The 144,179-nt window shown below is 33.4% G+C and overlaps 8 protein-coding genes, 2 long non-coding RNA genes and 4 other non-coding genes across 30 annotated transcripts; 9 read left to right on the forward strand and 5 right to left on the reverse strand.

The window, feature by feature from the left end:
• Positions 1-17,449: 17,449 nt before the first annotated feature.
• Positions 17,450-19,746, reverse strand: LOC112277195 (late embryogenesis abundant protein 31). The gene is made up of 4 exons (XM_024509260.3): positions 19,287-19,746; positions 18,825-18,934; positions 18,376-18,573; positions 17,450-18,110 (listed from the first exon to the last, which is right to left on the reverse strand). The coding sequence occupies exons 1-4, from the start codon at positions 19,594-19,596 to the stop codon at positions 17,805-17,807; spliced, it is 924 nt and encodes a 307-aa protein (XP_024365028.1). The 5' UTR covers positions 19,597-19,746; the 3' UTR covers positions 17,450-17,804.
• A 4,794-nt stretch (positions 19,747-24,540) lies between these two features.
• LOC112277595 (embryogenesis-associated protein EMB8) lies at positions 24,541-28,353 on the forward strand. 4 transcript variants are annotated; one of them, XM_024510120.3, is made up of 9 exons: positions 24,541-24,799; positions 25,152-25,775; positions 25,978-26,106; positions 26,305-26,436; positions 26,563-26,705; positions 26,800-26,897; positions 27,218-27,312; positions 27,597-27,650; positions 27,774-28,353. In XM_024510120.3, exons 2-9 carry the CDS (start codon positions 25,188-25,190, stop codon positions 28,014-28,016), a joined length of 1,482 nt encoding a protein of 493 aa, XP_024365888.1. In that variant the 5' UTR covers positions 24,541-24,799; positions 25,152-25,187; the 3' UTR covers positions 28,017-28,353. The 4 variants fall into 4 exon arrangements, 2 of the variants coding, with proteins under 2 accessions (XP_024365888.1, XP_024365886.1); XR_002968428.3 differs by lacking the exon at positions 24,541-24,799 and having other exon boundaries at positions 24,894-25,775; positions 27,218-27,375; XR_002968427.2 differs by lacking the exon at positions 24,541-24,799 and having other exon boundaries at positions 24,894-25,775; positions 27,417-27,650.
• A 5,743-nt stretch (positions 28,354-34,096) lies between these two features.
• LOC112277516 (putative phosphoglucomutase, cytoplasmic 1) lies at positions 34,097-40,323 on the reverse strand. Of its 5 annotated transcripts, none has more exons than XM_090247701.1 (19): positions 39,925-40,323; positions 39,071-39,161; positions 38,626-38,707; positions 38,274-38,329; positions 38,029-38,142; positions 37,841-37,903; positions 37,551-37,670; positions 37,337-37,437; positions 37,141-37,200; positions 36,896-36,995; positions 36,489-36,643; positions 36,159-36,254; positions 35,975-36,038; positions 35,748-35,829; positions 35,398-35,570; positions 35,215-35,291; positions 34,913-34,948; positions 34,575-34,691; positions 34,097-34,419 (listed from the first exon to the last, which is right to left on the reverse strand). In XM_090247701.1, the coding sequence occupies exons 2-19, from the start codon at positions 39,149-39,151 to the stop codon at positions 34,410-34,412; spliced, it is 1,587 nt and encodes a 528-aa protein (XP_090103827.1). In that variant the 5' UTR covers positions 39,152-39,161; positions 39,925-40,323; the 3' UTR covers positions 34,097-34,409. The 5 variants fall into 5 exon arrangements, with proteins under 5 accessions (XP_090103827.1, XP_024365726.1, XP_024365727.1 ...); XM_024509958.3 differs by having other exon boundaries at positions 34,913-35,045; XM_024509959.3 differs by lacking the exon at positions 39,925-40,323 and adding an exon at positions 39,625-39,790.
• A 17,825-nt stretch (positions 40,324-58,148) lies between these two features.
• On the forward strand, positions 58,149-68,579 carry LOC112277483 (uncharacterized). 6 transcript variants are annotated; one of them, XM_090247509.1, is made up of 10 exons: positions 58,149-58,856; positions 59,269-60,669; positions 60,903-61,162; positions 61,648-61,872; positions 62,098-62,380; positions 62,606-62,699; positions 62,898-62,991; positions 63,122-64,444; positions 64,558-67,408; positions 67,561-68,579. In XM_090247509.1, exons 5-10 carry the CDS (start codon positions 62,263-62,265, stop codon positions 68,061-68,063), a joined length of 4,983 nt encoding a protein of 1,660 aa, XP_090103635.1. In that variant the 5' UTR covers positions 58,149-58,856; positions 59,269-60,669; positions 60,903-61,162; positions 61,648-61,872; positions 62,098-62,262; the 3' UTR covers positions 68,064-68,579. The 6 variants fall into 6 exon arrangements, with proteins under 6 accessions (XP_090103635.1, XP_090103634.1, XP_073387522.1 ...); XM_090247508.1 differs by lacking the exon at positions 60,903-61,162; XM_073531421.2 differs by lacking the exon at positions 60,903-61,162 and having other exon boundaries at positions 64,558-67,183.
• Positions 68,580-78,795: 10,216 nt separating this feature from the next.
• LOC112277357 (uncharacterized) lies at positions 78,796-79,170 on the reverse strand. Its single transcript, XM_024509550.1, has one exon. It carries the CDS (start codon positions 79,168-79,170, stop codon positions 78,796-78,798), a length of 375 nt encoding a protein of 124 aa, XP_024365318.1.
• A 16,189-nt stretch (positions 79,171-95,359) lies between these two features.
• LOC149986316 (uncharacterized) lies at positions 95,360-96,585 on the forward strand. Its single transcript, XM_090247287.1, has 2 exons — positions 95,360-95,802; positions 96,233-96,585. The coding sequence occupies exons 1-2, from the start codon at positions 95,670-95,672 to the stop codon at positions 96,445-96,447; spliced, it is 348 nt and encodes a 115-aa protein (XP_090103413.1). The 5' UTR covers positions 95,360-95,669; the 3' UTR covers positions 96,448-96,585.
• LOC112277621 (small nucleolar RNA Z102/R77) lies at positions 95,687-95,770 on the forward strand. The gene has a single exon (XR_002968432.1). It is a non-coding gene; the product is annotated as a small nucleolar RNA Z102/R77 (small nucleolar RNA).
• LOC112277623 (small nucleolar RNA Z102/R77) lies at positions 95,833-95,915 on the forward strand. Its single transcript, XR_002968434.1, has one exon. It is a non-coding gene; the product is annotated as a small nucleolar RNA Z102/R77 (small nucleolar RNA).
• Positions 95,977-96,057, forward strand: LOC112277624 (small nucleolar RNA Z102/R77). Its single transcript, XR_002968435.1, has one exon. It is a non-coding gene; the product is annotated as a small nucleolar RNA Z102/R77 (small nucleolar RNA).
• LOC112277622 (small nucleolar RNA Z102/R77) lies at positions 96,375-96,453 on the forward strand. Its single transcript, XR_002968433.1, has one exon. It is a non-coding gene; the product is annotated as a small nucleolar RNA Z102/R77 (small nucleolar RNA).
• Positions 96,586-97,103: 518 nt separating the features above from the next.
• Positions 97,104-102,693, reverse strand: LOC112277374 (uncharacterized). 5 transcript variants are annotated; one of them, XM_090247286.1, is made up of 8 exons: positions 102,222-102,693; positions 100,679-101,197; positions 100,200-100,441; positions 99,916-100,051; positions 99,074-99,612; positions 98,853-98,928; positions 98,458-98,617; positions 97,104-98,240 (listed from the first exon to the last, which is right to left on the reverse strand). In XM_090247286.1, the coding sequence occupies exons 2-8, from the start codon at positions 101,151-101,153 to the stop codon at positions 97,385-97,387; spliced, it is 2,484 nt and encodes an 827-aa protein (XP_090103412.1). In that variant the 5' UTR covers positions 101,154-101,197; positions 102,222-102,693; the 3' UTR covers positions 97,104-97,384. The 5 variants fall into 5 exon arrangements, with proteins under 5 accessions (XP_090103412.1, XP_024365348.1, XP_024365347.1 ...); XM_024509580.3 differs by having other exon boundaries at positions 97,104-98,246; positions 102,222-102,670; XM_024509579.3 differs by having other exon boundaries at positions 100,200-100,468; positions 102,222-102,666.
• Positions 102,694-104,275: 1,582 nt separating this feature from the next.
• Positions 104,276-106,925, reverse strand: LOC149986317 (uncharacterized). The gene is made up of 2 exons (XR_016500949.1): positions 105,085-106,925; positions 104,276-104,743 (listed from the first exon to the last, which is right to left on the reverse strand). It is a non-coding gene; the product is annotated as an uncharacterized LOC149986317 (long non-coding RNA).
• A 4,352-nt stretch (positions 106,926-111,277) lies between these two features.
• Positions 111,278-113,683, forward strand: LOC112277125 (putative xyloglucan endotransglucosylase/hydrolase protein 5). Its single transcript, XM_024509126.3, has 4 exons — positions 111,278-111,879; positions 112,117-112,217; positions 112,436-112,629; positions 112,959-113,683. The coding sequence occupies exons 1-4, from the start codon at positions 111,696-111,698 to the stop codon at positions 113,368-113,370; spliced, it is 891 nt and encodes a 296-aa protein (XP_024364894.1). The 5' UTR covers positions 111,278-111,695; the 3' UTR covers positions 113,371-113,683.
• Positions 113,684-123,005: 9,322 nt separating this feature from the next.
• On the forward strand, positions 123,006-124,658 carry LOC149986318 (uncharacterized). Its single transcript, XR_016500983.1, has 2 exons — positions 123,006-123,179; positions 123,418-124,658. It is a non-coding gene; the product is annotated as an uncharacterized LOC149986318 (long non-coding RNA).
• The last annotated feature ends 19,521 nt before the right edge of the window (positions 124,659-144,179 follow it).

Here is a 144,179-nt window from a genome sequence, read left to right on the forward strand (position 1 = left end):
ATGAATAAGATATTTCAATCTATTTTGGCATCTTCTTAAATTTAAGACTTCTTCTACTTTGAACTCTTGATTATTATCCACTTCTATAGGAAGAAGTAGCATTTATTTTCTTCTTAAGATATTCATTGTTCTATATAGCTTAAAAAGAGATACATAAAATATGAAAAGGATCTTCATAGACTCTGATAGATATAATTGATAAGCAATAGGATTGACTTGTTTATTGATAAAAAAAGATCTAAGCTTATGGTAATCCAACTTGTCACAATGACGGATAGTCTTGATATTGTAATGAAATAATCATTCCTTATCACCTACATTAAATTATGATTATTCCTTACAATAGGCATTTGCATTAATCTTTTGTTGTTCTTGAGGTCTCTTTAATTGTGCTTTTATTTTTGCATATAACTCTGACAAATGATTTACTAAATCTTCTCCTGTAGCATTATCAACTTTTGAAAAGTCAAAAGTATCAAGTCATAGATGATAACCATAATTAGTAAAATTGAATAGTAGAATGTATCAAACTATTATACATAAAATTTACCAATGGTAAAATAATTGTTTAATCATCTTGATGATAGTTGTTGATACACCTCAAGTACTATCTTAAAACTTAATTTGTTCTTTCCGTTTGTCAATTAGTTTGAAGATGAAAAGCTGAAGATAGCTTTATATCCACCTTTAAAATCTTAAAAAAAGGTTCTCTAAAATCTTAATGTAAATTGAATCTCTTTATTTAATATAATATCTTTAGACACTCTATGATAATGATAGATGTTGTTAAAAAAAAGTTTAGCCATTTCTTCATCTGTAATAGATTTTGTACACAGTACAAAATATGTCATCTTGATAAAATGATCTACTACCATGAATATAGAATCAAATAAACTTGAGACTGGAAGATCCATGATAAAATCCATAGAAACCAATGACCATGGTTGTTTTAGAATAAGTAATAGCTGAAGAAGTCTATAAGGTTAATGGCAAGGAATTTTGAATCTTGAACAAATATCACATTATTGTAAAAAGTCTTTGATTGCCTTATATATTTGAGGCCACCAAAAATCTTTCAATATTAGCTCTAAAGTCTTGTTGTATCCAAAATATCTAGCTACTCGAAAGTCATGATAAGTTTGAAGAACACATAATCGGGTTCTACCTTCTGGAATGTATAATCATCCTTCAAAATAGAATAGGTTATTTTTGAACTCAAATTTGGAAGTATGATGAGACTTAGAAGAATTATTTTTAATATCATAAATAAGAAGATCACACGATATACTTGATTGAATTTGATTGATAAAGGTTGAATCAATAATCAATGTTGATTTTATTGCTAAAAGTGAAAATACTCTGACTTCAAGAAAATTATTTTTAGTTGATGAAAAGATTCATCTTTTTTTTTAGTACAAGATAAGAACATCTTAAAAAGACTTTTAATCAAAAAAATTATTTTTTAGGTCAAAAAATGATCTTAAAATCAAATCTTGATAAAGACATACTCCAACAAGTTTAGCAATGAATCACATGCTGACATGAAATACTTGAGGTTTTTGTAATCTATATATATGGTGATTAGACTCAAAGTGCTTTCTAAATAATAATACTACTTTTGAAATGAATCCATGATTGCAAGGAGCTCTTTATTATGGATCTCATAATTAATCTCAATTGCTGAAATTATTTTGGAATAAAAAGCTATTAGATGGAGTTTGTCATTTGCTCTCATTTATGATATTACATTTAAGGCAAAGTCTAATTGATCTGTTTTTATAAAAAATATCTTAAAAAAGTCATTATAATATAAAATTGGAATAAAAATAATTTTTTTTAAAGCATTAAATGATACTTTGGCTTCTTTATTCTACTCAAGTTTGTCTTTACAAGTTAAACATTTAAGTAGAGTTACAACTTGAAAAAAATTCTTGATGAAGATCTAATAATAATTCACCAAGCTCAAAAACTATTGCATATTTTTTACTATTCTTGAAATCTTCCAATTCATGATACTCTGGACCTTCTTTACATCCATCAGTAGTCTTTTGTTAGATATAATATATCTTAGGAAGTCAACTTAAGTAATGTGAAATACATACTTTTTTAACTTGGCATATAATCTTGCATCTCTAAATTTTTGTAACACACAACAAATATAAACTTTATTCTCTTTTATGTTTTTAGAATAGATTAAGATGTCCAAATAACTGATGATAAAATTATAAAGAAATTCACAAAAGACATCATTTATTAGATATTGAAAAGCAGTTGGTATATTTGTGAATCCAAAAGACATGACATTATATTCAAAATATCCATACTTCATTCAAATTTTAGTTTTTTATTTATTTCTTTTTTGAATGTGTACCAAATTATATACTTATTATAGATCTATTTTTGTATACATCTTTACTTAATTTAATTGATTAAAAAATCTTAAAATCAAAGATAGAAGATACATATTCTTGATGGTGATCTTGTTGAATCCTCGATAGTCCATATATATCCATAGAGATCCCTCTTTTTTTTCACAAGTAAGATAGAAGTCCTATCTAGAGATTTGGAATAATATATGAAATTCTTAGCTAAGTTTGCATCAATGTATTCTTTGAGTACAACCAACTCATTTTATGATAGGCTATAAATTGGTCCAAATGGTGGTTGAGCTCCTTTATAAAGATTGATGGAACAATCATAAAAATAATGCTCTAGAAGAGTATATGTATTCTTTTTTTAAAAAACATCCTAAAAATCTTAATACTGACTTGAAATACCACTTGACATCTTCTTGCTATCAGAAATCGGTGTGGCATACAAAGCAAAAGATAATCTTTCTTTTGTAGCATTCATAAAAGCTCTTGCATCTACTAATAAGAATTTGGATGCACTAGATTCATATGTTTCTACTTGACTAATGAGATTTTGGATTAAACTATCAAAAAAAATCTAGGTTACAAGAAATCTAATCTATTTGAAGATTATATTTTTTTTACTAAGATAATCTTAAAATAATCAAATTTGATGAAGATCTTATTACATTAAATATTACATGCTATTATGATCTTTAATTCCTACATCTAAAAGTATAGTCTCATATATAACATCTCTAAAATATAGCAAATGACTATCTATGACTTTTATATATAAAAGTTTAGTTTTTTTAATTAACAATATCTCTTGTTTTTCAATAAAATCTTTGCCTATAAAATAAGTTGAGGCTCCTAAATCTAACAAAGCTAAGACTTTGTGATTTTTTGGTCCTAAATAAACTTCTATTATAAAATAAGGTGAAGGATTTGAAAAAAGAATATGATCTTTAATAAGAGTTATACAAGATTTCAGCCACATGGTTCCTATTATAGTTAGAGAAACTTATTTTTTGACACATCATCTTCTTTAGCAACTATGCTTCTCATTCTGTAGTTGCATTATTTCTTTGGACAATGTTAAGCAATGTATTTAGCTTCTCTATGATATAACTATATGCCCTTTTAACGTTGTTGAGTCTTTTTTTGTTTTATAAGAAATTTAAAATATATTGTACTAATTTGCATTGGTTTTAGCCTTCATAATTGTATTTCTAAAAACTTGGGAGTTACTATCATTATTTGATTTATTCCTCTCTAGCCAAATCTTTATTCTTGACGTCTTTTAAATAATCAATTATCACATGTAATGGCTTGAGTAATAAATTATTCCAAAGATTATATTTTTGATATTGTCAATAACAAATCTTCGATATTATCCTTCAATCTATATCAAAATCGATTGATAAGGGATTTGCCATTCTACTCTACATGTCAAGGACAAGAACTCGATAAAAAAAACAATTCAGACAAGTGAGCCTTCACTCAAAGAGAGGTAAAAAAATATATATAAATAAGTATATATATTCAAAGAGAAACTGAAATGGCTATTGCCAAAAGACAAGAAAACTAGAGATCCTTGAAACTAGACTAGAAGCAAGAAAGGAGTTGACAAGAGTGAAGAAGCCTTCACTCTTGTCTCTATATATACTATCTAACTAAGGGCTACGTGGCGACATTCTATAGGACCTCCAATATGTGTTGACTTTATAGGACACATGCCTTGACTTACAAGGCAAGTTCTTCTATATGTGGGCCACATAGTTAGCTTGATCTTCAAGCTAACAACATGTGTGGCACATGGCCAACTTATTGACCACGTTTCTAATCCAAAAAGTCAATTAAAGACACCTATGAAGTCAAAGCAGCATCTATGAAGCTTCTAGGAAGCTTCCATATTAAATACTATAGAATTTACTTATTTTTATTTACTTTTACTTACTTTTACTTACTTCTACTTATTTGTATATGTATTTACTAGCTTACATGATTATGTCCGTGACATTATCTCCCCTTCTAGAAACGAGTTCCACGATGAGCGGTCATCATATGTTGAGGAAATCTATGATGCAACAAATTATATTCGCCACATACTCTGATCTCTGTTCTCTTCGAAGATGATTGATAGGGCCTCTCAACTATCGGTAGTGTCCCATACCAGGGCGGAAAGACCACCCAGTTATTTGATCATTGTTGAGGCCTTCGTAACTTCCTTCGAATAGAATATTTGGAACACCATCAGGAGTTCCTACCTCAAGCACAATCACCAAACATCGGGAGTCCCTTCCCAAATCGTGATACCAAATGCGTTGTATCTCGCCATCTATTCGAGGAAGAACATGTCGTTCTTGAAGATCTTCATCTCGATTGCGTCGTCTTGAAGGTTGTGACAATCGTAATGTCTCGTTTGATAGGTCAGTAAATAAAGGCTCTTGAATTGAATCTGCTGGTTGTTGGTTCTCCATCTCCTGAGCATCACTACTACAAAGAAGCTACGAACAAGAATTGAAAGTAGAATGTTATCTTGCCTAGATGTTGTTTCTTTTATAAAGAAGGTTTTCATCTTGATTTTGATGGATATCGTTGATGAAAAGCCTCCACTACCTTTGCTATATTTGCAAGATTCTTTATTGGCTCCCATATGCATTCAGTAATACCATATCCGCACCAATGGATAAGTTATTCCAATTTATTTCGCCGCCGCCTTGAATCTAAGACTTCTTCTACTTCAAACTCTTCATTATTGTCCACTTCTATAGGAGGAGGTGGAGCTTGTCATCTTCTTGGTATGTCCACTATCTTGTATGGTTCTAGAAGAGACACGTGAAATACTGGATGGATTTTCATTGACTCTGGTAGATGTAAACGATATGCAACTTGATTGATTTGTGCAGAAATAGAAAATGGTCCCAGCCTTCGATAGTCCAACTTGTCACAAGGATGAGTGGTCTTGATATTGCGACGAAGTAGCCATACCTTATCATCCAAGATGAATGATGGTTGTCCCTTTTGATAGACATCTGCATTGACCTTTTATTGTTCTTGAGCCTCTTTTAACTGCGCCTTCATCGTTGCATGTAGCTCTGATAAATGAATTGCCAAATCTTTTGCAGCAGAATTATCAACTTTTGAAAAGTCAAAAGTATCAAGTCATGGATGATAACCATAATTAGCAAAGAAAGGTGTTTATTTTGTAGAACAATGTATCGTGTTATTGTAAGCAAACTCTGCCAATGTCAAAAGAGTTGTCCAATCATCTTGTTGGTAATTAATGGTACATCTTAAATATTGCTCCAAAACTTGATTAACACGCTCCGTTTGTCCATCAGTTTGAGGATGGAATGCCAAAGATGGTTTTATATCCACTTTAAGAATCTTGAAAAGAGTCCGCCAAAATCTTGATACAAATTGAGTTCTCCTATCTGATATAATATCCTTGGGTAATCCATGATAGCGATAGATATTGTTAAGAAAGAGCTTAGGTATTTCTTCAACTGTGATAGATTTTGTACATAGTACAAAATGTGCCATCTTGGTAAAACGATCTACTATCACGAATATAGAGTCATAAGAACCTGAGATTGGAAGATCCGTGATGAAGTTCATAGAAACAGAAGACCATGGTTGTTCTGGAATGAGTAATGGCTGAAGAAGTCCAAAAGATCGATGACGAGGAGTTTTCGATCTTGAGCAAACATCACATGATTGTACAAAATCTTTAACCGCCTTTCACATTTGAGGCCACCAACAATCCCTAGATATCAGCTCCAAAGTCTTATTATATCCAAAATGTCTTGCTGCTTGGAAGTCGTGACAAGCTTGAAGAACACGTAAACATTGTCGTATGGCATGATTTGCTATCTGGGAATACACTGGGCATCTAACTGTAGAGAATGTACCTTAGACCTTTATATGATTTTTTTCTTGGCTTCCAAAACTCCTTTATTTTTGTATAAAACTCCAAATATAACAAAATCCCTTCAAAACATATTTTTCCCGCGAAGGGTTTTCTCGCCCCGAACTTTAGAAAATCATAACTATTGATCTAACTATTCAATTTGTTTCAAAGTTACAAGATAGGTAGAATTTACCCTTAACTTTTACCACAAAAAAAACCAACCGCAATTTCACTCCCGATCTTCTGGCATCTAAGAAACCCTAGCAGACACTCGAAACCCTAATTTACAAGCACCTGAAAACTATTTTCCTTATATCTCAAAAAGCCGAACTTCAAATGTCATAAAACTTATGCATAAAGTTTACTAATATGAAATTACACGTTCCTTGAAAATTTGAGCAAAAACCTCACAAAATTGCTCAAGATATAGCTGAAGAGACAAACACTAATAAATCGGTTTACTTACTACCCTTAGATTGCATGTGCTGACATCAAAATCCAATAACTCCTTCATTCCAACTTGGAATCTAGTAATTAGTATGTGAAAAGTATAGCCGCAAAAGTGCTCTTTTTAGTCGCAGTTGCCGATCCTCAATTGCCGTCTGTACGCGTGCGTTATGTCCAAAAGAGTGAAAGTAGGTCCAAAACTAACACCTTAACTTTGAGCGCTATAACTTCTTCATAAAAACCCCAAATGACACAAAACTCGCACCAAAACCTTAACTAAAAACCTAAACCTTCTGACTCTAGCCTTCAAATTTCGAATGGCCTCGAGAAACTAACCCTAATCCCTAATATGGCCTTGGGCAGCCTCCTCAAAGCCCATTGGTCATGATTTTTGACCAATAGAAATGGAGATTTTCATCATTCTTCTCCATTCATCTATATTGGTGCCCTAATTACTCCCTTTGCTACCAAAATCCTTCTTCCATCCTTTTTCTTATAAGATTTACATAATGTATGCTCTAAACACCAAATAAAAGAATCAAAATAGTTTTTTAAATGTCACCAATGTCTAACAAAGGTGACTCTAAATATTTAGAAGTTACTATCAACCAAAACCAATCTTAAAAGCCACTATCAAAAGAAATTAAAGTTATAGAAATTCTATAGTAATCTTTTTCAACAACCTCTTCTCAAAGTAATAATCAAATTATATCCTACAACCAATTAAAATCTATTAACATGGCTCTTACCATGTTACTTAATAAATTATATATTAAGTACATAATTACATTATTTTCATATAGTAGCCGAACCACAACACGACAACGTGCTTCTCCTTTTGGAACATATAGGCGTCCTTCGAAATAGAGTAGGTTGTTCTTGAATACAAATTTAGAGGGATCATGAGATTTAGAAGTATTATTCTTGATATCATGAACAAAAGGGTCTGAAGACATACTTAACTGGACTTGCTTAAGGAAAGTTAAATCAACAATCAATGTTGATTTTATTGCTCGAAGATGAAATTATGTCGGCTTCAAGAGAACCGTTCTTTGTTGCTCAAAAGCTGCATCTACTTCTTTTGGTGCAAGATAAGAACGTCTAGATAAGACATCGGACAAACCTTGTTGTTTTCCTGGCCGATAAGTGATGATGAACTCGAATCTTGATAAAGACATGCTCCAACGAGCTTGGCGACGATTTAATACACGTGCTGACATAAAATATTCGAGGTTCTTGTGATCCGTATACACAGTGACTGGATTAGAAGCACCTTCTAGATAATGATGCCATTCTTGAAAAGAATCCACAATTGCAAGAAGTTCTTTGTCATGGATCTCATAATTGATTTCTGCTGTTGAGAATTTTCTTGAATGAAAGGCTACTGGATGAAATTTGTCATCTGTTCCCATTTGTGATAAAACCGCACCCAGAGCAAAGTCCGATGCATCTGTTTCCATAAAGAATGCTTTGGAAAAATCAACATGATAATAGATTGGTGCAGAAACAAACGCTGTCTTCAAAGATTCAAAAGCAACTTCCGCTTCTTGATTCCATTGGAGTTTGTCTTTACAAGTCAAACGTGTAAGTGGAGCTACAACTCGAGAGAAGTCTTTGATAAAGATCCGATAGTAGTTGGCAAATCCCAAAAAACATTGGACATCTCTTACTGTTTTTCGGATCTTCCAGTTTATAATAGTTTGAATTTTCTTAGGATCCATCATAAGTCCATCATTTGAAATGATGTAACCTAAGAAATCGACTTGAGTAGTGTGGAATACACTTTTTTCTATCTTGGCATAGAGTCTTGCATCTTTTAATTTTTGTAATACACGACGAACATGAAGTTCATATTCTTCTGGATTCTTAGAATAGATCAAGATGTTGTTTAGATAACATACCACAAAATCATCCAAAAACTCTCGAAAAACATCATTCATTAGTTTTTGAAAAGTTGCTAGTGCATATGTAAGTCCAAAAGGCATGACGTTGTATTCAAAATGTCCATATCTAGTTCGAAACGTAGTCTTCCATTCATCTCCTTCTTTGATGCGTACTAGATTGTATGCTCCGCGAAGATCTATTTTTGTATAGATCTTAGCTTGATTCAGCTGATCAAGAAGTCTGGATATTAAAGGTAGTGGATATCTATTTTTGATGGTAATCTTGTTGAGTCCTCGATAATCAACACACATCCGCAATGATCCATCTTTTTTCTTTACAAATAGGATTGGAGCTCCTGCTAGAGATTTAGAATGGCGTATGAAATTCTTGGCTGGATTTTCTTCAATATACTCCTTGAATTCAGCCAGTTCACTTTGTAATAAACTGTAGATTGGTCCGAATGGCGGTTGTGCTCTTTCTTGAAGGTCAATTGAGCAATTACAGGGACGATGTTCCGGGAGTGTATCTGCATTCTTTTTTTTTAAATACATCTTGAAATTCTTGATATTGGCTTGGAATGCCACTTGAAATCTTTTCACCAGTAGAAACAGGTGTGACATAAATAATATATGTTGATTCTTTCATAGCAATATGCAAGAAAGCTTTTGCACCTATAAATACGGGTTTAATTGAACTGGACTTATGACTCTCTACTTGATTAACTACACTGTTAGTTAGACTTTTAGAAAAAATAAGAGTTTGGAAAATCCAATCTATTTGAGGGTTGTATTTTTTTAACCACGATAAACCTAAAATGACTGGATTAGAGGAAGATCTAATGATATTAAATACTACAAAACTATTCTGACCATTGATTATTACTTCTATAAGAAGGGTTTCGTGAGTAATATCTCCAAAAGACAATGGACGACCATCTATGACTTCTACATGAACAGGTTTAGTTTTCTTTACTAAGGATATGCTATGTCTTTTAGTAAATTCTTCATCTAAAAAATATGCTGAGGCTCCTGAATCTAACAAGGCAGAGACTTTGTAATGTTTAGGTCGTAAAATAACATTTAATGTAAAACAAGGAGAGGGCTTTGAAGAGAGAATAGGACCTTTACTAGATGTTGTGCAAGGTTCCAGCCGCATGGTCCCTATTGTAGCTGGACAAACTCATTTTCTGACATATTATCTTCTTTCACAGCCATACTCCTCATTTTGTGATTGCGTCATTTCTTTGGACAATGTTGAGAATTGTGCTTTGGTTCTCCACAATATAAATATAATCCTTCTTGACGACAATGAATCTTTTTTTGCTCAATAAGAGGTTTGAAACGTATTGCATCAATTTGCATATCCTCTACTTCCGAATGTATGTGTTGAAGAGGTGTTGGTGTTGCCATTGAATTATAGTAATGTTGAGGTCCACTTGTACGGTTCTCAGATCGGAATTCAAAAAGGTGATTGTCGCACTTCACAGCAAAGTCAATTCCTTGATTCAATGTTTGAGGATCAGGTAAGTTGAGCATTAATTTTTTTTACCTCATATTCTAATCCGTAGAGAAATTGGCTAATAAAGGCAGCATCATCCCACTTGATATAAGTTGCAAGTTGTCAAAATTGTGAAGCATATAACGTTACTAATCGATTGCCTTATCGTAAAATACGGATCTTATTGGTTGCAACACAAATTGCATCATGTTCTCCATACATGGATCGAAACTCCGCCAAAAAAGCCTCTAGATTATCCAATATTGGATCTCGTTGTTTAAGAAAAGATGAAAACCATGATAGTGCCAAATCTGATAGAAGCGTACCAATGAATCTAACTTGTGATCCTGGAGTTGGATAGCTTTGGGATTGAAGTTCAATCACAAGTTGCACTTGATTGATAAATCCTCGAAACTTGGATCTGGTACCATCAAACTTCTCAGGTAGAGTAATTCTTGGTTCTCTAACATTTGAAGGGCGTTCCACCATAGGAGAAAGGACATGGTTTGATACAGATGTTGAAGCAGCTCCAATCATTTCTATATCTTCACATCCTGCCAATCTTGTTGCTCCTTGTGGTGGTAAATTGAGTTGATGCATTGCAAGCATTAACTCCCTTAATTGCTCTTGCATTTGTGCCATTGCACTCTTCATTTCAAGAAGTTCTGCCATGATAACACTTAGAAGAGAGAAGATGTCTGATATCACTCAAGACAACTAAAAGAGAGGACTTGCGAACAAAGAAAATACTAATGATAATATCAGTTTAGAAGAGGGTAATCCGCAACTTCTAATACGCTTATATCTTATCAAGAAAAAGGGATAATCCACTCTTAATCAAGATTAGACAAAGCTCTGATATTGTAGGTGTACTCTTGTCAATCTGTCAAGGACAAGAACTTGATGAAAAAACAATTCAGACAAGTGAGCCTTCACTCAAAGAGAGGTAACAAAATATATATAAACAAGTATATATATTCAAAGAGAAACTGGAATGGCTATTGTCGAAAGACAAGAAAACTAGAGATCCTTGAAACTAGACTAGAAGCAAGAAAAGAGTTGACAAGAGTGAAGAAGCCTTCACTCTTGTCTCTATATATACTATCTAACTAAGGGCTACGTGGAGACGTTCTATAGGACCTCCAATATGTGTTGACTTTATAGGACACATGTCTTGACTTGCAAGGCAAGTTCTTCTACGTGTGGGCCACATAGTTAGCTTGATCTTCAAGCTAACAACATGTGTGGCACATGGCCAACTTGTTGACCACGTTTCTAATCCAAAAAGTCAATTAAAGACACCTATGAAGTCAAAGCAGTGTCTAAGAAGTTTCTAGGAAGCTTCCATATTAAATATTATAGAATTAACTTACTTTTACCTACTTTTACTTACTTCTACCTATTTCTATATGTAATTATTAACTTACATGATTATGGCCGTGACACTACGTCGCAAGCTAGGTTTTGGAATTCAGCAGCATATATAGCGATTGACCATGATCCTTGCTACAAAGATAGGAGCTTAGTCTTTGCAACTCTTTCTCTATCACTTTTTTTGAATGTGGCCATAAACACTTCTAAGAATGAATTCAAAACATAAAAGAATTACAAATCCTTTTTTATTAAAAGTAGAAATCAAAAGAGAGCACTTCTTGATAGAAGTACACCTATAAATCCGACTTGAATATATCCATTGAAATATTAGAAGGGATGCAACCTTAGATAGAGCTTAACTTGTTGTAGAAATCCTTAAAATTTTAATCTTGTTCTATTAAATTTTTTCGTCATACTAATTCTTGTCCCCATCATACTTGTAGAAGCAAAATTTTATGGATTTGGTTACAAGGTCAATCTACTTCCTTCTTTTAACTATACAACTTCTTGCCACATACTTTGAACTTCCTCTATAGGTGTAGAAATAGTACTTCCATGATTCATATTAGAAATATGTGAAATTTCCACTCTTAAAGTGTTGATAAGCTCATGTAGAATAAGTAGTTATTTGCTGAATTGTAGATACTTAGTTTATAGTGTAAACAGGGATAGATGACTGTTGAAAAGGTAGTTCAGTAGGTAAAATAGATGAATAGTTAGGAAAAGCAGTTTTCATTAGAGATGTAATAGTTGGTATCTCATGGTAGCATAAGGAGGATGGGAGAGAGGAAGTAAGGGCCAGACTGTGATAGTGTGAGCCGAGGTAAGCTTGGTGCTACCTCTTTTCTTTTGTTTGTTATTTTCTTTGAATAAGAAGATTAAGAGTTTTTGAATATTGTGAAAGTGAATTATAGAATGGAAGTATGATTGTTATTAAATGGGAAAAAGAAAGATTGAATGCTGAAATCTGATTGTAGTTCAGCAGAGAGAATGAGTCTGTATTTGTGTGAAACACTGTAATGTGAAGGCAGTTAATGGTGAAGAACTCCAGAGTTTGGATTATAGTATGATTATGTCTTGTTATTTAGGATAGTGCGGGATTACACATTGTTGTTATCAATGATGGTGGAGTATTATTAGGAAGTGGAAAGCATTGTAGTGTTTCCTGGGTGTTTTAAGTTGTGCGGAATACAGTTAATTGTGTGACCCTAACGTATAAGCTCATGCGGTATTCTTTCCTTGTGTTCAAATTTTCCTATACAGGTTTACTCTGATTAGATTAGTTAGAGTAAGTAAAACGACAATCCCAACTCATGAAGATCTGTAATAGTTGTAAATCTATTCTCACTTCTGCCAAGAGTAGCATCTATAATCCTTCCCTCTAAAGAAAACTCAAACAAATTCAAAAAATTAAATTAGAAGAGGATAATTTACAACCTTTAATATTAAATAGTTTTTTTTAAAGAAAGATAATCCACTCTCTTTAAAAAAAAAAATCAATATTAAAAAATAAGATTATTGCTTTAAAGATTAGTAGTCTGCAACCTTCAAAATATAATAATAAAAGTAGAATGATCCACTTATTTTTAAAATAAGACAAAAATAATAAGTTAGTATTCTTGTCAAACTGCCAAGGATATAAATCTTGAAGAAAAAAATCCTCAATATACTCTTGTGACACTGAAAAGAATTAAAAATTTATTTAAAGATGATATATTATTGAACTAGAATGACTATTGCCAAAAACAAGAAGACTTAAAAGTCTAAAAACAAGACTAAAGACTAGAAAGGCATTGACAAGACTGAAAAAGGCTTCATTCTTACTTCCATATATACTCTTAATTAAGAACTACGTAGCAATGTCTTATAGGACCTCCAAAACATGTTGACTTTATAAGACATTTATGATAACTTGCAAAGAAATTTTTTTATATATAAGCCACATAATTAGCTTATTTCATAAGCTAGCAATACATAGTTAATTTTTTGACTAAGTTTCTAACCTATCAATCAACTACAAATACATCTAAAGTCTAAGTAGCATCTATGAAGCTTCTAAAAAGCTTTTCTAGAAGGTATTATGAAATTAACTTACTTTTATCTATTTTTACTTATTTATACCTAATCATATATGTATTTATTAGAATACCTATGTATATTCGTGACAATATCATATGATTGTAAAAAGTCTTTAACTACCTTCCATATTTGATACCACCAAAAATCTCTTGATATTAGTTTCAAAGTCTTGTTGTATTCAAAATATCTAATTATTGAAAAGTCATGACAAGCTTGAAAAACATGTAATTATGCTTGGCCTTCTAAAATATATAATTGTCCTTCAAAATAGAGTAGATTATTGTTGAACTCAAACTTGAAAGTATCATGAGATTTAAAAGAATTATTCTTAATATCATAAACAAGAAGATCAAAGGACATATTTGACTAAATTTTCTTGACAAAGATTGAATCAACAATCAATATTGATTTTATTGCTCAAAGATGAAAATACTTTGTTTCAAAAGAATTATTTTTTTTTGATCAAAAGTTACATTTCCTTCTTTTAGTGTAAGATGAGAATGTCTAAAAAAGACATTTGAAAAACCTTGTTATTTTCTAAGTCAATAAGTAATTTTAATAAAAACATGCTCTAATAAGCTTGGTGACAATTTAAAACATGTGCTCACATGAAATACTTGGCATTCTTATGATCCATATGTATGGTGACTAGACTAGAATCTCCTTCTAGATAATGATGGCATTCTTGAAATAAATCTATAATTACAAAAAGCTCTTTGTTATGGATTTCATAGTTCATCTTGACTATTAAAAATTTCTTGGAATAAAAAGCTACCAAGTGGAGCTTGTAATTTTCTTCCATTTAAAATCAAAAACCATCCATAACAAAATTTGATGCATTTGTTTTTATGATAAATGTCTTTAAAAAGTTGACATAATATATGATTGGTGTAAAAATAAATGTTATCTTCAAAGCTTCAAAAGATGATTCAACTTCTTTGCTCCACTTAAGTTAGTCTTTACATGTTAAGTATTTAATAGAAGGTATAAGTTGAAAAAAATTCTTGATGAAAATCCAATAATAATTGGCAAATTCTAAAAAATATTGTACATCTTTGATTTTTTTTACATCTTCTAATCTATGATAGTTTGGACCTTCTTAAGCTCTATTATGAGACTGTTATTTGAAATAATGTATCCTAAAAAGTCAACTTAAGTAGTGTAGAATATATACTTTTTCATCTTAGTATATAATCTTGCATTTCTTAGTTTTTATAGCACATGACAAACATGAACATATTTTTTTTTTTTTTTCTTAGAGTAGATTAAAATATCCAAATAAGAGATGAAAAAATCATCAAGAAATTCACAAAAGACATCATTCATTAGATGTTGAAAAATAGCTAGTATATTTGTGAGTCCAAAAGATATAACATTATATTCAAAATACCCATATTTACTTTCAAATATAGTTTTTTATTTTTCTCTTGATTTAATGTATACCAAATTGTATGCTCTTCATAGATCTATTTTTGTATAGATATTTGCTTGATTCAATTAATCAAAAAGTCTTAAAATTAAGGATAGAAGAGACTTATTCTTGATAGTGATCTTGTTGAGTCTTTAATAGTTCACATGCATCTGCATAGATCCATCTTTTTTCTTCACAAATAAGATAACCCTAGTTGGAGATTTAAAATGGCATATGAAGTTTTTAGCCAAATTTTCATCAATATATTTCTTGAATGAAGTTAATTTTTTTTATAATAGAGTATAGATTGGTCCAAATGGTAGTTGAGCTTCTACTTGAAGATTGATGGAACAATCATAAGGATGATGTTTTGGAAGAATATCTACATTTTTCTTTTGAAAGACATCTTGATAATCTTAATATTGACTTCAAATGCCACTTGAAATCTTTTTTCCATCATTGATAGATGTAGTATATATAACAAAAGTTGATCCTTCTTTTGTAGCATCTATAAAAATTCTTACATCTACCAATAATGATTTGGATGTATCAATCTTATGGATTTGTATTTACCTATAAAAATCTTGAGCTAAACTATGAGAAAAATCAAGATTGCAAGAAATTTAGTCTATTTGAAGGTTATACCTTTTTAACCACAATAATCCTAAAATAATTAGGTTAACAAAAAATCTAATCAATCACATTAAATATTACTAAATTATTATTACTACTAATTGCTACTTCTACAAAAATAGTTTTATATATAACATCTTTAAAAGACAATGAATGACCATATATTACTTCTATATACATATATTTGATTTTTTTAATTAAAGATATATCTTATTTTTAAACAAAGTCTTTATTTATAAAATAAGTTGATGCTCTTGAATTCAATAAGACTGAGACTTTATAATTTTTTGGTCTTAATGAAATTTCTATTGTAAAACAAGATGAGGGATCTTAGGAGAGAATATGACCTTTACTAGAAATTGCATAAGATTTTAGCACCATCGTCCCTATTATAGCTAGAGAGACTTATTTTCTAATACATTGTCTTCTTTGGCAACCATGTTCTTCATTTTATGATTACATTGCTTCTTTGGATAATATTGAGCAATGTATTTAGGTTCTCTATAATATAGGCACAAACCTTTTTCACAATAATGAATCTTTTCTTGCTTAGTAAGAGGTTCAAAATATATCATATCAATTTGCATCAGTTTTGACTTTAATGAATAAGTTTTTGAAAACTTAAGAGCTACTATCATTACTTGATTTATTTATTTTTTAGCCAAATCTTTATTCTTAATGCCTTTCAAATAATTGATTGTTACATGCAATGGCTTGAATAATAAATTGCTTCAAAGATTCTATTTTTGATATTATTAATAATAAATCTTTGATGTTGTCATTTAATCCATATCATAATTGATTGATAAGGATTTTGTCATTTCAATCCATGCTACAAGTGAGGTTTTGAAATTCAGCAGCATATATGGTGGCTAACCATGATCTTTGTCATAAAGATAAGAACTCAATCTTTGCTACTCTTTTTTTATCACTTTCTTTAAATGTGGCCATAAACACTTTCAAGAATAAATTTAAATTATAAAAATATTGTGAATCACTTTCCATCAAAGATGCAACCTAAGAGAGAACACTTCTAGATAAAAGTGGGCCTATTAATCCTACTTGAATAAATCCATCAGGGTATTGAAATAGATGCAATCTTTGATAGAGCTTGATTTGTTGCAAAAATCTTCAAATTTTTAATCATGTCCGATCAAACTACTTAAGCATATTAATTCTTATCCTTGTTGTACTTGTAGAAGCAAAACTTCTTGGATTTGGTTGTGAGGTTGATCTACTTGCTTCTTTCAACTGTACAACTTCTTGATACGGACTTTGAACTTCTTTCATAGGCACAGGATTAGTGTTTTTTTGGTTGGCACTAGTGACACATAAAATTTCTACCTTAATAGTGTTGACATGTTCATGGAGATTTGCAATAATTATAAATCTATTCACTTTTGCTAAGTATAGCATCCATAATTTTACCTTTCATTTCAAACAACTTAACAAATATACATGTCAAATTAGAGGAAGGTAATCTACAACCTCTAATGTCAAATGAAAATTTCCACAAAAAAAAGCTACATAAAGAAGTTATATCTATATATTCTACAAACATATCCAAGAAACCATGTGAACAAAGTCTATTAAAAATTGGGCAGTAATCAATTCATCTTTCAAAAACAAATTGTTTCAATTTGAAAGAATTGAGCTAACTTTGATTATTCCCAAGTTATGGTAACTTGCAACAAATTTTAAGTGAAATAACACATACATGTCACTCACCAAATGATTTATAATCAATTGCAAGGTAATTGAGGATTTTGCAATTAAAGACTATGGCTTATGCACAGTTTGTATTTCAATGTCTACCATTCCATAGCAGGGTCCAACAATCAAGAAAATAAACAGCAATTGTGCTCAAAACTGTTCACGGAGGTGAAGCAATATACTCATATACGTTCAGGTTACAAGCATTTTCTGCAAGAGTATGCAACTGCACATAGTCCTCGTCTACACATTGAAACTCAGCACAAGCAAGCTAAACTTCGTTTAGGTTCGGAGTGTAACCGCTAGCCACTGTAAGAATTCATATACAAGCAATTTGGAGGTAGACTTTTACAAACTTTGAAAAACCAGGGAATTCAACATGACAGACGTAGATGCTGATCTTAGATCAGGCTGTCACAGACGACAGTAATTCGAGAGTGTTATTCCTTTTTGCCCCAATTCAGGGCACTCAGGTCTGGTGTTGTCACGGATACTTAATCTAGTCCACCTTTGCATGTACCTGCCCCTCCCCTGTTGCAGGCTTGGGAGTGTGTTCTGTTTCAGGTATGAGAGCATTTTGCTGCGGCATAGGAGTGTCTTCCAGTGGGAATGATCTCGCAGGGTTACCCACAGCTGGTTCAATGAGGCCAATTAGTTCATTCATATCAGCAGCAGCTTGTATAGCAGCTGCTACGCCTCCTGGTGTAACCTCACCTTCATGCGGGGCTCGCATCTCTGCAGCAAGCACCTTGGCAGCGTCTTCTTGGGTTGCTACTTTGTCGGCTTCCATGGTAATAGTTGCGTCCTGCCAATTGAAACGAGTTTCCATTTGGGGTGAGACGATGCAAATGGTTTTTACACCAGAGTTATTTAACAACCTTTGGAGCCACTAAGCAATTTTTTTGAGAACAAGCAGTTTTATGCTTAATTCTTTTTCGAGAGCGTTTAGACAACGTGCATGAGAGCCGAGTTTTTTGACAACCATGAAAGTGTAGGCTAAACCTAAATGATATTTTTTTTTAGCGGTCAACTGGAACACGATCACAATTAAGGTATACTAAGGAACATACCACGAGTAAATCAGCCAAAGTAGTTTTATCGGCACTCGGAACTCGCGGGTTCAGATCAGCAGCGGACATTGCAGCTGCAGCCACACCTCCTGCTCTCGGAGGTGCACCAGTGGCCCGCATCACAGCACTTTGAATGGCACGAGCATCATTCTCTCCCACAGGTCTGTCACTAGCTCCAACAGCTGCTGCCTCCAAAGCCTACAAAATAACATTTTGGCACATTCCAGAACTCGAATTCAATACTTCAATAATGCTTCCGAATATTTTTGCGGCAAATGAATGTCCCGCTCACCGCCACAGAGTTCCGATGCATTGATGTCAATGATCGTAGCTTAGCGACAGCGGATAATTCTTCAGTTCAATTGAAGAATCGATTACAAACCACAGAGCTAAAAGATGCACACCTAAACCACTAATGTGATGCAATTTCACGAGAGGAAAAAACTCACATCTCCAATTGTGACAGCGTCTGCGGTTGCGAAGAAGGAATCGGTGGGCGTAGGCTTCACAGCAACCATCACAGGTTGGCCTGCAATGTACTCCATACCAACCGCTGCGCCTGCAAGTATAATTTTCAATGACACAAATCATCAAACAAGATTAAAAACCTCAGGTACAGGTAATGACAAATTCAACTCTCAGGGCCCACATACTCTTCGTCAATTGAGTAAAATGGACATCACTTTGGCCCATGCAATAAATGTATTGAATGTTTTCAACATTGTTGCACTACATAAATCGGAAAACTGAGATCCTGAGCAACGTCTTCCAAATTCAATTGGGAAAGATGCTTTCCCGACTGCCCCAACCTGAAATCAATCTGCAGTTTGGCAATGTCATACGATAGCGAGTAATCAACATCTGATAGATCGAATCCAAGTTAGGGTTACGCACGTGTTTGGTTATTATACCTGGAAGGAGGATCTTTTGAGCAGCGACACCTTCCTCGGCAACCTGCGAATGATCGCTCTTCTGAACAAACCCTGCTTTCACGTTCTCTTCTGCAGCTGCTTGCATAACTGACGCAGCTCCATCCTTCTGCGTCTTCCCATACGTCCTTGTTTCAGCGCTTTGCATAAGCGCTGCATCCTCCGGCGTCACAGGGTCGGAACCGAGCTTCCCTTCCGCGCCAACAATGTCCCTGTACGTAATGGGGCTCTTGAGAAGGCTCACGTCCTCGTTGGCCTTGCTCATTTGCTCCCTCGCGACCTCCATCTCCATTGCAACACCACTCAGCAACTTGATTCAACACACGAACCTCTTTCAAATCCTACCCAGCCCAACTTGAAACACTAACCCAACAATCTCTTCAACTCAAAACTCTTAATTCCGACGATTAGTGCACCACAATACCTACAACTCAATTACAATATCAAAAGTCATAAACATCCGGGGTCCATGGATCTATTTATACGAGAGTGAGCAAGCAGGGAATAAGTGTCCACAGATGACAAAGTCGATCGAGATAGTTGCAGTCTTGGAGGCTGAAAGTAGACAGCAATGGATTGTTCGTATTTGGCAGGCACAGAGCGTGACATCTCAGGCCCTCAGTGCCGAAAAGTAGGAAGAAGTCAGCACGCCAATTGTCGCGACCTCGTGACGACATCTGGCAGCGAGTGAGTGGGCAACATGGACGCGCGTTCTGACGTGGTTGAGGACGTGGACAGAGCGAGGGCCATGAATGGAATGCGAGGGAAGGGAGTGGACTTGGACCGTGTCCCCTTCCCCTCAACACCACATAATCCCGGTTGGGCAGCCTAGATATTTTAACTGCCCGGGCTAGAATTTCATCCACATCCACATGTGCATTATCATCACAATGCTTTTCACAGCTCGAAGGAAAAACCATACAAAATTGTCTATGTGTATCTGAAAGATATTTGCTGAAGCAAAAAAATTATGGAACATAATACCATTTGATTTCTTTATAAACAATGTATTATATGTTCACTTTAAAAAATTTAAGGCCATGTCCATATATATATATATATAGATATGAATATATGAATTTAAGAAATAATGTAAAAAAATGAGGTGTTAATGAAAAAATTTAAACATAAAAATTTATGGATCTATTATATCCATACATACAAAGGCACCTTAATTAATTTATAGCCCTTAATCAATATTCCTTGCTTATTTAATAATATTTGTTGGAATGGAGATTGTTCTTAGGCAGTAAACTTATAATCTTATTTTTTACATAAATAAGTAAAAAATATGAAATTTCATAATTTAAGTATTGAATATGATCTAAAAATTATGTAACCTCAAAAGTGAATATGATCTAAAAATTTATTGTTTGTTACAATGACCAGACAACAGCAACTTAGGCCATGGAAACAACAAGCTTCTAATTCACTTTGCTAGAACAAGCTCAGACATCCAAATTTGAGATGGAATATTGAATCTTTAAAACAAAAATTGGTCAAACTTAACTTTTCATATACATGTCTATAAATTTTCTATTCAATGCACTAAACAAATATGCTTCTAAGTTGCTAAAGCAACTTACTACATACACAAGGTAGGATTAAAGCATCAACACAATTAATTAGCACATAATCATTTATTACATTGCAGTAAGTCATGTTATAAATTAATAAATAGATAAAGGCAAAATTGTAGAAGATAGGTCTTTATGCCTTTGTCAAAACCACCATGCAAATTATGAATTATCTACTTGAGAATTCCTTAAATTATGCACAAAGATTGATGAAGGCCAATATCACAAGGATATCATTCAATAACATATTGATGGTAATATAATGAAGAGGATTTCGACAATACTTGGAATGGCACAACTTCATGGTCACAACATACTCTCTTATCTATCTTAGGTATATCTATTGCTAGCCTACTTACTATCTTGAACCAGAGAATTAAATAAAAGACTAATATGACATTAGGGTCAATTAGAAGAAGGCATCATGTAAGTACAAAAGACAATCTTACTAGCAATCTTGAATATATTGCATTGGCTACAATGCACTTAAAAAAATCACAAGTGTTAGAATAGCCAAACTACACATTTTAAAATTCTCTTTGAAAAAAAAAAAAAAAAACCTAAAAACTATGAAATTATATAACTCTATATAAATCATAATACCTTGCATAATATATAAAATTTTAATCTAGTAAGGTCATAGATTAATTGATATATATGTATGTCAATTAATTTATAAAAATATTTATACATACATATAAATAAGTATAAAAAGTATTTTATATAAATATAATTTAGAAATATTTATAAACATAAATTGAAAAGTATGATATAAAATTTGTTGCAGAGGACTAAAAAATTTCATTCATTCATTTGTTCAATTATCCATGCTTTGGAATATATTCTAAATGTTTCACAAATACAATAAATTATGGCATAAGATGTTGGAAACCTTAAAGAATGCAAATTTCAAAACTTTATATAATGTTTGACCACTCAAACATTTTTAAGTTTATCAAGTTAATAAACCTATTCACTTTGTTAATGTCAAGTATATTTGGTTTAAATAAATTGTGTCCACCAAATATACAAAAAATACAAAAATATAAAAATTTCATAATACTTATAGGCTTCATATCAAAAAACAACTGTTAAAAAAGTAAACAAAACGTATACATTATTTTGATATTTGTTGATTGTTTTGGTTTAATTAGCTACTACCATGTGAAGGTAGCAATTATTGTAGCCATTTTAGGTTTAGTGCCAAGGATTTTTAATCTTTCAAACTATCTTTATACATATACTCACAATAAGACACACATCAAGTTGTGATGAAGTTGTGATGAAGTTGTGAGGAAGGCAAATAAAGTTAAAATAAAGAGCCCTCTACTAAAGTGACAAATACAATGAAGGAGAATGAAGATGTAATGAAGAACCCTGTGCAAAAGTGACAATTGCAATGAAGACAAATCAAGTTGCAACAAAGAGCTATTTCCAATTTTTTTGATATCAAGTATGCAATTTATAATCCAATATCAATAAAGTAATATATTTCAAAATATAATATATCTTAGCAAAAAATTAGTATCTATCAATGTAATAAAAAAAATTAAATAGATTGTATTACATCAAAGAATAATCTAAAATTATTTATGTGATTGATATGATGTCATTTTAGCAACAAGATTAATTTCAAATTAGTTTTCGACATAATACAATTTGTATAAATTTTTATTATATCTTGCCATTAAACAAGCTGCCAAGTAATAGAAAAGATCCATATTTGCTTATCTTAGTATATCGTTTGTTCCAAGCTACAAGTTTTGCTACGATAATATGATGTAGTTTATTTGTGCAAATATTAATTTATTGCTTTGACTTTTTGTGAAGAAAGACTTTTAGCAACTTCTCTTCTTGTTTTTGTTTTTGGCTTTTTGTGAAGTTCTTGTTCTAACTTTTTGTTGCTTTAAGATGCCATGTAACACAATAGCGACATCAGATTTTCAATGCAAATTGCATTGTCTTTACTACTCCAATAAAATCTATATCATTTTTTCATTCAAAAGCTATGCATAAGATCACAAATCATGGTGTTCAAAAGCATCAATTACAAAACTGCAAATGCAAATATCAAAGTAAATACAAACATTTGCAGTTCATGATTTGCAACATGAAAGCAAATTCAAAACCAAAACCAAATCTATGAATTTTTGTTCTTACTCATAACATCTATACTTCATTGGATATTGCTACTCTATTGCCAAATTGGTAGTGAAATAGAGCCAATTCTTATACTCAATTAATGGCATATTACAAATCATGTGCATTACACAATATATATCACCAACCACATTATATAAGAATCTTATTATACCTATACACAAAATAGTTACATAAAGACTTTATTGTAACTACACAAAAACACAATTTCAATGTCCCTTATTACTCCAACTAATGGAATTATTTGATGCTACATACAAATGCTTAGAGTCAATTTTTTTAATATAAGTGATATTAAAGTAGTGTTAATTTTTGTAGAAGGCCTTGTATTGCAACTTGATATGCCCCTTACTACAATTATTATATATATACATAATACATCACAAAAACCAATTAATATCATTTTTTGTGATAAAAAAAAAAAAAAAAACAAATATATAGTGGTGATATATAGTTAGACACTCATAGTTGATTTTTTTATGTGAGTGGTGTTTATTGACACTTTTGCAAAGAACTCTTCATCACAACTTGATTTTCATTCATTTCTATTATTAGTTCTACAAAAGATACTTGTTAAGGTATATTATATTATTTTTTAATTAATTAATTAAAATAAAGAATATTAATTGGCTATCGAGATATATTGTTTTTTATTTTTATTTTTATTTTTTTGATTAGCTGCCAAAATAGAAATTGCAATGAAGAGAGATCAAGTTATAATAAAGAGCCCTATGCAAAAGTGACAATTGCAATGAAGGCAAATCAAATTGCAATAAAGAGACTTTTGCAAAAGTGATAATTGCAATGAAGGCAGATCAAGTTGCAATGAAGAACCCTTTACAGAAGTGAAAATTGCAATAAAGAGAGATCAAATTGCAATGAAGAGTCCCTATTGCTCTAGTCAATGGGATTTTTTTTGATGCTATATATAAATGTAGATGCTCAATTTTTTAATATAACTAGATATAACTTTGATAAATTCCATATTGTCATAAAATTAAAGCGTTTTTTTATGCATCTCCTACACAAATAAAAGATTCATTTGTAAAAAATTTACTCTTCAAATATACAAATATACAATTTAGGCATTCTAAGATAGGATTGTCTTACTCTACCTATTAAAGTTTCTACAGAATTTAATTTCACAGCTTGAAAGAAAACTTTTCCATAATCTAAACAAGCTTATAAAAATCTATTGTAGAATTTCATCATATCCATAAATAATCCCACAAAACTCATGTATCCACAAACGCTATACACACCCGTATATACAATCAACATTCACACTCAATACACACGATGTACTGTGTGCTGGGCGCGGGCGGGCGGTCGCGGCGAGAGTGCCGTAGCTTGTTCCGATCGCGGCAAGCGGCATCATCCGCGGAAGCGAGAGTGGAGAAAGCCCATGCGTGAAGGGGAAGCGTGCAGGCAACCGAAGATCCTCGCTTCGCAGAATAGAAATTAGAATCTATGGAAATGGGTATTTCAGTATTCTAATACTTGACGGGTTTACCTTTGGTCAGAAATTTGTTCGGTGCTGATGCCCTGCGCTTCAACACACTCTATCACCGTCGAGAATATCGATCACTCGTGGCAACAAACATCTTGAAGCTGTTAAGCGAGGGATTCAGAAACATGCTGCACTAGAGAAACAGGAAACACGGAGAATTTCATGTGTCTGCGTTGGGATCTGAAGTTGGTAGCGATGAATCTTTGGAATACGTGAGAGCGCAAAATCCAATTATATTATGATAAAGTGTAAGCTACGTCCACTACATTCGTTGCATGATTGTTCACGGCATGTTGACCACAGAAAAAGTTGTATGCTTGCATGTTGATCCGAAGGCCTCGCAGCTTCTGCTGCGTTCACACATTATGCAGTATCAGCGGGATCAGTGTGTGAGTCGAACGCATTGGGTGTGGAGTTTTTAGTCGAGATTGCCCAGAATTGAGGTGAAGAATCAAGTAGGTGAGACGGAATTGCGGTGAGGAGCTGATGGCGTTGACGCCATCTCTCCTTCGATGCCATTCTTTCCTTGGTCGTTTTGCGTCTACATCCTCTCACATTCGCAAGTCGAGGCAGTTGGATAACCAAATTTCTCTTTGGCAGTTGGATTCTGCTGTGTTCGCTCTGACATCTTCTCTTATGGTTTCTGCACAAGCCTCGCCACTCTTGGGCGCATTTCAGCATACAAGGGTGCCTCTGGGGAGTTCTGCGCTTCCGTCTCGAGGTGGACGTCGGTTATCCTCTAGGCGTGCAATTGTAGAAGCTCAATCCAAATTGAAGAAGTCCTCAGGGAGGAAATTCCTATTTTTAGGGCATATGAAGGAATTTCGAAGCTCACCGGGTTTTATTCAGGTCAAGAGAAGGCCAGGAGTGGTGACAGCGCCATCCGCATCCAACTGGGACGCATTGCCTGCTGTCGCAGCAGCGGGCTTGAGTGTTCTTGCAATTCTTGTAGGGGCGCAACTAAGAGAAAAGGCACTCGAGGTCTTAGGTGGGGGTGCATTCAACGCTTTTATCCTTTCTAAGCTTACAGAGCTTGAGAAGCCCTACAAGCCATACCCATTGCTCACAAATCGGCATGTGGAGACTATCTTTGCTGCCTTCTTCCGATCATTGCCCAGCCTCACATACAGACGAGAATGCTTGCGAATGGCAGATGGCGGCACAGTCGCTCTGGACTGGCCACAACCTGAAATTCAAGATCCCAAGGCAGTTCTTATTCTTCTGGTCTGCACTGCACTTCTCCATCTTTGATTTGGAGGGTTTCAACATTTTTTCTCTTTCCATTTATTTGTAAATTTTAAAGTTGCTGCTGGTGAATCCATCAACACTGTATGTTTTTGGTAAGTCTTTTTTACGAGTTTAAATCTCTTTTGAAGAAAGAATGAGGGTTGAAGAAGAACTGAACACGATACGCCGCTGTGGGCAGCCAGGTCTGACAGGTGGGAGCGATGATACGTACGTGCAGCATCTCACGCGCCGTGCAAGCAAACAGGGTTGGCAGGTGGTTGTGTTTAACAGCCGGGGCTGTGCAGATTCTCCTGTTACCACTCCTCAGGTTCTTCTCTATGCAGTTTTAATGTCTTTTATACGGTTTTCTAAAATTGTAATGCCGAAATGTTTGTTGTGGAATTGGTTCTGGCTTTTATCTGCGCTGTTTACTTCCAATAGATGCTTCGAGGAACAGCTATTTTTTCTAATACACAGGTGGGATGAAGCATCTACAGTGATTGACATGTTAGGTGTACGTTTGCAGTTCTACTCTGCCTCGTTTACTGAAGATCTACGCCAAGTTGTGAAGCACACAGCTTTTCTGTTCCCGTCCAAGCGCGTATATGCTGCTGGCTGGTCGCTAGGCGCTAATATTTTAGTTCGGTATCTAGGACAGGTTAGTTTGTTTCTTCCATGTTTTCTGAATATGAGTTTGTTAAAGTTTTTCTGCTGAAGGTCCTGTCTCTTGGTAGTAGAATATGGAAGCTTCACAATCAGGATGGAGTTTTGGTTGTGTTCGCAGGAGGCGGAGAGATGTCCACTTTCTGGGGCCGTCTCCCTTTGTAATCCATTCGATTTAGTGGTAGCCGATGAGGACTTTCATATAGGATTCAACAATGTATACGACAAAAGCCTGGCTAATGGGCTCAGGAAAATCTTTGCAAAGTAAGTTCTATCTTTAAGGTTTAGTTGTTGGAATTGTCCCTAATTTTGCGACTGCAGACCTTTACATGTGACTGATTGGAGGAGGGTAATTCAGGCATGCCCATCTATTCGAAGATATTGGTGGCGATTACAACATCCATTTGGTTGCCAACGCCACCACAGTGCGTGATTTTGACGATGGTTTGACAAAAGGTGTGTAAATCTACCTGGTGATGCAAATTATTTCTATTTCTCATCCTCGAGCCGATGTTATCATGATCAAAGATTAGGCTGACAATGAGGAACAATTACTTGTGCACCAGAAGGTTCAGAGAAGTGAGTGTGGCACATTATTTTATAAGCTGGAGAGATTGGACTTGCTTCAATCTGCACAGATAGGAACATGTTGAGTATAAAAGGATGCTTTCGAGAAGTCAACCATTTAAGAATATATCCTAATTAGACATCCTACAACGCTCAAACCTCGAGTTGACTGGTGATTGTGGTTATGATGGATTATTTCGGTGATGCAGTGTCTTTTGGTTACAAAACAGTTGATGAGTATTACTTTGCCTCAAGCAGCTCACGTTCAATCAAAGATGTCAAAGTGCCTCTTTTATGCATACAGGTGCTCTGCATCGTCTTACCTGTTTGTCATGAACCTGCTATTTACAAAAACTCGCGTGTCTAGGTAGTCATTTCGGGACTAATTTTTTCCTTTTCTTGAATAAGGTGAAACATCTTGATGAACCAGAACAAGAGGAGAACTACGGACAAAAACGGATCACAAAATATTTTAAACATGTTCCGGATACACTCTCAGTATCCTCGTTACTTCTAGGCAGGCTTTGTTGCAATTAAGAGCTGTGAAGTAAATTTGCTGTCTACTGAATATTAAAATTGGATTTGCAGGCTTTGACTGATCCAATTGCTCCAGAGCGAGGTATTCCTCGGGCAGATATTGAGGTGCGGCTCCAGTACATTGCATTTAGAATACGTCATTTGTTTATTTGTTTATTAAGGCATGAAGTCTGCAAACGAGCTGTATCAGTGATGATTTTTAATACGGACTCTTCTCGTGTTGGATAGGCAAATCCGAATTGCCTTTTGGTAGTAACCCCGTATGGAGGCCACTTGGGATGGATCTCGGGAGATGAGGCTCCGTTTGGTTGCCCTTGGACGGATCCATTGATAATGCAATACCTTGATGCCCTAGAAGAGGTAGGGTTGGATCATCCTGATTTCAGGAAAGCTCAAGAGCAAGATGGAGACGTTGAATTAGCGGGTTTCAGCAGTCGGAGAGCTACTGAGAAACCTGGGTTGATGGAATGATTAAGGTACTCATTCAGCTTAGTTGCCTCCACTAGATCATCTTGTAGATTCAGATTATTTATGTAGAAACAGGTGGCGAAACCATGTTGAGAATACAGCATTTTAGTCGGACCCAATGTTTTGTAGTTAGGTTGAGATTCACTGCTTAAACCCCATTCGAAATATTGTTGAAGATTCAGTCAGTAGCGTTTACCAAAATGAAATTCATAGCATTTGAATTCCGCTTACACTTTCAAATTCATCACAGAATTACAAGATAAGCAAAATCATGTACTTATGGCATTTGTGATCTTTGGATCGGCATATCAAACTGTTTGAAGAAAAATATTTTTGTATTGATTGAAGCCTCTCTTAGGGGCTGTCTACATAGACCTTGCTGCTAACTATGTAAAGTATGATTTCATTGAGATAAAATCAGCATTACGTTGATGTTAAAGCCACTGCTGAATCCATCAAGAAGAAGAGTGGCTGACAAATCAATAAACAAAGATAATTTCAGATTTACATGGATAATACAATACAAATCATATTCAAATCGTTTTTTTTTTTATTTATTTAATACAATTTCCACAAAAAACTGAGAAGGTATATATTTTTTAAAAATCAATGACTAAAAATAGATGTAGTTTGCCAAGAGCAACAAACAAATCAACAAATTGATTTGATTTATAGGAATCATCTTTAAAATACCATGCAATGTTCGAACTTAACGAGTGACATGATTTTTCTGAAAAGATATAATTCCACTCCCTTGGACAACAGTTAACACATTAAAGATGTTTTCGGTCTAATGTAGATTATTTTTACATAATTGTGTTAATCTTTTTAAAATAATTATTTTGTTATTAGAAAGAGAGTAAGGATTCTATCACAATAGCTTATTCCGAACATTATATATTGAGTTGGGAAATTCAAGTAGAATAAATCTACCATTTTGAAGTAGATATCTGAATTTCTTTTCTAGTTTTTGAATGTAGATTTCTATTTATAATTCGTATTGAAAATTCAAATCAAATCTAACTATTAATTATTAGAACTTATAAATGTTGTATTTACAATTCTATATTTGATGTTTTGTTGTATATTTTTTTTGTCAAATGCCAGGTGCCAATTTTTAATAGGTACAAATTTGTATTAAGTTGTGTTATAGCACAACACCATATCACAACATGACAATGTATAAATGCTTTCTAATTATCATGAGGCTTGTAAACCAAGTATGTAAGTTTGTAGAACACTTCTATCATTGCTTTGTAGGAAAAAAAGAAAAAAAAGAAACCTCTAAGAGAAGTTTTTAAAAGCCAAATTCTAAATGTATAGGTCTAATTTTTTGTCATAGAAGTATCATCAATGTTTTTTTGTTGAAATTTTATCCACTTGATCTATTTCTATATGTATTTATTTATTTTACTTAACTTTATTTATTTTACTTATTTAAGTAGTATAGATAATTATGATAATATATTTTTTTTAGAACTTATTTTATATATAGCTATTAGATTCTAAATTTTTTATGCTAACTTATTTTTGATTAGATTCTAATTTTTCTAAAACACCTCAAATAAATCCTAAATAAATTATAATCAAACATGAAAAACTCCTTAAGAAATCCTGAAAATATACTAATAGAAAATATAAAACTTTCTATTGTTTTTTTATTGAAATAACTAGCTTTATTGTATACTATATTGTTTTACACTATTTTTTAAAATGATTTTAAAAAAAATCTATTAAAATTCAAGGCTTTGTCATAATACCAATAGTTTTTGACTTTTACAATACAAATTTTATATAGTTTATTTAATTCCATAAAAATGATATATATATATATATATATATATATATATATATATATATATATATATATATATATATAAATTTACATGAGAAATTTAATAATATAACTTATATAAAGACCAGTTAAGTTTTTAAAATTCAGATAGTGAAACAAGCATATCAAACAATAAAAGAATAAAACTTAGAAATATTTATTTTGATATATTTTTTTTAGAATTAGATATATTATTTTAAAATCTTAAAAAGAGATTTTTTTTTTAAATTATAAGATTTCAAATTAATTTTAAAATGCTAAAATTGAAATATATATATATATATATATATATATATATATATATATATGTGTGTGTGTGTGTGTGTATTTGTGTGTGTGTATGATTTTATACATATTTTATACATGTTTTTTTGATAGAATCAAAACTACATACATATTTTATACACGTTTTTTTGATAGAATCAAAACTACATAACTAAAATTAAATTTAAATTATTTGAAATATTAAGAAATTATATTAATCATGTTATTTTAGCATCATAAAATAAAAATAAAATGATATTTTTAAAAAAAAATTCTTAGAAAAATAAAATTACTTCCTTTGCAAACTAACAATGTTGTATTATATAAATATCAACATCAATAAATATCACAATAAATATATATTAAAAATATCATTGTATATTTATTTAATATTATTTTATTTATAATCTATAATTATACATAAATTAGTGGAAAAACAATTTTAAAAATGATGTCTTTTTTTGATGTATTTATCTATTCTTATAAAATCCATTGTGAAAGAATATCTTTTTAAAAAAATTACCATAAATTTGAAGGTTAATCATTTATGTATTAAATTTTTTATTTCTTATTACTTTTTCAGAAATATTTATATATAAATATATATATATATATATATATATATATATATATATATATTACTAAATTCTAAAAATATTGGTACACTTTTTTTTTAAATATTTAAAAATTAAAAAAAAATTAAAAAAATAATTTTTAATATATGATTCTAATGTTTAATTTTTCATTAAAATATTAATTTATTATTTTAATTATTTCTACAATAAATATTATTTTTACATATAATTTAATTATTTTTTAAAATATTTGATATCTTACATAGCCAAAAATTATAATAGAATTCTACTTGCGAGATTTATTATTTTTTTATATAAAGTTCTATTAAAATATAGATTTTTTACTTTTCGTTCTAATATATTAGTTAAAATGTTGTTGTTTACAATATTTTTAATTATTTTCTTAAAAGAAAATCATTTGAAAGAAATAAGCTCACTATCTTATGGTGCTTTTTATTGTTGTTTATATTTTATTATAGTTTGTGAAATTATTCTAAAAGCCTGTTTTAACAATAAATTTAATATTTTTTGTCTTTATTATTTATTGTCTAATATTGAAATTTATAAATAGTGTATGTATATTTATAATTTTTTTAAAAATCCATTTTCTATATTTTAAAATAATTTTTAATAATCTATATATAATTCTTTTTGAAAAACCCTTAATTAATTTTTTTTAATATTATTATGATTCTACATTAATATGCTTCTTTATTCAGATTTTACCAAATAAGAAAAATATTTTCTATTAGAAGGAACCTACAACTTGAGTACCAAAATAGATCAAGTGTAGTCAAAGATGTAAGGTTACATAATGTATTTAGCAATGAGGTTAAGCTTAAGCATTTATTTAGTTCATGTGTAGAAAAAGATATAAGGTTGTCCAATCCATTTGGCAATGATGTTTAGTTTAAGCACTTTCTTAGATCAATTGTAGTTTAACAGATAAGATTGGCCAATTCATTTGGCAATAATGTCAAGCTAGAGCATCCATATACATTAAATGTAGCCAAAGATGTAAGGCTGTTTGATCTATTTGGTAATGATGTCAAACTTGAGCACTAAGATAGATCAAGTATAGTTAAAGATATAAGGTTGTCTAATTCATTTGGCAATGATGGCAAGCTTCTACAATTTTCTAAATTAAGTATAACTAATGAAGTAAGTTTCTCCAATGATTTTGATAATTCTTTTAAATTATAACAATCTTGAATATTGAGATCTATAAATAATATTATGTATTTAATTTTTTAGATAAAGTAATTAAATTTACACATCTTTCTAAACATAATTCCAATAGTGTAGGATTATAAAAAATAGAATTTGAAATATTTTATATGAATTCACAATTTTTCAATTGCATTATATTTACACTTTTTTATTTTTTCTAAATATTCTTTCTATCAAAGATTTGTAATAATTTGTATGTTGATGGTTTTTCTAATTTAGAAATATTAGAAAAATATTAATTATTCTTTGGTAGTCGATCATTTTTACTTTTTATTAATCTATTTAATTTTTAAAATGCTTTAAAGATAGAATATCATACATGTCAAATAAATTAAAAAATTCTTTTGCATTTTGGTCATTAAGATGAGTTAAATCATAAAAATTTTGACATTTAACTTAGTCTTTGTTTAGCTCCATCTTTTATATTATCTATATATCAAAAGTCTAATCTTATTTATTTTGTCAAAGTGTAATCAACTACATTCAATACCAATTTGAATTATTTAGATATGTAGATTAATTGACTAGAAGAAGAGTGTTTTTATTGTATTTTTTAGTTATATTCTAGTCTTATGTAGTAAGCTTTCTATTTTCTTACTAAGTTTTCTCACTTATTATAATTATAGTACTTAATATTTGTAAAGATTACCAATCTATGTTACTATACAGAACTATTATTTTGTCTTCTTTTACAACTACATTTTGACAAATGTTGTGTTTCAATATTCTTTACTTTGATCTCTTACTTTTGCAACAAGAGCATATTATATCTTGAGTTTAAATTATTACTATAATTAAAAATTCAACAATGTTTGATTTTGTATTATCTATTAAGCATGTAACAAAGATGTTTAGGTTGGCTTTTCTACTTATATTTGAAGGTTAGTCATCTATTATATTTTGTGTGGACTTTCTATATCATTTTCTTGTTTGTGCAAGCAATTATAATGTTATTTTTACCAACATAAAGTTGTATTGGTCTATAGTAGCCAAAACAATATTTAAGTTTATCTTTATTTTCTAAAGAATTTCCTTCACTTTTTCCTTCAAGCTATTGTTTGAATACTTGAGTTAATTTGCAAATAATTGTCCTTATGAATGTTGTAATAAATTTTAATACCACATAAAAATAATAATAATGATTTAAAACCTTTTGTTTTATTATCTATTACCAAATGAAATCAACACCTAATAAATAATTTATTGTAATCAATCAAAATGAGTTTTTGTTTCCATGTGATTAAATTAGTAACAAAGAGCACCAATACCTAATCTTTTCTTAATGGTTATACAATACAGAATCTATGATCATCATTTTTGTTGTCGTCTAGATTAGTGTTTATGATCAGATTTTAGGCTTTAGGATTTTAAGGGTTTAGGATTGTAGGGTTTATGCTTTATAAGTCATTGTATTGAAATGGAATTTTAGGTGAAGTCATGTCTTGTATTGAAAATTCCATTTCAATACAAATCTTCCTGCTCTCCACTTCAATCACTCTTGAGTTCCTTTGCTCACAGTCAGCTGTTTGAACCTTGTCTAATCATGTAGAAATATTGTGCTCCTGGTGCAAGTATAGACGCTATTGGTCGTGGTCTGTGCCACGCTGCTCACAAGTGCATCCTAGTGTGGACTTACCTCAGATCACAAATATTTCTTCACATTGTTTCAATGGATCACTTTTCAAGACTACCATTATGATTATTTTTATATCATTAACTGTGGCTTTGATCATACTGTTTTTTGGACGTAATGTGCAGAATTTTTAAAATTAAATGTAATACAGACGCAACATAAACCCACTTTTGATTCTGTAAAATTATTTGTGCTGATTGGACATGAATTGTGGTAGTGAGGCAGTGATATTTCTTGATTACTCTAATTTATTGGTTGCAATGTGTGCAATCAGTTCACACATCTTTCCCATGATAGTTTATAAAAGTTCAGATTTCAACGAGCAAAATTACTCAATTGCTTCTCAAAACTTCTCAAATCAGTTTTCTATTGTGAGTAATTTCAAATTTTACGATTCTCACAGTTGAATTTAAATTTTAAGAAAAAAAAATTAAAACCTTGAACCAAAATGTAACAAAATATTACAGGAGTGAATAAGTGCTCTTAGGTAGCTCCAGATAACACATTTTATAAGCATCAACATGAAACAATCACACGATGCCATGCGTTTTTACATCAAGGTATTTTATTTCAAAAAATACAAAATTGAGAAATCGGTTCTGCACATTTGACTGTAACTTCACTGTTTCGGCAAAGTGCGTCTGTGGAAACAACTAGGTTCATATTTAACTCCTCCCAAAATACGAATGTAGATCCCAAGATCCTTCCACTACTACTGCAATTACACAACCAACCATGCTGCGTGTTGCATAAACCATGTTCTGCCTCGCTTTCCACTGTTTGCCATTAGTACACTGTCTAAGTGATAACGGTAGGCTCTGAGCGACCCGTAAATTCCTCCATCTTTGACAGCTTCAAAGCTACCTCCACCTGAAATTTTAAAAAAAAAAAAGATAATTGACTGAGATGATTGTCATGTTTTACAGATTGCTGACAAGAAACCCTAATATTCACGGGTTGAGCAAAGAGAAATGAATACATCATCTACATTTTTCTAGAGGAGAGATGGGGATGGGAGCGCTTACAAGAGGTGCCAGAGCCTCAGCTGAGGGCTTGAAGGTCTTGGTAGGATCAGCTTCGTACTGCTCAATGTAAAGACGAATTGTAGCGCCGACTGAACCTGTTCCTGAGAGACGGAATACCTACAGATACAAGTGTATTTTAGAAATGATGTAAGACACGGAACCCATAGAAGCTACTATTTCGTCAACTAGCCTTGCCAAAAAAAACACACGTTGGGTACCGTAAACATACCCATATGTGCATGTTTGTGAAAACGAATAAACCAGCCGATTATGCTTTTAGCATGAGAATTGCAATGATAACACGAATAAAGACATGGTAATGTGGAAAAGAAACGTACCAGCCGAGAACCATCCTTGAAAAGATAACGGATACCCTGATGACAAGACACGGACTGGTCAACTGGGTCCTTGTACTCAAACTCGTCTGCTTCTTGAACCTCAGCAACATCTGGTCTGATCTTCTTGATCATACTGAGCCAGCAGAATGTATAGAGTTGTGACCAATGCAGCAATTGGAAAAAGAAAGATAAGCACACACTAAGCAGTGATTACATGCATCGTTTTTTCTAGAAAATTATTGCTGGAATTAGTTGACCCGTATAAATCAGAGGCAGTGCTACAAAACGAATTCGAAACTTACCTGTTCACATCATCCAGATTTGATTGGAGCTCAACAAGATTCTCCATAAGTTTTTTTGCAGCATCGGAATCCACGTTCTGTGCATAATAGAGAGTAGTCGATTAGCATGGTCTTAAAGATGCGAGAATTTTATCATGAATAATCAATTCTGTAGGAGATGAATTGAGATGAGTGAAACCTAACCTCATAATCGTAACGCGTGTAATAATGTCGACCATAGGTGTTCCAGTGTTCAGTAACAATCTCTTCCACTGTCACAAGCTTATCACCACCAGCTTGCTTGTTCCTGTGAGCCAGAATGGAGAGCCATGCCAAAACAGCCCAGATTCCATCCTTCTCTCTTATGTGATCAGAACCTGCACGTCCGAGGGGTAGTTTTTAAGAACCTAACATTTCTGGTAAACAATTCTGAAGATCACAAATATCATCCATCCAAGCATACTACGTAAAAGGTGCACACCAGGTTACGACAAATATAAGACAACTTTGGTTGACTAAAAGTGATTAAAGTAATTGTTTTTAAGAGCTTAGACCTGTTCCAAAACTCTCTTCACCGCACACAGAGCACATGCCGGCATCCATGAGGTTACCAAAGAACTTCCACCCTGTTGGTACCTGTAGCGAATTTCAGCCAAATACACAAATTCACTTCATGAGCACCTCGCGAGAATACGATGAGGGAACAAACACAGCAGTGCGAGAACCACGCTGCAGTAATCCTGGATTTCCTAAATGCACCAATTCAAGACGCTGAACCAACCTCGAAAAACTTAAGGTTCAACTTCTTAGCCACCACATCAAGCGCAGCGGACGTTGGCATACTCCTGCGAGAACATGTCATCTTATCAACTTGAACAGGGTACAGTGAATTGCAAGACATTTACTGCAGACCATGACCTTGAGCAAACTGACTGGAATAAAAACAAAATGACTAAACCTCATACCTGGCAACTCCCTTCAGACCACCACTGAAATAAGGGATGGCTCCAACAGCATTGGCTGCAATAATAGCCACAGAGTCTGACGGGGTTACAAAAAACCTGCACTCAAGACGCAATCGTGTGATAAATGTTTGTTAGTGGGTAAGATCAGGTTTAAAAAATTCACGTGGTCCCACATAAACACTGTAGAGCTCTCCGAAAATCAAAGTCTGTTCCGGAGATCTAGGTTAACTGCAGTAAATTGCACAAAAGGAAGAATACAGAAAACATATGAACTACCACAAGAGAATATTGGGCGATGTGGTTTCAGTGAGACGCTCTGATCATATGTACCTCTTGCCAAGAATCATGTTCCGATCAGCATCACCGTCAGCCGCGGCACCGAATTCCGGAACCTCATCTGGTTGGGTCTTGCCCAATCCCATGACTTGCACAAGTTCCTTAGCATAAGTTAGGTTTGGGTCAGGATGACCTCCACCGAAGTCCTCCTGTATGCAGAAGATATGTCACGCTCAGAGACGAAGTGGTGAGAGACCCACAAATAACTCACATAAGCCCGAATAGGTTAAAACCTGCACTTTAAGGTCTAACGAAAGTGCACGTACCATTTGTTGCATAAAATAAATGTCTACAAATGCAGCTACCATAACTTTTTGAGTTGTCAACAAATCATCAATTCACAACATAATGCGTTCAGACATTGTGAAGTCAGTGCGTAAAATTCAATCTCATGAATTCACCTTCGGCTCGCAGTTTAACAATGAGCTTTCCTTTGCTCCCAATTCTTCCAAGAAGATCTTTTTGGCGTACACACCAGCAACACCATGAAGTGCATCATAACTGATCAAGCAAGACGACGATTGTTAATATTGGTGCTAGTAAAAACCGTGAACGATAAAACGGGTCTAGTCAAATGTGACATCAAATGGGTTTAAATACAACTAAATAGGTCACTTTACTATAAAAAGATAACTGTCTCACTTACCAGAAGGTAAACTTAGGGTTTGTGATCAAATCCTTGATTGCTGTGAAGTCAAAAATAGACCTGCACCAAAAATTAAAGTTTTCTTTAATGAGCAAAGCTGAATTAGAAAGCTAGAGAAGCAAAAATAAAACATTCGTTGACCTGATAAGACATCCAGGAACGGTTGAACGATGCATAGCCTCTGTAAGGAGCTTACTTCATCAATTTAACATAATCCTCAGTTGAATCGAACACTTCCACGTCAAAGGTGCCATTGGGTCCCTCAAAGCTGGTAACACCAATTTGGGTCACATCAACCTGGTACAATAGAAACCAATTGTCAAATACCAAACGTTTCCTGCTTTAAAATATTAACTTTTAAAAACTACAAAAAATCTGTTATAAAAATACAACGTGACAAGTATAAGTACATTTGGGATGCCATCCGCAGTTCGATAAGCTGTAATCTTCTTGGTATTTTCATAAATCTTGTTGGTCAAGCTTTCAGGAGCTGGACCTCCGTTTTCACAGTTGTACTTAATTCCAAAATCCTGTATGAACCAACACATTTAATTCAGCTCCCAAACATTCAGAAATGGCTTCAATGTCAACCCACTACACAAGGGCACCCAGAGGAATGTCTTGTACATAAATGCAGTAAATGCACGAGTCTGAAAGAAACTACTTGTTAGTTCCCGTGGAAGTGGAAAAGTTAGATCACCTCGTCGGGACCACCAGGGTTGTGGCTGGCAGTCAGAATGAAGGCCCCGTAAGCCTTTTCACCCTGAAACCCCTCACATTACAGAAGTAATAAGTATGCAATTGTCACCCACATAAAGCACAGACCAGAGCCAAACTGTCAAACTGTATAAGATAATCGGCGTATGTATTACCCCCTTCAACACCTACCTGACTGTTAACTCGGTTTCGGATGATTGAAGACACAGCGGGGGTGGATAAAAGTGTGTTCTGTCCGACCCACACTCTCTTTACGCCATTAGCAGCGGCGATCTTGATGACGATCTGCAAGAACAACCATCTGAATCAATAGCAGACCTCTGTACACTATCCTCAATTGACATATTAATACATCTCCCATACACTGCTGTGGTAATGAGGAAAGAACTACTTCAATTAGTGAAGGAATGACCAACCTGAATAGCTTCCGTCGACCAGTAACGGCCATCTCCAGATACAACAATGTTGGAGCCTGCACAGGAAACAAAAAGTAATATAAATGACCTGTTCAGAATACATTACGTGTAAAAAGCCAGATTCTCAGATATTATGGATGCGATTGGAAATTACAAGAATGTGATCTATGTAAGAAATCGTGTTCTTGTTAACTAGGAAGCCATCGTCCATTATGTAAATCTCGTTGTAGCAAGAGGACATAAAATGTGTACTCTAATAATGAAAAAAATCCTTTTATGAGAATCCAAAACAGTTTCAGATGTAAGATTACGAGTTCGAAATAATTTATGGAAGATTTGAACTGTGCAACACCTTTCACTTTCTCCGAAGGAAGAGCATCGAAGGTAGCCTGAACAAAGTTGGCAAGATAATGCTCTTGCTTGAATACTGTCACCTGCACAGATCAGATTCAAATAGTTTAAATACGCTCAAATATGAGCTACGTCAGACCATCACATTATTTCCGAGTACAATGGTCAGGAATTGCAATGCAATGTGCGGCACCATCAATTGCACGTCGCAATATACAATTACTTATCTATATTTTTCTTGACAATTCACAATTAATGAATGGCAATCGATGTTGGTGCAGTGACTAAGTGAAACACTACACACATTGAAGAAGCAAAGTTCAGAAAAAATAGTGGGCAGTAAAGAAGTTTATTTAAACGAGCTGCATTTATAATCTGAAGAAAGCATGACAAAATTCGAGGGTATGATGAATTAAAAGATAGAAACGAAAATTGTTAATAAGCACCTTCTTGCGCAGACCAGATGTGCCAGGCTTCTGGCCATCGATCGGCTTAGTTTCCTGCTCCACCACCTTAAAAAGACCCATCTTACAAGACCTGCACAGAGGAAAAAAATAAATAAATAACCGGAATTACTCCACCTTACATTACATCACTTCTAAGAATTTATCTCCCAGATAATGAAGTTCCTCTTCACAACAAGATCCCACAAAAAACACCCGATGCAACTCATACCCAAGATCGACAAACTCCTTCATTTCTCAACTCAAATTTCCTAAATATAGCATCAGAATGCGCAAGCACGCGACAGCGTGCCCACACAAACACACCCACGACACAAACGTACACATTTCTCCCAAAAAACAACAAAGAGATCCTCGGATTTGCCTGATAGTCTCACCTTCACTTCCCAACACCGATCGATCGATCGACCCTCTAACCAAACAACCAAATTCAGAAAACCCAGGAAAACCAGAAAATGAGATTCCTAGACACTTCCAAAGCCACAAGATCGAAGCACAATAATCACAATGTGTCAGCAAAATAGATATATTACAACCTTGCACGACGTCGCGGGTGCTGTGAAACGAAGATAGGCAAAACCAGAGTGCGCGCGAGCAGAGTACTTTACAATCCACCGGTGACAAGGAGTTACAAAAGGATAGTCTAAGTGTGGACCCGAACGGTCTGGGTCGAGAGCAGAGACTACTTAACCCCACAACTGCATTCCGATCGGTTCAGAGATCAATGTGTCAAAAGGCGAGAAGAAGAAAAGTTGGCAGCCGATTCAGCGACGAGTGTTGGTGGGGTCACGAGTTGACAGGTCCACAAATCTAGGGTTGGGTTGGTTTTCGCTCACCTCTCTCCCGTTAACCCCAGCAGCAGCACACATCCATGAGCTTCCTCTTCTGCTCCAATTCTGATCTCACTTTCTTCAGATCCCCAATAAGCTAAATAAAAATAAATAATGTATATATATATATATATATATATGCCAAAGGGCAGACAAGCTGCCCGTTTCAGTGGCAGTGCGGGGATGCGTTGCGGATATTCCTGGACTCCCTACCACTGAAATTGAGTTGCTGCTGCGTCGGATTGCGCAGCTGCAGTTGCTGCTCGCCTCTCATCCACACTGAAAATGTGCAGATGGGTGTTTCTTCTTCATGATTTGTCTGTCAACTGCAGTCCACGACAGGCATGATCACCCCCCCCCCCCCCACTCCTCTCTCTCACTCTCTCTCCCCCCATCTCTCTCCCTCTCACGGGACTTCTTCGTCATCGCTGACTGCATCACTCATCGCTCCTCCTCTTGGGATTTGCCTCGTTTGCAAGCATCCAACACCACGTAATATCCACTGCGTTGAATTCAGCGATGATTTGTGCATTGTTTCGCACACTTCTCGTTTGTAGAAGTGCAATTGCAGAGCATCGGAATGAGTGTCTCTCTCTATCCTGCAACAAATGCACCAATCAAACTGGGTATAGGTATTAGTATTATAAACATTACTAATGTTATAATATATTATATATTCAGAAAAAATAGCTGTAGCGTGAGAAGAAGGCAATTTTGCATAGGAATTGTGCAGTGATAGTGATCAATATTTTGCAACAGTTTGGGTTCTCTTGTCCCAGTCTTCCATAGCGGAGCAGATTCGATTGTGTTGTGGCACTGAGTCAAAAAGGTTGCCCATGTGGATGCACAGTTTTGCACCCAAACAAACAAGCAATAAAACTATTAAAATGGGAATAAGTATTACATTTAATTGGGATTGAGGAGGAGATATGTATAATTATATTTATATTTAAATACATGTATGTATTTATGTACAGTTATATTTATGTGTTTATGTATTGATATATATATATATATATATATATATATATATGAGAGTGCTGATGGTTGTTGTTGCAGTTGTTGTTGACAAGAGCAACTTCTCCACTTCACATCCAATGAAAGAAAAAGCCCCAGGAATGCAAAAAATAAATAAAAATAAAAATAAATGAAAAAACAGGAGGCTCTGGAATCATCAATATTTCTACGCTCCTCCATTTCATATGAATGTGCTGTTTCATGTGAGTGTAGTACCAAACCCATGCCCATGTCTTTTTGTCATGTGTTCTCAATATTGATTTTTCCACCGTAGCCTAAACTCTTGCATAGTAATTTTGACAAATTTTAGTCTTATTAAATTGTCTAGTTGAACTACAAGAACCTTACAATATTAACAAAAAAATATTGTAATTTTCTTATAACTTAGAAAAGATAGAGTAAAAGGAACTATAAGCTAAGTGTTCCAATCATTGACTTGATACTAGGAATAAACAAGCAACTTTAAGATTACTAAGAATTGATCAATTTTAATTTGATTTGCATTTCAGAAATTAAAAAAAAAATAAAAATAATAATTGGCAGAAAAAGTATGAATAAATTGTATATAAGGTTTTATATAGACATTGTTGTTAGTTGTACACATTTTTTAAAAAATTAAGTTTTATACATGCACACACATAGTAGGAATATAATTTTAATAGACAATGTTTGATAGGAAAATTATTATTTATTAAAAATCATAATATTCAGAATAATACATATTTTTAATTTGGTTTTGATTTATTTTTGAATTGGATTATATATATATATATATATATATATCTCTTCCATCTTTCAAAAAATATAATTTCCAATCTATTAAATATTTTTTACCAAAAGGGATTATTTTACACAAGCATTTAAACATGCATATGGTTTTTTAATAATAAAGTAACATGTAACAAAACTTTGAATTTATCACTTGATATTATAGTAATACATCAGACAAAAATGTCTTAACTAGTAGCTAAGTGAAACAAGCATTCAAACTTGGTAAATATATTTAAGAATTCATTTATGTGTTTGATATATATATATATATATATATATATATGTGTGTGTGTGTGTGTGTACATATTATTTTTTAAAGCCTTAGATTTGACCCCTTTAGTGGCAAACGGTTTATCAAATAGTAAGATTGTATTCTTTCTATTAAATCTCTGTAAATTAATTAATGAAATCAAATTACTATGCTAAAATGTTATATTGAAATTTACATGAAAATTTATGATTTTGATGTTTACACAAAGAAAAAAAAAAAAAAAAAAAAAAAAAAAAAAAAAACTGCAGTGTTGACAATAAAAATTATAACTTAAAATACGTATATATATATATATATATATATATATATCAATACCTTGAATACAATACCTTGAATACAATAATAATCTTTTAAAATTTTGACCATAAAATCAGCCCTAAAAATTATCTCATATAATTATTTAGATTTTTTTTCATTTGATACATATTATTAAAATTAGCATAAATTTGAAATAATTTAAAAGATATCATCTTATGCATTTTATGTCTATATTATAATATTTTTGGGATTTTTTTTAAAACAGAGACATTAATTACTTAAATCTAATTTAATTGAATATTGAATACACTCGTATAAGTGATTGGAAATGTTAATAAATTTTTTTTATAGAATTTTACATTAGATCATTGATTATATTGAAGATATTTTTTGCTCATAAAACTTAAATAGGTAAATCTGAAAGACATCTTAAGCCATTTAAAAATAATCACAAAAAATTAATTATTTGAAAGAAACATATATAAATATGTGTAAATATAAACATATATATATATATATATTCTTAGAAAAAAATTAATCAAAAGGACATGAAAAAAAATTACAAATATTTGCATGATATTATGAAATTTATGAATTCAACACTATTGATTTGTGCATATTTTTTGAAATTTATTATTTTATCAATATTAGAAAATATATATAAATTCTTAGAAAAAAATTAAACAAGTTAAAGCTTTTTCAAAAGTGCTTAAATTTAAAATGTAATTGCAAATTTATTAATATATTTGTAATTATATTGCAAATGCATTTATAAATTTATAATTTTTTTATATATCTATATCACTTTAGTTCAGACACATTTGATTTTTTAGATATAGAATCAAATAAAATGATTATTTAAAAATATAGATGTTATTTAATTCTATTAGAGTTTATTTTAAAATTAATAGTTTATTTACATACTTATATATAATGTATTTATTTAATTATTTCTAAATAATTACACATAATACTATTAAAGGTTTACAAGAAGATTATTTTAATATGCCACACACATTGGAATCGGTTTTTAAAAGATTAGAATTTTAAATCTTTCTTTTTGGATATAAATTAAACTTTATCTGAAATATTTAGGTTTATAAATCAGAGCTTAATTTTAGATTTACATATTCTTTTCTCTAAAAAACTGGATTATTTCGAATTAATGGTTTTATATTTGAGATTTGAGATTATTGTTTAGGATTCAAGTTAAAATTTAGGACTCAATTTTTATTTAGAAATTAGTTATAAATTTAATGTTTATGGTTTAATTTAAATTTTAAGATTCAATCTCAAAGTTTGGCTCACAAGTAAATTTTATGATTAAATTTTTAATTTAGTGAAGAAAAATTTATACAAGTAAAATTAATAATTTTCTTATTATGATTTAACTAATAATATTTTATTATTTAAAGTTTTATAATTTATATTTTATAATTTATTAATATAATTTACAATCACAAATAATGTTTATTATTTGTAAATTTATTTTACAAATAAATCTTGTACTACTATGTATTTTCAATTTTGACTTTATTTATTTCCTAGTATCAATATAATATTTTAAATTATATTAATGTTAAAAATACACAAAATCAAAGAATAAAAACAAACAAGCTTGTATATATGGTGCATATTCTAAGTTCTATTGGATTATAGTATATCCCCTATAAAATATAACTTGCATTTAATAATCTAAGGCAATCTTTTCATGGTTATAAAAGACAATGAAACACATTTTTTGTACACCTTTCAAGTATGTTTTCATCAAGTCCATAGTAATATGTTCTTTCCATAATTTTTAATTTTTTGTTGATATATATATATATATATATATATACACATATACATGTAATAGGTTATTAATAAAACCCAACAAGAGTTGTTATAATTTTTAATGATTTTTTTTTAATTTGAATGATTTTAATTATAATAAATTCAATTTGAAAAAAATAGTACACATAAGAAAAAAATTAATCTAAAGTTTTTAATTATAAGTTCTACCACTTAATTTTCTTTTAAATAAATGTCACAGTCTTAATTCAAAATATTGTATAAACCTTCTATTCTAAACCATTCCAAGATTTGATCTCAAATCAATCTGAATGGAAAACTTTAATTAAATCTCTAAATTTAATGATATGGTAGATACTAAATTTCATAAAATCTTCTAAATTCTAAAAATTTAGATCTTAAGTAATAGATTGTACACTATGTACAAACTTTGAGGATTAGTTCTATTTTTTTATGTAATTATGGAAGAAGTTCTGAGATCAAATCCTAATTCACTTGACAAATCTTAATTCTAAATGAAAACTTAAACTTTAATCAAATTGATATTTTCGAGTATAAGCTAAAAATCTTAAACCATGATTGAATCTTAATTCATAATTCAAACTATAATTTTGAGTAAAAAAGCTAATCCTTTTTTAATTAATATTTAAATTCTTTTTTTATAAAAAAACACTAATCTTTACCAATATTGATATTCTAAACTCTAATTTAATGCCAGAATTTGGATCTGCTATTTAATATTTCAGATGGAATCTAAAGGAAATCCCAGAAAATTCTAGATTCTTAAAACAAATTATAATTTCAAGTTGAAGCTCAAGTTTTATATCAAGTTATAAATTTCAATCATCAAATTCTAAACCTAAACCTCACTAACTTTTAAATCATAATTTAACTTCTAAATCTAAAATATAAATATAAATTTCAATTCAATAATTTTAAGCCTACAATTAATTAAGCCTACAAAGAGTGACAAATATACATCCTAACATGTATTTGTGTAATAAATTATTGCAATGTGATTCCAAGCATTTGACCTCTGATGTTTAGTAGATTTCTCTAGATTATTCTGTGTATACTTATAACTGAATCTTTCCTTGCCTTAGTACTATCAACTTTTGGAGTTTTAAAAACATCAAAGTGTTGATTCTGCTGCCCCAATTCGTTAGTTGTTATTGTCAAGAAGAGTCTCATTGAATACACATGAGAGTCCTTAATGCAACTTAAACACTTTCTAAAATCAAGTAAAAATTGTCAAATCTGAAACTTGTAAGCATTTGTAATATTAATATAATGTTTTCAAGAGGTAGTAATACAGCAAGAGTTGACAAAATAATACCACTCAAATCCAACACACCAAGCTTATCTTCATCTACACTTACCACACAGTCAATTTTTCTCAATTTGTATTAATTCTCATACAACTAGTTTGAACGCAAGTTTGCTTTGCCGAGTCTGATCAAATCTTCACTGCAGAGAACCCCTTTTTCTTTTCCATGTCTCCGCACTCACACTACTACCACTGTTCTTGAATTTGACTTCAACGCACACATTCTGGATCTTCCCGCACAAGATCAGGCCCACATTCACTTCTACAATTGTTCTTGTTGATCTGATACAATGAATTGATTTTCATTTTGCTTCAAAACTACCACCTTGCTGCATGTGCTCGCTAAATGAAACCCTCGCTTGGTCGCTTGTTCTACATATTTGTTCGAGACTCATCTTGGTATTCTAGTGTTGATCCACTCCGACTACCTCTACATTGGCCATTTCACGTGATCCCTTGATGTTGCTAGATCACCTCACTAGTTCGATTACTCGTTTTCTTCCTCTCATCCCAAATTTGCATTCTGGATTGAGCACAAAACTCTCTTCGTGTCGCAAGTCACTTCTGCACCTTGTTCTTCAGTATTAGTCGGCGTTTCAGTTTTACAATCGGTGTACTGCTTTTAAAGACCAATTCTGGCTTAGATCGGAGACCGCTCCTTGAGTTGAGGCACAGTTTGTCATGGAAATTGCTGTTTAACTCTTCGAATTCGCCGAAACTTTTAATTTTGTTGAGGATTGAATTTGTCGTCAGGTTGATTCCGCCTTTGCTTCGCTGCTTGATCTCTTCTAATTGTGGATGATTCTTTTTGCCTCCTCGCCCTGAATCTTCCCACAGCTTCGCTAGTCTTCACCATACTTTTTTGGAAACCAATATCTGCCCTACAAATGCTGCTGCAATGTTCACCTTTGTTGGATATCATCTCGACTCCCTCTGTCGTCTTCTCCGCCTCGGAACATTCAAATTATCCTTCTTCAGTTCAGTATCGTATCTCTCCACTTCCTTGGTTCATTCATAAATCCACGCTGCTCTGTTCAGATCATCCTCTTCGAGCTGTTGTTGCGGCTATTTCTTCTTCCACGACTTTCCGCACTATCTCTCACAGAACTCCTATTCGGATCGATGTTGATCGATACTCAACATTCACTTCGAGTTATGAATTTTGTGCTGCACTTACTGTCACCTTTCTTAAATACAAATACCTTCTTGGTTTTCCCTAGTTTCCGTACTGCATCCTGCTGCCCTTGACTAAGGCCTGGTTGTTTCTGTCTCACAGTTCCTCATTTTTCTTTGTTCCCTTTCAGGCTTCCTATCTGTGGTTGCAGCCACCATTCATCTCTTTCAGGTTTTCGCAATAGATTTCGACTTCATTTAGCTCTTCTTCTTCTATTGCCTCAATTACTCAATTACCCAGTTCCCAACTTACTCTTCCAACGTTGATTCCAGCTTCCTCCCGAGCTTACCGACACCTTGACTTGTCATCTGTGTCAACTTCTGATTCCAAATTCTCAGATGAGTCGCTGGTGCGCTTGATCCCCGGTAGAAGCGTATACCCGGTTGGTGATGCCCGGATTTCCTAGAAATGTAATGGTTCTCATTTGAAGCCTTATTGGAATATTAAAGAATATTCTAAATTACAAAGTTATTCCTATTCCCTGTTGATACTGTTTTGTTATCTTGTCAAAAAATAGTTTTGCACCACAAACCTCTAGTCTACTTTATTTTTATTCTTATTTTTATAATTTCTTTTTCATATTATTTCAATCTAGGTTAGATTTTTTACTATTTATTTTTTTCCATTTAAAAAAATCATTTAGAAATATTATTTTTAAAATCATATTACATTAAATTCCAAACCTTAACCAATATTTTTGATTCTTCAGATTTTTCTTATTTTCTAATTTATACTATTTAGTATCTTATATTATACATGAATATCTATGTATGTAGTTCTAATTTATACTATTTAGTATCTTATATTATACATCAATAGCATAGTTTGATGTATATATTCAAATCAAATAGATTTATTTTTAATCTCATTTCTAGAGACTTATTTAATATCAAGTTACTATTGATATTTATGTCACAAACATCCATTTTTATTTTAATAATTGTCTATATTACATGAAAAGATAAAAGTAGGTAAAAGTTGATGAATTTAATAATATTTTATAGATGAGTTTTTTAGAACCTTCAAATATACAACTTTGTCTTTATACATGTCTATAGGTAATTAATAGGTTAAAAACTTGGCCAACAAATTGGCCATGTGTGCACATGTTGGCCACTTATGATACATGTGGCACACATGTAAGATACTTGTCTTACAAATTAAACATGTTTGGAGTAACTTGGACATATGTTGGAGATCCTATTGAATGATATCATATAACTTCTAATTAGATAATATATGAAGAGGCATGAGTGAGTGTCACGGATATATATCTACTATAATTATTTTTTAGATAATATAAATTAATAGAATTAAGTAAACGTAGGTTAATTTCACAATACCTTCTAGAAGTGCTTCCTAGAAGCTTTTTAGATGCTATTTTAACTTTATGTATGTTTGTAGTTGATTGTTAGGTTAGAAACTTGGTCAATAAGCTATCCATGTACTACATGTGTTGGTAGCTTGCGGAACAAACTAACTATGTGGCGCCCATATACAAAATTTACCTTGTAAGTCAAGATACATGTCATGCAAAGTCAACACATTTTTAGAGGTTGTATACAATGTCACCACATAGATCCTAGGTAGATAATATATATAGAGGTAGGAATGAAGCTAAAAAAAGACTAAACTATCTCAAAAATCCTAGATCCTTCTAATCCACAACAACATAAAGCTTCACCACAAAATAAGACAAAATAGATGAGAACAAAAATAAATGGAACTAAACAAAATGAAAGAAAACATTAAACAAATGAAAACAGAACAACATTGAACAGAACTGAACAAAAAGATGCAAAACCAAATTTTACTAAGAAAAAGGGTCTAAAGCTATACCTGATCAGATGTCCAAAAGGCCTTGATCAATCATATTTATGTCTTGTCATATTACTTTGGACTTTCTAGAATGTCAATAAGTAGTGGATTCCACCTAGATAATTATCCTAAGCCTTTTTTAGAAGGTTCTATAGTGGACTCTACCTACATAACTGAGTTCACTAACCTAATCCCAATTCTAAAAACTTCCATGGTATTAATATCTATACAATTATCTTATCTATACCTTGTTATAGTTAATCTCTGTCTACTAATGTGGAACGTCTATATTTCACTCTTAATGGAATCTTCGAATTATCTCTTGGTAATGGATGAAGTTTTGTGTAAGTTCTCACGTTGCATTGTGAATAGGATAACCTTTCCAAAGAACTTTGTACTGAAGTTGTAGACTTCCACTACCATGACAAAGATAGCCATGCTCCAAAATGCTGTCTACTTCATATTCTTATTGGTTATCAACTACAACTAGTCATGGTGGTGGTTGGTGTCGATCTGGAAAGTGCTTTAGCTCAGTATGAAATTCTTTCAGTTGGAAAATATGGAAGACTGGATAGATCCAAATATGTAGTGGAAGCTAGAGGCGATATGCAAAATTAGATATCAATGCAGAAATGTAGAAAGGTCCAAGCTATGGAGGTGCTAGTTTACGAATTTGGATTGATGTAGCAAGTGGCAAATTGGCATTGGAGAGTAATACCTGATCACATTTTCGGAATATCTTATATTATCAATGGTTATCCACATAGTACTTCTATCGATTCTATGTAATAAGAAGGAAGTGCTGTGCCTCTCATAAGGCCATTATAAGCTATTGTATGAATTCCTCAATTGTTGGATTGTTGATATTGATGGAACAAAAGAGAGTTGTTGACGTAATTGGATGATGATCAATATTAAGAAAAAATTGTGAATAACTGATACTTACTTGAATATTATCATTATAAATAAACTCCAAAGGTATCAAGTATTCATCTCAATCATTATAATGAATCCCTACAAATATCCATAGCATATCTACCAAGGTCCAATTTGCATGCTCTGTTTGCCTAGCTGTTATGGGATGGAAGGCTATAGACATGGCAAGTCATATGCCTAATAGTTTAAATAAGGCTTGCCAAAAACTTTGCATGAGAGGTGGATCCTGATCTTAAATGATGACACAAGGTAATCCATGGTGATAAAAGATGATATCAAAGAAGACTTTTGTAAGCATTGATGCATCAATACTTGAGTGCATTGCAACTAAGTGAAGTTGCTTTGAGAGTCGATCCATAAAGACAACATTTGCAGTATGATTATAAGGTATCTGTAGCAAACACATAATGAGATCCATAGTCATCTGCTCTCAATGTGTCAGAAGTAGTAGAATTGGCTGCAATAATCTAGGAGATACTGCATTGCTTACTTTGTTATGTTGACATGACTCTTATGAGTGTTCAAAGGCTCAAACATCACAATTCAATCTTGTCCAAAATCATGTCCTTGAGATCCTTTCTAGAGTCTTCTCTCATTTCAGATGTCTAGATATTGAGATGTCATATCTTTCTTGAAGCATGTGTATTTGAAGTTTAGCATTGTCGGGTACATAAATTTGCTTCTAGAAATAAAGCAAGTGATTATTAAGAGTGTAATCTTCATATTATATATCACCATTTTCAACAGATCGCAAACCATCTTGAAATAAGCATTCCAATGCATAGCTTCCTCCTATTTTCTCTCTTTTATTAGATCTAAAATAACACTACTAATAGTAGCGGCTTCTGCCTTATCTTCCAATTTGTCCTTCAAGTTTGGTCTCTGCAATAAGCCATCTGACATAATATGTTGGCCCTTGCTTGTACTCAAGCTGAATATCAAAAAGGTAGAATTATTTTTTTCAATGATGATATTGTAATTTCATATTTTCTAGATACAAATTATCTAGCAACGGTTGATAGTCAGTCCAAATAACCACTGGCTTCTCTAATAGATAGTGTCGCCACATCTTTATAGTGTATACAATCGCTAATTGCTCTTGATCATGTGTAAAGTAATTGCCCTTTGTCCTTTTGAGCTTACATGATTTATATGCCATAGGTTGAAGGCCCCTATCAAAGTCTTATTGAACGACCTCTCCAATAGCAAAGTCAAAAGCATCAATTTCAAGTATACAAAGAAGATTAGGATCATATGATTGCAATATTAGAGCAGTAATGAGTGCCTCCTTCAACTTATCAAAGGCATTTTGCTACTCCAATTTTCATTCAAATGGAATACCCTTCTTCAATATATTTGTCAATGAGGTAGCAATGTGAGCATATCACCAAACAAAACGACGATAATATTGAACAAGGCCTAAAAATGAGCAAATCTTAAAAGCATCCTTAGAGGTTGGCCAATCCTTCATTGCTTTCACCTTATCTTGCTCCATATGCATGCCTTCGGAGGACACCGCATGCCTCAAAAAGGTCACTTCTGACTTCTAAAGTTCACATTTTAATTGCTTACAATTGAAGCAACTATCTTGTAGTCAGTCCAGCACTTTTCATAGGTGTTGCTCATGTTCTTCAGAGATTTTATTATATACAAGGTTATCATCAATAAAGACGAATATATACTTGTTCAAAAGATCTTGAAACAATCTATTTATTTGATCTATGAAAGAGGCTGGAATATTAATAAGACCAAAAGGTAAAATTAAACATTCAAAATGTTCATAGAATATACAAAATACCATCTTTTCTACATCCTCTCTTACAATAGGTGTTTTCCAATAGCCGCTCCAAAGATCCAATTTATTAAAGATGGTTGTACCTCAAAGTTGGTCAAGAAGATCATCCATGCATGAGAGTGGATATGCATTTTTAACAATATGCTTATTGAAGCCTCCATAGTCAATGCAAAGGCGAAGTCTTCTATCTTTTTTAGGTACAAAGAATACATGTGCTCCTAATGGTGATGTGCTTTCTTAAATGAGATCTTTTTCCAAGAGTTCATCCAATGTTTTTTACAATTCTTCAAGTTCTTTTGGTGCTAGGCAATAAATTGGTCAACTTGCTAGTTTGGCTCCATGCAATAGTTCTATTTGAAAGAAGACACCTTGATCAGTAGGTATGCCTTTAGATAGGTCAATTGGAAAAATAACTTAATATTCCCATATGAATTGTTCTATCCTTTCTATCCCTTCAATTATCCTTCCCACCAATGATGTAAGATTTGAAACCACCATATATATCAGTTGCTTATACTATATTTACTTCTTCATGATGGTCATTCCTATGATAAGTCTTTGGTTGTAGGCTGTCTTTTCTCTTTACTTCGTGCGAAGGTACAAAGAGTCACTTTGCGTCCTCTATCTCTAAAAGAAATTGTCTTTGTTATCCAATCAACTTGTTTATTTTCCATTTCTAGCCTTGGCATACAAATGATAACATCATACCTTAGCTTTGTGACTTAGAATCTTTCTCTTAAGACGTAGGTGTCTGTCAATCTCAAGGTTTTTTCTTCATAGGTCTCACTCAATTTATTCTCTTGGTCATCTATAAGGTATATATCTCTTTTCATGTTTGCCTTAATTTTAGTTCCAAGCCAATTGGCAATTTCAGTTGAAATGTAATTTTTTGTAGAGCCACAATTTACAAGCACTCAACATGGTTGTCTTCTTAGTAGTCTCATTAGATGTACCAGTTAATTCTATTTATAGTTATCCAAGGCCATGCCATTTGTTTCTAAAAAACAATAGCTATTCCTAATACTGGCCCTCGATGCTTTTATTTGGAAGCCCCATTTTCTTGCTTTGATTTATTATTGACTTGATGAATTTTGAGATTGTGAACTTGCCTTGTCTTTCTAGTGCTTAAATTTTGATGTTTTGAATAACTTTTGATCTGATGGCGTAGCTCTCCATAATAGAAACACAATCTCTTTTACACAAAAAAATTTCATCTTTATGGTGTCAATGATTCTCATAGGGCATCAATATCCATTGGCATTCGTTTTTGTGCCATAGTATTAGATAGCGGCATAGGACTTCATACTATAGGTTGTGCTCCTTAATTTTTGAAGTCTATAGCATTGACCCTCTTTGCAATCTAAATTGTCTCTTCAAATGTTTGTGGATCTTTTAGTTCCATCTTTGGCAGGACTCTAGGTTTCAAACCTCATAGGAATCAATCCATCATCTCTTTTTCTAAAACATTGTCAATTTGGAGACATAGGAACTTGAATCGGGAGACATAATCTTATCTCGACCTAACTTGTATAAGATTTGCCAACTTATTGTGTATTAGCTTTTCTACATTGATGAGCCGAAATTGATTCCTAAACTCAGTCTCAAACTCCTCTCAATCACAAAATCCACCTCGAGCTCCATAGCTTTGAATTGATGTCACTACCAAATGACTAGTGGATCTTTTGAATAGCTACTTGCATATATAATTCCTTTAGTGGTATTTTTCCCTGATAGTTTGAGATATTGTTGCAAGTTGAAGAGCCATTGACATATATCTTCTTGTCTTAAGGTTCTAAACTATGTACTAGGTTTGTTGAATTTCAATCTAAGAGATGTCAATTCTCTTATCTTCAAGGCTTCTATTTGCCCTTGCAAAGTAACTATTTGGCATGAGAGGTGTTATATTTGAGCTTCCATCTTGGATTGTTCCACCATATCTTTCATACTATAATTTTTTCTCTAAATTTTGTTATTGTAATATCTTTTTTACCTCCCGATTGATTTTTTAAGAATAGCTTGTGGTAGCTTCAACACAGTATCCAATATGTCCACAATAACTAACCTTAGACTAAATGATGACTATTGACACGCTACCAAAAGTAAACAGTCTAAAACTTGCTCTAATACGAATGAAACAGGACCAACCTATCTCGAAAATCCAAGACCCTTCTAATCCACAAGAATATAAAGCTTCATCACAAAATAGAATAAAATAGACTAGAATAAAATTGAACAGAACTAAACAAAATATGACATGAAAGATAAAACTAAGCAAATGAAAATAGAACTGAACTGAACTGAACTGAACTTAAAGATGCAAAACCAAATTTTACTAAGAGAAAGGACCTAAAGCCATACTTGAACAAATGCCCAAAAGGCCCAAGCAAGTCCTATTTATATCTTATCCTACTAGCTTGGACTTTCTAGAATGTTTCTAAATAGTAGGTTCTACCTATATATCTCTCCTAAGTTTTTTTAAAATGATTATATGGTGGATCCTATCTACATAACTGCCCTAAATTCTTTGTAGAATGTTCCACAATAGGCCCTATCTACGTTGCCAGGGTAGAGAGAATTAGCCTCAAAAAAATCCTAGACTTCTGGCTGTCACTAATCGTTCAATCAAGCTTCAAAATAAGGAAAGCCCTAAGTTTATATATAAATTTTACCTTTTGAGCAAATACACCAAATACACAAGCCTCAAGTAACCAACAACACCCAAAATATGATAAATCCTTTAAAACCTTGTATATCCTTATGTAGAAATTTTTCCAAACTTCAATAGCTCATATCTCCTAATCCAACCGTCCAAACAAATCCAAATTTTATATGAGATATTGATGTATTCTTATTAACTTCTATAACAAATTTCAACTGCAAATTCATTGCGGATCTTGAGATATCTTGAAAATCCTAATAATCGCTTCAAACCCTTGTCTTTATACACCCATGTGAAATTTTCTTTATATCTCACAAAATGCCACGAAATTTGTATGTATAGCTTTTCAATACAAAATGTTACATTATCCAAAAAGTTTGAGCCAAAAATTCGTCCAAAAACTCAAGTAATGGCTCCAACCATTACTATAAATAAAACTACTCACTTACTGCATTTGATTTGGAAGTGCCGCCTTTAACTCCTTCACATGAACTCCAAAAGCAATAATTATTTTGTAAAAGATGTAGGCCTTCAAATCGCCATTCCATTCGCACCTTCCGATCTTCAAAAGCTGCTGTACAACTCTTCGTATCCTCAAAAGAGTAATAGTATGTCTTAAATTAATACTTTAACTTCAAACGGCTATAACTTCTTCACCCTAACTCCAAATCATCTAATTTTTACACGCAAATTGTACCCCAAATCCTAAACTTTACAAATCCTAGATTCTAATCTCCGAATGCCTTCTTTGAAGTCGCCGAAACCCTTGTTAAGGTTGCGGGCAGCCTTCTCAAAGCCCATTGGGCATGGTATTCGACCAATAGGGATGAAGTTTCTGATTCCTTGCCTTCATCCTACCATGCCTTGCTTTCATCCCTTCCAATTAGCCTCCTATTAGTTTAGATTTTCATCCTTAGGCTTCCACCTTCTCCCAAAGCTTTATATTAAACATTTAGGTCTTATATATTTTTTTAATGTCAAAATCAAAACAAGTAAAGAAACAAAGTAAAATTTCTTATACCAACTCCTTTTAATTTAATCTACTAGCTACTCTAATATACATCTAGATTTATTAATATATAATATGTTTTAACTAATTTTTACATATTGTAAGCATTTACAGTACGACAACGTAATCCCTCTAAACTCTTTATAAAATGTTCCATGGTGGATCTTATCTGGTCCACTAACCTACTTCCAATCCTAGAAACTTTGATGATTCTAACTATCTATACAATTATCTTATTTATACCTTGTTATAGAAGCGTGCTTCACTCTTGTCAATTCCTTTCTTATTTTTAGTCTACTTTCATGAGACTTTAGTTTTTTATCTTTTAATAATAGCCATTCCAATTTCATTTTAATATACATACTTCTTTATTTTTATTTTTGTCACTTTTCATTTGACACAAATTTTTTAGGTGTGTGCATCTTTTTTTCAATTCATGTCCTCGGATATTAACCTTAAATTCACTAGTCAACAAAACTTAATTAGTTGTTTAAATTGAAATAAATTAAGTCTTCCAAAATTTACTTACATGAATATATCTTCTTATTAATAGTATTAGGATTATACCATTATTTTTTTAGAAATAATTGCTAATAAGTTTACTTATTTAAAAGTAAGTACCATATTTAATAAGCTAAAATAATAAAAAAAATCTTTGTTAAAACCACAATTGTTTATTTAGCTGGAATTTGTATGATATAATTAGAATCTTCTTTTACTATTCTTTCTACCACCAAAATAAATTTATTTTTTAATAATAAGAAGGGAAAGATTCATAAATCCATGAGAAATATATTAATTAATAAGATTAGATAATAAATATTATTAATCACTTCCTTAAGTATTCTAAAGATTAAATGAATATCTAAAGATAATATTATTGATATCAAAAACTCTATATAATATAAGTTCTAAGAAAAAAGTAAAAAAAAAAGTTTAAAATATATTTTTAAAATATATCTATATATATATATATATATATACGAATTTTTTATAAAAACGTCACAAAATAAATAATTCTTATACTAATTTAAAACTAATTTATGTTACAAAAATAAAATTTGTCCTTCAAGGAATGAAATTTTTGTTCTTTTGATAAGAAATAAAATACAAAGTTTAGATATTTAAAGATATGCTTATATTCTTATGATAGAAATCAATATCAAAAGAAAAAAAATGTTCAAAAGCTGAGAACATTATTTTTTATAATTTTCTACAGTTGATATGTATATATATATATATATATATATTTAAAAATCCAAAAATTTATATGAATAATATATAGAAAAAAACATAATCTAATGATCATATTATGTTTATATTATTACTATCTATGAAATATACCTTTAGTAATTATATTTTATTTCACATCAATAGATATGTATGAACACAAAAGATTCTTTTCATCTAAAAAAAATTACATTTCAGGATTGCAGAGTTTGATGAATCATTTCTACATAAATAAAAAAAATAAAATACACAGTTAGCATGTGTGTTAGCTTGGTTGTAATATTATTAAATGGCTTTGAAAAAGTCATAATATCAATTTTTGTTTAATGTCCTTCAATCAATTTTTGACTATATATATATATATATATATATTATTAATGTGTTTCATCTTGAAATTAAGCATGAAATTAAAACGCCTAGTTATACTATTTGATATTTATGATTTATTTATTTATTTATTTACTGTTATCTATATACTATCTTTTCACAGTGAAAATATGTCATAATTGAAGATCAAAAAGAAATTGATTTATTCAACAACTATCATTTTTAAAAAACTAACATAAATTATTGCTAATTTCGTGATCACTGAGCATATAATTGCATACTAATAGTTAAGCAGTTTGATAATACAAAGTGTCTCATAAGTATTTTTTTTAAATCTTGCCACAAGTGGTGTTCTTTTTGTGCATATATATATATATATATATATATATATGTGTGTGTGTGTGTGTGTATATATGCATACATACATATCGAATAGAAATAACATTTCTATTTGAGTTTTTGTTAATGCATTAACAAAGATTAAAGTTATTAATAATTCAAATTTCTATGTAAAATAGTATTACATATATATATATATATATATATCGTTTCTTATTTAATAAATATGAATATAAATTATAAAACTTTGAATTTTGAAATCTTTATGTTGTACTTTTAAACAACAAATATTAATTGATCAAGAAGAACTCGAATTCTTGATCAAATGAGAACTCGAATTCAATAAAATAAATGATATAAACTCCAACTTCTTAATTCTTTTATAAACTTTGATTGTCTTTTATATCATTTTTTTAATACACAGGAATATTTTGAAAGTTTTCTTCAAAACATGATTTGGTATTTTAGACAACTTATCCTACAGTGAAGGTTTTTTAACAGTTGTTTTACATTGAAATGGTAAGAAAACAGTGTATTTTTTAAAAAACTTGGAGTTCATGTAAAAATATTGGTAGAATATTTAACAACACTGTTCTTATCTTGCAAGCATTAAAAATAGAAAACAGTGCTGACAATATTATATTTATCACAAATGCATTATTTGTGGGATTTATACCATCTTTTACACAAGCACAATAACTTTGTTAATTGTTTCAATTTTTTGTTCACATGTGATTTTTGTATCCTTTTGTAATTCTTTTACTCAGAAGTATACATTTAAGTTTGGTATATAATGTAGTAACATAAACACAAGGTTCTGTAAAAAAATCTTTATTTCTTATATTCTAATACTCTTAACTTGATATTGTAACTAACTTAGTAAATACCTGTGTAGAAATATATTAACAGATATTTTATATATATATTTTCAAAGCACATACCATCGCTCTTTGGAGTACACATGACAAAATATGTCAATATAGTATTGATTCTGAAAGCATTTATCTAATACTCATCTTTCAAAAGTCATAAAAGATCAATATTTACCAAATTTATGTCACAAACATGGAACATTGAGAAACGAAACAAAAATCAACACAGTTAATTTCATAAAACAAGAATAGAAAATTGAGAATGTATGTTGAACCAGAATCTAAACAAACAGCTTTCATTAAATGTAGGCAATCAACGATGCACATAAAAATGAAAGCAGAAATAGAACATGTGATCTTATTCATGGTCAAATAAAGAAAACGGTTTTGCTGACTTTTGAAAGTTCAGTGGCTTCAAGTTAAGAAATCAACTTCAAGAGTGCATCAAAAACGGCCGTGAAAAACACGAAAAAACTTGAATTTGAAATGCTTCGCACCTTCCCTCATGATTCCATGGCATTGGAAGCAGAACCCAACAAAAACCGAGACAAACTGGCCACCGATTGTGCATGAAATTGCGGGGTAATAAACAAAGATGGTGGAAGAAGAAGAAGTAGCAGAAGAAAAGGTCGATCATTCATTCATTCATTCAGTCAGTCAGTCAGTCAGTCATCTCCTCAACTAGCCCACGAAATCCTCCAGAGCTTTCTTCGCTACAAAACCCTAGAGTTTTTTTAAAATTCAAAACGCCGAGCTGTCCCCAAGACGACCACGCCTCGGGATGCACGCTCCCAGTCGGAGAGAAATCAGGTCGGACGAAAGGGAGGACTCCAACCCCGGCGTGCTCGAGGCTCGAATCAATGCTCTCTCGCCCCTCCCCTTCCCTCTCTTCCCTCTCATCGCCTCAATGCGCACACACACACATACTGTGCAGGATTCCATGTTTAGTAGTGGGATTCTTCCACATCCATCACCGAACTCCGTTGCTTACGGCTGCTCTTCTCTGCGACAGAGCCTCACCTAGGTTGTGCTGGGATCGCAAGTGTCTGCCTCCCATTGATCGTCGCCAATGGTTTGTGGGTTCATTCACGCCGCCTTGCATGCGCAATGCTGCTCGGCAACCGAATGCATCGAGGGTGGATGAACTCGCGGAGGTCGCGGTCACTTTTGCCCTAAACCTGGGGCCTCGGGGTCAATTATCTATTAAATTGTGTTGTGGCAGGGTTGTAGACAGCCCCGTTGCTCATTTTGGGCTAAAGAGGGGGTGGGGGTGTTCGAATGGGAACTTACTCCGTAGCTGTCCAAATTCATTATCTACAGGGTTTGGATTTCAAATTCTGGGTGAGCGAACACTCCAGCCACTACCTTTTTTTTTTTTTTTTTTTTTTTTGGAGCTTTTCATAAAATTCTTTTACGAAATGGGTGTCATCACGATGGGAGTGGGGAAAAAAGTTACACGGAGCCAGTGTCTGTGATCAACCCCATGCTGGTTTTCACTTTCTTAGTAATAGATGGAATGTTGTCCATCAATTCTGAATTGAATATCACCACGTAGCCCAAGCTCTGTTGTCTGATTTTCTCTGGAAGCATTTATGCTCGCTGCATTATTTGAGAGCATAATTGTGTCTTTGCAACGGAAATTCAGAAGATGGATGGATGGGTGGATAGATGGATGGATATATACATAATTAAATAAACCTGTCACTTCTACAAACAATAGGTTTTTACCAGGCCTGTGTGATTGAATTTGTAGGGCCAGCACTGACACGCACAGGAAAAGACAATGCTTTTTATGGGATGTTTGGGAATTGAGTTCATGCTGTGGGAGAGAGCTGACTGTTGTCCACCACGGCTGCCATTTGTATGTTTCTTCAGCATGACTGCTAATGAGTTTGAAACAAACATTTTCAAACAATCAAGTTAGAAACAGTACACAGATGTGGATGAGTATTTACACGTAAATGAATCAGAACGCATTCATTGCCAAAGTAGTGTATGCGCCAAGTTTTTGTAAGAACTCACTCCGATCGCCAGTAAGACCACACTGGCAAAAATCTGGATGTCGACAACTGCAGAATTGTTTTCGCAAAAGAATTTTGGTAGATGTGAATGTTATCTATTTATTTATTTATTTTTGAAAGGTATGAGTGGCTGGATAGACATTCGTGGAGGGTAAGGCTTGCGCGTGACAGGCAACCAGCTGAGTACCGTGTCACAGACAAGTGTACACATACTTTTGTGGAAAGCTGGTTGCAAGTCTCTTAAAATGGTGTTCAATAACGAGATTTTTTTATACATATGCATGTTTATTTTTAATGAACTTCAGGGAATGGTTCGCTGGTCAATTACGTGCACTAAATTTGCTAACCTCCCAAATATGAAAGGCAAAACGATTAGCGCCAGCCAGCATACCAGGTCCATGGAGAAGTTCTCCAACCCAGCGTTTCGGGTGTTCAAAAGAGGAGATTTAGCTCCAGCCGTCGTGTACAGGGAGACTACGATGTACAAAAGAGCTCCGGACCCACGGCGGACATGATGCGAGAGTCGTTAATTCTTCTTCGTCTTCTTCCAGATGCAATCACGCTGTCCCTGATGCGATGTACTGTTGCAGTGTGATTTCGGATAATTTGGGAAGAGGCATGAGATTCGGGGCACTTGCGTCGTTGTCTCCGCTCGGCGCCTTGTCAGGCTCCGGATGCGAACAGAATGACTGATCTCATCCAGCATCGGGATGCTCAACTTAACTGCCCGGCGCAGTTGTCGGCTGAACAACGAATCTGGGATGGCCGCGGTTACATTCATCGGGGGGGTTACAGTCGATCTCTCCTGTTGCCTATTGTAGGCAAATCTCTTCCGGGCGACTCTGGTTCGCGCCCTTCGTGTCCAACTGTTTCGGCGTACCCACTGGAGCATTGCTACGACTGGGATTGCAACACCCCAACGCACCCACCTCGTCAATCAGGTTGCATTCGACATGCAGATCTTTCCTGCGGGGAATGTAGCTGTTAGGTTTCCTGGGGATTCATCTCAGTACCGCCAAAGTCTCAAGCAGCTTCTGAGTGGTGCTAGTGTTTCGGAGAGGAGGATGGGTTGAATAGGTGAGGCCTGCGGGAATGGGTGGCTGGCTGGCGTCGATAGCGTTGGGCAATGCCAGGTACTAGTCGTTGCCTGGGAGAACTCTGGTAGGGTTAGCAGGAGCGCGTGCTTGTGGTGCCGGAGTTGGTTGAACTCGTAGATGGAAGGTCGTCGACTGCTTGTGCGGATAGGGATCAGGTTGCATTGATTTGCGGCTGTACCTGATGGCGTGAGAGGCTGGATCTCGTGTTTGCGTTTTCGTAGGTTCTTGTGTGATGTAGGACTCAGGGAACAAAAGGTTTTTTTGCTCAGGATCGAAGTTGTCGAGAATGGATGATCGTCGTCTTGCGTGATATTGCTGCCTTCACGTGATTTGATGTAGATCATGCCTCGAAGAATGCTTCAGCGTTGAAGCACTAGACTAGTGAGCAAGTCATTTGGCAAGGACCTGAATGGGATCTTCGTTCATGATGTCCTCATTCTGGACAGCGTATTCTGCCACGTGATGCTTGTTCATGGTGACTTCTTTGTTGAACTTTTCAAGTATCTGGCATTGTCAAGCTCCAGATCTGGTAATCGTCGTTCCAGTCATGGAACGCAATCCATGGTGTTCTTTATGCGGGCTCTCGTTTCGTCCTTTCACGTCCTATATTTAGGCGCATTTCTTGTTACGGAGAGGATTCGGTCATGTGTCTGGATCACCTGCAAGTTTTAGTTACACCGTCTGACTCGAGTCAAGTCGTAGATATTTATCAACATATAACTTAATTCTTCATGCGTCGCAAAAGTTTGATATCTTTCTGATGTTTCTTAAATATTCTGTCATAATGGTCATCTCTGCTTTGTGAAAGGTCATCGTAATAACGAATATTTGCGGTTAACGACATATCCGTTGACGTGAAGTCGTTCTCGAAATATTAGATTTTTTTACTGTTCATCTGTTTTCCGGTGGGGTTTAAGAGTCGCACTCTCAGGACTTGGGAATTGTTGATCTCAGAATAATTAATTGACTTGATATTCTAGATTGATCACTACAGTTTTGAGGTTTCATTTGTAGAGTCGCGGTGTGGAGGAGAAGCTTTCTGCAAAGTGGATGCTCTTAGATATGGATTGTGGCAGAAGAAGAAATAGGGTTGATTTGATTCCTATTGTGAACGGCAGTGACTCTAAATGCTGAGATGGAAGATTTAAAGTCATAGAAATGCAGAGTGTTTGGAACAGCGGGGGCAATCATGTCTGCAGCGGCAAGTTGTTAGTTTGGAGTTGTCATGCGGAAGTCGAAGTAAGTTCCAAACTTTCATTCATCATGTCTTATTCGCTGATGATTTACAAATCATGCCAATGCGAATCGCATATGCGTTTGAAACTTGTGTCAGAATCATTGTATACCCTCATGGGGGACAATTGGTTCGCTGCCGGGTATTAGTCGGCACTTTTCATGCATTCGTAGAGTGTGTTGTATGAAAGCTGTCTCATGTTTTTACCTTGTTGGCTGTGTCTCGAGCAGATCCTGATTATGTGCTCAAAACAATATAAGGTCAATCCCAAGTGAAAATTCCACTTCACCTACAATGCAAAAAGAAAATTCTGACACCGATTGATTCTATGTATCCGAGAGCTTAACCAATCTTGTGAAGAAAGGCGCTGCGTGTAGCCCATAACGGTGGAAGCCATGGCAAAAGTTGAGCGGCGCTACACCCGCAAAGTAGGGGATAGCTTCAGGAGAGATAAGGAGCATTTGGCTCTGTTCGAGGAGCTGGGAATGCACGAGGATTTGGATTCTTCTCTTGGTAATATATATTCAGACATAAACATCTTTTCTTACTGCTTTCGTTCTTAATAACAATATGTCATCATGGAAATGATCGTATCTGGAAGTGATCAATCCTTGCTATTTCACTGGTACTCAAAGACCTGTAAACAGCTGTTTGTATATTAGTTTACTAGTCCGTTTACAAGTTCGAATAGTTTGTCTAGATGATATGCTGTTAACATGGTCACATGTCATTCTGTAGGAAATGTGGAATCAAATGTACCCTCTGGGTACGAGGAGTCAGCACAAGGAGACATTGAGAATGATGACCCTCATGCCAAGAGTGAAGATGAGTGGTATGTTTCACTCCATTGTTGAGATTGTTTGAACAATCAGTTTTTTCTGAATTAATTCTGTTCTAGGACAGCGGCCAAGCGATGAACTTGTTGGAAGCAAGGCATTGACATGTGCGTCGTGAGCGAAGATGCTAGGTTTCCACCCCTACTGCATTCAGTTGAAGTCAATATGCATAAGCTTACGTCGCTATCGTGCAGGCTTGTGGCCGTTACAGAAGTTTCTCCTTCCCCAGAACATGGGCAACAGAATCTTGTTAAAAACAGTACTCTCTCATCTATCAGGACCTCAAGGGTGAGTTAACAGATTACCCAGTACAGCATTTCTATGCTTATATCTCTGTTTCTCGTCATTTTTTGTTTCAATATTGAGAGTCTCAAGCTTTACTGAATCTATGCTGGTCTTATGTTCGGTGGATTGCCAGAGTATACCAGCCATTGAGGAACCGGTTGCGGCAGCTCCCAGGAGAAATCCAAGCCCCATGAGGAACAGCAAAAGCCCAGAAAGATCAAACAGTCTTAGCACTTCCAAAAGCCCTCGGCCTCAAAGTCCCAGTACTGTCAAGAGCCCCCGGCCTCAGAGCCCTGGCACCTCCAAAAGCCCCCGGCCAGCCTTCAGCACTTCCACAAAGAGTCCGAGACCGAACGCAGTCTCATCAAAAGGCTCTTCCTCGCCCACTTCGACAGCCTCTGCGGTGAAGTCCTCTTCTCCTCGTCGTATCACCAACCCAATACGCTCCAGCTCTCCGTCTACAACTAGGTCAAGTTCAGTTACCCGGGCAACCACTGCTTCAGCAGCCAAGTCTGCATCTGTGGTGAAATCTTCCCACCCTACATTTACAAGGGCTTCCACAGTGTTCTCTTCGCCGCAGCGACGACAGAGCACGGGAACTATTTCAAACCGACCACTGATTACATCTAATCCGTCCATTTCATCGACTACCGCAGGTCCCACAAAGCCACTTGTCCGAGGGGTGTCGCCCTCTAGAGGTCCCTCTGTCAGGGGCACGTCTCCAGCGCGTGGTGGTACCTTGAGGGCGCCGTCTCCTTCTGTTAGCAGCATCACAGGCAGGGGAACTTCCCCTGTTCGATCTGGATTCAATCGCGGTGCTTCCCCTTCCAGAAGTAACATCACAACCAGGGGGAGCACTCCTGCTAAAAACTTAAGCTCGAATCGGAAGCCTATTTCTTCCAGAGATAATCCCTTTCCTGCTTCGACAGAGCCAAGCTCCCTTACGTCTAGTAGGGCAGGCTCACTCGTAAGAAAGAATGAACATCCTGATCCTTCCGAAAAGCTGAACGATTTTCTTTCAGAGATTCCTGCCAATCTGCGCACCTCCAGCAAGCGAGGGTTTGGTTCTCCTGCCTTCACTGGTGCCCTCGTCAGCCGCTCTTACGATGATCCCAGCAACGAGCGGCGACAGAGCACCTCGCCAACCGACTTCGATAGTTATCTTTCGAAATCCCAAAACGATGTTCCAGGTTTTCTCAGTAGAAGTCAAGTTCAAAGTTCCAATGATCTAAGCAGGGTTGAAGTCGCAGGGATCAGCCATCGGGTGAAGACCCGCGATCCAAGCCCCAAAGCTTCTGTTCGTGGATTTGAGCTCCAGACGAACGAGTGTTATCCTGATCGTCGGGCTTCCACGGGCGACCACCGTAATGGTTCTCAGAAAACTGCGGGTTCTGAGTATGGGCTGGATGGCCGTCGCCTCTCTAAAGTCAGCAAAGAGGCGCCGCCAAGCTCGATGGTAACTACTACCCTTGTCAGGTTTATGGAATTGTAATATTTGAATGTAATGTTTTCATATCATCTCATGAACTCCTTTTTCTAACTTTTTCTTTTCTAATGCTTTCTGCGCAGGGTTATAGTACTCATCAAAATGTTCCTAGCTCTAGTGGCGGCTTCAAACCTTTCATGACAAATAGTTCCATCCCTTCTTTCAATACCTCCATAGTCAGTCGGCCCTCATGTATTGAAACACATGAAGATGTGACAGCAAGTCTCAGTAAGAAAATGGATTCCAATAACACGGGAGGCTTTGCAGAGGATTCTAGCTCTAATGGGGATCAGAAAACCGTAGTCAAACGGACACAAATGGGGTTTTCTCTCAAGAAAGAGAATACAACCTCGCACGCAGGCTCAAATACAGAGGCTCCGCCAAACAGGACGGATGTGAGCACCAAGAGTCCGAGGTTGACTGCGCTTGTTGTAAGCCAGGGGCCAGTGAAGATATACCAAGGACTAGCAGACATGGAAGACATTGGCAGCAGTTGGTGTTGCGGGATGGAGTACCAATACCGTAGCATGTGCAAGCAACATGAATGTGGAATCTACAAAAACTTTCACGATGCTTTAGTCGTGTCCAATTCTAAGCCTATCACTCCAGTATTCAAAAAGAGCACTGAAGGTGGTCAAGGCACTTTGGAAATCGAGAATGTTTCTGCAGATTCTTCAGTTTCTCCTTTTAGAAACAGAGTCGAGGACAAGATTACTGATGAGGTCGTAACCTCACAGGTTGTGAGTGACGCGAAGAAAATAGAAATGGAATCTGCGGATACAATCAAGTCCAAGATCCTAAAGGTGAAATGTCGACAAGCTAGTTCAGAGAATTCATGTCGTGAGGTTGCTGGTGAATTCGTGAGGTTGAAATCTGGCGGTGAGGGAGTTCAACATACGCTACGAGAGGGGAAGATCAAATCCCTGACTATAGACACGAATGGCAATGATTCCCCTGATGGTAAGCTAGAAGATTGCGAAGTTCTGAAAAGCAGTGGTGAAAGGAATCCTATTCAGGGATCGCCTGAGGCTGAAATTATCCTGATGTCACCAGTTTCTGTGAGTGAGAGTGCAACTTCAGAGGATGTGTTGCCACCTGATGATGCAGCAAGATCGCTGGCTTCTCCTCTACCTGTCGGAAAGGGTCAAACCAGGCAGCCAAATAGTGCCAAAGAGGCGAAGAATGACTTGAATTGGGAGCATGATATGATTCTAGAGTCCCCTGGGCCGCGGCCACTCAAGCCACCCGATTTTTTTGCTGTGGCTAAACGCAACGGAGAGGAAGCTACAATCTACAGGGTGCAGAGCTTTAATGCGTCAGATTTCAAGGAGGATTACAGCGATGAAGATGTAGCAATTGCTGCAGACGTATTAGACAACACGGAGGATGTTCCCAGTGAGAGTGAAATTGACGAGGCCGGTCATCAAGATTATAGTGACGGAGTCCCCAAATTGAAGTCCTCGAGTTCCGACTCTGGGCCGACTTCACTGCACGACACAAGGTCGGATGCGGAGATGGATAAGGGAATCGTGCCGCGGATGTGTAAACACTCGGGTCAAGGTTGCTTGACACGCGATGAAAATTTGGAGCGTGAGGATCCTGTACCTCCCTTTCGTGAATCTGGGGATGCTCAGTGCGCGGTTGATGATCCTCGTAGTCCATTGAGACATGCTGCGGATGCTAGCGTAAGCATCCCAGAAAGAGCCAAAAATCTGCCGCAGAAATCCGATCAATTGACCCCGTGTTCGAAGAGCCCCAGGGCGGGATTTTGTCGGGGTTACCATAAAAGAGATGACGCGCAGCTGGTATCGTCTAATAAGAGAAGGACTTCGACGCCATCTGCGACGAGCATTGACTTGACTCGCAGCATTGACACATCTTGCTCATCGCACAGTCAATATGACAATGCGCTGTGGGACGATCCGAACTACAGCGGCAGATTTGGAAGCCCAATGGCGGGTATACCGTTCAAGTCAATTCAGACTTTGCCCTTGCCTGTGGATTTGAGGCGAATGGAGACGCAAAGTGATATTGGAGATGATGGTGCTACAGGCGCAGACGATGACGTCAAGTCTCCGCGAACCAACGAAGGCTTGGCCAGGCTTGCGGCGTACATGCGAAGCGCCAGCCTCAATGCGCGGAATTGGAGAGCCTCGTTGCTGTCGAGTGAGGAGAATTCGAAGCTACCGTCACGTGATAGCTCATTCGACTACTTCGTAGACTTCCTGGATTCGCAGACAGATCTCGATCTTGAGGGGTGTGGGTTGACGGATGTTCTGGTTTCGGCTCACAAAGAATCTAAGAATGCAGATTGCTCTTCAGGAATCAACACCTTGCGCTTCATAAAGCGCTTGGACTCTAGGCTCAGCAACAATAGTTTGATTAGTGACAAATCCTACGAAAGCAGGGTGACGGACATTTCGACTGACTCTAGCTGGGAATCTGGAAAGAATCGAGCGGGACAAACGATGGAGGGCACATGTCAGGTGATGGAGCAAATCGTGGAGAACGCCAACGCGCTGTCTCATGGTCGGCACTTGTCGTCCTTCAAGTTCGGGCAGAAGAAAACCGCCGCAAGTTTAGCAAATATTGATCTGGGGTCTGAGTCGCCGGCGTCGGATCTGTTTCCCTCTCCGGTTCGGCGGAAGTATTCGAAGCAACTGAGCAACGCCACGTCGGAGTCGTCCCAGAAATCTGCAAAACATTACGGTAAATCTGCTCCGTCCTCTAGATGCGACCCGTTTTTGATGCGACCCGTTTGGATGCGGGTCATTTTCAAACGAAGATGTGCATACTGGCTTTTCAAGGATGCAAACCTTGCTATGAGTGAAAACTTCCTTTCGTTCTATAATCTGAATCCACGTCGGCAAAAACAACTGGTCCCGATTCCCTCTAGAATAAAGAACAAAGCAGGTGGGATAGCAGAGCGCTCAGGTATTCCCCCCCATCTGAGCGCTCCATTCTATGCACAGAGATCATGCAGGGTAATCCCTGAGTTTCACGTCGTCGCGTAATGGGTCTCTTCCTGCACACTTCTAGCACCCTCTTCTGACGTATGCTCCGGTTTGTTTAAATTTTGCGTGCAGACGACCGGCGCGCTGATCTGCTGCCTGCGTTGAAATCCACACCCGGAATTATAATCATGTCGGACAAGTCCGCGGATGACCGGGGTGTTCTGAGCCCCCCGCGCTCGTCTGCAAACGACATTGGAGAGTTCGACGGCAACTTATGGGAGGCGGTGCAGTTGCTGGAAGAGGAGAAAGATACAGAGATGGAACTCACCCCGCCCGCCCCCATCGAATTTGCCACCATAGATTTCACCCCCGCCCGGACCCCAGCTCGTACACCTGCCCGCACGCCCGCTCGCACGTTCAGCCACGCATCGAAGTCTTCTAATGAATCTCATCACTCCCATCACTCACACAACTCCCACAAGGACGGGTTCGGAAGGAGTCCGTCCGTGACGTCCAAGGCATCCAGCACGAAGCACGGCGATGGCGACGAGACCAGTGACGGAGCCGAGAAGACGGGTTTTACCTCCAGGCATGTCAGGCACGCTCACAAGTACTGCGGCTGCATAATTCTGTGATGGAGAGACGAGCATGACCCAGTTTGCCAATCCAACTAACTGCCACTGCCATTATGTACTACTAGTGTATCCAGACGCTTGTCTTCAACTCATTCGCCCTTGTACAGCCCCACCGCACCGCCCCGCCCCGCAATGCATCAAACTATTTATACTGACAATCTGCCACCTCGTTCGAGGATTAGTTCGTCGGATCTAGTGAGGCCTGTGCTGAGTTCTAGTCGTAGATTTCCAAGCTCCAGATCTCGAAGCCTTGCAACGGCTCTTTCCATACACTCTCGTTGACACATCTCTCATGGTGCCACCCACTCTGAGTCTGCTCAACAAGAATGATTCCATGTGGACAATCCAGCCGTGCCACCATTCATGAAATGCTATGTGCTTCTGTATTGCTACTTCGCTTACAGTTTTCTCCTGAGTAATGTAGAGTAAATACACTAACTGGTACTGAAATATTGTGCCTATGTTAAATCAATCCTGGAATGATGAATGCTGATTGTTTTGGTTGTGTGCCTTTGACTTGCATTGTCTACGAGTGCAGTATTACAATATGTAATTTAGTATAGTTGATGTAGACCCATGTGCCTCATTTGGATGTAGCAATCAATTGATTATTTGTAACTCAATCTTAGGAAGTGTAGAAAAGACATTGTTACTGAGAAGCCATGCAAAGATTCTGTATGTCAGATGGCTTTCACCTTAATAATGAAGTGTACATGTTCCAAATTGTAATAGATTCTCGATTAGTTTTTTCAAGACGATTTATGATTGATGAGACGTACTGTTTAGTAATAGACAACTGGCTCTTCTAATGGTGGATTTTGTAAAGTCTTTGAGGTTTTTTTTAATTAGAACATTCTCTTATGTGGATGAAATTGAGGTAGATTATGATTTGCTTTCTTGGAATACATGTGAGGATAAATGTGCTATAGATAAGAGTATTGTAGCTTTGAATAAACTAGGTGCAAATAAAGAGACACATTGATAAAATTCTAAATGTGTAGTTATATTTGATATAATAATTGTAATATAGCACTTAAAATAATAAAAATGTGGTTTTATAGATTTTGATTTTTTTTCTAAATATTACAAGCCATATTGCTACTACTCTTAGGTGGCACAACCTATATAATCTTAGAAAATTGTCTCAAAAGTTTTTTTTATAAAAACTTCATAATATTATAACTGCTTAAGGAGATTGTCTAATGTAATATTAGATCAACAAATTCTACAACAATTGGTATTTGTGCCATAGAAGATCCACTAATACTTAGTTATTTAGAATAGTCAAACTTTATGAATCTTTTTTATTAGCTATTACTATATTGTAAGGCCATCTATCTTGCAATATTTAGAAATTTTATAACTTTTTAGATTTATCTTCTTTAATAATAATATATACAATATGTTCTTGCAGCTTACAAAAAATAGAGCTTGGTTTTCAGCATTCCACTAAGCATCTTAACAAGATCTCCTAATAGATTGACTTGGCAATAAAAAAATGATATATAAATAATAAATCATCAAAGGATCTTCCAATGGCAACTATGCTAGTCACTATGGCTATAATTCTCTTGCACCTAAGGATCTCTTGATACAAAATATAGTCAAAGTTTATGGATCCTATTTATTAGCTATTGCTTGAATTTAAAGGCTACTTATCTAATCTTGTTTTAGGATTTTACAACTTTGAGGATTTTTCTTCTTATACCAAGATGCATATAATATGCCATTGTAACCTCTATAAGTAGAACTTGCTTTTTAAGAGCCCATTTTACATTCCAAAAATCCTTGCATTTTATAGCAAAGATTAGTATAGAATTTTTAGATTCCTAAAATTTTAAAAAATATATATTTAATATATGAAATGTCTCTTTACATACTAGATAAGGCTCTTTCAAGCCATAAATTAGAACCTAAGAACTTAAGATCCTAAGATCATTTTAAATTTGATGGTCAAAGAAGAAACTAAGATCCTTCTTTTATATTTGGCTATAATTTGAAAGTTTTTTGTAGCCTTCCATTATATGATCTACAATATGATTCAAGCTCTTGATTATTTAGATTATTGTGAATATCTTTCATATTTTCTAGTTGCACAATATTATTGATTTAGACTCTCTTCTAATCATACTTATTGTAATCTTTAGTAGAGTTTTTAAGTCGGAAGAATAAATTTGCAAGTAATAAAACTAATGTAATTAGAGGATCATTTTATAGCTCAAGAAGAAAATATTTTTTTGTAAAAATAAAACATACTCTATGGTATTTTTGGTATATATTTTAATATATTGTTGAAGTGAATTGCATATTACACAGTTTAAAAATAAACTACCAATTGGTTTAATAACTATATTTTTGAAAAAATCCTTCTTAATTCTATTCTTATTAATTTGGAAATTTGGTAGTAAATCGTAATGTAGATTTGTCTACCATTGATATATATATTTAGTATTATAATTAATAAATAAATAAAATAAATAAATCTTGTGATGACAATAATTTACATACTGTTGTAATAAAGATTAATTTTATGAAATATGAGTTAATATGCATAAATTAGATATTAAGTAATTTTTTAAAATAAAATATTGATATTAGAGTCAATACTTAAAATAAGGAGTGAAATCACAAAAATATTAAATAAAAAAAAATTAAAAAAATAAAATTAGTACTTCTAATGTATTAACTTATATATGTTTTTAATTATATTAAGAAATTAAGGTATTTATTCTACCTAGGATTAGGCACTCTATTTGTTGAAGTATAGAATTAGTATTTTCTTTAATCATAGCAGTGATAGTATCAACTTCTTAAACCATACCAAACCAAATTTGTTTAATATTTTTATTTCTATATATTGATGATTAAATACTATGTTTGTACATACTTAATTATGTTACTTTCTACCTTCATAACTTTGTGAGTTTGTATTTTCAAATTAAGTGAATGTCACTTTTAGTATTTGTACATCTTCATTATCTTTCTTATTAAGTCTTTGACATTATTACTATGTGAAATCTTTTCTTAAAGAAAACAAAATAGATAGTAAATTTAGACTTAGTTTCTTAAATCTAAGCAAATTAAGAATGTTGTCATCAAGTCAAAGCTCTAAATATGGCTCCTATATATAATAGGATTATTTATTTTAATAAATACTTATATATTATAATTGGATGTGGTACGTATTTGCACTACTATTTATATAAATGAATGCATTTAGATTGTAAGAGCCAAAAACTTAGAAAAGAATAGATTAGAACTTAATAGAGTCTAATAGCATTAAGTTATTTATTTAATTATGTTACAATTGATAGAAGTAAGGTAGTTAGAGTAAATAGAATGAATAAAGAAAAATACAAAATTAAAATCCTCCAAAATACTAAGAATTGCAAAAAGAAAATTGGGAGGTAAATACAATTTAAATCATTATTACACCTTGAATTAATTCGAAAGATTGGATCAATTCTAGTCTCGAGGTAGAGAAAGGCAAGAAGTACCTTGTGATTGGATGGCCATTAATTAAAAGAGGGCCTATAGAAGAGATTGACAATCATATTTAAGAAGTATAATTAGCCTATGGTAAACTCATTCAAAATTTGACTTGATGAAAATGGTAAAATAAAAGAGAACAATAAAAAATTGACATTCTATCTATTCTACTATATATTCCAAAGTGCACTAAGATAAAATGATAATGAGTTGAAAATAAAATAGAATAAGGAATTTCACACTCTATTAAGAAGAACCACCAAAGAACTTAATATGTGATGACCAAGAATAGTTAACATCAAATATAATCAATATCAAAAATTATTACTATTAAGTATAGTATTATTAGTAATAAATAGACAAATAAAACAAAAAGAGATAGAAATTAATGTGGAAGGAAGAAAAATCCATAATATTTGTAAGATTGAAAAGACTCAATTCAACAAATTCTCTTAACAATGTACAAAAGATTATATTATAAGAAGATTTGGCTGCCTTGGGATGCAGCTATCTTTACATAATGCTTTGGTGGTTCAAAGAAAAGAACATGTTTTCTAAGTTGATTTTAAACAAATGTCAAGGATATAAATTTTAAACAATAAAAACCTCAATACACTCTTGTATCACTAAAAAAGAGTAGATATTAACTCAAAGATAATATAATATAAGAACTTGAATGGCTATTACTAATGACAAAAAGATTAGAGATACTTGAAATAAGATTAAGAGTAAGAAAAATATTAACAAGATTGAGGAAGGCCTCACTCTTGTCTCCGTATATATTATCTAATAAAGAGCTATATAACAATGTTCTATTGGACAATTGTTATATGTCCAACTTATAGGACACATGTCTAACTTCTAAAATAAGTTTTTTTTTATATGTGTGGCATATAGCCAAATTGTACCACAAATCACCAACATGTACAAAATGTGTCCAACTTGTTGAATAAGTTTTCAACCTATCAATCACCTACAAATATATTGTCTATGAAACTTCTATAAAGTATTTTTATAAGATATTATCAAATTTACTTACTTCTAATTATTTCTATTTAAATCCTTTGATTCAAATAAATATATATATATATATATATATATATATATATTTGACAAAAAAGTACTAATAGATATAAAAGATACTATCTGAGAAAGATTTAATAGAATCTTTTTTTAATAATAGATGTCTATAAGCTAAAGAATAAAAAGAATAATTTGTGGATGTAGAATAAGATGGTAATATTCAAATGATAGTTGTCTTTTCTTTTAATTGTTACAAACCAAAAAAAAGATACCAAATTAGTGAGATAAATGATATATAATTTTATAAAGTATTTGAATTTTTAACCTTGTTTTTCTACCAAAATAACTCAAATTGGATTATCAAAGCTTTAGTTGCAATGTTGGCAAGAGAAATTATCAAAATTTAAGTCTTAATTAGGACAAAGTTTCTTCTCTATTCAATCCAAAGAATTTTTGCCAAATATCCTTTATTTCTTCTTATATGTACCACTTATACCAAGCCAAAGATTTATTCACTATAGTAAAATAATTATTAAGAAAAAAATAACCTTACAGCTTTAAAACATTGAGCATCCAAAGATAAACAATAAAGTCTTATAGTTCAAAGATGATATTAATATGAACATGATATAGATCTTCAAAACAATGAAGTCTCCAAATCAAGGAAGGGAAGAAGTTATTCTTCCTTTCAAATAAAAAAGAAGACTAGACAAAAAAAAAAAAAAAAAAAAAAAAAAAAAAATGATTTATGAAAAAATAATGTATTAATCCAAAAGACTTATACAAAATATTTCTTATAACAATATGTATTGATGCATATAAGGATCTTAAGAAATTACTAGCTAGCTATTTTTGGATCCACATTATATTAAGTTAAGTGATTTTATTGTTAGAGAGTTGTAAAGAATTGATCAAGGTCCTTGAGCTGGTCAAAGCCATGAAGAATAATGAATTGATAAAAAGACTAAATGCCATAATGAAAGAATAAAAGGAAAAAAGGAAAAAATTTAAAAGAGCTTAGAGAAGTCTAAGACAACCTTCTAAAGGCCAAAGAAGAAATTTGGCTAATTATGAAAGAGGTCTTGAAGGTTGACTAATAATCCATTGCAATTGGTATTTTTACATCTAATTAAATAGTTAGAGTCAAAGAAATAAAATCCTTTTGAATTGCCAATCCAAAATTATTCACAAAAAGGACAATTAAATAATTAGATAGTAGATCAATAATAACCTACATTAATAAATTGTATGATCAAGATATTTGACAACTTATAAGTTGTCTTAGACTTATAAGTCTTAGAGTTATATGTCTGTAGTATAATTTAAGTAATGTAAAATTAATAAGTCAAATTCTTTATTACAAAATCTTCTATATTATTTCAATCAAAGTAAAAAAAAGAGAAGAAGATCTTGCAAAGTATAAAATATAGGTAGATCCTAAAAATTAAGTTTAATATAATTTTAAAATTAATATAATTAAATTAGTAGTATAACTTAGAAATTAAAGTAGCTATAGTTAATAATTATATTAAAAAAAGTAAGGTCACTAGTCTATAATTGTTAATGGATTTAATTGCCAATATAGAAATTTGTGTGATTTATATAGAAGAATATGAATATAAAAGTTGGAACTTGTAACCTTAGCAATGTTGTGTATTGTGGATATATTGTGCAAAGACTTTGGTGACTAATGTGTGAGTTTTTTAAAAATATAGTATTATGGTCATAGTGCTCAATATGATGTATCTTTTTTCTTTTGCTTAATAACTTTTATCTTTGAATTGAGACTTAATGGTATTGAACTAATTGGTATTTGGCTAAGAAGTAAACAAGATGAGCTTAGACTCACCTTGTTGAGGCAATGAAGTAACATGTATTAAGTTGGAGCATAGAATAATTTGATAAATATTGAGTTTAGTAGTTGAACTATGATAAATGATAGAATTTCTAAAAGAAATTGAAATTATTTATGCTTTTTAAAATCTTACTATATTCAATACCTTGATTGTAGATAGAGGTCTTGGAATAGTGTAATAGTATCAATTATACGATGTTGGCTTGGCAAAAAATATGTGGCACAAATTGAGTACATTGCTGCCTAATCTAATAATAATTTATATTACTTCAAGGGAATAAACTATAAGGGAGGGATATGGGATGCTTTATCTTCTTGGTAAAGATCTTTTACATTGGATGAGAGAAGTACAGTTATAAATTGAGTAGTAGTGAATATAATCATAGGAATCACCTTCTAAGTTTATTTTTATTATATATATATATATATATATATATATATATATATACATATTTGAATTCTTTGAGGATAAAAGAGATAAAAGAATGAAAAGTCTTGTTGAATAAATAGGAGGCATATACAAAGATCAATCTAAGTATTGTAGTCTAGAACTTTACCATAAAATAACCATAGTGCCATTGTGATGAAGTACATGTTTTGTTATATGAATCTTCATCAAGACCTTTGAATTGGTCCTAGTAGCAATTTAGAAGTTAATACCCAAAATAGTACTATTATAGAAATAATATGATTTAATATCATAAAAATATTATATTATGTTCTTATTGTAGTATCAATGAGGGATGCAAGAGTCTTATAAGATATATTTCAAAGAATGGATATATACATCTTTTTCTTTGGCATTGCAAAGTTGCTACAATATCCACCTAAAAACTCATTGTCAAGTTCAAAATAGAGGTTTTGGAAAGGCAAGAGAAAGAAAAAGTAGAAGGCTAAGTTAAAGTAACAGTGAAAGAAAACAATAACAAAGAAGTTGATTACTTATTACTATGATCTAAAGCCAAAGTAAAGACAAAGAAAAATAATGCTTGTTTCTTTGTGAAAAAAAATAAAATAAATTAAATTAAATTAAACACAGTGATTGAGATCATTTAGTATGGTGAAGCATTGATGGCAATACTAAACTTTTAAAGAAATTATAATACAGGAGGTATAATATCCTAGGTGATAAACTCCTTGAGCAAAATAAAAATTGGCATACTTAAAGTATTATGGATAATGTAATAATGAAAAGAAAAAAAATAGTCTCAAAATAATAGAATATAATGATAAACACTTATTTTCCAACCAATCTATAATTAAAGAATTCTTCTCTTTGAGGTGGAGATAGGGTAGAAAAAGAGCTATAAAGCTTGGCGTTTGTTTTCCTTGACTTATTAAAATTGATCATTACAAGAAAAAACTTCTTTGCCTTTTGGATGTTTTGGCCTTAGAGTTGTGGCATTTGAAAGAATCTTATTTTTACAAATATTGATATGGCTCATCTTCAAAAAATTAGATACACATCATACATTTTCTGAGTCAATTATATCATGTTTTATTATTTATTTGTAATACGTTTTTTGTAAATTCTCATGTAAAGAGCTGCCTTAAATGAATATCTTGTATTGAAAGAGCTTTGTAGAAAGGCTTAATAAGCCATCTTTGTAAGAATATCTTTGTTCAAGGATCATTTATAGATTTTTAAAGAAGGAGCACTACTACATAAAAGGATCAAAATTCTTTTTTCTTGCTCTCAAAAATTAAAAGAGTCTTTTTTAAAAAATAATTAATTAATTCCAATAATATTATTCTAAAATCATTCCTCCAAAATTAAAGATTTTTTTTAGAAATAATTAAATTTGCCATTAATTTTTAAAATATTATATAAATATACATATATATACATATATATTATTCAAAGAAATAATATTCTATTATAAAAATAAATAATAATCAAGCAATAACTACTTATTTTATCTCATAAGTATATATTGATATAACTTTGGTAATAATTTAAATTAATATTTAAAATTAAAGCTTAAAAGAATTTTAAAAAGAAAATTATAAATTATTTAATTATATCTATTTATAAAATTTAGGGATTTTTTATGTTTTAATATTTTTATTTTATTGTATATTAATTTAATATAAAATTAAATATTTAAAAATAAAAAATACGCATTTTAAAATTTAGCTGACTATAATATTACTTTTTTTAATAAACTAAGTCAAATAGAAGAAATATATTTATTTATAGTTAAATAATAATAGATCAATAATTGGTTAAATTAAAAGAAGCGAAATAATGTGATTTCAAAAAATAATTAATTCGAAAAAATAAAATATTGATTACAATTTTAAACTATTATATTTTAAGAACATGAATTATTTTAATTAAAGTAAAATTTTACTTTATATATGGATTTTTACTTATAATTTTATAAATTTTTTATCATATTACTATAACTTAGTAGTTTGTGATTAATTTTTTTTGCAATAATAGAAAATCATGAAAAAAATTGAAAAAAAATAAATTTGATGTCTTTTAATATAATTATGTATATAAAGTTTTTTTTATTAAATCATATGGTCTTATATTTGGCTAAAAATTAGATTTTTTTTAATTCAAAAATCTTATAAGAAATCAAATTAATTAAAAAATTATATCATATTTTAAATAAAAAATAAAATATAAACACCAACAATTTTTTTAATTAAATAAATATAATTATAGAATTCTATAATTTTTTATGTATGCATTTTGTTATAACAACCTTTTAAATAAGAAATAAATTTTTACTTCTAAAAGACTATTATTTCAACAAACTTATATATATATATATATATATATATATATATATATAATTAAATTATATTATTACTAAAAAATTAAATAGTTATTTTTAAAAATATATATATTTAAAAAAAATTATATTTTTTTATAGTAAAATAAATTTAGTCATTATATTTTATTTTATAATACAAAAAATTATAATATTTAAAATTTAAAATTTTACTTGTTAAGTACATGAATTTTGATAAAATTTTGATAAAATAATGTTCTCTTATTTTACTAAAAAAAGAAAAGATAAGCAAAGAAAAATTAGATATAAGATTTTAAAATAAAAAAATTGAATGGCTATTGCTTTATATATAGAAATTAAATACTCTCAAATCAAAATCAAAATAATAGAAATGCATCGACAAAATTGAAGATGGTTGTGGTCTTGCTTTACTTACATTAGACTCAAAGAAAATCTTGTGGAAGCTTTCCAAGGCCAACAAGACTTGTGGCCTAAACATTAAATTATAAATTGCTTTCATTGTAGCTTCTTACAAATACAAAATAGTTTTGATAGCCACGTGGCATATCCATGTGGAATATAATAGTTTGATTTGGATTTACAAAAAAAAATTGAAGTTTTTAAAAAATGATGTTATCTACTTAATATGCATTTATCTACTTTAGCTTATTTCTATTTACTTAAGCAACATATGAATCTATTACATTGCTTAGTTCTAAATAGAAATCAATTTTTTAAACAAAATTGTACAAAGTAGAACAAATAATAAACATCTTTTTTTATTATGTTTCAAGTTGAATAATTTTATGCATTGAATATTGAATGATGAAATATAATATTCTTGGAAAGTAATTTATAGAAGAAATTGTGTTCTTTATGTTAAGTCAACATAAGTGGATTAAATTCTTAATGGACAATTCAAACCTTGATCTTATGGTCTTCTAAATTTTACCATTTGTTACTTAAGGTTGGATTTATTACATGCTTTGCATGAAGATAGAGTACAGATGATGAGACAATCTTAGTGTCAAGAATCTTTGCAACTATCGCATTCAACACAGGACTGTGATGCCTGTAGTATTGCGTGTTTAATTTTTTTGACAATTATAATCCTCTTTGTAATTAATATTGTAGAGATTGAATTCAACTACGAGCACTCACTCATTCTGCTAGGTGCTTACCAAACTGCGGATCTTATCATGTCATGAGCAAAAGTAGCCGAAGTGGTTCAGACTGTAGTCGAGGTTTCACCAAATAACTAGAGGTGAAGACCTGCTGTACTCTTCAACTTAAATTTGCACAAATTCTTTAAACAAGGACATTTTAAGTAACGAGCTATTCTAGACATAGCCAACAGAACACTCCCGTTCAAGCATTGCTTCCTCAGAACGTTTTATCAAGAACGGTCTTCGTGTAATGAAGAGAAGCACAATATTATGGATACCCAGTTTTATTATCGACTAATAATTACAGTAACAACACAAGACATGGGATTAATCTTTACGGCTCACAACTCACATTATGCGGAGTGCATGATCAAGCAGATCACAAGCCTTTTTGATTTAAATCCGCTAGGTCGAGACTTCAGCAGATTTACTACATAAGTGCAACATGTAGATCAGCAGGAGTTGGTGTAGTCTATCTTGAACTGGCAACCATCACCATACGTTTTGACGCCGCACTTACGACAGTTTCGGTTCCTCAATTCATCATATGCCACAACCATCTCTCGCCCAGACAGGTCGCAGTTGAGAGTGTTCAGCCCAGTGACATAGATGTAGCAGTGCCCTGAGCAGACCCCAGCTGCAGACATCCCGTTGTTGACGTAGTAACGCTTGGTCAGTGCTATCTTATTAAAGGCGGCGTTACAGTCGCTAGTTGGAAAATCCCCGCATTGCGCAGAGCGTTCACAGGATTGAGTATCGCAACTGGCAAGGGCAATGGCACTCAAAACTGCCAGGGCGAAGATGATGCTGGTGGCGGTAGCTTTCATTTTGGAGATTGGAGATGAAGCTTAGCAAGACTGGGGTGAGAGAGAGATGGACACAAGCTGGTGGAATTGCCGATGCAGCCTCAAAAGAATGAAAATGTCTATTGCGCACCTAAACCAGCACTTGTACCATGTGTGCTTCAGTTTCACGATAGAGAGGACGAATACCCGCTGAACTCCGAACTACAGAATCAATACAGAGGACTGGATGCTTGGTGTTCCATAACAGTGAGGAATATTTATACCATGAAGAGCGCGTGAAGAGCGAGCGTATTTGAGTTTTTAGTACCGAGATCACAGCAGAGCGACGGGGTGCTGTTGATCCTTTGCATGGATGCTATGTATTAAATGTAGCACCGATTATTGTGTTTAAATGATATAAGATTGTTGGCGTAAGTCTACACATCGGTTCTACGAGCTACCTAGAACTACACATCAGCCACCTGCACCTCGGCATAACATCGCCAACTAGACCAACTTGAGTAGTAAGTAGTTTCAGTTATTCCACTTGACTCAAATTCATCGGTAGCAGGTGCGCCAAGTTGAATAGTAACTCGGCACACGTAATATACCAGCTTCAAACCAAATAATCACAATGCAAAGCTTCCAACTTTCATTCCACATTCAGAACACAAGTATGTGTCGTTTGTCGCAACAAAGATAACTACAGTTGTCATCTTTAAGGGTTGTTTGGCTGGATGGCTGGTATAAAATTCCACTCCTTGTTCAAGAAGACATCAAGCACTTCTTCCGCACTTTCATCGATGATGCAAGGAAGCAGTATACTAAACTCTAAGGGGTCCTTTTTTTTTCTGGCTGTGGTTTGGATGTCAATGGTTATTGTTAGATTGGCAGAATTCTTGTTGCTGACCATTTCCGCAGCAATGCTCTCATGGCGTCCTTCTCAATTTTTTTTTTTTTCTTGAACGACAATGCTGAACATGACAACTATGCTTTCTAGTTTCAATGCATGCTGCTTTATTCTCTTCATGATATACCATGTCATATAGGCATGAAATACAATTCTGTTGAGGAAAATATACTGCTGACCACCATAATCTTTCTTCAGGAATGTGAATTTGGCTAATCATCAAACCCACCTTTATGAAGCTGGGCTTACTGAGCTCCCAGACTCTAAGCAAATGTAGAGAGCGCAGTGGTAGTTTGACTTACAAGAAAAAGATGCCATTTTTGCAAAGCAAAATCAGCTTAGAAAACACTCAAAAACTGCATTCAATTGTGACCAACAAATCTATCTACGGCATCAGAAAAAGTGCGGAAGCCTTAGTTACAATGCACGGCCAGTGAGATGGTGGCCAGGAGGTAAATATGATAGACATACTTTGAACCAGAAATAGGCGAACAAAACTTTTTCAATCTTGTATTCTGGTTATATTTCCATAAATACAAAAAAAACATATCATCTGTTGAGTATAAAACTTCTAAAAATTAGTTTACTTGATAAAACTTTATGCTGCTTCTTCAGACTTGGAAACATACATGGATATTCAGACTGCTGACTTGGATACGTGGTCAGCAGTATATTATTTCAATATATAGAAATTCAGACTTTTCATGTTATTCTACTGCTGACCTCGTATCAGAGTCTTTGAAAGTCCATGTCGGTTATGATGTTGTTGCTGTTGAGACTATCATTTCAATTTCTATATAAAATGGTGTGTTGAACTCCGGCCAGAAGCTCTTGTCCAAAAACACACAGTTGCTCCTAAAATCGACCTTATCACCTACAGCAACGGGAAGAGTTATGGAGCCCAATAAATACAACATTGTGCGTGGTGCAGTATCCAGTGAGAGGTGTCGATGATCAATCACCCCTATAATGCACGCCTCCCATTAATGCTTTGCTTGCTTTCGGTTGCGAATGATATGTTCAACAGTATTTTGGCGTATCATAGTGAGTAAAACGTTACAATCCATGTAAAAAGACATTAAAATTTTTACATTTACCAACTTTTCTTTTCATGCTTTTAAGTTGCTCAGGTCATGTTTTTATATTTTGTTCAAACAGAAAGACAAAAACACTGCAGATGATAATCGCTTAGGATGGATAAATAGGTCACCAAATACACAAGGATTCTATAAGGCATTGAACTTCCACCTGTGATTCTTTCCAGATCAAACCAGATAAGTGTCTCAACTTTGCTTTGTAAGCTTAGCAATCAGCATGGTTGAGAGTGGTTTGTACCTAAAAGGAGTGTTTAAATTTTAATTAGAAATAAAGAATATTAACAAAGAATTATCTTTTCTTAACCATGATTATAGTAAGAAAACAACAAAGTTGTTAATAAAAAATAAAATTTTAAATAAATAATAGAATAATAGAATAATAATGGTATTGAATTTATTTAAATCAAATATTAATTTTTTTGCAATTTTAAGCATGAATGAAATCTTATACTTTATTTTATAAATTTTAGTGTATAAAAAAAATAATTAAAATCTTACAATGAATTGAAATCAAGAAAATCATATGTTTAATTAATTATTAACTATAAGATAAACTTATTTCAACATACATGCAAATTTTTAAGTCTCATTTAAATAGCTTATACATATTTATCAACTACATTACCATTGGTAGGATCAATGATTATAACTTACATAATATTATATCATAGTGTATAAATATAGAAAGAAAAAAAAATAATAAAAAAAATTAAATTTAAACTTTGTCCTATTATTGCTTATCTACATTGTAGGCACTTGTGATTAATTTGCAAATGTCCAACATCACGACATGCACCATAAGACATTATCAACACCTTACATTGGAAAAGCTCAAATCCAAATAGATTTCTTTTTGTATCATTTCTCTGTAGCAAATGCCTTATTATTTGTGCCATCTGTAGTTTTTCAATAGATTGTAATTATTACTATGATATAATTTAGAATTCTATAAGTCCATACATTTTTTGATATAGTAGAAAGCTATTGGTGGTTGTTGAAACCTATTCCAATGTATTGGATAAAAAATTGAGTATATTATGACAAAAATGAGGATTATAACTAGTTTTGACAAGTGCCAATGGCAATCAAATTTGTTGAGATTAAAGAGTCGCTCTTTACATGACATAGTTTGAATTAGATGTGAGCATGGTAAACTAAGAATTGCAATAATAATTCCTTTGCATGGCTTAATATTACCTATGAAATATAAATGTATAAGTTGAGCTTGCTTATAGATTTTCTTCAATACTTAGAGAGATTAATTAATTGACAACTTGAAAGATCTCATGGCAAGAAGTTGGATTGATAAATACTAAGATATCCATCTTTTCATGAAAAAGTTATGCCACATATTCCTTGTGCATGTTCTTGATGCAAAATTTCAATTCCTTGCATATGCCAAGAAAATCAAATTTGCTTGATCCAAGATATTGCTTGAATGTATAATACATGTTTTTTTGCTGTGGAGGTCGCATAATTACCAAAGTAAAAAATCTTGTTTATCAAAGCAATAATAAACATCTTTTTATGCACATCAATCTGTGTATTCTTAAAATATATATATATATATATATGTATATTCTTTGAAAAAATTGACATTCTAGGTTTCTACAAAGATGCTCCATTGTTCTTCAAACTCATCCTTGAAATACATAAATACCACTAAGTGCTAGTCTTTCAAAAATTCTTATCATTGCTCATATGTAAAGTCAAGCTTGTAATTTTTTTATAATATTCTTATTAATATACTAAAGGCATAGAAAAATAATTGAAAGTATAAATATTTCTTTGATTGTATTTATTATAATTTTTTAATCAACTTAATCAAGTAAAGATATATACAAAAATAGATTTACAAAGGCAATATAACTTGATACACATCAAAGAAGGAAATAAATAGAAGACTTTGGTTTGAACTAGATATGTATATTTTGAATATAATATCATAACTTTTGGACTCACAAATACACCAATTCTCATGGATATACATAGATATTCTAGTAAATACCTATATGATTAAGTAGAAATAGGCAAAAGTACATTAAAGTAGATTAATTTCATAAGATCTTTTGGAGAAGCTTCTTAGAGGCTTCATAGATGCTGCTTGACTTTACATGTGTTTGTAGTTGATTGGTAGGTTAGAAACTTAGTCAACAAGTTAACCACATATTGATATCTTGCGAAACAAGCTAACTATGTGGCGTACATATAGAAAACTTGTCTTGCAAGTTAAGATACATGTCTTTCAAAGTCAACACGTTTTGGAGGTCTTATAGGACATCACCATGTAGCTCCTAGTTAAGAATATATATGGAGGCAAGAGTGAAGCCTTCTTCATTCTTGTCAATGCTTTTCTAGTCTTTAGTCTTGTTTCAAGACTTTCTAGTCTTCTTCTTTTTAACAATAGCCATTCTAGTTTAATATTACATCACCTTTTGAGTTGCTTTCTAGTTCTCTTGAGTGATACAAGAGTGTATTGAAGATTTTCTTTCTTCAAGATTCATGTCCTTGACAGTTTGACAAGAGTACTAACATACTATTTTTGTCTTATTTTAGAAGTGAGTGGATTATCTCAATTCTATTGTTGTATTTTGAAGATTACAGACTATCCACCTTTAAAGAAAAAATCTTATTTTCTAACACTAATCTTTTCTTTAAAAAGAGTAGATTATCTCTCTTTGTGGAAATTTTTATTAGAGATTGTGGATTACCTTCCTCTAATTTAACTTTTGAATTTCTTTGAGTTGTTTATAGAAGAAAAGATTATGGATACTACTTTTAGCGGAAGTAAAAATAGATTTCTAACTATTACAAATCTTCATGAGCTTGTCAATATTCTAAGAATAGAAATCTCACATATTTTTAAAATGAATCATCGAGGTACTATGCCTACCCCTATGGAAGAAGTTCAGAGTCTGTGGCAAGAAGTTGTGTAATTGAAGGAAGTAAGTAGATCGACCTCACAACCAATTCCAACAAGTTTTGCTTCTACAAGTATGACGAGGATAAGGATTAATATGCTTGAGAAGTTTGATGGAAGAAGTTCAAAATTTTGAAGATTTTTGTAATAAGTCAAGCTCTATGTAAGGTTGCATCATTTTCAATATCTTGATGGATTTACTCAAGTTGGATTCATAGGTGCACTTCTATCAAGAAGTGTTCTCTATTGGTTTGCACCTTTAACATAGAAGTTTAAAACTTTACATCATATATCTTACATAATACTAACCATATATAGATCTTATATTTAAATATTTATCTAAACATTGATAGAAAATATATTATTATTTTTATAATTAATTTTATTTGATTTCATTCTAAGATATTTTATATGGAAATTATATTTTTTTAAGATTCTAAATTTAAGTACATATGTCACGGACACAAAATACAGACTTGAAATCTAACAAGAAGTTCAAGAAGAAGTGGCAGAACTAGATTAAACAGATGAGTACAAGAACAACACCAGAAAGGTGAGCTAGAACTCCAAGAGATGTGTTGTCGAGACTGAAGAACTCTTCAGCCTCGATCCCTATATATACTCCTACTTAGGAAGCTTCTCGAGCTACTTCTATTAACTAAAAAGCTTCTAGAAGGTTCCAGAGGATTCCTTTCTAGAAGGTTCTAGAAACTTCTCGAGCTACTTCTATTAACTAGGAAGCTTCTAAAAAGTTCCAAGAGATTCCTTTCTAGAAGCTTCTAGAAACTTCTCTCTAAAAGGTTCAAGAGGCTTCTCTTCTAGAAGGTTCCAGAGGCTTATTTTCTAGAAGGTTCTAGAAACTTCTCTCTAGAAAGTTCTAAGGAATATGTCCCTAACATCACCCCCTCCTTTAGCTTCGAGGTCTCTGAGAAGCAATGTTGTTGATCAGTACCAACGCAAGAAAATGAAGATCTGTCGCATAACTTCTACTATGGACTCCAACTGTTGTTCACGAGGCAAGTGGTTCATTGACCCTTGAAGCCAACGGTAGTGGCCCACGCCTTCGACTTCTGACCAAGCATGAACTTCTGTGTCCTCATTGTGAAATTGTCCTGCAAACACGCCTTCTGGTTGACCATCGTAAGCAGGCTCGATCTCAAATACGATCACCAGTGATCGGTTATTCGGTATCCTCCGTCGTCGTCGTGGTACATGTAGTTCTTCATCTCGGGGTCGCCTTCGTGAGCTACTCGGTTGCGATACTCTGACTGGCATAGTATCTATCTCTTGGCTATCCATATCAAAAGACCAAACTACGATCTATCTTGGAGAAAATAACTACATCAACTATGAATTTTGCTGGTACTCTCCCCTTTTCTTATATTGTTGGGAGAACAAGCTTCAGAAAGAAGCTATCATCGAATTGATTTAAGTTTATCGGGATGTCGTTGATGAAATTCATGTACCTTTTGTGGCGCATTCGCAAGATTTTCAACTGGCTCCCACGTTCGCTCATTAATGTCATAGCCGCACCAATGAACAAGATATTCTAACTTTCTCCACCTTCGTCGTGAATCCAATACATTTTCAACCTTGTATTTTTCATGGTTCTCGATTTCAATACTAGGTGGCGGACATTGCACTCTTTCAGGAAAAGATGACTCTCGATAAGGTTCCAACAGAAAAACATGAAAGACTTGATGTACCTTCATAGAAGCCGATAACTCCAGCCGGTATGCCACTGGATTAATTTGCTTCTGGATGATAAATGGTCCCAATCTTCGATAGTCCAACTTATCACATGGTCGCTTGGTCTTGATATTTTGTCGAAGAAGCCAGGCTTTGTCTCCAACTTTGAAAGTAGGTGCTGGATTCCGAAATCTATCTGCAGACGTCTTATAGGATTCTTGAGCGGATTGTAATTGAAGCTTCAACATAGTTTGAAGCTCTGATAGTTGCTTCGCAAATCCTTCAGCTGTTGGATTGTTATTTGTTGACGGACTCAATAAATTAAGCTTCGAATGATACCCATAGTTGGAAAAGAATGGTGTTTGTTGAGTCGACGCATGGAAGGTGTTGTTATATGCAAACTCGACTAGCGGTAGATACGCAGTCCAATCGTCTTGCTGATAGTTGATGCTGCATCGTAAGTACTGCTCCAAGACTTGGTTCACCCGTTCCGTTTGGCCATCAGTTTGAGGATGAAAAGCTGAAGAAAGCTTGATATCCACCTTCAATATCCCAAAGAGAGATCTCCAAAACTTTGACACAAACTGGGTACCTCGATCTGATATGATATCATCTGGTAGTCCATGATATCGATACACATTATCGAGAAAGAATCTTGCTGTGACTTCACTGGACGATGTCTTCTTACAAGGAACAAAGTATGCGATCTTCGTAAGCCGATCTACCACGACAAAGATGCTGTCAAATGAGTTTGATGATGGCAAGTCCATAGAAATTGAAGACCATGGTCGACGTGGAATTGGCAATGGCTGTAGAAGTCCATAAGGGCGATGCCGAGGATTCTTAGATCTTGAACAGATGTCACAAGAAAAGACAAAATCTTTCACATCCTTCTACATTTGGGGCCACCAAAAATCTCGGGAAATAAGCTCCAAGGTCTTGTTGAATCCAAAATGTCCCGCAGCTGGAAAATCATGGCGAGATTGAAGAACTCGGAGTCGTGCTAGTCCTTTTGGAATGTACAATCGCTCTTCAAAGTATAAAAGATCTCCCTCCACCTTGAACTTGTCGTCATTGGTACGTTGCTTGATATCAATGGCTACTGAATCTTTAATGGTCATAGCACGTACCTGGTTTAGGAAGTCAGCATCAAATGATACAATAGTAGCACAAAGTTGAAATCTCTCTGGCTTCAATAACGTTGTACATTGTTGATCAAACGCTGCTTCTCCAGCCTTTGATGCAAGATACGATCTCCTTGATAAAGCATCGGATAGTCCTTGCTGCCTTCCAGGTCTGTAAGTGATAACAAAATCGAATCTAGATAGCGACATATTCCACCGAGCTTGACGCCGATTTAAAACTCGAGCCGTCATGAAATACTCCAAATTCTTGTGATCCGTATATACGGTTACTGGATGTGCAGCTCCTTTAAGAAAGTGATGCCATTCTTCGAATGAATCCACTATAGCAAGAAGTTTCTTATCGTGGATCTCATAATTGATTTCAGCAGCAGAGAACTTCCGAGAATAGAATGCAACTAGATGGAGCTTCTTATCTTCACTCATTTGTGAAAGCACAGCTCCCAAAGTAAAATCTAAAGCATCAATTTCTAAATAGAAGGCCTTTGTAAAGTCTGGATGTACCAAAATTGGAGCTGTAGTAAATGCTCTCTTCAAATCTTGAAACGCCTTCTCCGCCAAAGGTCCCCATTCCAACTTATCCTTGCATGTTAATCGAGTGAGAGGAGCAGCAACTTGAGAATAATTCTTGATGAAGATCCAATAGAAGTTAGCAAAACCAAGAAAGCATTGTACGTCTCTAACCGTCTTCGGAACCTCCTAAGACATGATTGCTTCTACTTTCTTGGGGTCCATCTTCAAACCTTCTGTAGTCACAATGAACCCCAAAAATTCCATCTCCGTCTGGTAAAATAAATACTTTTCTAATTTGGCATATAGTCCTTGCTTGCGTAGTTTCTCCAACACCAAATGAACATGCTCCTCATGCTCTTCCTCGTTTTTAGAGAATATTAGAATATCGTCCAAGTAGATGACAACAAAATCGTCGAGGTGTTCTCGAAAGATGTCATTCATCATATGTTGGAAAACCGCTGGAGCATTGGTAAGACCAAAAGGCATGACATTATATTCGAAATGACCATACCTTGTACGGAATGCTGTCTTCCACTCATCTCCTTCCTTGATTCGTACGAGATTATAAGCTCCCCTTAGATCAATTTTTGTAAAGATCTTCGCACGTCCAAGTTGTTCTAAGAGACTAGAAATCAAAGGTAATGGATAACGATTTTTCTTTGTTACCTTATTGAGGCCTCAATAGTCTACACACATCCGTAATGATCCATCTTTCTTCTTCACAAATAAGATGGGTGCTCCAGCTGATGATTTTGAATGACGAATGAAGTTCTTGGCTAGATTCTCGTCGATGTACTTTCGTAACTCTGCCAACTCCGTTTGCGATAGATTGTAGATTAGGCCAAAAGGTGGTTGTGCTCCTTCTTGCAAGTCTATGGCACAATCATATGGTTGGTGTTCCGGTAGTATGTCGGCGTTCTTCTTTTGAAACACATCTTTAAAATCTTTATATTGCTCCGGTATACTTGCTGTTGAGATCTTCTCCTCGGTAGTTGGAGCCGCATAAATGACAAATGGAGTGCCTTCCTTAGATGATCTTATAAACACTCTTGCTCCAATGAATAAGGATTTCTTTTTTCGAGGTTTTTTACTAGGTTTTTTCTTGGGTGGTTTTGTGGAAAAAGTCATCTTCCGCAACCTCCAATCTATCAATGGATTATGTTTTTCCAACCAAGAAAGACCAAGAATAATAGGATTTGATGGGGTTCTAATAATATTAAAAATAATATGACTACTATGGTCTTTAAACGTTACTTCTATAGGTTTTGATTCATGGGTGATGCTACCAGACAATAAAGGTCGTCCATCTATGACCTCAACATGAACAGGTTTTGATTTTTGTACTAAAGGGATCTTATGACGCTTTGCAAATTCTTCGTCTAAAAAATAAGCTGATGCTCCTGAGTCTAGTAGTGCTAAGGTTCTCAGTTTTTGAGGGCCGATAAACAAAGGGATTATAAAACAAAGTGCAGGTTGGGCAGAAAGAAAGGAACCTGATTGTTGTTGGGATATTTCATTGTCCGGCCGCACGGTTCCTACTATGGCTGGGCATCCTCGTTTTCCTGAACAAATACTCCCCTAGTCTTGACTATGCCTCGATTTTGCTTTTTGGGGCAGTTTTCGACTTTGTGGCCTTCTCCACCACAATACAAGCATAAATTTTCTTCCATACGTTGCTTTTTTTCTTCTATAGTAAGAGATTTGATACGTACCGCATCAATTTGCATGTCTTCCACCTCTGAATGCAAATTCACACCGCTTGCCGACATAGTTGGAGCATGGCGAATTGTATGTTGTCTTGAGCGTTGGTCTTGGCGACGTTGGAATAGGTAATTATCGCACTTCACAACTTGGCTAATGGCTTCATTGAGCATTCGTGGATCAGGAAGAGTTAACAGCAAATCCTTCACATCATCTCTTAAACCCCAATAGAATTGACTCATCAACGCTTCTTCATCCCAATTGATGTCACATACTAATTGCCTGAAATCCGAAGCATAGACTGATGTAGAACGCATCCCTTATCGTAGCGACCGGATCTTTGTTGTAGCCCATCAAACCTTATCGTGTTCACCAAATGCTTCCGCAAATGCTTCCAAAAAGGTTTCGAAGTTGTTTAATATGGATGATCGTTTCTCAAACAAAGGAGCAAACCATGATAGAGCTTGTCCCGTAAGTAAGGTTCCAACAAGCCCAATACGTGACTCCTCCGTTGGATATCGTTCGGGCTGTAAAACTGTTATCAACCTGATTTGATTGACGAATCCTCGAAACTTGGAACGTGTTCCATCAAACTTATCTGGAAGGCTAACTCGAGGCTCCTTATGTTGTAGAACTAGCGGTTCTTGTCGAACCTGAGGTAAAGTTATTTCTCCAAGTGCCGAAATTTGAGGCTGGTGTAGTTTAGATTGTGCTATCCCAGATACTCCATCATTATAAAGCCTTGCCACCACTCCTTCAATCTCTGCAGTTCTTTGTGATAACGTAGCGAGGGCATTCATAATAGCATCTAACTTAGACTCCGAACTTTCTGTCATACTAATGTCTTGACCTCCGGCCATTCTAAAAGAAGGACAAAAATGACCCTATAAGAGGCAATATTGGTTTATAGGAGGGTAATCCACAACCTATAAAACGCCTTAAGAATTTCAAGAAGAGGGGTAATCCACTCTCTCCAAGAAGAATAAGACTCCAATATTATAACAGAAGAAGTATCAGTTTAGAGGAGGGTAATCCGCAACCTCTAAAAAATGCTAGTATACCTTCAAGTAGAGGGATAATCCACACTCTACTAAGAAAGAACTAGCTCCGATATCTCAAGTTAGTGTAGTCTCGACAAACTGTCACGGACACAAAATACAGACTTGAAATCTAACAAGAAGTTCAAGAAGAAGTGGCAGAACTAGATTAAACAGATGAGTACAAGAACAACACCAGAAAGGTGAGCTAGAACTCCAAGAGATGTGTTGTCGAGACTGAAGAACTCTTCAGCCTCGATCCCTATATATACTCCTACTTAGGAAGCTTCTCGAGCTACTTCTATTAACTAGGAAGCTTCTAGAAGGTTCCAGAGGCTTTCTTTCTAGAAGATTCTAGAAACTTCTCGAGCTACTTCTATTAACTAGGAAGCTTCTAAAAAGTTCCAAGAGATTCCTTTCTAGAAGCTTCTAGAAACTTCTCTTCTAGAAGGTTCCAGAGACTTCCTATCTAGAAGCTTCTAGAAGCTTCTAGAAACTTCTCTCTAAAAGGTTCCAGAGGCTTCTCTTCTAGAAGGTTCCAAAGGCTTGTTTTTTAGAAGGTTCTAGAAACTTCTCTCTAGAAAGTTCTAAGGAATATGTCCCTAACAACATAAGTAATTTTGATACTTAAATATTTTTATTTTATTTTATTTTATGTTTTATTTTTTAATTTTTAAAAAATATTATTAAAAAAAAATACTTTCTATGTTAATCAATTAGAAATGTTATCTATTTGATAAATGTCATTTATTTAATATATATTATATATTAGATATATAATATATTTAAAGATTCAAGTAGAAGTTTAAAATCATAAAAGATAAATCAAAATTTTATTTAATCTTCTATTTGCATGTGTGTAACAAGAATATATTAAATATTTATTGATAAATAGATAATAATATTTGAATATATTAATATTTCTTTAAAATTTATACCAAAAATTTAAAAAAGATGTTTTATATTATATAAATTAAGTGATATAAGAAAGTAGTTTTGAAAAAAGAGTTATGTTTATTTTGCCAATAAATTTTAAAAAAATTAAATAGTGGTAAATTAAAGAAAAAACGATAATTTGATGGTAATAGACAACAATTTTTAATATAAAAAGTAAAATAAAAATTTATATACAAAGAAAATTTTAAAGAACAAAAAAATTATTTATTCTTTAAAAAAAGTAATAATATGACATCTTTACATTGAAATAATAATAATAATAATAATAGTAATAATAACTATTTTTTATGAAGTACTTCAAAAAGTGATAAAGTCTGAGATAAATCCAAGTCTTTTGTGTTTTTTGTACTTGTAGTATTAAGTATGTATTTATTCCTATTAATTATTAAATACTAGAAGAAAAAAAATGTAAGAAGTTTGTTTGCTTATTAAAATATAATAATTATAATTATAATTAAAAATAAAAGTAAAAAATAAAATTATTACTTTAAATAATTTAAGCGTTTAAAAAATGAACACTTCAAATTTTTTATAAATTATAGAATTTAGTTAAATACAAGAATAACACATAGAATGTCTATAGAAATAAAAGTATGTTAAATGAAAATAAATAGGTAGAAAATTTTGAAGAAAAAATTGTGGAGGTTTAGCCAAACAAACTCTACATTAGGTCAATTTACTAACAAATGAAATTACAAAAAATAACAATCATCTAAGTAGATAGTTTATAGAAATTGCATTTCAACAACTTATTCAACTTAGATTGTTTTGATGTGTAGTTGTCTTTTCCTAATATATTCTTGTATATAAATAATGTATGGCTTTTTCAACTTGTCTTGATTTACCTTACTTAATACCTTGCATATTCCTTGCAAATTTCTTAGTCAAAGCAATGTGGTTCAAATCAATATTTTATTTCTACAGTTAAATTATTATGCTTCTATGATTTTGTAAAATAATGATAAGAAAATTATTAAAAAATAATGATAATACAAAATAAATTAGATAAATTTAATTTATAATTAGTAGTTAGAATTTACAACTACGAATTGATTTTTTAGAAGTTCAATTTGAACTTATTCATTGTTGTTATTATTATTATTATTATTATTATTATTATTAAATTTTTTGTATTAAAATATATAAAAATAAACTAATTTTATAGCATTACTTTAAAATATAAATATATAGAGTAAAAATATTTTATTCTAAAATAAGATATAAAGATATGTATATGCTATAAAAAAATCATAGTAATAATATTAAATTAAATATTATATTTTTAATTTAAATTTTTTTATACCTCTTATATTTTCATAGATAAAAAAATTATGGGTTTTTAATTTTTTTATGTTTTAGCATTACATCTATAAAAAAATATTTATTTATAATATTTTATAAAAATAATTTATATTTTTATTGTAAAATCTTGTAATTGTAATTTAAAATATTAATTTATTTTAAATTTTTGATATATATATATATATATTATATAAATATTTAATACATACTAAAAAATTAGTTTTATTTATATTTTGTAGCATAATTATGATTATAATTATTATCTTTTAGTATTTAAATTTTATATTTATATGTTTTTAATTGATACTTATTTTAATAATTCCAAGCTTAGTTAAGATTAGAATTAGGATTGGGCTTAAGCTAGCAATTGGTCCGAAGTCTTAGAAAACCTTGCTTAAGCAAGTTGAGAAAATGTATTTGATCCTTAACTAGGTAGTTGGCTAGGTCTAATTGGCTCCTATCAAGGCAAGGACCAAAATATACCTTAAGATCAAAAAAAGCTTCTTCCATCCATTTCTCAAGTGATATGTTTTTTTGTTTTTTTTTGTTTTTTTGTACCTAATATAATTGTGGTGGTAGATTTTCAGTTGCCTAATTAATAGACTTCAATTAGATGTTGGCTTTTGTCTTTATAATATAAGCCCACATATATAAAAGTAAGTAGAAAGAAAAAAAAAATTAAGATGTTACCTTCTTTTGGGAAAATAACAAATCAAAATTAGTGTTTTAGAAAAGAATTTCTAAAATATAAACATGTATATAAAAAATAATAAACACAAATATTATCAAAGTTAAAATAAATAATCAAAATATAAATATAAATATATTTATTATTATAATAATTTTCTATTTTATTCTTAATTTTAATTATATTTTTTACTTTAAAATTAGATCTTAATTTTTTCTTTTAAATTATTTTATTTTATTTAAACTGATAATCTCATTTTTTTTCTTTTTTCAATAGCTTTTTCTTCTTTAATTAGAAATCTGATTTTTATTTATATTTTTATCCAAAATACATATATTTTTTATAGAAGAATTACTTAATCTTCTTTTGCTATATCATTTAAAAATATATTTTTTTCTACTATAATATTATAATTTTTTTCTTTAAATTATATAAATATTTATTTAAAAGACATGTTGAATAACTTCTCTATTATTTTTTATTTTTTAAAAAAAATATTTTTACTAAAAATATTCTTTATTATTATAAATTTGATGTATCTTGCATTTTCAAAATCTCACAAGTTTAAAGTTATCACACGTTTAAAACAATGTTTATTGAAATTCACTTATCAAGTAGAAAACTTGACAATAATTTACAATGAAATCTCCATCTTATGAGAAACCTTTTATAATAAAATTTCTATAATAAGTACAAAATATAAATTAATAAAAATTATAAAAATAAATATAATCAAAAAATAATATTTTAAAATAAAAACATTGTTTAAGAATATAAATAAAAAGAGATTTGATTTTAAACTAATAATATGTCTTTTATTAAAGAAGTTGTAATATGTATATATATATATATATATATATATATATATAAGTCGAGACAATTAATAGTTATTAATTTTTAATAAATATTATATTAATATTATTATTGGATTAATAACTATTAATATTTATTAATTAGTAGTTAGAAAATTAATAGTTATTAATAACTATTATGCTAATAGTTCTTTTAGAATTTTTACTTCATGTTTTTTTGGTAATAATATTACACTAAATTTTCTAAGTATAAAGCCAATGAAATAAAACTTACTAAATTGAATCTATCTTTAAAATTTATTACTTCTTATACAATAACTTAAATATAAAGATCTCCTCAATATGGTAGTTTATGAATTAATTTTAAAACATATACTGATTTTTTATATTTTTATTCTTAATATATATTTTAAGTAATTTTAATGTATTTTTTTAATATTTTATAAAAACGACATCTTAATTTGGATAATTAACAATATCAAAAAACTTTTAAAATATTAGTTGTTTAATAGTTTATATTTTGAGGTATACAAATATATATAGGGAGTTGACAAAGCCACACCCCAACGTTGTTAAAACCATGTCCTCAAACCATGTGATGATTAATTTTGGAGGATATGGAAGAAGAGATGAACATAGGGTGCTTGGAATGGAGACTAGGAATGGGGAGACAAGGGACATGGAAGAAGGGATGAAGACAACAAATGGATAGAATTGATCATAAAATGGTAATGTGAAGTGTGGCTTTAACAACCATATATATATATATATATATATATTAAATGACCTATCTATTTACTAAATCAACCTATCCTATCACAACCATCATTAGAAAAAATGATCATCTCCAAAAACTATCATTACAATCATGGTACCTATATCTACAACCCTTGTTCTCCATAATAGGGTGGATCGATTTAATAAATGGGTTGGTCATTTTAACATTTATATATAGATATATATATATATATATATATTTAAAACTATTTCTTATAAAACTTATTAAATTTCCATAAAAACCACATCTTACAAATTGTTTAATATTTTTTTAGAAAATAACATTATTCATGCCATGTAAGAAATAAATGCATTTTATCTTACATTTTCTCTTTCAAGAATAAAGATGTCCGATTTCGCACCAGACAACACCCATCGTTAGATGACTCTATTTTACATTTTCAACAACTTTCAATTTCATTATCTTGTATCATTGTTTGGCCATTATCAACAGAATCGGATTTTTAACCAATCACGTTCTTGAAGAATTGAACGAAGATTTAAAAATCAATTCCAAGTATGCCATAGAACAAGCACACTATTGTTGAGGACCCAATAGGTGGTGCAGGAGCTAGACCCGTGCTTCGATCTCGGGTAGGGCACGGGTGAACCGTTCCGTAAACCCTAAAATTCGATCTCCTATCTACTTAATGGTGCGAGAAGACAACATAACCATTCTCCGGGATGCGGCTCTGAGTCCCTTTCTCTTGCAGTTGTGGAGTTGTGGGTGTCTAAGGCACTTGAGCCATAGACATTTTCTGATGACCACCGCATAGTTGAGCTCCCGGACGAGTACTCTTAGTCGCCGATCTGTTTCGTGAAGACTGTATTAACTTGGAGGTGGCTGTGTATTCTCAAGCAGCTTGCACACAAACCCTTAGTGGAATCAGTCTCTACAGGGATCGAGTTCAAGGACTCCGTGATTCTTAATCTCATGCTCGTAGGGTTCCATGTCTTTCCGTGTGTTATGTTTACCTTGGTTGGACATTACCTTCAATGGGTAGTGCTGTTAAGTGTGAAATGAGGAATAATTGTTTCCCTATTGGTTTGACTGCCGCTATGATGGCGTATTATTGCTTCAAACTTTCTGATCACTCTGATGGTCTCCTGTTTCGTAGCTTGTGCCGAGGTACAGATCCTTGCCTGGGTGTGTTGTAAGGCGTGAGATGAGGAATAATTGTTTCCCTATTGGTTTGACTGCCGCAATGATGGCCTTTATTGCTTCAAACTTTCTGATCGCGCTGTTTTTACCAGTTTCAAATAAGGTGTCGAGATAGGTTATGTCGTCAGTCGGGTGTTCGAAGTGTGAGATGAGGAGTCATATTCCTTTTGGTTTGACTGCCGCAATGATGGCATCTTATTGCTTCAAACTTTCTGATCATTTCTTCAGGTTGATGACACTTTGTAGGCTTACTTATTGGTTTTATTTTATGGTCTGGTTAAGGATCTGTGGCCTAGGAACCTGGTGGTACAATTCCTCTTCCAATTATCCGTATTCTATGACAGACGAATTGAACTTACTTGGAAACTTTTTTGACTGCACCTGAAATGCCGTGTAGATGCTCTAAGCCATACATTTAACTTCTCAGCCTCTCATCCACAGCGCTGTTGGAAGCGTTTTGCACAGTACCTAGTACCCGAGTTGGCAACGAATCTCGATAAGCTTGAACCACACTGGTACTCGTTTCAACGGCGAAGGCAAAGTGAAAAGATGATTTACAGTTTCCCTATTGGTTTGATTGCCGCAATGATGGCTTTTTATTTAACTGCCTGATCACTTTGCCGCTGTGTGTGGACATGGGTGAGTTACTCAGTGCTCTCGTACGAAACCATCTGATTCTGATTAGTCTCTTGAACAGTCGTGAGATGTCGTATTCCTTGAGTGCGTTCTTTATAAAAGTGGCAAACTTGATGAAATTTAACTGGGTATAATGCTGCAAAATTTAAGTAAACACCCAAGTAAAATAAATTATATTATGAACACTAAATAAATTTTGAAATGTGTATAAAGGTTTTCTGAAATTCTGTTGCGACAAGCTTGAGAGTTCTTTTAGTTGTTCCCTTCACTGTGTGACAATGAACATAAGTAACTTGTTACAGAACATGTAACTTTGAATGATTGCCACAAGGTACGAAATGTATGTTTCGTTGAAAATATCCATCAGCTCCTTACCGATTTTCAACCAGTTTTAAATGAGCTTGGATATGAAACATCGACTTTCTGTTTGAGAGTGGCCTGAAAGGAGGACTGGGTCAATAGCTGATAATACTCGACTTTTCATTGCCTAGAACGACCTAACACAAAACCATGTTTTCTATTTGAAATAATTAGCAATACTACCAAGGACCAGAAATCCTTTCTGTAAATAATCTTTACCATGAAATCTAGTAAGATCGCGTATGAAACAGGCATTCAAGCTCTGACAAATATAATGGGAAAAAAAACAAGAAAAAAAGAAATCTAGCAGATTTTGGATGTATTTACAGAGTAATTGTGAGCCGTCTTCTTCTAGCTATAACTCAAATCTGAAATCCTCAATCCTCCATTGCTCGCACAAGTTGCGACCCGCATGCTTTTCCCGGTCACTAATTCGCCATAATTTCAACAGATGAGAATCGACACTGCAAGATTGTCTTCCGCAGGAGGAAAAGTCAGTCTGCTTCTTTTCAGCAACGTCAGACTCAGTACGATGAGTTTTTACCACTACTTCTCAAGAATGTTCTCCCGAACTCTTTTCAATATCAAACGCAAAGAACTGGTTCATCGACAGCGGGCTGTTTTCGTATTGGCAAGTTCTCCTCTTCTTGGTTAGCCTCGTGTGCTTTCCAGAGCTGGTCTCGCCCTCTTCATTGGTCTCCTCCAGGGGCTTTGGGATGTTCACCTTGAGCCAAGAACCGCAGGTTTTTTCAGCAAGCCATTTTGCAACTCTTTCGATTTTTCCGTTATAACTGCGATACTTGTAATCATCCCCACCTGACACGTAATAGTACCTACTTACAACATCCAGAGCTCTCTCATCGAAACAAGCCTTCAACCAATCCTGAACGTGGGAAAGTTCCAACACCATCGGAGGGGCTACAGCTATCCACGCATTGTAAAGGGCTTGGCAGATGGGCTTCTCGCAAGTTCTTGGAACAATTGAAGTCAGCTCTTCTGGTTGTGTTTGGTGGTTGCATATGCAACAAGTCTCTTTCATGAACACTAACTGTGCAACCACGTACGTCATCAAGCCTGTTAAGACCTCACCATCTGAAAATTCGTATCCTCTAATGAATCGCTCCTGTACGTCTTGCTTCAGATAATGCCGCACTAGATGAGGTATGTAACACGACAGACCAACTACAGGAGTTTCAACGGCGACTTTACCCTTCCAGGTCACTCCGGAACAAAAAGGCGCACCCTGATCGACAGTGATTCGCACATCGCCTTTAAGGAGATTTTCACGAAAGTTGTTTGCGCCAAGGAAGATCTTCACATAGAGTGGTGATGCGCGAGAGATACCAATTGATAAGGTAGCAATATCCTCTTCCATGAAAGAGCCCACTAGAAATTTCAACTCAATTACGCTGCAGCTAGAAACAATACACAGAAAGAATCCATAAGTCTTCATCCGAACAAGACAAATATTTGATGAGGAGGCAGGTCACTTGCTATGCATCTCGAACAATCTATTCTTATTAGCCGAGAATGTTGCTTTTACTTATGATCTCAATCTATGTTTTTGTTCTTACATTTTTAATGCTGAAGACAAACTTGAGTGTTAACATAGCATATGATTAGTACCTTGATTCACTGAATTTACATGAGCACCACTGGAGAACATTCCCCTCCAAAACTGATTGACGGAGAAAATTGCGAGACAGGCGAGAAATTTCCCGGTCGATTGGATGCTCCTCGGTAACAGTTTGAAGTTTCGCTGTTCGCATCTTGTTCATAGATGAAGCTGCGTTATCATCCGATCCACAAAATGTAAGTCTAGTCCAAACTGAACTTGTACGAAACAGCATCTTTGAAGGGATAGGAATCTGAACCTTAGTCTCTGTGATAAGAGACTTCTAAACTCGTCTTAATGCTGTTTGAGAATTGTTTTTCCTGTATAAAAGATAACACTTATTGAGAGCTGTAGTAAAGTTTACTTGAGCAGTAAAGTTGTGCTCCAATTTAGAAAAATATTTTACCTGATGGGTTAATCTCGTAATCAGTCCAATTTGACGAATTTGAAGATGAGATGCTTGCTAAGCGCTCAAAGACATGCTGTTCCAGTGGTAAATGAAAGTTGTGTTACGAAGTGGATTTGACCTTAAACTGCAACTTTAGTAAATGCCTATCAGGAAAAGAAAATTAACCAAAATGAAAATCGAGGCGAAGACGCTCTATGATGTATCGCACAGTATATTACCTGGTCTGATGAGGAGGAAGATTCTGGAGAGTTTACGTTCAAATTCAGAAAATCATTGATGAATTCGTGTTTTCCAAATGGATCCAGATTTTCCAGCTTTTTTCCCAAACACTCTGCGTCTGAAATTTCAGCACCAAGATCATAGGCGTCATCTTCCACATTTGATTCATTCTTTTGTGATCGCACAATTTCCCAGCTGCTCTCAGAACATGAATCGCCTCCTAAATCACTTTGCCCACAACTACCCACTACTCGTGATAACTTGCACCAGGAATTGGTGTAGTTATCCGAGTCATCGGTGACATTTCCGTCACATTCTGGTAAGATGCCGTCTAACCTGATAGCAAAATCAGATCCAGGACATTCTAAATTGACAGAATGTCCAGCTTCCGAGGACTCTGGCACATCATCCCAATTGAGTGGATGATACTTCAAATTCTCTGGTTTGAAATTTGAATTCACCTCATAACCCTCATCCATGTTCGAGATGCTAGTGTTAACTTCTGCTTTTTCTTCAGCTTCGCTGTTGAGTTTATCCCCTGCATTGGAATACAGAGTCAGGCATTGATACTCTGGAAAGATGTTGAAAGATTACCGACATTCAGAACGTTCCTAACAGTTAGGGCAATGAGATTTGCTTTTACTGTTTAGCATTTTGATTAAACACCTGTTGAAGTCATTGCCTGTTCTGAACCCAAGGTTTCGTCGACAACCTTAAATCGATCTAAAACTCGATGCCATGATCGTTATAAAACTCTTAAAAGTTGCGGTTAGTAATTCAACTCCGTCGTCCTGTCAATCTAAAAGCATAGCGTGTACTGCGGAGTGAACCTAATGCATACCCGACAGCATTCTTGCGCCGGCTTTAGCAACCTCTGATATTGACTCAGCAGCTGCCTGGCATTTACTTCCCGCACAATTTACTTGTCGCCGCAACCATTTCTTGTCGTTTCTCTTTGACTGACCACAATCAAAAACCTGCATTGAAAGAGAAGAGAGGAATTAGATGAGGAAGGAATCGACAAGTCAGTCTCAAACAGTTCGTTCTACGTCTATAACTGGGCGAATACAGCTAACAAGACGTAGACTGAGATTCCGCTACTAGGGGAGAAAGGCAGGGAAGAACCTGTCGGTTTTGGAAGTATCCGTCTTCACAATCAGATTCTTCCCCAACTCGTCGAAGAATTTGTTCTTGGGAGACGTATGCGGCACTAAACGCGAGAATCGCGTCCAACACATCTGAAATGCTGTTTGCATCCTCTAACCCCTTGACACAACTAAGAAACGGTGCACCAAATGCCTTTCCTATCAACTCGGCATGCTTCTTCGATGAGATTGTTCGCCAAGGAGCAGACGAAGTTGATGTTCCTGCCTCCAGAGTAACAGCACACATCACTGAGCAAGTTTTAGCCAAAGAAAAGTTAAGCCAGTGTTCAAAATCGCATGACTTGAACATTGCTGGTTGAGTCAGCATCCAGGTCCTTGGAGATCACAAGTGCAAGAAAGTTACAACTGAGACGCTGATGCATACATTAAAATCTATTCAGCTGTTCACCACATACAAAGTGCAAAGTAGGCGAATGTCCTCCAAACGGGAATGCATACCTTGTGGGTCAAAAAATTCTACGAGAAAATTGTTGAGGTCATCGTCAATATCAAGATTGATTGACCCTTCCCGGCCAAGGGATTTTTTCTCACTCAGACCCAGATTCTCCAACGACGAAGGCAAAAGGGCCTTAGTCCTAAGTAGCTGCACTTGCTCACTGCAGGGCCAAACCTGAAGACGACGGGTCCGATTTGAAAGGAGAAGTGCGACTTGAAATCCAGAATAAGGCACAAGCTCCCAGTCATCCTTCTTTTCGCAACACGCAATGTATCCTGAGGGAGGAGACAATTCCCAAAAAAGCTTTCCAATCTTTATGGTGACATGGCCTTTGGATACTGGCGGAATAGAAATCGCATGGATTAAGTCTTGGTATTCTTCTGATTGTGGGGTGCTTGAAAGTTTTGATATCCAGATTGCAGAGTCTGTGCAAACTGCCTCCTCAACAGTTGCCCAGGATTGCCTGAGAGGGGACATCGTGCCGGAGCCAGATGGGACGTCAATGATTCTTGCCGGACCACCTGGACATATTCCAACGGTACCGGAAACAGTTTTAGAAGACTTTGATTAAGTTCTGGTCCTAAACATATTAATCAGTTGAACCCTGAGCTACAACGATGTCGAGCTTCCATTCTACAGTATCGCTCTTAAAAAGCACAAGAAACACTTAAATTATGCTGAACCACGCTCCGTTTCATTATAAATAAACAATCAGGTTCCACAAATCTTATCAGTTAAGAGAGTTCATGGAATACGCGGATTAATGTTCTCCAAGATAGATTAAATTTGACAACATAATATCCTCCGGATAAACAATATAAACAGATTTGCAACAGGGTCACATAGCAAAGTCGCGCGGCAATATGAAGATATTATCCAGGCCACAAAGTCATGAACATTAGACACATTCTTCAGCTCACAACCAGGTTGTATACTATCTGGTAACATGCAAAGGATATGTTGTTGCAGGCAGAGTTAAAACCCTGATCATCCAAATGTAGAACGGAACAATGGAAAAATCCATCTCTGCAACCACCAATTCGCACATAGGACTCGCTCTCAGATAGTCAAATCCCGAGTCTATTCCCATTATGCATATCTACTAAACACCTTTACATTAATTCCTCGACAATTACATGCCTTTTTCTGTCTAGAACATCTCCATAGTTACACTTCGGTAACGAAAATAAACAGACACACACTCCGCAAATTAGCAAACTTGAGAATCTTGAATCACATCCATGCTAACCAACAATTCTACAGCTTCGAACATCACAAGTGGACAACGTGGACTGGTAGAGGCACCCTATAATTACGACGAACCATGTAACGCGTACCCCTTTATCACTCTGCGATCCATCTTTTCCCTTTCGACTCCATCCTAAAACTCAAGCTACAGCATTCGACGTAGCATAAACGAATAGGAAGAGTCGACAATGCTCGAAATTGACAAACCGACATGATACCGACAAAAAAAATTAAAAACCAAGCATGTATCTCCGACTTGATATCCACCGATCTCCACTTGCTCATCCTGCACATTACCAGTGAAAAACGAAAACCGCGGCGCTGAATTCCAAAAGCTAGATACCCCTGCTACACCGCGTCTTGAAAACTCCGGCAATTCAAGAAGCTCCCGTCGCCTCTACCAAACCAATTAGAAAACATTCACACTACTCCGTCCTGATGAAGTTCCCGAAATCTTCATTAACTACAGCGACCGCGTCATGAGAAGGGCTCAGGTAACGAGACGCAACACTCGATCTCACAAGGGGTCGTCCATTTGGCACAGAATTGTTCGCCTGTCGCACTCTTCAGCAACTATGGCAAACGTGCTCTCACTCCTCTCGCTCTCTCGCTATTCGCTCTCTCTCACACACACACACCTAAGAAGGTTGCAATGTTTATGAAAGCTCTCCAGCATGAATCTACACTATGAGAATCGACGTGGAATTGAGGAATAACTCGAATTCATTCATAGTGCGGAGATATGTCTTTCGTGCAGACAAGTACCAACGAAGGCAAGCAGCTTTAGGGGCGCCTCAGCACACTGCGGCCGAAGGGGAGCGTGCGCAGTCATAGGGATAAGCAACATGGATGAATAAGTTCATCCAAGATAGTTTGCTTCTGGAGACAAATCATACTTATCTCGTTCGATTAAATTAATTGTCATCCAACTATCGATGAATCTGGACCTCTGGTAAAGCATCAAGGAATCCTGTGTGGGAACGGAGAACATTATCAAGGGAACTAAAATTGGCGGTATAGACCGCGGCTTTGGGCCCCTCTTTACCTTAACGATGCCGACAAATGGCGGGTTCGACATAAATTACAGACATGTTTAGGAGGGAGGGGGGGGTCAAAATAGCCCAATCAGAACATGACACTTTTCTAAATAGTTCCGTAGGGTGGAAGCAATGGCGTATTCCTTCTTTACACTTTTTTATGATAATTGTACTGCATGATCGTTGTATTGTATGATCATTTAGTGGATTATGTATTGTATGATCATTTAGTGGATTATGTATTGTATGATCATAATCCACTAAATGGGTTATTTTACAACAAAAACTCAGTGAACAGGTTTTTGTTCCTTTTGTGTCTATTTCTTTTCGTTCTTTCCATTTTCTCTGTTTCTTTATCTCCTCCTACTTTGATACATATGAAAACATGGATACATACATACATACATTCATACATTAAAGTCTATTTTGATCATTGTGGTTGATATTTAGCCACTTGGGCAGTAATCCAATCTTTCCAACAGTGAAAAAGTGTGTTGAAAATTGTAAAAAGTTGAAGCCATAAGATTGAACTACTGTTCACTTTGAAGAAATTTCACATTCAGTAAACATGTCAATGGTAACATATAGCTCAATAAATACAATTTTGACATCAAAGTGGTTAGCCAAAAGTTAATAAAAACTTGTGATTAGAAAGTAATTAGCACAATACCCTTATGCCATATCAAATGTACAAACAATTGTACATTCCACATTTGATACCATATTTTGTATGTGCATTTGAAGATGTTCTTTTGGAGTGTTTTTTTCCAAGTCTTTTGTAGGACAGACAAGATTGATAAGTGTGTCATATACCCTATTAATGACTTGTTTGCAACCAACATGATTGGTATGAGTGCAATGTGTTCGATCTTTGCTTTGTTTTTTTTTAAGAAAGTGGAAGAGATGAAGTTGACTGCCTTGGAATTGACCAAGTCTCAGCAATTTGGGAATGCGAGGAGCATGAGACCCAAAGAAACCCTCCCTCCAAATAATTTAATCATTAATCAATGGGAAAAATTTGGCTGTCATGGGTTCCCCACCTTTTGAAAAGCTGGGCACATGTGCTTGACTTTTTGGATCTCCACACAGTTTTAAAGTATGCACAATTGCATTATTGCACTATGACATCAATCAACATATTTATAGTAGAGATAGATAAGCAAAGATTAGTTTGACAAGGAAGTTGGAGATGGCTGGAAAAATGGTTAATTTTTTTCACATGGTTCAGCTACACTTGAGTATTTCTGTTCATTTAAATTTGGAAGTGCTTATGAAATTGAGACTCAAAAATTAGGAATGTATGTATGTGTAGTATGTATTCATGCAACAAAGTATTTGATTTAGAACTGTAGAGTGTTGTAAAACACAAAACAGAATGTAATGTACTATGCAGAGTGAAGGAGGTGATGGGATTCCAAGGATTCCTCTCATGACTAGTAGAAAAAGTGGTCCTAGAAACTTTGTTTTTTTGGTGGGAGACAAAAGACTACACTGTTTGAATGAGAGGAAGGTTCAAAAAGACCTCTCCCTGTAGCAGGTTATTATCTCCACACGTTCAGCAGGATTAGAAAAAAAATCCTCCCTCGTGGCAGATTATTTTCTATACGGATTTTCCCAGAGTCAAGTGCTCCTTCTCGCATTCTCCCAACTAGATTCTTCGTTCAGTTCTTATTCTCAGCAGCTTCCACAATCAAGAACTGATGATTTCGAAGAATAAAGAATTCTCTGAAATTCGAACCACCGAATTGAAGTAGGTGCTACTCAAAGCAAATGATGCTTGACCTGCATGGATAGTATGCTTTGAATCCAACGTGTAATTAGTATAATAGAAAGCTTGTGACCGAAGGAAGATGCACTATTCCCCGAGTCTTATATACAATAAAAACAAAAAAAAAATGCATGAAATTTCGTTTACAACTTAAGAAAAATTCATTCTTATTCTATAATTCGACCCTGGTAGTTAGTTGGATAGCAACGCCAGGCGTATCGTGCACTCCAGCGACTCAGCGACAGCATTGCAAGGCTCCCCTCAACAAGTGCGAGTATCTTATATCCCTGGATGAAGATGGACGCAGATGAGTGACAGATTGTTTTGTACAATGAGGAAGAGAGATGATCAGCACCTTTGTAATGAAGACTTGCAACAGTGCCTGATTCGGGATACTCAAAGATTTTGATGTTCTAGTTTGAGCATTGTGCTTGGTCGATGATCCGAGTCAAGGGTTGAGTTCCGCACAGGTGGAAGACGACTGTGATAGTTGTGTACCATTGAGTGGCCTCGCGCCAGTAAAATCCTCATGAAATGGGTTAACACAGTGGCCATCTTAAAATGATGATAGCCCAGGTCTTTACAGCGCTGCCGAAATTGAAGTCCTGAAGGTTTGCTTAGAACATGTAACTCAGTTTCTCCGGAGTTATGCGATCGCGGTTGCATGGACATGGTGGTAACTGAACTTGTGCTTCGCTTCTGCGCCTCCAGATCCGGTGTAGAAGAACTTCTGAAGCCATGTTGTTGTCACTTCGAACGACAGCCAAAAAACATTGGGAGTAACATTCGTAACTTGGGTCGAGTTTTCGCCTCTTTACGTTCACTAGCAAGTCTTGTAAGGCAGAAGAGGGCAGTGGAATGGTCGATGCAACTTGCAAGTTCAGCCTCAACCCATGTGAGCTGATATTTCTACAATTTTTGATGTCCAATATAAACAGTGAAAACGCACTCTGTCCATCGGAAGAATCGAGATGTCGATGCCATTGGAGGTTACTCGTTACCATGTTATTGATCACCTATTCCGAGCTCCAGCAGAGCTCCAGCTTCTCACACGTTTGGCTGTGTTAGTTGTCATTCCCATGTGCCATGCGTGACTGCATATGCACCACCGATTTCTCTGTGCAAGGAGCTTTGTCCACGAGCATTAAGTAGCCTATCGCTTGAGCCATCCAGGACTAGAGGGAGGGTTTGATGGAGCCCTGGTGCATCATGGGCAATGAAAGTCTGGCACCGCCACCTGGTTTTCTGGGCCTTCTGAGCTGTGGCAGGTCTCATTGAAGTCAAGAAAAAGATAAATATCGTAATCGTTGTTTTCTCCACAGTTCCTGCCGAGTAGATAGACTTATGTGAACGTACTGTCACGCCGAGATGGTATAAAGAACCTGACAATCCTGACGCAGTCCGTACAACTTAACGCCCCTCTGCAGTAAATCCTTCACTACTTCCCAGGGAAGTACTTTTCGACCGCTTCTGGTTCTTATGTGTCGGTCTATTTCGCTTCTGCAGAGTTGATGAATACCTATCTTACAATCTTTAGAACCTTACAGTGGTCCAGTCAAGTTCAGTATAATATTAGGTGTACTGAATTTGTTTAAGTTTCACGTTCTTCTTCTCTATATCTTTGCGGTTACATATTCAGTCCTGCTCCAAGGATGAGGCAGTAAAAGTTGCAGTCTCCGCAACAAGGGGTACACACGGCATGCCATCTTAGGGCAAAGTTGCGGAACAGGCAGCACTTATTTTGCGAAACGCTAATACCCCACATCTCCCGGTTAGCGAGTTCTCTTTCGCGACTCCAGTAGTCTCTGACCCGCATAAAAAATTAAAATAACACTGCAATAGAGTCATCCAGCACAGATATCGTATTGTTTTGGAGATGTGCACCTCAGAGCGCGGCTTCACACGCCATGTTATTCTTCCCTTCATTGCTCTCACAGCAAATCGCAGCAAAATCCCGACTTCTGTTCTGGGCAGGGTGGTGCAGCATCGACATGTGAAATCAAGCTTTGCGGACGGAGACGCGTTTCCCTCTATCAAGCCCCTATAATCTAATTTTCACTTGACCACACCAAAGTCTCATAGATACGATTTGTATCTCATCAAATCTCTACGCGCTGCACTGGATGTGCTGTCCAACATCCGCGAATTTTCCCCGAATCGTGGCTCCACTCATCCCTGCTGTCGGCGCCAACGCTTAACTGTTGATCTGCTCAATGCTTACGATAGCGTCGCGAAAACCGACAGTGATTGTGTCCTCGAACTCCATCGAACGGCACTTTGGCAAAAGGATAAACCAACTGATGCTGCCACGATTCCTGTGGACAGTTTGAGAGAATAATCAAGGAACCAAAATAAAAGGAACTTACTTATTCGATGCGACTGTAAACTCGCAGACTTAAATGCAGTAGATTAGGACCTGAGTATTCCGCACTAAGTCCGGATCTCAGTTCATCCATAATATTGATCATCTAGTGTAGATGATAAGTAGGGATGGATGTTCCAACTCAGTCTGCACAGAAGCAACGGCAGAAGGTCTCAAGTTTTGGAACAAGAGTGGATTGCGATGCACCTTCGAAGCAGACTCGCCCCACCTTGGTTGCAGCTTCGTCGCAGCTTCCCCGTAGCTTCGTTGTAGCTTCGCCATCCTTCCCAACTTGAAGAGTAATCACGACGTGTTTTCTCGCTATGAAGTGTTCAAGCGGAAAGTGGCATCCTCATACTGCCCAGTTGCTAATATTATTAAATGATATCTTTCAAACCAGATACTCTTATTTTCTTTCAGAAAAAATAATATTTGTGGAGGTTTGTTACATCAATGAAATAAAAATAAAAAATAAAAACAACAGTTTTATTGGAGAACAGAAGAAAATTTGGATAATATATTTGAAAGATATTAAGAGGGCACATAGTTGTTTTCATTCCAACGTTTTAAACAAATCAAGTTTCACATTGAGTATATTCCATGATATTGTAAACTAATCAAAAACTTTAAAGTGTTATTTTTTGCACAAAGGAATTTCAAATATATATACACACACACACATATATATATATATATATAGCATAGTGAATAATTGTTGTTATTCCCCGGGCTCTCAATTTTAATATTTGATTCAAATCTCACTGAATTCAGAACATGTTACTATCATGAACATATGTATTTATTCCAATAATTATTTATATGATTAGGAAAAAGTAGGTAAATGTAGATTAATTTCATAATATCTTCTAAAAAAGCTTCCTAGAAGCTTCATAGATGTAGTTTTGATTTTACACGTGTTTGTGATTGCTTGATAGGTTAGAAACTTGATCAATAAATTAATCATATATTGGTAGCTTGTGGAATTAGTTAATTATATAGATCACATATAGAAAACTTGCTTTATAAGTTAAAATATGTATCTTACAGAGTCAACACATATTGGAGGTTCTCTAAAACATTGCTATGTTATCATATTGCATAAAGTTTTGCTTAAGAATGCATCAGACACCTATTAAATTGAAGAAAATCTCTAAAAACTCCTCGGATGTTGGTTGGCCTCCTACTTCAATCTGAATGTTGAACTTCTAATACAAATATCTCTCATTTGAACTATTGATTTTTTTTCTCAAATTTCACTTAAACTATTGAAAATCAAGTCTAGTCTCAAAAAAAAAAAAAAAAAAAAAAAAAAAAAAACTTTAATCCAATTTATAGATTGCTAAAGATCTTAAAAATACTCATTAACCCTTAGATTCTTATTTTTGAGACCTCAAACTACAAAACCTTTTATATACTTTGATCTAATTTTTTGATTGACTTTAAATTTACAACACACATCAAGTACAATTATACCCATCAATCTACGAAATTATACTCATAGATTTGTTACAAACTCCCAAATTTGGTTAAATAGTCGATCTTATTTTATTTTATAAGAATCCAAGTTATCCAAAACAACCTTGATTTTATAAAGTTCTTACAAAGTCATTACAAATCCAAATCACACAAAGTTAATTCTCATAGAAATTCTATTAAGTTTGCTCTCAAATCCCACCCTCCAATCTAGAAAAGAATCCCAAAGTCACCATAGATGTATGGTTTTATGCTTTAAGATCTGATTTTGACCTTGATTGACAACTGGTCCTCTCCAAGTATCAATTCTTGGCTTCTTGAGGTAAAATTTACTAAAATCTATTCTTAACTCCTTTCTATACATATCTATATTGTTTAATTCTTAAATCTACTTTATTTTGGATTATTTATGATCCTACAAAGTAAGTAGAAGCATATTTTGTAAAAAAGCAACAATAACACCATTTTATTTATTATCTTTTTAACTATTACCTATTTTTTAAGATAATTTGCTATAATATTTTAAAATAAGATCTTCTATAATATAATGTTTTCTTCTTTCTTTCATTCATTAGCCATATTACATCACAACAACATAGCTCTTAGTTAGGTAATATATATGGAGGTAGTAGTGAAGCCTTCTTCACTCTTATTAATGCCTTTCTAATCCTTAGTCTTATTTCAAGACTTTCTATTCTTCTTGTCTTTGGCAATAGCCATTCTAGTTCAATATATTACTATCTTTGAGTGATTTTTTAATCTTTTTGAGTGACACAAAAACATATTAAAGATTGTATACTTTAAAATTCATATTTTTGATAATTATTACACTTCACATTCCAACAAAATTGCTCAACTCAACCCACAATCTATGTTAGAGGATAGTGGTCTTTTTGTATAGCTTGATATACAAAATCCAAAACGTAGGCATGCTTACTAAGACTATTCGAATAACAAAGGATCTGGATTAGTATGAACTCAACAATAATATGGAGTACATTAAAGAGGAAGAATAAAAAAGAACATTATACATTGATTGGCACATGATACAATCTCCTAAACTCTAATAAAATTAGCTATTAAATTTACACAAGAATATTATGTCTTTCATGTAATGACAGGCCACAAGAAAGAACAAGTGAGAAAAGATGAGACTTATGATGCATTTGATTCATTAAAAAATTTTACACCTGTATGTCAATCTGGACATTGAATAATTGGAGTCTAAATTGGGCCACTGGAATTGTGTCCAAGGCTTAAGGTCATAAGTCACCAAGTTTTTGTAAAGGATTTAGTGCTCTAATTTAGTTTTTAAAAAAGTATTTATATATTGTTAACAATACTTGATACATCATTGATGGAACAAATCTCTTTTTTTATGATTTTATACAAGTATTCTTTTTATCATTAGTGGCTCTCCTCCTCCTCGCCTTTCGTTCTTTTTCTTTCTCTTTCTTATTCCTCAAGTTCCACCACTAGATTATTCTTGATGGCACTTGCATTCCATAAACTGCATTGATCCTTGTTATCTTGGGCCACCTCTTTTATGGTAGTTGATAATTGATTCTATTATATATGATATGAGATGTATTTATTCAAATAGTCCTTTTCATACAGGATTGGATTTGAGTGTGAATGTCATGACATTTTACAGAGAGCTTTCAAAATATTTGTCAAGAGATTAAGCACTTCTGGGAACGTAAGCATATTTTTGGTAGGCAAAAACATGGAAAAAATATCTTTTGGATTGTTGAAATTTTTCAATAATGTGAACTTGGATATCAAGCAGGTGCATCAAATCCATTGTCAACCTTGAGAAATTCAATTTTATAACAACAAAGATGTAACAAAACTTATAAAGTGCAAAAATCCAGCTGCTCATTTTTACTCAACATCTCTCACAATTGAGACATTGCAAGAATCTTGTATAATGGGCAATGTAGCAGTAGCACTCAGATTTTGCTAAGAGTTTTGTTCAATTGAAATGCTTTCAATACATGGTCCTTGCTTCAAATAAACCACCATCATTGTGCTCTCATTTCTATATAGGATTAAGTTATAGAATAGAGTGATATTATTGAGGTGCAAAGTATGGTAATATTCACAACTAGATTTGAATCAAATATCAAAACTGGAAGTTGGGGGGAGAATGACAATTACTCACTACACAAGATTGAGAACAAGGAGGGATTGAGACATCATTTGAAAATTTGGGTAATGCAAGGAACAAAGATGGGAGACGAAGGGGGTCCAATGATGGTTAAGATAGAGTGGGTCACTTTAATAAAAATTTGAATTGCTTTATCATACCCATATATGAACATATATATATATATATATATATATATACTGACCAATTAATGGGAGGAGTACATTCACAGCCGTTTCACAAAGACTGTTTTATCAGTATTAATGTTATTGGACGAGAAGTTACAACTTCACGAATTCATTCGTCCAAACGGATACGCCTATTCATATATGTTCATTCATCTCTTGTGAAATCGACGCCGCAGTGGCTGCTCAGCGGGACTGATCACTGCAAAGGCGAAGTCCGCGGCGCCATTGCGGCCAGGAGATTGTCAGGCTGCTCTTGTTGCATTCGCTGGTGCTCTGTCGTCTCTCTGCACTTCAATCATCTCATCGGTGGGTCGCCGAGTCAGAGCTTGTCCTCATAACACTCCTCTTCCCGCTCCAACACACGCATTTCAGAAATCATCGTCAAGGCCATGCTCACCAGCTCACAACTGATCGTTCTGAACTGTCGAGCAGCTGTGGACTGTTTCTGCGCCACCTGAGCCCTTGCGCAACTTGTGCATCACCTGGAAGCCTCATATGAACATTGTTTTAAGCTTTTTAGGGGTCTCTTCTTCGCGTACATCCGTCCCTGGTTTGAATGCTGGTGTTGTCGACGCAGTATTTCCTGCACTTAGACTTCTGCATTGAGTTAGTTTGAGGTCGTGGTTTCATCACCTCTGGGGTTTCTTTTAGTTGGAGACTGAAGGCTGCAGTGTATTGGAAGTGTACTCCGACCTGTCTATTGGGCTGCAGGGAGAGCTTTTCGTTGCATTGCACAGTATTGTGAAATTAAGTACAAGTAGCAGTGGACAAGCGACCTTGGAGGGAGGTTGCAAATGGGAGCCCTGGAGTTGCGAGCTGGGGTGCTGATTATCTTCGCCGCTCTATGTTGGGCCACAGCGGGCGTTGTCGACGGTGTCACGTTCACGGAGCAGTTTACTACTTTCTCAACTGATGGTTATCATGTTCAAGTGGCGCCTGATGGCCTGGAGGCTAAGATTGTGCTGGACCAATATGCAGGTGTGGATATTCATAACTTGAACATCCCTTCTCGCTCCAGTGACTAATACGTAAACGCAGCAATGTTTCATTTAGTCACTTTTCAACAGCCGTCAATGTCCATGCCAGGGTTTGTGTCTTTTTAATTTTTTTCTTATCACGAAGTGCACTGAGACAATAGCCTGTTAAGTTGTTCCAAGTCGTTGAGTCTATTCATTTGTTCCACACATTGATTGAACATTCGGGTGATGTGGCCAGCTTCTGGATTTGGATCCAAAAACCAGTATTTGTTTGGAAACATCACAATGAAAATCAAGCTCGTGCCGGGCGACTCTGCTGGCACTGTAACCGCTTACTATGTAAGTCTCTTCTTACATTAACAAGCCCCTGGTTTGAGATGTAAGCTGCAATTTCTTTCGATGTCGTCGATTTCCGAGGAGTGTTTACTATTTTCGAACAACCCTTGGCCCTTCAAGCTTCACTGTGCATGCGTGTTCTCAGTATAAGAATTCAATCATATTCTGTTATGTACGTGGACTTGTTGTTCAGTATCTAATGCATCTGGTTCAATGTGCAGTTGTCGTCTGCCCAACCCAACCACGATGAGCTTGATTTTGAGTTTTTGGGGAACGTCTCTGGGGAGCCCTATGTTTTACAGACCAATATCTTTGCTAATGGCCTTGGTGGTAGGGAGCAACGGATCAATCTGTGGTTTGATCCCACCACGGAGTACCACAGTTACGGTGTTCTATGGAACAGAAAGCAAATCATGTAAGTACTGTAGTTAGTAAGGAAAATCCTTCAATAATTAGCGCTCCGTTTTTAATTTCTTGTCAGGTGAATGTCACTGATTTGTCCAACTGAAAGTATATAATGTCTTGGAAGAAATAATTTGATATGTAGAAATGAAACGACCTTGGTCTCCAAAATGCCACAAAGAGAATGTTAAATTGATGGCTAACGTGTTTCAGTTGTATGAAACTTTTGTTGTCAGGGTTTTTCTTTCCTCATCTGGGAAAATACTTATGCAAGGTGTGGTCGTGGCTTTTTTGAGACGTGGAAAAAGGTTTGCTTACACCTTCGTTGTTCATTTGATGCAGTTTCACAGTTGACAACAAACCAATTCGCCTGTTTAAGAACAATGAAGATATTGGTATTGCATATCCCAAGAGCAAGCCCATGGGTTTATACGCCAGCCTTTGGAATGGCGACAGTTGGGCCACGCAAAATGGTTGGATCAAGACTAACTGGACCCATGCACCATTCATTGTTTCATTCAAAGATTTCAGCACCTTGGATGGTTGCGTGGTGATAAACAATAACACCAGCCCATGCACCACGGTTACTACCTCCCACTGGTGGGAGGATTCAGCCTATCAAATCATCGACCGCAATCAAGCAGAGCAACTCCTGTGGGTAAAAAATAATTATATGGTCTATGACTATTGCACAGATACTAAGAGGTTTCCAACTCCTCCTGTCGAATGTAGCCGTAACGTACCCTTGTTATGATTTTCTGATTGCCTTGCTGTGGGGAAGCATCGTTCTGTCAGTTTGCTAAGCATTTGCAGTGGAAAAATAAGTTCTACACAGTATATGCAAGCGTGCTTGTTTATGAGTATTTTTTACTAGCAAGTCTCGAAGTCATTCCACTACGCAAGATATTGAACTAGACATTCCAGTTCTTCGAGGTTATGAAGGCAGTGGCCGAGAATTTAGACAGGAGTAATTGCATTGAGTTGTTCAGTAATGTGTTGTTCATTAAATTCATTTTTTATACTGAAGTTTTTATTAATTTATATTTTTGACATTAATTATTTATTCATTTACCCTTTCGAGTATGACGAGATATCAGAGGCATTCGGACTACAGTTTTTATTAGTTCGTATTGACTTTAGCTATTGTGTGATTCCGCAAAGTTGGTATTTCATGGTAACCTATGTGGGCTCATCAAATTATGACAAGGATTTGGCTTATTGGTAATGAAGTGAGCCGACACAAGGCAAATCCAACGGCACACATGCCCTCTCAAGCATGGAAACAGTAACCCTAAGATCCAGCAGTTAAGACGAGCTTGGAATCTGAATCATGTACATTTCAGTGTGCTTTATTCTAGGTATTCAACTCTTGGTTACTTCGAGACCCCGCCCTCGCCTCCACATAAGCCATTGTAAAGTCAGTAATGAGCTTTTGTGAGAAACTTTCAAAAGCTCCACATAAAATATACAATGTCAGGGTGAGAAACGGATGCTTCTGAAACTAGATCTACATCTTGCTAACATATCACGAGATGTGCAGAAATATAGGCATCGAATTTGAACAACAATCTTTCAATTCTAGTGTAATCTGGCTTTTCCCTTCAAAATAGCTTTAGCTTAGTGGACCCAAGCTACACAGCTTTGAAACCTTACGCAACTGTCAATCTCTAATTTTTGAGATCGTTAGAAATTCAGGTTTCTGTGAAGTACAAACTTACAATCCGTGGAACTGGAGTTTCTGACACCATGGGTACACCCCATGCTGTGTTAAGATCTAATTCCAACTGCTACCCTTCTCATGACCCCAAATCACATGATCTACCAAATGCTCCCAATAGCAATTTAAGTGTGCAAGCCTCTCCCTCAATAGTTTCCGATCCTCTGCCAATCGCTCCTTGCCCCTGCAAGCTTTCTCACCCTATCCATTGTAAGTCATCGTCGTCCCTTTGTCGACATTGTTTTCGTATCCCCAAACATGGCAAGAAGCGAGGTCACCCTCGGCCACCAGCTACGAAAATATCGGTTTTGGACCCGTAGCCCCAGACGGCAGCAGGAAGGTCCACTGAGATAAATATATATATATATATATATATATATTTATATTTAAACATAAATATATACAAAGAGATCTTAACAATAAATCAAAAAACAATGCAAAATATCAATGTAGTTATATAAATTAAAATACTAAGTTTAAAAATTATAAATAAAATTTATGTATTTTTATCTATATTAAAAAATATAATTTTTATTATTATTTTATTATTTTATTTTATTCATGAATCAACTTAGTTTATATGGTTTTGAAAGTATTTAAATTAATGAATATATTATGATTATTAAATTCTTTTATATTAAATTTTTATTTGATTTAATTAAATTAAAGTAAATCATATTTAGAATTATTAAATAATTAATATATCTTTAAGCCAAAAATTAAATTTTATATTTAAATTCAAAAATTAGTTTAATAAAATGATATCATTCCATAAAATTAAAAAAAAATAATAATGAGTAACTTATTATCTTCTATAAAGATAAATAAATACTAGTCAAAATGAATCCAACTTAAAATTTTAAGATGGTTTATCTTTATAGTGTCTAATACCAATATAAGAAGACCACCTTATTATTTGATTATTGTTCAAGCCTTTATAACTTCATTTAAATAAAATATTTAGATCACCATTGGAGGTGGTTCCTATCTCCAATAATATTATCAAATATTAAGTCTCTTCTAAGATTGTAATACTAAATATATAGTTGATTAAGAAGTCCAAATTTCAAACTTTCAGCTCTTGATAATCCACATACATTTGTAGTGATCTATCTTTTTTCTTTACAAACAAGATAAAAGTTCTTCCTAAAAATTTTAAATAGCATATGAAATTCTTGACAAAGTTCTCATCAATATACTCCTTAAGTTGAGTCGACTTATTTTGTAATAAACTAGAGTTTGGTCCAAATGGTGATTGAGCTCCCTCTTAAAGGTCAATTGAACAATCATAAGGATGATGCTTTGGGAGATTATTTGCATTTTTCTTTTCAAATATACTTTGATCATCTTAATATTGGCTTAAAATTCTATTTGAAGTCTTTCCAACATAAAAAATAGATCTAGCATAAATGACAAAAGATGATCTTTTCTTTTGTAGCATGTATGAAGGCTCTTACATCTACAAAGAAGAATTTGGTTGCACTAGATTTATGACTTTCTACTTGCTTAATAAAATCTTTATGTATGCTCTAAAACTTTTTAGGCCACAAGAAATTCAATCTATCCAAGGATTATATTTTTTTAATCATAATAAATCTAAAATAATTAGATTAAAGAGACATTTAATTATATTAAATATTTCAAAGCTATCATAATAATTTATTGCTATTTATATAGAAATTTTTTTATAGATAATATTTCCAAAAGACAATGGATAAGTATATATGATTTTTACATGCTTTGATTTAATTTTATTTATATAAAATATTTTAGATATTTTAATAAATTTTTCATCTTAAAAACAAATTGAGACTCTTAAATCTAGCAAATCAAAGGCTTTGTGATTTTTAGGTCCTAAAAAAATATCTATTTTATAATAAAGAAAGGATTTTGATGAAAAAATAAGACCTTCTCTAGATGTTGTATAAGATTGTAACTACATAATGCCTATTGTACTTGTACAAACTTTTTTTTTGACACATTGTCTTTTTTGACAACCATATTTCTTATTTTGTGGTTGCATTGCTTCTTTAAATAATTTTGAGTAATATGTTTAGATCCTCCATAATATAAACACAATCTTTCTTAACAACAACAAGTCTTTTCTTACTTAGTAAGAAGTTTAAAACATATTATATGAATTTGCATGGCTTCCACTTCAAAAAATATATGTATTGAGAAGTTGTTGGTATTACCATTGAATTTTAAAATTGCTGAGGCCTACTTATGAGGCTCTCTGACTAAAATTTAAAAAGACAAATATCACACCATACAAAAAATTGAATTGTTTAACTTAATGTTTGAAGATCATATAAGTTTAAAATTAATTCTTTTATTTTATATTGTAAGCCAAAGAAAAATTGGCTAATCAATGCAACATCATTTTATTTGATATCAATTGTAAGTTATTGAAATAATAAAGAATATTATATTATTAATTAATTGCCTTGTTGCAAAATATAAATCTTATTGGTTGTAATATAAATTACATTATTTTTCTATATATAGATCAAAACTTTGCCAAAAAAGCCTTTAAATTATCAATAGTATTCCAATAAACTTGAATTGTGATTTTAGAGCTGGATAGTTTTGAAGTTGAATTCCAATCATTAATTATATTTAATTGATAAGTCTTCAAAACTTTGATTTTGTATCATTAAAATTTTTAAGCAATGCAACATTTGATTTTCTTATGCTTGGATAATATTCTACTATAGAATGAATAATATGATTTAGTGTAGATATTGAAGTGGCTCCAATCACCTCTATATCTTCACTTTGTGCTAATCTTGTTGCTTCTTGTGATGATAAATTGAGTTGAAACATTGTAAGTAATAATTTATAGAGTATTCATAAATATAAAGAAGTATATGAATTTTTGAAAAAAAAATAAAAATTTGAGAAGAAGATATTAAAATTAAAAGCTCAGCATTAAGGTTGGAGAAGAAAGGCTACTAAAATATTCAAAAGAATTTTGATTTTTTTTCAATCGGTATATAAAATCTTTTTCAAACTTCTTATGCATGTTGTAAATTAGGAGTTTGAAGTTTGTGCAAAGACTTAGATAAAATCAATGTTAAATTAGGAAATTATAATGATATTAATACACCTTTGGATTTAATTAGGATTGATTAGGATTTGATAGAAATTTAATTAAAATTTGATTGAAATTTAGATAGGTTTATATTTTATGATTTAATTAGAATTGATTAGGATTAAATTAAGATTTGATTTGGATTTGATGAGAAATTTGTTGAAGATTGATAGCTTTAATTTAATTTTTTTATAAGTATTATTTAAGACTTTCTTAAAGATTGTTTGTTATTTGATTAATGTTGGTAGTAGCTTCAAAGGGATTAGTAGAGTCTAAATTAATGAGCTTGAAATATATCCAACTATCTCAGAAATAAGTAAAGAACATGCAAACAACCTTAAAAAATATCCAAGTAAGGCCATCTATAAATATTAATTAATTAAATGGTTGATTGATTGAAAATAATTGATTGATTTGAAGATTTTAAGAAAGTCATGATTGCTAAGGCATGTATTTCTAAACATTTCATATATTATTTATTATTATTATTATAAAAATAACTTCTAAATAAGTAGAAATTTTTCTACAATCAAAGGTCTAATGCATTTTTAGCCTAAATTTTACATAATACAACAACATTGTTCACAATCCAATTGCTATAAGCAAATTACCTACTATATTAGCATTCATGACCATATTGGCATCACAAGCAAGATTTGCAATAGCATCAACTATAATATTGCATAAGACTTTGTATTTATTGGCACCAAATAAAACTTATGATTGATCCACCTTGACAATAGAATACCTTGCAATATGTCTTTGCAAATATGATTAACCATTGTAGAAATAATACTGAGTTAAATTCATTCTTATGCATTGAAAGTCCATATTTCAACAATTTTACAACCATATTTTCTTTGTCTTAAACAACAGCTTATATAGAGACAATGAAATAATTGAAGTGAGTGTGGTATAATTGCTAGACTAATAATGACAAATATATAAGTGGGTAAAAAAGTGCAACCACATCCTACCAAGTTAAAGAAACATAAGAAGTATAGCAATGAATGAAATGGTGCAACAATAATTAACAATAGAAGTTGTAATAGTATTTATAATAAATAACAAACAAAGAGTCAAAAAATTGTTTTATTGAGTGGTATATATATAGAGATTTCATTATATTGTATACTAACAACTTCACTTATTAGATTAAGTACCTACATGTTGCTTTCTTTCAAGAAGAATATGAACTAAGTCAAATTTGAAAACATTGAGATAATTTTTTAAGTCAATTTTTTTTCATGGATTTTATTTTTTAAATACAAAATTACATTTTTTGTAAAATAATTGAAAGACTAAAATGACAAAAAATTGCTCTAAAAATCATTTCTAATAGTTTAGTGGTTTAAATGTTAGGTATCGAATTCCAATTAGATTTTTACAAAGAAGTATGACCTTTTTGTCATGTCAAGAAAGAAAATAAATTATTATTAATTATTTCTTCTTCTTTTCTTTTTTTTTTTCATTTCCCAAGTTCTTTTATCTGACATAGTCCCATCTTCTAAACTAATTCTTCTTCATTTTAACTAATTAGCATAAAATTTACTTGGAATCGTACCTCCACTTAGATTTTAGCTATGCTTGATTATTTGATTGAGCCATTTAGGCAATCTAGTGACATCTCGAGTGGGAGGAAAGCATGTGGCCATGAAATCATAGATCAACGTTTCATCTAGTGATCTAAAAGACATTCAGAAAAAGCTGATGCTTGCAATTCAACAATAGAAAGATATCATCTGCCATCAGATTGCATATAACTAAGTGTATACAATGATCCATCAGTACAATGTGATCTAGGCCGTAGTGCAATACAAAATTTTGCACTATGCTCTTAGGAAGGTGGAGATGGAGGTTGAGAAAGCTTGTCGCCTCTTGGACACTACAACTCCATGCATGAGTGTATTCCATTGCACACTTGGCTTGCCTTATGCCCATATGATTAGTGATGTTCTTGCATCATCTACTGGCAAGCTAACCATAAATCTTTTCTTTTGCATTGGTGGCTTGAAAAATTGGCAGCTGCAGCCATTGATGGAGAACCTGACTTGCTTGGACAAGTTTCACAACAAGTTAAAGATCATGAGCATCTTCTGCCACATCAGGAATGGATGTTGCAAGAGCAATTTGTTACATTATCACAAGAATAAGTAACACTTGTCCAAGATTCGATAATCACATGCACTTGAGAACAACCCAAAGGAGCCAGTGGACGTTGTCCCGATAATAGCACATGGAGAGAGCCATTGATAAGTGAATGATGGTTGAAAAATGCCATCTGATTAAAGGAGGGGTGTGCTCATAGTTTCCCCCTATTTAAATCCGGAAGAGAGCGTGAAGAGAGGGCGTATCAGAGTTTTCAGTACCGAGATCACAACAGAGCGAAGCGGTGGGCGTACCAACTGTCGCGAGCTGTTGATCCCTCCGTTGCCGTTCTTGTGGGTGCTGGGAATTCGGTGGCCCAGCTCCAATGGCCGGTTCTTTCCTTCATAGACCAGGTGACCGAATTTTCACGTAACTAGTGACGATATTTCAGTGGACCCATCGAAACCATCGTCCTTACTGGAATTGTATTTCCTTGAAAAATTAAATGTGGTTGGTATTCAAGATGGTGTTTTTGGGGCAAAGACAAGCGGCACGTTTCATTTCGTTGACAGCATTGTTTACGATATTGAAGTAGAACGTTTTCAACATAAATTTTTGTTTTGTCAGACTACCGATACTGGCAATGATTTCAGAATAGAAGCATCACAGTCCGAACAGCTGAATTCAAGGAGTCTTCAGTTTCTGCTTTGTAGCATCTGCAACGTTCATATGAACTGGCCAAGTGAATGAATGGAAATGCCCCAAGTGTCCTTCAGATGCAAAAGCTCATTGATACACCGCACAGATGTATCTCAATCGACCGAAATGTGGCGTGTAGTCCATTAAAGAATGTTTGAGTGGTCATCTTTGATTTTGTCAAAACAGAACATAACTTCTCAAATACCATTAAAATAACAGCATTAATAATATCAGTAGAATTTCAGTACTGTGAGATGACAATCGGAAATGTGTGTTCGTACTCGAGCACCATAGCGATGTTTCTATTGCAGTGTGCGCTTCTCTGCCAAACGATATCCCCTTCTTTTTAGAACAAGTAGAGGCGGCCTCAGTATTCATCAAAGACGTGGTTGGCATCATTGCTCATGACCTAAACCTTTGCACAGTCTTCATGGTAATGACTTCGTAACAGCTGGCTATAATTTCATGTTAGAGCTGACAACGAATCTAAAGCTCCTGCGCGAACAAGTCTACAAACGCATTCGATACAGCACACAACTTCACTTGGAAAAGATATTTATTACGTTACTGGGCTAATCACACAAGTTCCATTCTCGTCGTTACAGAAAGTGGGAAATACACAATTTTGGCCTGCAATCTGGGACGTAGGAGCTCCCATAACCTCGGCGTAGCGATGTCTTCGCACAACCGAGCGAATAATTTGGTGTTGGCAGGGTGAGCCGGTCATCAAATTCTCTGAAAGTGAAAACCTACAGGTAGCTCTCTACTTGAAAGCTCGCCGAAAGCCTAGGGAAGTAGAGCACGGGGGGCATTCCAATAGCAAGGACCGCGGGTGTGCAGTTTCATGATCCCAGGAAGCGCAGAGGAGTGCGAACGCTGCTCCTACAGTGCATATTGAACCGCTGGGAAGCAACCAGCTGTTGAGTAATTAACAAAAACGGACTGTATGTTCCAGTTGAGCAAATGTGAGACATCGGCGGTAGGAAAGTTGGACAGCGTGCAATCACCAGCAGCGAAGTCTCGACGAAGGCAAACGAGCTTCTGCGAGACTAAGAAGGGCCCTACCAACTGGCGAGAACTTGAAGGAACCCAAACCTGCTCTCTGAATCACAAGTCGAAGGTAATCGTCGAGATCCCGTCTACGAATGCAACTGGTAACTCTGACAACGATGGGACCCACAAGTGACACTGGCAATTTTTCCTGTAATGTCTTGGTATCGTCGTCACCAGCCACCACCGAAGTTCCATCTTCAGTTCGTGAGAAGAATTCGGGGATCTGCTTGCATAATTCAATGGGTGCCACGTGGTGTCCTGGTGAGATGCATTGTATGCTTTATGTCCATAGTTGCCGAGCAATCCCAAGCCGCATGCTGATCTCCCTAATTGCCAGCCTGAGGTTAAGGGTTCCGTTTTAGGAATTCGGTTAGGGCATGCAATTAAGGATTAGGTTTTTTGCCGAGTTTGTGTATGCAGTTCAAGGTTTAGGGTATTGTGTGTGATTTAGGAAACTATGTGGTTTAGGGTTTGCAGTTAACTTGTGCATAACGGGGTTCACAACTAGGACTTAAGCTTGGAGTTTGTCTGTGCACAATGGGGTTCAGAATTAGGGTTTAGTTTAGAGATGGTGTGTGGTGTAGGATTTGTATTTGTGGTTGGATTAGGGACTTAAGGCACACATGTGAGTCCTCAGCTTTGAGTAATCTGCTGATTGTTTGGTAATATACTTGAATTGTGGATAATTTGTAAGATATCACAACCTTTTCAACAATTCAAAAATCTTAGAAATATAATCAAATCTATAATTTATTAGATTATATATGGTTCTCTATAAAAAAACAGATATTAGTACTACTATTATTCAGAATAACATTAGAAAAGATTTACAAATATAAAAAGGTTTGGGATACAACAAAGATATTTTGATGGGAGAGTATATCTTAGAATTGTTTTATTGGCCCAAGATGCACGAAAGGGTGAAAAAAATTGCCAAAAGTTCTAAATATATCAAAAAAGAAATATGCAAAATATTCACGTATATATATATATATATATATATAGTCATTTAATCCTAAGCAATCTTAGAGTAATATAGCTAGTTATTGAATCTTAACAAAAATAAAATTGTGTATATACAACCATTGTGTTTTAAATCTTAATTAGCCATGACTGAAGCTATTAAGGAGATATACCTGTATTGTCATTATTACAACAAGGATGGCTATTGAAAAATCTTTAAAAAGTAGTAAGATTAACATAGATGATAAATGATGAGATTATAAAACTGTTTCTTGTAGTTAAGTTATAGGATTAAAAAATAACATTGTAAAAACTTTAAATACATGAAAAAAAAAATAAACATGAATCATTTACCTTAATAAACTTAACACATATCCAAAAACAAAATTTTCAACCTATAAAGTAATAAAATTATAAATATATAAAACAAAATATTTTTAAAATAAGATATTAATTTATTTTTAATATTTTTAATTTAAAAATTCAAATAAAAGCATTTTTTTTAAAGAACAGAATGTGTATGTATAATTATCACAAAATAAAATTTATTACAAATAATTAAGGTTGATGTTTTTCTTTAAATAAAGTTAAATAGTGTTAACAAGTTGTAGTATATATAAATATATAAATATATATATATATATATATAGTTTTAAAGAGGGCAATGTTAAAGTGACCCACCTTTTTACTAAATTGACTCACCCTATCTCAACCATCATTAGAAAAATGATGGTTCCCAATCCCCGCTCCCCTATCTCTCCGTTCCCAGCTCTCATCCACACCCCCTGTTCCCACTAAGAGGTTTCGCCGTCGTAGCGCAAAGCGAGAGGGTTTGTGTGTTTTACCATATGGTGTGATGAAGCTGCAGCGATACCCTAGTACCAGATTCTCGACGTTGTGAATCCACACATAGGCAGACACAGAGACACACACACACATATACAGCGCGGTTGGATGACTCTTCTGCCACTCGAAATTTGATTCTTGGGATTAGATTTGATGTTGATTCATTCCGAGCACGGTTGGATGACTCTTCTGCCACTCCATGGTTTGATTCGATTTTCTGGGATGTGAAACGAAAATCGCCCTGTACAAATTTGCTGATGCGGCTTTGTATCAACTGGAGCTGTGTCATTTTCTTGCACAATTTGTGACTTTCTCTGCATCTCTCTGTTGCGGTGTTTCAGGTGGTGTTTTGGATGTGGGAGCACTCTGAAGGTCGATCGGAGTGACTATTCAAGATGAACCACTGAAATCCCGATTTGAATTGAACCAACTCAGTGCATCGGAAGCTAGCATTGTGACCATCTCGTGGACAATCCAAGAACATTGCAGAATTTTCAATAAAGCACCTGCCTCGTTTGCAAAATGGAGTTTCTCATGGATGCTGCAGGGCGGGGTGATGTTGACACAATGCAGCAGGTTTTGGAAGTCACCGCTGAAAATGTCGATCAAGTAATTGCTCCATTTAACACGTCAGCTCTTTATGTTGCGGCAGCAAATGGCGAAGTCAACGCTGTGATTGTCCTGCTGAAGGGGCAGGTCGAGATTACATTCAAGGATGACCTCCAGTGAACTCCTCTCCATCTTGCGGCGTACAACGACCACGCCGATGTTGTGAAATTGCTTATATCAAAGGAAGAAGGTCATGTCCTCATCGGTGTTAATGCAACATCCAAGTTTGGCATCACCCCGCTCCATCTTGCCATCGTGCAGGATGCCATTTCTGTGGCTGAGATTCTCCTCTCGGAGCAGTCCGTCAACAGAATGGCACAGACTGAGGATTAACTGAACATAATTCACATGGCAGCCGATATGGAACACCATGACATCGTCAGTCTTTTAGCGCGAAGCCTTTTGGAGAACGAGTTGGTCAAGCTGATGAGCGCTTCCATGGTTGATCAAAATCCAAAGAACACCGTTACACTACGCTGCCCGCGCCGGTCAGGTAGATGTGGTCAGACTCTTCTTCCAGCAACCTTTTTCTGAGCATCTTGATGTCAATGCTAAAGACGCAGATGGACTGACATCTTTTGAATCTGGCATCCCGAGCGGGCCACACAACTGTGTTGGTCAAGCTTTTCAAGCGCTCAGACCTGTTGGTGAATTCCAAGGCAAGAAATCAAAACACACAAGCTAGTCTTGTTGCACCGACAGATCTGGAGCTGGAGTACCTACCCAAGCCATCCCTCGCAGACCTGATAACTGAAACCGGCAATGACTTGATTGCCTTGCACCTGGTCGCGCGTGAGAGCCATAAAGGGGTGTTAAGTAGGCTATTGGGTGACGCAGCCCCAGTTGGAAATCGGTTTCAGTTGAGCTCATGCCAACTAGATCACTCCTCTAACTGCAGCTTCAAGATGTGTGTGTCTCTGTGTCACATTTTTTTTTTTTTTTTTTTTTTTTTTTTTTTTTTAATTTTTTATTGATGGTTGAGATAGGGTGGGTCACTTTAACATTCCCCTTTTTGTATGATTTTTTCTAATAAAATTCAAGCAATGGTTTGTAATAATACAATATTTTATAATAGTTTTGATGATAGTTTTCAAAATACTAAATTATCCATAAGACATTGTTTGTAAAATTAAAAAAGATTTTAAAAAAATAATTTTTATATTATTTTATTATTTTATTATTTAAAATTTCTTAATTTTTTAATTACATTTTTTTCTTTTTTTTGATGTTATGCAAGTTTCATTTAATATTTATTTTTACATTAACTATTAATAAATTTAATTTTTAATGAAATAGTATTTTTTATAATTACATTATTTTTATAATTTATCACTATATCATATATTAATATTAATATATATATATATATATATATATATATATATTAATTACTTGCTTTGATATATTTATTCTAAAAGAAACAGAAAAATATTTTGATAATAAGACATCTAATTAATAGAATATAATACATGAGGATATGTTTATAAATTAATATTTTTCAAAAGATATAAACAACATGGTACAATGTCTATTTAGTTCTAAAGAATGTAAAAAAAAGAAAGATTTCTCTAAAATAGAGCTTCAAAGGCACTACAACTACACATGAATTTCTTACAATATAACTTTGATAAAATATAAATTTTAATTAGATAATTTTTATAAAAAAATTATATATATATACATGAATAAAAAAATAAAATAGAATTAAAAGATATAATCTATTGGATTTAAACATACAAGAAAAAACAAACATAAACCATTTTTATTTTTAAAAGTGTAAAATGAAGAAATTTTGATTTTAATATATTTTTTTCTTATATTATTGTAGATTTTGTTGTTTATATATATATATATATATATATATATATATATATATATATATATATCTATCTATCTATCTATCTATCTATCTATCTATCAAAGATATGAATTACAAACAACCAAGAAATTAGTACATTCTTGTAATACTAAAAAAAGATAGATAATCACTCAAAGATAGTATAATATTACAAATAGAATGGCTATTGCTAAAGATAAGTAGATTAGAGGGTCTAAAAACAAAACTAAAAGAAAAGACGTTGACATCTATAAAGAAGTTTTTATTCTTGCTTCTATATATACTATATATCTAAGAACTATATGACAACATTTTATATAACTTCCAATAGATGTTCAACTTGTACGATATGTGTCTAACATATAAGACAAATTTCTATATGTATGCTATATAGGTAATATGTGGGACATGTAGCCAACTTATTGGCCAAGTTTTTTTCCTATCAATCACCTAAAAACATATATAAAGCCAAATTTGCATCTATGAAGCTTCTAAAAAGTTTTATTATTAGATAATATATAATTTATTTATTTTTATTTATTTCTATTTAACTTCTCTTATCTAGATAACTACAAATATTGATTATATTTGTAACATTGCTTCTTCTTCTAGGGACAAGTTCTATAAAGAACATTGATCATATTTTGGTGAAGTCCAAGATGTGATTCATTGAATCTTGTTTGTTTTATAGCAAAGAATTGATTAACTCTTTATTTTAATTTTGATAGATGTCATCAATGAAAAACATCAACCTTCTTTGCTATATTTTCAAGATTCTTCAATGGCTCTCATGTATATTTACTAATATCAAATTAGCACCAAAGAAAAAAAATATTTCAACCTATTTTGGTGCCATCTTAAATCTAAGATTTCTTCTATCTTAAATTCTTAATGATTTTCTACTTTTGTAAGAAGAGGTAATATTTTTATTCTTCTTGATATATCCACTATCCTGTATAGTTCAAAAAGAAATACATAGAACATGGGATGAATCTTCATAGATTTTAGTAGATATAACCAATATGCAACTAGATTGATTTGTTTAGAAATAACAATGATCCTAGTCTACAATATTCCAACTTATCAAAAATGACAAATAGTTTTGATATTACAACAGAGTAACTATTTCTTGTCTCTAATAAAAAATTAAGATTGTTCTTTATAAAATGCATCTATATTCATCTTTTGTCATTTTTATTTATTTATTTATTTATTTATAATTTATTGTGCCTTCATTATTGAATGTAATTCTAATAAATAATTTGTCAATTTTTTTATGGAATTAGATATATTAGATTTAATATTGTGTGTAATATTGATATAAATGGAAGTAAATTATAAATTTTATTTTTTATTTTTTCATTTAAGAAATATTTTAGTAGCAAAGTTTAATTATAAGATCCACAATATTCTTAAGATTTATCATAAGGCCATTATATGAAATGAGGTATTGTAAGAAGTCAATTTAAGTTGTGTGAAATATATACTTTTTCATTTTGGCATATAGTCCTACACTCTAAAGATTTTTTAACTTACAACAAACATGAAGGCCATGCTCTTTTGTATTTTTAAAATAGATTAAAATTTTATCTAGATAACAAACAATAAAATCATCTAAAAACTCCTAAACATATCATTTATAAGATTTTGAAAAGTAATTGATGTATTTGTGAAATTAAGAAGCATAGTATTGTATTTGCAATGCCAATATATGATTCAAAAATGTTGTTTTCCATTCATGTTTTTTTTTTTTTTTTTTATTTTTTTTATTACGTGTCATATTATATGTTCTTCATAAATATATTTTTATACAGATTTTTTCTTGATTTAGTTAATCAAGAATTTTTTATATTAAAAGTATAAATTTCATATTTTTTCTAGTAATTTTGTTAAGATCTAAATAGTATATACACATTTGCAATAATCGATTATTTTCTCCAAAAACAAAATAAGAGATCCTTCTAGAAATATTGGATGATATATGAAGTTAGTAGAAAAGTTATCATTAATATATTCCTTGAGTGTAGCCAACTTATTCCATAATAAACTATGACTTGGTCCAAATGACAATTGAATTCTTTCTTGAAGATTAATTAAGCAATTATAAGGATGGTGCCATAGAAGAATATTTGTATTTTTCTTCCACAGAATTTCTTGATAATTTTTATATTAGCTCAAAATATCACTTAAAGTCTTTTTACTATTAGAAATGGATATGGCATAAATAAAAAAAAATGTGGCCTTTCTTTATAGAATGCATGAAAAATTTTATACCTACCAAAAGGAGTTGGATGTATTAGAATTGTTATTTTTTATTTAAATATTAGAAAAAATAAAGATTACAAAAATTTAGTTTATTTAAATATTATATTTTTTAACTATAATAAATCTAAAATAATTGAATTAGAAAAAAATCCAATAATATTTAGTATTACTAAGCTATTATATCCATTAGTTACTACATCTATAAGAATAATTTCATGGATAACATCTTTAGAAGATAAAATAATATTTTTTTATAACTTCTATGTATACATGCTTAATTTTCTTGATTAAAAGTATTTTTATTTTATTTTTAAAAAATCATCTATAAAACAAATTGAGGCTCTTAAATCTAATAATGCAAAGGCTTTGTAATTTTTTGGTTCTAAATAAACATCTATTGTAAAGTGAAATAAAGGATATAAAGAGTGAATAAGACTTATATCATGTGTTACATAAGATTTTAGCTGCATGCTTCCTATTGTATTTGGACAAACTTATTTTTTGACATATTTTTTTTTTTTGGCAACCGTTTTTTTTTTTTTTTTTTTTTTTTTTTGTGATTGTATTTCTTCTTTGAATAATATTAAATAATGTGCTTAGGTTTTTTATAATATAAATATAATCTCTTTTCATAATATCAAAACTATTCCTATTTAGTAAAATATTCAAAATATAATGTATTCATTTATAGATTTAGTCCTTAATGAATAAGTTTTTAAAAACTTAAATTTTTTTATTATGACTTGATTTATTCTTCTCCATCCAAATTTTTATACTTGGATTTTTTTAAAAATTAATTTTTGCATATAATAGATTGAATAATAAATTATTCTAATAAGTTGCTTTCAACATTATAAATAATAAATCTTTGATTTTATATTTTAATCCATATTAAAATTCATTGATAAAGGATTTATTTTTTTAGTCCATGTTATAAGCAAGGTTTTGGAATTTAACAATATATATAATAGTTGAATGTGATTCTTCTTATAAAGATAGAAATTTGATTTCTATTATCATTTCTTAATTATTTTTTTCAAATATAGCCACAACGACTATAAAGAATGAATTTAGGTCATATAGGAGTCATAAATTATTTTCTATTAAAAATTCAAATCAACAAAGATAACTTCTAGATATGAGTGTGCTTATAAATCCTACTTAAGTAAATCCATTATAATATTAGCAAAGTTGTAATCTTAAATAGAGCTTGACATGTTGTAAAAATCCTTGAAACTTTGATCTTGTTCTATCAAACTTTTCTAACATATTAATTCTTACCTCTCTTGTACTTACAATAGTAAGACTTTTTAATTTCAATTGCAAGATTGATCTATTTGTCTTTTTCAATTGCACAATTTTTTAGTGTAGACATTAGATAGCATTATTGACTTCTTTCATAGGCATAGGAATAATATCCCTCTAGTTGATGTTATAGTAGATGAGATTTCCATTCTAAGAATATTGACAAGCTTACAAAGATTTGTAATAGTTGCAAATCTATTCTCACTTCCTTCAAGTATAGCATCTATAATATTTTCTTTTATCTCTATAACAAACAATTTTAATAAATCCACAAGTCAAATTAGAAGAGCTAATATATATATATATATATATATATATATATATATATATATATATAAATAATTTGTTGTGATTATACTAAAGAGAAGAAATGATAGAAATTGTTAAATGTTATAATTGCAAGAATAGATAAAGTCATCACACAAAAGAATATTTTTCATATTACTCTTCTTGCCAAAACTCCAATTAATATTTCTCCTCTCATTTACTACCTTTTTATTTTATTCTTTTTTTTCTTCAAATTTCAAATAAATAAATATTGAATTCGTTTATCTATCTTTATTTGGAAATTTCTCCAAGTTAAAAAAAAAAAAAAAAAAAAAAAAAAAAACTTTAAACAATCTAACCTTCTATACTTTTATTCTAAACTAAACCTGAGAACGTGCAATCATGCACAGTTCGACAAAATCTTGCAAACATCCCGCTTTTGGAGCGAACCCAGAAGAGCCTCACAATTGAGGCAGCGAGCTGGGAGACATGGAACAAACCTGTTTCAATCTGTTCAATATTAATTTGTATGGGCGGCATTAATTGAATCACGCTAAATCACACCATAATATGTAGGCATGCACACAATATCGGCATTTGGCTTGAATGCAATTGCGGCCTCAGTGAAGATATTTGGATTTTACAATCTACTTCTAATAATAAAGCCTCAATCTCAAAGAATCATGGACTTGTTTAACAAAGCTGCTGCAAACTTTTTCTCTCTCACTCTTTCTGTTTGTGTGCTCCACATATAAATGCTTCAATGCTGAAAATGTTTTTGTACTGTTAGACCACATGCATCCTTTGAGCTCACCAACTCTCAATTTCAGCTTGCTACATGAGGACCTAGGAAGGAGTGTACTTGTTGTCATCAGGGTGGGTATTGTACGCAAAATCAAGAGAGCATTATAGCTCTTCAACGATCTTGAAATGGGACCGAGGCTACACTGTGAACCAGTTGCTTTTGAAACGTTAAAATGAGAGCAAAGCATTTGAATTCTGTGGTTGGAATTGTCCATCTGTACACAAAATTGAAGCTGCAATATCATGCGTGACAACATCGAATCATCAACTGAAAGATGATAGCTATAGCTATGACTCATCAAAAACCTAGTCAAGATAATAGCCATCATGGAAAGCCTTAGTTGGGCAATCGTGTTGTGGTGAAGAGGCCATCTCATGCTGTTACGGTAGTGCTACTTAGTACCAATTATTTAGCGTTGTACAATTACTCTTGAAGTTCTATACGAGCCAAGGAATGCCAACCGAATTCTTCAAGCGGTAGGCTCTTAAGTCATACTATAAAGAGCAATGAGTTTAAGGGATCAGTTGCAGCTCCACGATGAGCCTAGAACTTTCTTCAGTATTCGGTCACACTGATGTTACGAACCATGTGCCTATTGTCCCGAGCTCTGTGACAATCCGTATCTATGGATTCCAAAATGAGACTCTACTTATCTTGCTTCATTCTCGTCATTCCAGTTCTTCTTGGGAACGTTGAGGCTCTTCCTGACCCTAAATTGTAATGTATTCAGAAGAGAGCCTCTTGATGTTTAAGTCTTTTCGGTGGCGTTCTTTCAATGTTTGTCTCTGCTTCAACACTGACTACAGTGTGAGGTTCTAAAAGGTAACTGTAGCTGGTATGGATCCGTCGTGCGCACAGTTAGATTTCCAGGTTTTGAAAGAGTAATTCCTACCACTTAATTATGAACAAGAATCAACATTTTGAATGTAGATGTAAAGATTTGAAGATCTGATAAACACTTTGGTGGTGCACAAAGCTGTTCAGTTTTAGGGTAAGTCCATTTTTTGAACACTGCTGTGACGCTGAAAATCTCCTCTTACAAAGATAGGAGTTTACGAAGCTAGGCTTTCTCATGCTCCTATCTGTAACATTTCAGACCACAGTTGACGTCCTTTACAACTAATTTACCCACATCGTCTGGTGTGTCCCACGCCAGAGTCGCAAATGAAGGCAAACGTGTTGACCTTGTCCTGGATAAAACATGAGGTACAATGTCAATACACTTTCAAAACATTAAACATTGAACCTCTTAGGAACATTTTTGGTAGTAATCTAACTAACAAGTTCAATGAGCGTAGTTCACATCACAATCTGGGATGCCTGCACCTTTCAACTGCTACAAGAGCGGAATGAAACGCCTTTGAGCTGCAGACATGATCCAATCCCTTCATTTACAGCCGCTGAATTTGGGTCCAAGACCATGTATTTGTTCGAGAGAATGGAGACTGGGATCAAATGGGTGTCAGAAAACTTTGCAGCAACAGTTACAGCTTAACATGTACGATACAAGCAAACAAGTTCGTATAAATAAATAAACCACAAATACGACTTAAATTTGACCAGGATACAAACCATGGTAGAATGCAAGTAGAGTTTTGACTGAACTCACCGAATCTGTCTGCAGCTGTCGTCACAATATGCACATCATGAAGATGTAGACTTCGACTGTCTCAGAAACACTACAAGCCAGCCCCAATTCGAGACGATCATGAAGAAGCTTGAGAACCTTAATCCCAACAGCCAAAGGGTGAAGCATCTGTATGTGGAGCCTGCAGAAATAGCTGAGTGGACAAACAACTAGGTGACGATAAACTCTAGAAATGGTGATGTCTGCATCGTTGACTCCACCAGCTACTGCATAGAACACTGCGTTTAGAAGATAAAACCGGCACTTTTTCCAACATAAATCTCACATCTTTGGTCGGTACTTGAAAGTCAAACTAGTGAAGAAAATTCAGTAGAAAGGTTCGTTAATTTGCTTTAAAAATATTGGCAATCCAAATTTCAACAATGCTACTCCCACTTTATTTGATAAATAACATTTCAAAGACAGCATTGCTATTGCTAAATAACAACAATAATAACAATATATTATTAACCTATTTAAAAAGTTCCAGCACAGTGTCATATAAAAGAACGGCAGCAACAACAAATGAAAAAGAACTTGAAACTAGCAGTTTTGTTCAACAGAATGCATTAATATTTTTTATGAAAATTAAATAATTTATTACTTGTGTTATTATTCTTTTCATCATTGTCATCATCACCACAATGTATATAATGAAATATTATGTAGATTGATTTTTCTTCTCTATGTGTTAACTACCACCATTGTTTCAAATAAGCAAGATGTATATATGTAGCTACTTTATAAGATCAAGGATAAATCCAAATTTCATCTCAATTGACTTGAAAATTTTGATCTAACCATGTATTCTACTTTTTCAATGTTTGTATTGGAAGTAGGAGACTTCTTCTGTAAAATGTTCCTATCTAGTTTAACAAAATAAGTTATTAAGTTATTCCATGCTAACCAAAAGTATGACTTAGGATCTCAAAAATTGGATTATAAAGATTAGTGAGTATTTTTATAATTTTGAAAATTTTACAAATTAGACTAAAATGACATTTTGTATGTTCTTAGCTGACTTTGTTTCTAATAATTGTAAAAATTTGAGAGCAAGTGAATGGTTTAAAGACGTGCTATTGATATTAAAAGCTTGATATTAAGATTGAAAAATAAAGACAATTAACACTTAAGCATATTAAGAGCATTGTTTCTTAAACTATAAGTTTGGTTTTTTTAAAATTTTAGCTATTTTTTTAAATTAATAAATTAATAAGTATAATTTTTTAAAAATAAGATCAATTATTAAATTAAATATTTTTGAAATTTAAAATATGATATAAAGTTTATTTAAGATTTTGTTAAGCTTTGATTAAGATTTGATGAAGATTTAAATTCAAATTCTTAAAGATCTCATAAAGATTTAATTAAGGTTTGATTATCATTTCTTTGGATTTATTTAGATTTTGATTAAGCTTAAATTAAAGTATTTTAAGATTTACTTGAAATTTGATTAAGATTTTTTAAGGTTTACTTATTTGATAAGATCAAACTCTTCTACAATTAGATGCCTATTGCATTTCTAGGATGATTTTTACAAAATACAATGCCATGTTCTATTCATGTTTAGGAATTGAATATCCACCACTATTTTAAAGCTAATATAGTGATGTAGTTACTTTGGCATTTATCATCTTAAACTAAATAAATTATTATATATTAGGATATCTTATAATCTATTTAATTATTAATTTTTTAGATGCATATTCAATATTAATTATACTAAGACCTCTTACATCTCTATTATTATGGCATATGCTTTAAGAAATCTTAAATAAAAATTAAATAATTTATATTTTTCTACATAAAGTTTTTTACAAAATATTTTATTTTCCAAATAGCCTTCAATATTATTTAAGAAGAAAAGAGAGTATTGTTTATAAACACCACTCATTCTACTACATCGATTTTGGTAGAGCACCAATATTTTAAGTTTTATGAAATTTAATAAATAAAAAAATAATCTATATTTGATTATAAAAAAAAATCAATTAGTATTCTAAATAATTTATTCATTCTATTAATAGAAGCTCAAGCCTAGCCATAATTATTTTTCTAATGTAGTCTAAGGATTTTTTTAAACTACTAATAAATTATTGATTTAGATCAATAAATTTCCTAATCAAAAGCTAAACGAAATTGTTTCAAATTCTTAACCAAAGTATTTACACATTATAATCTACTTCAATCATAATTTTAAAATCATCTATGTATTAATTAATTACTTTTTAATTAAAAATTTAAAAAATATTCAACTTTTGAATAACATTCTTTGTGATATTTTTTTAAATGGTAAGGTTTAAAATTTCACCTATCAAATTAAATGGATATGGAGCTAGTAGACATCCTTGTTTCACATCTTTTTATAGCAAAAAATATTTTATTAGAGATTTATTGATATAAATTACTATAATAGTATTTTTAAATTATTTTAATCATATAGCAAAAGCTATTGTTAAAAAAAGATTTTTTTATGCTTTGAATAAGAATTTCTATGAGATTTTATCATATATTATTGAAAAATCAATTTTTAAGAGTAATAAGAATTGATTTGATTCTTTTTGATAATTGATTGTTTCTTATGTGACCAACATATTTTTAGGAATAAAATATTAAAAAACAAAAGTAGTTTAATTACAATAGATTACTTCTATTGGAATAGATTAAAGTATTTTTTAGAAAAATTTGTCATAAATCTTATATTTGATATTAAAAAAAAGTGATTTAACATCTTTTTTTTATTCATCTTTTTTTTATATATATCTTATTTTATTTATTTATATTTCTTAAGTTCTTATCTTTAACATCTAGATATGTGGGTATCAATTCTTTTTTTGTAAAACTCAAAGTAATAATTAAAATATATAAGTTTCAAAAGTCTAAAAGTCTAAAAGTTCTTATTTTTTTTAAGACCTTTTAGACTTTATAAAAAAATGGATTGATTATTTAATTTTGTAATGATATGATAAGAATGATATAATATAATAATTTAAAAAAAATCTTTGCCATTATTAAATCTTTTTTCTTTCTAACAAAACTTCTTTCTAGTACATTGTCTTTTTTGTTGTCACTCTTTTAATTAGTTAAGTTGAGATTAAACTGATTTTAATGTTCTTCACACATTAATATCTTGTGTATTAGCTTGAAGTTATAACATGATAAATTGAAGATATTATTTGGAATTAAAATATTATCTTAATCTCAAGTAAGATTCTAATTTGTAAAAAAGCATTCTAAAATCAAACAAATTTTCTTATTTTATAAATAAAAGAGCCTCTCTTGTTTTATATTAAGCTCAAATTTTTGAAACTTATTGAATAACTCTTAGATATTTTAGAAAAAATTAAAATTAAAAAATAGTTTGTAATAAGATTGTTTACAAGTAGGTTTTTATAAGTAAATAATAAATTCAATGAAGAGATGATCCATAAGTCATTTTCACTTGTTATGTAATACACTTGTTATGTAATACTTTTTTATTTGATTTTTTAAAAAATAAATAGAACTTAGACAAAATCTAGCTAACTTTATAAGAATCCAAATATCCTCTTATTTGTTATCCTTGGAGTAGTTTAGAACATCTTCTTATTTAAAGTAAATAGAAGATAGAGAAGATTTTAAATAGGACCACATATTCTTCTTATCTTATAATAGAATCCTTCTACAATAAGATATTTAATACCTAGTATATTCAACCATTTTCGAATTTTTACCAACAATAAAAATAATATTTGAAGGTAGATTTGAATGTTGCATTTTAGAACATTATGTTGGATATAACCTTAAAACTTTGAGACTTTTGAAGAATAATTCAATTCCTTTTTATTAAAAAAAATTATTTTTAAGTTCATAAAAAATTTAAAGATGAAGAATCACATCCTATAGCATCAACTACCAATTAATGTCTTAGAAATTTAAATTGTTGTCAATCTTGCAATGAGGAGCGCCTTTTATATTGTCTTTTTCAAATAAGAGAGCTTAGAGGAGAGAAAGCTCTAAAATTCATTTGATTATTACAAAAATCAAGTAAATTTGAATTAAACTGAAAAAGAATTTTAAACGGATATTTGCATGTCAATGGCTAAAACTTCCTAAGTCTCTATTCTTGTTTTAACCTTAAAAAGATGTTATTAGAAGTTTAAAATATCCTTATGTATATATATATATATATATATATATATGAAGAAGAGAGCTATTACGTATTGAAGTACCAATCAACTTTGACACCCTTATTATTTCAGCTAGTAAAATTAGATCTAAGCAGCTGCTAAAGCCTTCTTAGCTGGATAATGGCTTAGGTCACTAAATCCATGACAGCAATAATACTTAGGTTAAGGTTCAATTTTGGTCATGATATAAAAAAAAATATGATTCTAAGGAAATATATTTGATTTTTTGGGTAGTCTAGCACAAGACTTGGTTTGTCTTGGAGCATCAAAGTATTCTGATTTCTGATTATTAAAGATAGTTTAAAGTTTATTTGAAATAAATTAGAGTGTGATAATAAAAAAATAGACTTTTTTAGGATTGATAAGAAATACTTAGCATAATCAAAAATTTAATTAGATTATTCAAGATTATCAAGAAGATATTTATAAATATCTTATGCATTTTTTATGGATTATGAATTGAACTTCAAAATAAGGTCAAATCTTCCTACAACTAGATGTCCAATGCATTCTTAAATTGACTTTTACATAATACAACACTATCATTTTTATTTATTTATACAAATGTTATAATGTAAAAATTATCTTAAAAATGCATAAAGCATTTGGATTTGATCTTAACTTGAAGTTTGATTTACAATCCAAAATAATGCATAAATTATTTTAAAATACTCTTAAGCAATCTTAAACAACCTAAGTAAGCTTCCAATTATCCTAAATACATCCTATTAGCTTAAAAAAGAACTCAGATATATCTTATTATACTCTAATCAATTCCAAATTTTTAATAAAATTAAATTTATTTCTAATTAAATATTAATAAATCCTAATAAAATCCTAAAAATAATTCTAATCAGTTCTAAAAAACTTTCAATCAAATCTTTAAAAAAATTTCAATGATTTCTAATCAAATCTTAATAAATTCTAAGTAATTCTAATAAAATTATAATAAAATTCTAAAATATTCTAATAAATTCTAATTAAATATTAAAAAAATCTTAATCAAATCTTAATCATTTTTAAGTAATTCTAATCAAATCTTAATTAATTCTTCTAAAAAAGTCATAATTTTAATAAATTTAAAATTTTATTTTGATTCAAAAAAATTTACTTTTTTGTATTTAGTTGAAAATAAAATATATAAAAATTAAAAAGAATTGAATATATCAATTGGCAGAAAAAAATCAAATTTTTTTTAGATGTCAATTGGCATCTTTTTTCAACCTTAATATTAATGTTTTAATACTAATATCACTCTTTTGTACCATTTAATTGCTTTCATATTTTTCATAGTTATTGGATATTAAGTTTACTACTAGTTCACCAAATTTCACTTCAATCTAAGTAATGGATTGTTGAAAATCTTAGAAAAGCTTATTAATCCTCAAAATCTAATCTTTAAAATCCTAACCCACTTAAAAAATAATAAATTTTAATTTGATTGTATAATTAAGCTCAAATTAAAGACACACACTCAATACAATAATATTCATAAACCTACAAATTTTTCCTGTATATCTGCTACAAATTCTACAAAATTCTCCAAAATATATATATTTTTTATTTTACAAAAATTATAGTTCTTCCAAAATAATCCTAACTTTGTGTCAAGGATATGAATTAAAAGCTGATGCATAAACCAATGAAATCCATGTCAAAGAAAGAGTAAAAAAATAGAAATAAAGAAGTATGTATATTAAAAAGAAACTGGAATGGCTTATTGCCAAAAGACAAGGAAACTTGACACTCTTGAAACTAGACTAGTAGTAAAGAAAGAGTTGACAAGAATGAAGAGGGCTTTATTTTTGTTTCTATATATATTATCTAACTACGGGTTACGTGGCGATGTTCTATAAGACCTTCAATATGTGTTGACTTTATAAGACATATGCCTTAACTTACAAGGCAAGTTATTCTACGTGTGGGCTACATAATTAGCTTGGTCTTCAAGCTAACAACATGTGTGGCATATGGCTAACTTGTTGATCTCTTTTCTAATCCAAAAAGCCAATTATAGATACCTATAAAGTCAAAGCATGTCAAGGACAAGAACTCGATGAAAGCTAAAGAGTAAGTGAGACTTTTCTCAAAAAAGAAATAGGACAAAATAGAAATATGTATATTAAGAAAGAAACTGGAATGGCTATTGCCAAAATACAAGAAAACTAGAGACCCTTGAAACTAGACTAGAAGTAAGAAAGGAGTTGACAAGAGTGAAGAAGCCTTCACTCTTGTCTCTATATATACTATCTAACTAGGGGCTACGTGGCGACGTTCTATAGGACCTCCAATATGTGTTGACTTTGTAGGACACATGCCTTGACTTACAAGGTAAGTTTTCCTACGTGTGGGCCACATAGTTAGCTTGATCTTCAAGCTAACAACATGTGTGGCACATGGCCAACTTGTTGACCACGTTTCTAATCCAAAAAGTCAATTAAAGACACCTATGAAGTCAAAGCAGCGTCTAAGAAGTTTCTAGGAAGCTTCTATATTAAATATTATACAATTAACTTACTTTTATCTACTTTTACTTACTTCTACCTATTTCTATATGTAATTATTAGCTTATATGATTATGGCCGTGACATTACCCCCCCTTCTAGAGACGAGTTCCACGAGGAGCGGTCATCATATGTTGAGGAAATCTATGATGCGACGAATTATATTCGCCACATACTCTGATCTCTGTTCTCTTCGAAGATGATTGATAGGGCCTCTCAACCATCGGTAGTGTCCCATACCAGGGCGGGAAGACCACCCAGTTATTTGATCATTATTGAGGCCTTCATAACTTCCTTCGAATAGAATATTCGGAACACCATCAGGAGTTGTTCCTACCTCTAGCAAAATCACCAAACATCGGGAGTCCCTTCCCAAATCGTGATACCAAACGCGTTGTATCTCACCATCTGTTCGAGGAAGAACATGTCGTTCTTGAAGATCTTCATCTCGATTGCGTCGTCTTGAAGGTTGTGACAATCGTAATGTCTCGTCCGGCAGGTCAGCAAACGAAGGTTCTTGAGTTGAATCCGCTGGTTGTTGGCTCTCCATCTAATTAGCGTCACAAATGTAAAGAAGTTACAAACAAGGATAGGAAATTGAATGTTATCTTGCCTCAATCTTGTCTCTTTTATAAGAGAGGTTTTCATCTTGGTTTTGATGGATGTCGTTGATGAAAAACTTTGACTTTAGCTGATGCATTTGCTAGATTCCTGGATGGCTCCCATGTGCGCTCACTAATATCATATCCGCGCCAATGAACAAGATATTCTAGCTTATTTCGGCGCCGCCTTGAGTCTAATATCTCTTCCACCTCAAATTCTTCATTATTATCTACTTCTATAGGAGGCGGTGGCATTTGTCTTCTTCCTTGTATATCCACTGTCTTATATGGTTCAAGAAGAGACACGTGGAATACAGGATGGATCTTCATTGACTCCGGTAGATGTAACCGATATGCAACTGGGTTGATCTGTTCAGAAACAGAAAAGGGGCCAAGCCTACGATAGTCCAATTTGTCACAAGGTCGAGTGGTCTTGATATTGCGACGAAGTAGCCATACCTTATCACCCACGTTGAGTTGTGGTTGCTCTTTACGATATACATCTGCATTTATCTTTTGTCGTTCTTGAGCTTTCTTCAACTGCGCCTTCATTATTGCATGTAACTCTGACAACCGATTTGCCATGTCTTCTGCTGCAGGATTATCAACTTTTGAAAAATCAAAAGTATCAAGTCGTGGATGATAGCCATAATTGGCAAAGAAAGGTGTTTGTTGCGTGGAAGAATGTATTGTATTATTATAAGCAAACTCTGCCAATGGCAGAAGGATTGTCCAATCATCTTGTTGGTAATTGATGGTACACCTTAAATACTGTTCCAAGACTTGGTTTACGCGCTCTGTTTGTCCATCAGTTTGAAGATGGAAAGCTGAAGATAGCTTTATGTCCACTTTTAAAATCTTGAAAAGAGTCCTCCAGAATCTCGACTTAAATTGAGTTCCCCTATCCGATATGATATCTTTAGGTAATCCATGATAGCGATAGATATTATCAATGAAAAGCTTAGCTGTTTCTTCACCTGTGATAGATTTTGTACATGGCATAAAATGTGCCATCTTGGTGAAACGATCTACTATCACAAATATAGAATCATAAGATCTTGAGTTTGAAAGATTTGTGATGAAATCCATAGAAACAGAAGACCATGGTTGTTCTGGTATAGGTAATGGCTGAAGAAGTCCGTAAGGTCGATGTCGAGGAATTTTTGATCTTGAACAAATATCACATGATTGTACAAAGTCTTTGACTGACTTCCACATTTGTGGCCACCAAAAATCTCTTGATATGAGTTCCAGAGTCTTATTATATCCAAAGTGACCTTCTGCTGGAAAGTCATGACGTGCTTGAAGAACACGCAAACGTGCTTTTCCTTCTGGAACATATAGGCGTCCTTCAAAATATAATAGATTATTCTTGAACTCGAACTTAGAAGAATCATGAGACTTGGAAGAATTATTCTCGATATCATGAACAAGAGGGTCTGAGGACATACTGGACTGGATTTGCTTGAGAAAAGTTGAATCAACAGTCAGTGTTGATTTCACTGCTCGGAGATGAAATTGCTCCGGTTTCAAGAGGACCATTCTTTGTTGCTCAAAAGCTGCATCTCCTTCTTTTGGTGCAAAATAAGAACGTCTAGACAGGGCATCGGACAAATCTTGTTGTTTTCCTGGCCGATAAGTGATAATGAAGTCGAATCTTGACAAAGACATACTCCAACGAGCTTGACGACGATTCAACACGCGTGCTAACATGAAATACTCGAGGTTCTTGTGATCTGTATACACAGTGACTGGACTAGAAGCACCTTCTAGATAATGACGCCATTCTTGAAAAGAATCCACGATTGCAAGAAGTTCTTTATCGTGGATCTCATAATTGATCTCGGCTGTTGAGAATTTTCTTAAATGAAAAGCTATCGGATGAAGTTTGTCATCTGTTCCCATTTGTGATAAAACTGCACCCAAGGCAAAATCCGATGCGTCTGTTTCCATAAAAAATACCTTGGAAAAGTCAACACGATATAAGACTGGTGCAGAGACAAACGATGTCTTCAAGGCTTCAAATGCTGCTTCCGCTTCTTGATTCCATTGGAATTTATCTTTACTAGTCAAGCGTGTAAGTGGAGCTGCAACTCGTGAGAAGTCTTTGATGAAGATCCGATAGTAATTGGCAAATCCCAAGAAACATTGGACATCTCTTACAGTCTTTGGAATCTTCCAATCCATGATTGTTTGGACTTTCTTAGAATCCATCATAAGACCATCATTTGAAATGATGTATCCTAAAAAGTCAACTTGAGTAGTGTGAAATACACACTTTTCTATCTTGGCGTACAATCCTGCATCTCTAAGTTTTTGTAATACTTGACGAACATGTATTTCATGTTCTTCAACATTCTTAGAATAAATCAGGATATCGTCTAGGTAGCAGACGACAAAATTGTCTAAGAATTCACGAAATACATCATTCATGAGATGTTGAAAAGCAGCTGGTGCATTCGTGAGTCCAAAAGGCATGACATTGTATTCAAAGTGTCCGTACCTGGTTCGAAACGCAGTCTTCCATTCATCTCCTTCTTTGATCCGTACTAGATTATATGCTCCTCTTAGATCTATTTTTGTATAGATCTTAGCTTGATTTAACTGGTCAAGGAGTCCTGATATCAAAGGTAATGGATACCTGTTCTTGATTGTGATCTTGTTGAGTCCTCGATAGTCAACACACATTCGTAAAGATCCATCTTTTTTCTTTACGAATAAAATTGGAGCTCCTGCTGGAGATTTTGAATGGCGTATGAAATTCTTCGCTAAATTCTCGTCAATATATGTCTTGAGTTCAGCCAACTCATCTTGCGATAAACTGTAAATTGGTCCAAATGGTGGCTGAGTTCCTTCCTTGAGATCGATTGAACAATCGTATGGGCGATGCTCAGGAAGAATATCTGCATTCTTTTTCTCAAAAACGTCTTGATAATCTTGATATTGACTTGGAATGCCACTTGAAGTCTTTACGCTTTCAGAAATAGGTGCAGCATAAATAGCAAAAGTTGATCCTTCTTTTGCTGCGTGTATAAATGCTTTTGCACCTATAAGTGCGAGTTTTACTATACTAGACTCATGGTTTTTTACTTGATTAATAGAACTGTTATTAATGCTCTGAGGAAAATCAAGTTTACGAGAAATCCAATCTATTCGAGGATTATACTTTTCTAACCATGATAAGCCTAAAATTATTGGATTAGAGGGAGATCTAATTATATTAAAAATTACGCAACTACTATGACCATTTATTACTACATCTACAGGAAGTGTTTCGTGAGTTACATCTCCAGAAGACAACGGACGACCATCTATGACTTCTACGTGTACAGGTTTAGTTTTTTGTATTAATGATATTCTATGACATCTAGCAAATTCTTCATCTAAAAAACAAGCTGAGGCTCCTGAATCTATCAAGGCAGAGGCTTTGTAATTATTAGGTCCTAAACGCATATCTATTATAAAACAAGGAGATGGTTCTGAGGAGAGGATAGGACCTTCATTAGAAGTTGTACAAGATTCCAGCCGCACGGTCCCTATTGTAGCTGGACGTACTCGTTTTCCGACATACTGTCTTCTTTGACAGCCGTACTCCTCATTTTGTAGTTACGTCGCTTCTTTGGACAATGTTGAGCAGTGTGCTTAGGTTCTCCACAATATAAGCACAATCCTTCTTGTCGACGACGAGACTTTTCTTGCTCAGTAAGAGGTTTGAAACGTACCGCATCAATTTGCATATCCTCTACTTCTGAAGGTATGTGTTGAGGAGACGTCGGTGTTGCCATTGAATTGTAGTAACGTTGAGGCCCACTTGTGCGACTCTCGGATCGAAAATTCAAAAAGTCGATTGTCACACTTCACAGCAAAGTCAATTGCTTGACTCAATGTTTGAGGATCAGGTAAATTAAGCATCAATTTCTTTACCTCATATTGTAATCCGTAGAGAAATTGACTCACAAGTGCGGTATCATCCCACTTGATATCAGTTGCAAGTTGTCGAAATTGCGAAGCATATAATGTTACTGATCGATTACCTTGTCGCAAAATACGGATCTTGTTGGTTGCAATACGAATTGCATCATGTTCTCCAAACATGGATCGAAACTCCCCCAAAAAAGCCTCCAGATTATCCAATATTGGATCTCGTCGTTCAAGAAAAGATGAAAACCATGACAATGCTGAACCTGAAAGAAGTGTACCAATGAATCTAACTTGTGACCCTGGAGTTGGATAGCTCTGGGGTTGAAGTTCAATCACTAGTTGGACCTGATTGATGAATCCTCGAAACTTGGATCTGGTACCATCAAACTTCTCGGGCAAGGCAACTCTCGGTTCTCTAACACTCGAAGGGTGTTCCATTCTGGGAGAAGGGACATGGTTTGGTGCAGATGTTGAAGCAGCCCCAATCATCTCTATATCTTCACTTCCTACCATTCTTGTTGCTCCTTGTGGTGGTAAATTGAGTTGATGCATCGCAAGCATTAACTCCCTCAATTGTTCTTGCATCTGTGCCATTGTACTCTTCATTTCAACAAGCTCTGCCATAGTAGCACTTAGAAAAGAGAAGATGTCTAATAACGCTCAAAACAAATAGAAGAGAGGAATTGATAACAAAGAAAATACTAAGAACAATATCAGTTTAAAAGAGGGTAATCCGCAACTTCTAATGCGCTTATGTCTTATCAAGAAAAAGGGGTAATCCACTCTTAATCAAGAAAAGACAAAGCTCTGATATTGTAAGTGTACTCTTGTCAATCTGTCAAGGACAAGAACTCGATGAAAGCTAAAGAGTAAGTGAGACTTTTCTCAAAAAAGAAATAGGACAAAATAGAAATATGTATATTAAGAAAGAAACTGGAATGGCTATTGCCAAAATACAAGAAAACTAGAGACCCTTGAAACTAGACTAGAAGCAAAAAAGGAGTTGACAAGAGTGAAGAAGCCTTCACTCTTATCTCTATATATACTATCTAACTAGGGGCTACGTGGCGACGTTCTATAGGACCTCCAATATGTGTTGACTTTGTAGGACACATGCCTTGACTTACAAGGCAAGTTTTTCTACGTGTGGGCCACATAGTTAGCTTGATCTTCAAGCTAACAACATGTGTGG

This window comes from Physcomitrium patens, chromosome 25 (genome assembly GCF_059467195.1).
Source record: "Physcomitrium patens ecotype Gransden chromosome 25, ASM5946719v1, whole genome shotgun sequence".
Lineage (NCBI taxonomy): Eukaryota > Viridiplantae > Streptophyta > Bryopsida > Funariales > Funariaceae > Physcomitrium > Physcomitrium patens.

Bases quoted from the DNA above. Each gene is read 5' to 3' on its own strand.
- LOC112277195 (XM_024509260.3), bottom strand. From the start codon at position 19,596: ATGGAGATGGAGGTCGCGAGGGAGCAAATGAGCAAGGCCAACGAGGAC. The intron at 18,574-18,824 runs GTGAGTTTTTTC...GTTATTTTGTAG, and splicing joins ACGCTGTCACAATTGGAGAT to GCTTTGGAGGCAGCAGCTGT. The intron at 18,111-18,375 runs GTATGTTCCTTA...TTCAATTGGCAG, and splicing joins CTTTGGCTGATTTACTCGTG to GACGCAACTATTACCATGGA.
- LOC112277595 (XM_024510118.2), top strand. From the start codon at position 25,038: ATGGCGTTGACGCCATCTCTCCTTCGATGCCATTCTTTCCTTGGTCGT. The intron at 26,437-26,562 runs GTTAGTTTGTTT...TTGTGTTCGCAG, and splicing joins TAGTTCGGTATCTAGGACAG to GAGGCGGAGAGATGTCCACT. The intron at 26,898-27,217 runs GTGTGTAAATCT...TCGGTGATGCAG, and splicing joins TGACGATGGTTTGACAAAAG to TGTCTTTTGGTTACAAAACA.
- LOC112277483 (XM_090247509.1), top strand. From the start codon at position 62,263: ATGGCAAAAGTTGAGCGGCGCTACACCCGCAAAGTAGGGGATAGCTTC. The intron at 64,445-64,557 runs GTAACTACTACC...CTTTCTGCGCAG, and splicing joins AGGCGCCGCCAAGCTCGATG to GGTTATAGTACTCATCAAAA. The intron at 67,409-67,560 runs GTATTCCCCCCC...TTTTGCGTGCAG, and splicing joins TGGGATAGCAGAGCGCTCAG to ACGACCGGCGCGCTGATCTG.
- LOC112277125 (XM_024509126.3), top strand. From the start codon at position 111,696: ATGGGAGCCCTGGAGTTGCGAGCTGGGGTGCTGATTATCTTCGCCGCT. The intron at 111,880-112,116 runs GTGTGGATATTC...TGATGTGGCCAG, and splicing joins TGTGCTGGACCAATATGCAG to CTTCTGGATTTGGATCCAAA. The intron at 112,218-112,435 runs GTAAGTCTCTTC...TTCAATGTGCAG, and splicing joins GCACTGTAACCGCTTACTAT to TTGTCGTCTGCCCAACCCAA.
- LOC112277357 (XM_024509550.1), bottom strand. From the start codon at position 79,170: ATGAAAGCTACCGCCACCAGCATCATCTTCGCCCTGGCAGTTTTGAGT.
- LOC112277374 (XM_024509577.3), bottom strand. From the start codon at position 101,153: ATGTCCCCTCTCAGGCAATCCTGGGCAACTGTTGAGGAGGCAGTTTGC. The intron at 100,469-100,678 runs GTATGCATTCCC...AAACTTGCTCAG, and splicing joins AGAATTTTTTGACCCACAAG to TGATGTGTGCTGTTACTCTG. The intron at 98,929-99,073 runs GTAATATACTGT...CCACTGGAACAG, and splicing joins CTTCCTCCTCATCAGACCAG to CATGTCTTTGAGCGCTTAGC.
- LOC149986316 (XM_090247287.1), top strand. From the start codon at position 95,670: ATGGGTAGTGCTGTTAAGTGTGAAATGAGGAATAATTGTTTCCCTATT. The intron at 95,803-96,232 runs GTACAGATCCTT...AATGCCGTGTAG, and splicing joins GTTTCGTAGCTTGTGCCGAG to ATGCTCTAAGCCATACATTT.
- LOC112277516 (XM_024509958.3), bottom strand. From the start codon at position 39,151: ATGGGTCTTTTTAAGGTGGTGGAGCAGGAAACTAAGCCGATCGATGGC. The intron at 38,143-38,273 runs GTTGGTCATTCC...TTGTTCTTGCAG, and splicing joins GGTCGACGGAAGCTATTCAG to ATCGTCATCAAGATCGCCGC. The intron at 34,692-34,912 runs GTACGTTTCTTT...TTGTATCTGTAG, and splicing joins TCAAGGATGGTTCTCGGCTG to GTATTCCGTCTCTCAGGAAC.